This window comes from Pelophylax lessonae, assembly GCF_965119305.1.
Source record: "Pelophylax lessonae genome assembly, chromosome: 2".
NCBI classification, from domain to species: Eukaryota; Metazoa; Chordata; class Amphibia; order Anura; family Ranidae; genus Pelophylax; species Pelophylax lessonae.
Window position 1 is genome coordinate 321,169,938 of NC_138769.1, and position 144,179 is coordinate 321,314,116.

Sequence of the window (144,179 nt, forward strand, 5' to 3'; positions counted from 1 at the left end):
ATCTCACATCCAGCCCGTCGCCCGGCCCCGCATACTTACTTGAATATGTCGCGGCCGACCAAGCGCAATGCCTGGTCTGCACGCGCTCGTAGGCCGGCTGGGGTGACCACAAGTGTCGCCCAGTCCGGCATTTTTGCTTGAAGATCTCACAGGAAAAAAACACTGGAGAAAACTACCTAAAAAATGTCTTTTTCTTAAAGAAAAAAAGTCTTGCCAGGACCAAAAGATCCCAGCAAGGAACTTAGGTCCTTACTCCTGACTAGACAGAAAAAAAACTGATTCCCTGTAGCAGAGAGAGGGAGGATATACCCTCAGGGACTGCCCCCTAGGGTGGAGCCAGAACGTTTTGTCATTCTGCCTAGTCCTACTCCTGCGGAGACAACATAACCCAGCTCTTGAGAATCAAGAAGACTACGTCTGTCAATGAGCGATAGAGAAAAGACTCTTAGATGTACATCTCAAGGATCAGAACATTCAGGGGTATGTGAGATGATTACAGCCACACACACCTACACAGGTTGAACTGGATGGACTATTGTTTTTATTCAACCTCACCTACTATGTAACTATGTAAGTGAGATGTGTATGCTGGATTGCAGATCTCACTGGTGATGGAATACTTTTAAGGGAGAAGTGTATTCTGGCATACAGACTTTTGTTCAAATTCTACTAGAAGAGATAAAAAAATTTATAAGAAGACAATATAACAAACAATAGTATAATTTACAAAACCTATAACTTCTGCTCAGAAATAAAGTTTTTATTTGTAGATGTACATCAAATACAAATTGACTGGCGTCAATCACAGGTCTAGGACAGCTTTTTCCTGTTAAATGAACAGGGTGAGAATTTGGTACTGTGTGCACCAACCTCTTTATTCAGTTAGGGCTCATTAATCAGTCACAGCAGGCACTCTTCAAACTTAATTTCTTAAACCAACTAGATGGGTCCATTACATATTCTGGAACATTAAAAGAGGCCTTCATATTGGCTAACTTTGGAAATGCCATCTAGAGATCTCCCTTCCAGACTGTAAAATTTTGAAAAAGAAAACACTTAAATAGCATCACAAAAGCACATATCCACACAACCGCCCTTATTTGTTTTGAGGCCATCATAAAATCACCTCACTTCTCACATATTCTATAATCATGTGTGAGGTACATTAGTCTGGCCACAGCTATTTTCTCAGTTTATGCAGTTGTCTAAAACAATCCTAGTTTCACTTTTCATGCCGGAAAGTCTATTCACCAATCAAGAAACTAGTCGGCATCCAGAAATTTCCAAGGTTGGACATGTTGATACTATTGCAACTGAGTAGTATCCATTCTATTATGTTCACACCTATTAAATTCCAAACCCCAGAAAATAAGGTGTGCACTATTGGGTGTCCAATTTATTCTGGATTTTGAGCAGATGCCTAGTCATTGGTCAAGTCATTTGATCCAGTGGTGACGTGGAAGCAGTGAGTTCTAAGCTTCCATGGTCTTTATCCTAGACATTATGAGGTACGTTGCTCTGCACAGACTGCTTTGAAAGCAAGATGAGTGGCCATTAAAATATGGTCAAGCCTTTCTAAATAAAGGGTATCCACCCTATATCCTACACACTTTGTCCTGTTAGGGTTAGCTGGGCCGACATTGCACTTGTCCTTCAGCAGAATCCTCATCGTCTGATCCCCCACTACCAGATGCTGGGCCCCCTCCACTGAGTCCTGTAATTCTGTACCCCATGTTCAGAAGCATTACTTCCAGTGGGTCAGCATTCATTCTCCGCTGGTTAGCTTGGCAGGCACTCTCCATATCCTGCACCACTCGCTTGTCAGGGCCTTCACTCTGCAAACAGAAAAACAGTTGAGTTTGTAATGTGGACAGTATTATATGAAAAAAAAAGTATTAACAGCAAAAATTCTTTGTGCACTTAAAGGAGAATTCCACCCAGCAATAAAGATGAAGTGTTGTTGTAGGGCACCAACAGCACCTGTTTCAAGAAATGGTCCAATAGAACTCTTTAAAATGCTAATAGGCATGCACCACCAGTGTAATGAAGATCAATTAATTAAGATGTAAACAATTAGTGGAGGACACTAGAATATTTTTGAAGTAAGTATCCATCAGTAAAAGGGGAAGGTTGGGCAAAATGAATAAGTATGCCTTAAAAATGGGAAAAAAAGTATCATAAGTAGGAGACTGATCCCACAAATGTAACTAAGCTCTTTTCTGATCATTGATTCATTTACAAGGACATTCTCATGGACAATTTAGGCTTCACACCCATACCAATATCGGTGCCAATACTAAGCATTTGTACGAGTATCGGTACTCGTGCAAATGCACCGATACTTAAAACCGCTGACAACAGAAATGTACACAAAAGAATGCAGCAATCATCGGTTAGGAGCGGGGCCACCGCGTCATTAACAACTAATGACTTATTCATCTTTCAGCGGGCTTTACCACTGACAGATAAATGTGATTAAAACCAGGGGCAGCTGCTGCTAGGGCTCCCTTTAGGATCAGAGCTCTCTCCTTCTAGGTCTCCGCTCCATCCCCAGCCTGCAGTGCAGCACGAGAGGAGAAAGCTGGGACAAAGAGAAGCCAGCTGCCAGATGTGTGGCATGAAGAAGGGAACCTGCAAAGCAGGTGCTTGGAAGTCCTGTTTGTCCTTGATATCACCATCCCTCCACCTCCTCCCAGACTGTCAGATCTATTGCAGGAGGAAAGGCAGCAGCGCTGCTCTTATTCAGCGGAGGCCACCTCCTCCCAGCTAGTGGAAGAAGAACAGGCAGTATGGCAGCATGTCGAACATAGATCTTAAGCAGTAGAGCAGTAAGTAGTACAGTGGGGAACCTACGTGCTGGGGGGGACACAGTGAAGAACAGGTATGTAGGAGGTAGAGTGGGGAAAAGGTTTGTGTGTGGGGAGGGGCAGCAGTGACAAAAAAACAGGTGTGTAGGAAGAGGGAAGACAGTCATTCAGGGTGGTACAGTGGAGAACAGGAGTGCAAGGGGGGGGGGTAAGTGGGGACCTGGGAAGTAGGCGTCGGTAATTGTGATCAGGGAGTACTTAGTATTGGTACTTGTACTCATTGCTAAAAAAAGTGGTATCAGTGCATCACTACTTCACACTGCATTTTATAAATACCATTTAAAATACAGGTGAAGTGTGCAGTAGTCAATGCTGTGTCCTGGGGAAGGCAGATATCAATCCGCTCGTTTATATATATATATATATATATATATATATATATATATATATATATATATATATATATATTATAGCCTCTTTAAGTTGGATCATGCTTTTCATGGTAAATTTCCAAGTTGCAAGTCCATACTTGAAGACGGATAATAGGAATATTTGAATATCTGCATATTACATATGGATACTAGGAAATTATCTTTTTATTGCTCCACAATAGAAAATAATTGCATTTTTTACAGTACGGAATGCCTGACCCATGCTTGCAGTAATGTTTCCACTAGCTCTTGGTGAGGCATGAGACTAATATTGCATTCCAATTTTTTTTTTAACACCTCAAATGGGTGGCAAGCTGAGCTCAGTTTGTTTAAGCAAATTATAATCTCAAATAGTGGGGAAAGTAACCAAAAAAAAAAGTTCAACCTTTTTGAAATAAATAAGAATTATAATCTTTTCTAAATTATTTATATGTGCAATCTACCACATTTCACTGCACGTTCAAAAATAAATCTCTCTATAGCATAGGTTTTACCCACCTCAGGTTGTGGGCTCCATAGTCGCACAACAGGGTCAATGCCGCTTGTTGCTAGGAAACAGTAACTTGGGTGTGGCTGTAGACAATTAACTATGGACTCATCTCCTTGCAAAACCCTAATCAGGGCACAAGTCTCCTTTTCCCAGATGAAGAACGACCCATCATCTGATCCACTCACTATGTACTGAGCATTGCTGCAAAACAAGAAAAGTCTCCAATGATGGGATAATAGTAAACCAACAAAACACATAATATCAGAAGCAGTAATAAACATTCACACCAGTGTTAATCATTTGAGTTCCAGGTGATCTATTGTAGCAGAAGTGCACACTGGAGCAAGATCAGGTCCCACTTACCCTGATCCATTAAGAAAAAGAAAGGAAAGATCTAAAGATAAACAATTGAATTAACCAATCTATGAAAAAGCAGAACAGACTTATATTGCATACAAATGCGACACAAGTCATATTGTAATTGAATGTTATTAAAAATAAACATTCCTTCTCAATCTGCAACGCTGTCATTTTCTGTAAAATGCAGTACAACATGGCTACCTGGAGGTGTTCTGTACACAGAATGCCCCCAGATGTCATTTCCTGCTTGTGTGATTGGCTCACTGATTTTCTCAGAAATCTGCACTAAGATACAGATGAGATTTCAGGCATAACCTACAACAAAAATGTCATTTTTGGTGAGATACTCCCAATAGAAAATCATGTATAAAGGGCTGCAGACCCTGCAATTCTCTTCAGGTGCAGCAGCCGATTGATAATTATGAAACCACTCCTATTAGACTCACTCAGTACAGGGCACAGAGAAACACACAGGGATTTCTTCAGAATAACAAAAGGTAGGAATCTGAAATGTTTGCTAAAATCCTTGCAATCCCCATAGATCACCCAGAGGGGACGTTTTTTTCTCAACAAAAGTTGAGTTTCTTTAATTTTATCTCAAAGTTATAATACTGGTTTATGCAAACATTTTTTTTTTTCTGCATAATAAAATTCAGGGCTGAAAAAGGAAAAAAGTTCTCCTAAATAATAGGATTTGAGCTTTACCATTTCTCTATTTCCTATAAACTGCAATTATGTGATACCTTTTTAGTTAGAAGACTTTGTTGAATTAATTTTGTGGTAAATATCTGGGGATTCCCTAATTATGTAAACATTGCCATTCCTGCCAACAAGACAATGAGTTTTCCTATCCAAAAATAAAAGCCCTAAATGTCCAAAAAATGTGTAATACATCAAGTTAAACTTTAAATTTTTTTGGTGCAGAACCAAAAACAACCTGGGGATATGGCAAAACCCTTGGGAGTGACATGAAATGCTAAAAAATCTAAGTTTACGTTTCCCTAAACTACAACCTAAACACATGACTATAAACTGCAGTAACTATGATAAATAATTTGAGCAACTTAAGGTATTATGGCATGTTCTATCAGCAGTTTGTGTACTGTTCCATATAGCACAAGCAAGCATTTTTTCCCAGTCATTACTCTACAAGACTGGTAACTGAGTTACCTTCCCATGAAGCTGGCTTCCTTAATGTCTGTAGTAGTATTACAATGGCCACAGTATCTGTGCTTATAGTCCAGGCTTCGTTCTCTAAGCAGCAGTTCATCCTCAGACAGGGAATCCTTCCTGCCCCCTGAGCGGAGGCGGACAGAGCCTCCTTTTTTATCGTCTTCTGTGGAAGAAACAGGACAAATGATTGAATGATAAAGAGAAAGGGTTAGAGCTAAAAACAAATAAAAGGTCTGGGAAAGAATAATAAAAAAAAAGGAATACAATAAAAAGCAAAAAGGTAAAATAAACATGGATTTCAATATAAAAGAGCCTGCATGAATATTCACCCTGTTGAATTTTTCAATATGAAGCGCTACAGCCTAAAACATATTTTCAGTTATTATTTCCGCGTTTACCCTAAAATAATTCTGGACATGGCATAAAATTTTACACACTTGCCTGTCAGGCTCGGTTCACACTGGGGCATCTTCAAAGTCGCCCGACTCTGAAGCCACCCCGTACAGCACGGCTTAAAAACTACTTGTTTAATAGTCAATGCCAGCCGCTCTGGGGTCGCCCCCAAGTATTGCAGGAACCTTTTTCTAAGTCGGAGCGATTAGAACGGTTCCATTGCACCTAATGGAGCGGGACTTGTCGGGCAACTAAGTGGCCTGACAAGTCACCCCAGTGTGAACCAAGCCTTAATCTATTTGTTATTGTATTACATTTAGACATTTGTAAGCGAGCAACCAGCAGCTCTGTGTTCTTACTCTCTCAACTGCTTAGATATCAGCTACACTGCAGCAGCAGCCCCAGTAAAAAACTGCAAAGCAGGAATTGTGGACTGTAAAAGCAATAAGCCTTGAAATCCTTTTTCATCGATGCTGCCCCATCCCCATCACTGTAATCTTCTGGTGTGACGAGGGTAAATAGGTCATTTTTACTCATCAGGAATGCCCCTCCTTTCCATTGATAGAAGCTGATACTACAGCTTCATGTGATTTCTGAATGGGGGGGGGGGGGTCAGATCCCCTGCTAAGCCAAACTGGATCTGGCCCATGTGTAAGAGGCTCTAATACAATTTACCAAGAATGGGCAAAGTTGCAGGTTCCAGATTTGCAAAGCTGGCAGACCCTTACCTCAAAAGACTCACAGCTGTAATTGGAGCCAAAGGTGGCTCTACCAAGTTATGACTTGGGCTTAAAACACCAATGCAACAACACATCCACTATTTTTACCTTTTGTATCACAATAAAAATATTTTGCACCTACGAAGTCTTACATATGTTGTATGAATTAAATGGGGAAAAAACAAATACATTTAGCCTTATTAAATGTTGAAATGCTACAAAATGTGAATAGGTTCAAAAGGATGGAATAAGTACGGAAGCCACCGTAAGAAAAAAGTGTGATAAGGAAACCTTACTTATCGTAAAGGATTACTGAGCGTTTACAGAAAGTACAGTTATCTTTTTTGCCTACCCCCCCGGAATCCCTGAGAATTACTGCAGGCTGCAGTCACCTGATTAAGCTAAATATACTTCTGGAGTGGAGGAAATAGGCAAAAAGAACTGTAATTTTACTTTCAAGTACAGTTATCCTTTAACTTTAAAATGAGAGGAATGCTTTGTTTTATCACAAGAAGGTGCTCCATTCAATAGTCTTGATTTAAAGGAAGTTACGTGAGGCTTGGGTACAAGATCTTTAATATGTTCACCGGCACCTGTGGCTGCCCAAGTAGAATCTGATATACTTTAACAAACAAGTTTAGCGAAATAAAAATGCGTTCCATCTTCTCTATCTCTCCCACTCTTTCTCGCCTACCACTTTTTTTTTCCCTCCGCTCTTCCCTTCTCCCTTTCCCCCTGCCCATTTCCTTTCTAGTCAACCCACCGGTCCCAACCAAGGCTGCCAGCAGGACATTCAGCCTTTTAGGTGCCTTTATCCATAAATAATGCTTCCCATTTGTAAATGATTACTTCACTAACCTTTAGACTTATTTCCACCCATTCTTTCTGGTCTCAAGACTCCAGCTCAATTCACATCTTTTATAGTTCCCACTTGGTTCTGTCCTCCCTGACGGCCAAAGGTTTCCTGACCACAGAGGTGCAACATTTGTCCTCTTTTTGCAATCCAATGGTATCTACTTACCTTCATATTGTACTTTGTTCTTATATATGGTTAGTATTGTTGACTGTTCCTACACTTTTGTATACTTTTAGGCCTTCGGGTCCATGTAATCATATACCCCCTTTTTTCCCTCAATAAAATTCTTATGAAAACAAAAATAAAAAAACGCGTTCTACAAAAGTAGAACGCTGAAACAATGTAAACGAAGTCATTAATGCTATATAGTTTTAAAAAAAATAAGACATAATAAAGGACATACGAAAATAATGCTTACGGTTGTCATTTTTGGAGAATAAGGCAACCCTGATATCCCTGTCAAGTGCATCACATGCACTGCTTTGTGCCTGCTCGGGGAACTTGACTTTGAACTCCTCCAAACAATCCAGTGCTTCAGACACATAGCGGAGCTCGAATAAGCAGCGGGCTAGTCGAAAGTGAGCTTTGAGATGGGCTGGGTTCAGCGCTAATGCTTGAAGGCAGTCTCTCAGAGCATCATAGTGATCTCCATCCCTAACAGCAGAGCGGAAGAAGTATGAGAAAAAGCACTGTATCCAAACATACTATTCGGAGAAGACAAGAATGTTTTGTACTTACCACTTACGCTTCATATATGCCGCTGCCCGATTTCCAAATAACATAGCACTACGAGGAGCCCTCTGCATGGCTTGGCTATACAACTCAATTGCTTGGCTCCACTGTTGTCGTGCAAATGCGTCATTGGCCTTTTGCTTCACCTTTTCTAGATGTGGCGGCAGCTCATTTGTTGTCCTAAGTACGGACAGTAGAACAAACATCACAAATAAATTGACATTTGTTAATATATAAATTAAATATGTAGGCAGAAAAAAGATATAGGTAAATATAATGGCACAGTATTGGATGCAGATAGGAAATTAAATCAGAGAGTTTATGTCAAGGCATTTTTTTTATCTGTTGCAAGCTTAACTTCTAACCAGCGTGCCTTACCTTATTGCTCAGCATAAATATTTTTTTAAGTAACAGTTTATATTTCATTTTACTACTTACACATGATGAGCCCCATGCCTGAGCCCATGGACACAAAACAACAAGAAGTTGCACATGATATAATTCCAGTATTTTAGCATATGTGAAGAAATTGTGATTAAGTACTTTCAGTCCCAATATACAGTATACTTAGCCACCATTAACAAGAGTCTTGGCCTATATAAAGGGTGGACTGGGGGTACAGAGCGTATGTTGTTCTGTGAAAGCACCTGCTAAGCTTCGCAGCATGTCAAGTGTCTTTTTACCAGCAGCACTGCAACTGAAGAAAAGGTCACCACTCCAGATGTTTGTCGTGTTTTACTTAACTAGTATTCTTTTGTACACTTGTCAGCACTCTTTTTTTCATGTTCAGTTGCATGTTTTTATATTTCACTCTCCTTTCCGAGATGAAAGCAGATTCTGTTTTTCTGCCTTTCAGGATTTCTCTCCTCTGCTACAAATCTTGATTATTTTTGAATTGCACCTGTCCTAGAACTTGGAATTTCTCAATCTGTAATATGATATTTGTAATTATTCATAGTTTCTTTATTGATATTCATAGTATCTTTTTGAATTTTATACTTTAGATTGTGTACCCAACATTAAATTCTGAAGAAGTTGGAAATCACCAGACGCGTGAAATTGATTCTCCAAAAATGTTGCGATTTTGCTATAATGGACTTTTAGAAGACACACCGGTGTCCTTATTATTCAGAATAATAGACAAGCAACATGGGGAATATGAACATGCTAATGTAGTGTTTTACTAAGTGTGAGTCTTGTTGTCTCGGGCTCAATTATGTACTATTTCATGACTATTTTTAAATAAAAACCTACTACTTTTATTATACTGTATGCACTCTATGACTCTTTCTGGTACCTTAAAAGTTTTTTTCTGATAGATAGATAGATAGATAGATAGATAGATAGATAGATAGATAGATAGATAGATAGAGCCTGAAGTAAGTCTCGGAGGCCAGTAGCTATAGCAGTGGAACAGCACCCACGACAAGCGGGCCGAGTATACAAGCAGGTCACCCTGGCTGATACCAATGGGTAACTTGAGGTGCAGGGTCTAAGTATTAACTGGTATTCACCAGAGCTCCTAATGGTGGAGATGGGTTTTGCTTTGCGTTAGTAAAAGATCACACCCTCAGGATTGCCCCACCAGGAGGTGAGCAGGCCGGGGTCCAGTAGCAGATATAGCAGGTAGGGATTAAGCAGAAGCGTAGTCAGGAAACAAGCAAAAGATTGGTAATGAATTGTTGCAAGTTAGGATTAAGCAGAAGCGCAGTTGAGGAACAAGGCAAAGGTCGGTAATGAATGGTAGCGAAGATACTGATGGCAGCAGGAGAGACAAAAGCTAGATATTGTGTGGAGGGCGCACAATAATCTGGCAAACAGGAAGTGCAGAGATGTGGCTTAAATCAGGAAGTTCTTAAGAGGAGCAAAGAGTTCAAGGTTAAAGACAAACAAGATTCAAGACAGGATCATTCACAGAATTGTCCAGGGAACTGTCCAGCATTCCAGATGGCTCAGCAAACAGAGTCATTGCCAGACACAGCAGAGGTCCCAGGTTCAAATCTCAAAGAAGTATTGGGCGAAAGGAAAACCCTAATCGCCCTTACCACATGACTTTCATGTTGTGACCGATTTAACTGCAGGCTTGGACCTTTTGGTTTGCCATGGATGCTTAGAAACCAGAGTTCGAGGCCAAGTATCACTCCATTAACCCTGGTAGAAGGGAAGGGTAAATAAATACTGAAATGGAGAGATACTAATGTGTGCATTCAAGCTTGCTCACTTTTGCTGTGCCATTGAGTCCCGACCTCGGTCCCTAACAGTGGTGGAAAATTCAAATAGGGGTTTGGCCCAGCTGCCAAGGCACAGTAAAAACATATAGCCCTAAACTGAAAATAGTAATTTAGGCATAAACAGTGCCCTGCTTCCAATAGGACATGATAAAATGAAAATACAATCTTGTTTTTTCTTGTAAAATTTATATCTGTGTCCATTGAAGGCCACCGGAATTCAGAAACAGTCAAGCTATACTGCCACCTAGTGCAGTATCACAGGCAAGAGCAAATCACACACAGAGGTAAGACCTATATCCCTCAATAAACTCCAAGAAATAGATTTTATGGTAATCCAAACATTTTATTTTCTTGATCATCCATTGAGGGAAACAGGATCTGAGAAATAGTTGGAACGCCCAAAACCAATACAACTTCCAGTGGATAATAGTCAATGATAGGCCCATAAGAGACAGGGAATTGTCAGCAACTCAGAACTACCAGAGGGACCAAAGTCCAAATCTGAAGCAGGTGAAAAAGAATCCCCTTGCAAGACAGGGAAAGCCACTAATGACCAACTGAAAGACAAAGAGAATCAATCTGTTGCTCGACCGGGACAGAAGGGATCACTGCTAAAGTGGAACGCTCCACCTGAAGGGAACCTGTATCTTAACCAGAAGAAAGAAAAGAACAGGCGCCACTGTAAATAGCCAAACAATTTATTGCACAAAATACATAATGACTTACACATAGGTAAGCTGCAATCCGTATCGCAGCGTCTCCAGCGCACAATCCGGCCGTCCACCGGTCCGGAGGTGACGTCACAGGAAGCTGGTCAAAGACTTGGTTACACCGGAAGCCGCAAATGGAACGCAGGCTCCCGGAAATGACGCCATCTTAACCAGAAGGCTGTGAGCCCCAAAACCGAACAAAAGAGGTGGAACAACATAACTAGCAGATAAGGAAGATATAGACCAACAACATAATTCAGTAAAAAAAAAAAAAAAAAGGAATTGAGACAAAAGGGGCAAGAACAGGTGCTAAAGGGGCCCCTTGACTAAAAAAAAAATAAATAAATAAATAAAAAAGTCCACAACAGATAACCAGTCTACGTGTGAAGTCCCAAGTCTTGTACTTCTAACTTTTAGGATTCATGAAATTAAGGTTCCATGATTAAAGAAAAAAATAAATAAATAAAAAAATAAAAAAGATATTGCCTGGCTAGGCAACAATCTTACAAACAAAATATCAAGGAAGCTAGAAATATCATAGCATAAAATCTCAGCTAACTGGCTCGAGACAGGTGGAAAACTCAGGGTTGGAAAGAGTACCAACCCTCCTGCATAAGCCTGACTAAAGAAGGGGGTGCACAAAAGGGACATGGGTACTGCAATCTCAGATTGGCGCAGAAGAACAAAAGGAGCAAAACCCATTCACATTACCACCTTGAGATAAACTCTACAGATTCTGCCTAACCGGGAGCACAGCACACTGTTCTACGGATCAGCCATAGCAGAGGAAGCCTCTTGCAGGTGATCAGGTCCCACAAAGGCCAAAGGAAATACTCTATCACAAACACAGGGTACCTTCAGCAGGAACCCAAAGTGTTCTGCCCACTGGCAATCATAGAGGGAATCAAGGAGGGCACTGGGGCCCTCCAATAATGTCTGCCTGCCATGCAGTAGAGAAGGTGCATCTAGGTGCACAAACTTTTCCTCCTGATGCCAATACATTGTCTCTAAGGAAGTAGGGACTAAGCCACTTGTCCTGACACAGGGAGGACTCCCAAACTTTCCCAGAGGTAAAGGGCCCGCAACCTAGTTGATGTTCTAGGCTATTTCAACTAAAAAAACTGACTTACAAAAAGGATCCCCTCCCAATGAAGCAAGAACTTCCTGTTCTGGTGAATCAGACTGAGTCCCCAGGTATGGGACACCCCAGAAAGTGAAGTCCCCCAGAGCTATGGAAAAGATACTGACTCTGAAGAGGCTAACTAGGCATACTAGAGACATCTCGGTCCATAGAACTAATTTTCAAACCCAGGCCCCCAGCAATGGGAATGGGAGGGTGTTGGGGCTCTAAAAAAGAATGTCCATGAGAGAAGAGAAAACCAAAATGAGAGTGTGTTCTCTCAATGCCCTACAGACACTTTATGGGGAAAAAGAAGAAAATTCCCCCTAGAGTTACCTGAAAGTCCAAAGACATACATGGTGTCGATTTTTTTAGCGAGCGTTTTAGCTGAACAGCCCCACCCACTGGTAACCCAGGTCCCTGTGGGGGTAGGAAAAAGCAAGAGTTTCTCTACAGAAAAGGGATGCTGAGGGGTACCAAACACCTTAAGGAACTTGAGCATTACTCAAGGATAAACACTTTGCAGCTAATGCAGTTCAGAAAAGTGCGAAAAGCATCCTACTGTAGAGCCAGTGCTTGAAAGTTGCATTGTAGGCAAGCCTTGTATGTTCAGTCCAGCAGGGTCCATGTACAGTCTTTATTTCTGAGGAAATGTGTATCTGTAAGGCTGCTATGTAGACCCAGCTCAAGCAGCGAGGTAACAAGAAATCTTGACTGAAGTGTTGCAGGAAAAAAGTCCAAGCAAGAAAGGCTAGTAACAATTTGAATTTTTTCAGCAGAGTGAAGAAAAGGTATCCAATCTTCTAGAACACTAGCAAAAAACTGGAGCATGCTGGGTAGAAAAGAGATTATACAAGACTGGATTACAATTTTTCTGTTTGCCAGTATGCCAAACTCTTATTGGCAGTATAACTCAACTTTTTCCAAAATCCTGTGTTGCACAGTGGATGAGAAAGGAAAAAACGGTGTCACAGTTCTGTCAAAATGTAAATAAGTAAAGACAACCCACAAAGAAAAAAAACACACAAAGACTAATAAAATTTGACAAAGCAAGACACCTGCTTTAGACACTCATAAGTGAGTCTTCAGACATGGGTGATAGATAAAACTGCCACAGCTCTGGTCACACTAACTCTCCAAGGAATTCCCAGAAATACTGGCTTGACTCGAATAGCGCAGTTCTGTGTGAATTAAAACACAGATGGATTCTTATTGCTGACTACAGAACCATTGCAGTGAGAGACCAGTATACCTAAAGAACTTGTAAAAGCTGCGCTCGATAACTAAGTGAAGAGACTTTTAGGATTTCCAATATCTGGCCTGAATCTAGTAGCTGTTGATAGTAGAAAAAAAATTGCCAATTCAAGCAAAAAATATAGCTAAAAGGAAGGAAACATCTATTCACCTAACGACACTAATGCCTCGTTTCCACTGAGTGGTACGGTACGGTTCGGTTCAGTACGGTACGGTTCGGAACGGTACACATTGCGTTTCCACTGCCAATAGTACCCTTTCATGATAGGCGTGGTGTAGCAGGAAAGCTGTGATAGAGGATTCTCTTTCAACCAATCAAAGTTCTGCAGAGTGTAGCTCCACCCTGTTGGTACCGTACTAATGTGCTTGGTACCCCAACGAAAGGGTCCCAAAAAAGTGGTACGGTACGGTTCGGAATTAGGGTACCATTCATAATGGAAACGGCATAAATAGCGTACCGCAGTGGTTCCCAAAGTGGGGGTCGCGACCCCCCCGGGGGGTCGCGGAGTGGGGAGCGGGGGGTCGCGAGATGATTTACAGAAACTTTTTTTTATTATTTTTAATGCGAGTTAATGCGAGACACGGCAGGCAAAAACATTGTTTTTTTTCTTACTGGTCAATTTTGAGATTTTTGGATATTTGTCTTCAATAACATGTCTTCTTTCAGACTGTGGTGAAAAAAAAAGTCCGAAATACACATTTAGGTCTTTATTTTATTACACTTTGTCTGTTTGCGTCTGTAGATTTCGCGTAAATAGGAAATAGAAACCCTTTATTATAAAAAAAATAGGTGGCTCTTAACGTTTTTCTGGCATAGCGGTGCACGGCAAATATTTAATGCATTCAATGAAAATATTCAATGGTATTCAGTGCAAAACAAAAATGAAAAATACAATTAGCCAATAAAATAAACAAATTATTGTGGCATTAATTAGCCCATAAACAATATTTATTGTAAAGCCTAAACAAATTTGTTTAAAGAAAGAGGCCGCTCACTCTAACGTTAACCAGATAAATGTTAGCTTTTATGAAGCGCATATCCAAGTGTTTGTGCGGAGTGGAGCGCGCACTATATGACATGGATAGAGGCGCCGCTGCCATCACTCGCATTTTCCTATCAACAGTGGAAACAACTTAAAATACTTCATTTCTGGTCGGCAGCTTGTTCGTATTCTGTCTGTAAGCATTTCACAGTTATGGATGTATTTGTTTTTGTCCATAATTTGTTAATAAAATAGCCTGGCTTAGAGATTGTGTTCCTTTTTGTTTTAGCTCTGTCAGTATGTAACCAAATCGCAAATCTTACATACGAGGGGGAGGGGGAGGGGTCGGGGTCGCGGGTCGTCAGCAATCTAATATTGGGGGTCGCGGTCTGAAAAGTTTGGGAACCCCTGGCGTACCGTACCGAACCAAACCAGAAAGCTCAGTTGAAACGAGCCATTACTGAACAGGTGTAAGGTGGTAGGTGTTATAGCTATAAGGGGGCTTGGTCCTCAGTTTTCTATGTGCCCAGTGTCCATTTCTCCTTTAGGAGGCAACATAACGTCTATTATCGTCAAGCTGTGTCCCTCAATGAACAGAGAAAATATATTTATATGCTAAACCAGGCTCTGCTCACAAATAGGAGTTAACCGTGGCCAGTTTTTTTCTTTTTAGCATTCTTGTTTCTTTTTTAGGAGGCATGTTTATAAAGCAATGGATATGACATTTACCAAACTTTTACTGCAGGTGAATCAATCAAGGTCATTAAAAAAAAAAAAACATGCACCAGGAAGATTTCCCTGCAGTAAATAACAGATAAAGTCGCATTCACTGCTTTACAAAACATGTTCCTATGCGTTTTTATCCTTTCCTTATAAAATATATAGTGTATGTGACTGACTTTTTTTTTACTCAGTTAAAATGGTTTTTAGGACACTGGATGGTTGTTTGGCATTTGTGAGTCACCTTTTGCAAGCATTACACACTTCCTATGGACTGTAGTGGTGGCATCAAATTAAAATGGCAGCAGTCCTATCATGGAATTTAAATAATTAAAACCCGCGCTAAATTAAAGTGCAAAAATTGTTTGTTGTGAAATGCTATATGAATAATTTTAGTTATAATATTAATATTTAAATGAATTGCAGCTGCTTTTCACCAAGTAAAAAACTCATATAGTCATAAGCAGGCCTATCATGTCCAATGCCACAACACCTTGTAGTGTGCACTGAAGGAAGTGACTTCCAATGACATTAGCATCTCTACCCCTTTCCCTCAGCCTGCAGCAGCTAATTGATAAGCTAGTTCCTCTCAGTGCCATGCCACTGGAATAACAGAAAAAAATCTCTCCACATTAGGTCACATATTATCAAACCCAACTTCCGCAGTGATTCCCTCCTCTTAGGCTGCATCTCCATAATAGAGTTTTTGGGTTCTATTTTTATGAAGATTTTTAATGCTGTGGTGGAGATTCCACCACTGTACAATTAATTTATTGCAGTGCCTTGACTTTCACTTTAGACAAAAGAGACTGAATACAAAAAAATGTTTCATAAGAGATGCTCCTACCCCACCACGGTCTTAGCATCACTGACACGCAAACCATTACTGTGGAGGCCAAGTCCGTTGCTTGTGGTTTTCCCATTCTGAACTTCTGAAAGCACAAAATTCACTGATAAAACCAATAGTACAAATAATACCTACTAAACCTACTAGCTTACACAATCTTCTATCACATTCAAGTGAAACTATACTATTTTTTTTGTTTTAGATGCAGTGATCTCTGCTGAGTCTTTACTACTCTACATGTTCCTGATAGGTAGATCTTTGCCATGGGCAGACGTTCACAGCCAATGCTCTGCTGTGAATGAAATTTCTGGTTTCCTCTTATTAAAGAGGAAGTAAACCCTCCTCAGGAAGTTGTACCTATAGGTAAGCCTATGATAAGGCTTACCTATAGGTACTGTAAATATCTCCTAAACATGTACGGTTTAGGAGATATTTACCTTTAATGCAGCCAGTGACGTCACTGGCGCATGCGCTCTGAAGGAACGGCTGATCGTGCCGTTCCTTCAGAGCCCCGTGCCGTGACCGTCGGCTCCCGCGTGCATGCGCGGGAGTGACATCACCGCGGCTCCGGCCAATCAGATGGCCGGATGCCGTGATCCCGGAAGACGGGCGACTGAACATGTCGCTCGTCATACAGGTAAGAGAGCGGCACGGCGGGGGCTCGTTCTAAGGTAAGTATTTCATAATGAGCTAGTATGCGATGCATACTAGCTCATTATGTCTTTCTCTTGCAGGTTGTAAAAAAAAAAAAAATTTTTGAACGAGTTTACAACCTCTTTAAATCCCACATTTACTCCTATGCAGCCCACACTAGAAGACAAGGTGCTTGTTAAAGAAATTTTCTACTCAACTGGGAACCAAGAAGCTCATTTTAGAGATCCAACTATTACAGGAGGATGAGAGACACTATCTGCATAAAGTCTGTATGTTCTTCTGCCATTTGTTATGGTTTAATTTAAGTAGTTTAGTTTTCTGCTAGAATTCAAAAATATACGAGTGGGTTTAACAACTACAATCCAATGAACCTTAAAGTGGAATTACACTGTCCTCTCCTTTAACCACTTAAGCCCTGGAGGATTTGGCTGCTGAAAGACCATGGGGTATTTTGCGATTCGGCACTGCGTGATTTTAACAAACAATTGCGCGGTCGTGCGATGCTGTACCTAAACAAACGTCCTTTTTTTCCCACAAACAGAGCTTTCTTTTGGTGGCATTTGATCACCTGTGCGATTTTTTGATCATGCGCTATAAACAAAAAAAGAGCATCAATTTTGCAAAAATAACAATATTTTTCAAATTTTTTTATATGAAATTCCCCCAAATAAAAATGTAAAAATCAAAATTTTTTAACATTTTCGGCCAATTTCTTTTATGCTACATATGTTTGGTAAAAAAAAAAAAGCGCAAAAAGCGTATTTTGATTGGTTTGCGCAAAAGTTATCGCGTTTACTAACAAAGGGAAAGATTTTTGTCATTTTTGTTGTTTTTTTTTTTTAACGCGTAATGGCGGCGATCTGCGTTTTTTTTTTGCGGTACTGCGACATTGCGGCGGACAGATCGGACCCTTGACTGACATTTTTTACACTTTTGGGGTTACCAGTGACATTTCTACAGTAATCAGTGCTATACATATGCACTGTTACTATAAAATTACACTGGCAGTGAAGGGGTTAACCTTATTTGAGAGGAAGGGGCTGTGTGTGTCCCTAGGGGCGTGATTCTAACTGTGATTGGCTGTGGCTTGAGCTGTAGGAACAATGATCAACGGTCCTACATAGTAGAACCGTATGATCATTGTTTCTACACAGGGGAGAATGACAGGCGGCTTGTTTACACTAGCCGCCTGCCTTTCTCCCTCTACCCCGACGATCACTGAGTGACCGGCGGACATCGGGTCCGCCGGTCACACGCGCGGGGGGGGGGTCCGTGACCGCGTGGGAGCCCGCCGGCGGCGGCGCGCGCTAGCTCCACAGAGCCTCACAGGCTAGTGACGTATATATACGTCACTCTGCCTGTGAGGGGCTGACCGCCGCAGTATATGTACTTGCAGCGGTCGGCAAGTGGTTAAAGCCATGAAAGCTGCCATCTTAGCCTCTATGTAATTTGCAGTTGCCATGGTGAAGCACATATCATTTATGGCATCACTCACTTGATGGCTTGACAGTTTGGTTGAGAGCTTAATCACCTTTACAGTCAGTTATCATTCATGGCATGCTTTAGGCTCCGTTCACATGTCAGCGTATGGATCACGGGCAGAACCGCCTCGGTTCCGCCCGCGATCCGGCGATTATTGCAAATCGCGGGACGCCTGTGTGTTGCCCGTTGATTTGCAATAGCCCCCCAAACGCTGAGCGATGTTGCCACGATTTCCGCCTGCCGAATCGCGGTAACATCGCGCAAAAAAAATCGCGGGACGCAATACGCTCCAAAGAAGCTCTTGTACTTTTTTGGGCGTAATGCGTCCGGCGATTTTTTTTTGCGCGATGTTACCGCGATTCGGCAGGCGGAAATCGCGGCAACATCGCTCAGCGTTTGGGGGGCTATTGCAAATCAACGGGCAACGCACAGGCGTCCCGCGATTTGCAATAATCTCCGGATCCATACGCTGACATGTGAACGGAGCCTTACTGTTTTGGAAAACAGTTAAATTAATTGGGTTTCGTTTAAAGTGTATATTTAGCCAAAACCTCTTTTTTTTTTTAAAGGAGCCAAAACTTTTTTAGTTTAGTTTTACATAGGAAGGAAAAGAGTTAGTTAGAACCACTAACGAGTTTACTGCTGTTTGGAACTCCATTAGAGTGATTTACCCTCATTTACTTCCCCAGTGAGAAAGGTTTAACTAGACAGGAAGGGAAAATCTGCAGGAGGACACATATGGAAATAAAAATCTAACCTTTCAATATTTAACCCAAGAAATTATTTTTTATTTTTTTTCTGTTGATATTTTTGGAAGTTTTCAAACCATAAAAGTAAACCATGATAAATGGAGACAGACCATGCAAACCTTGTGCAAAATAGGGTCTCCTTCCCATAAGTATCAAATCTCCCTAAAGGGGCCAATTCAGCTGTAAATAATACATTTTAACCTAATTGACCCAGCTATTATTAGACTGAATGAATGAATCAGCAGCCGTAATTTGTCGCAGATCATTTTTTTTTTTAAACCCTTCCCTCCCCCCATCCCTCTTACACATACTATATGTAATATTGTCCCTAGTAACCAGTAAATTAACCCCTCTACCTCCCTTATCCTGCCCATTTGAAGATTACCCTTTCACCTCTATCCTGTAACTGTATGTGTCCAGTACATTAACCCCTTCCCTTCCTCCTCCCTCTGTGTATGATCTGTACATTAATGTATCTGTTGCAGCATTTCCAAGCTCCATGTTTAAACCCCCCAGTACTGACAGGTTTGTTAATTTCCATAAAATTATGGTAAAAAATGAGACCTTAAGGTGTCTGCTTTCCAAAAAAAAAAGTGTCCTTTCAGGGTTTTTTGGTACTATTCTGACATTTTTGTTTTAACCAAAAACATTTTTTTCCTTTTTTATATTAAAATAAAAAGTGGTTTTAAATACCAAAAAGAAACCTCTATTGGGCTAAAAAATGATATAAAAATAATTTCGGCTTAGCATAACATGACAGAATAATTGTCAGTCAAACAGAAAATGGCCTGGGTATTACAGACTGGTAATTAAGTGGTTGATGAATGTAGTGTTGGTAAAAGCAGAGAAATAATAAAATGAATGAATTAAGCTATTATTTACATCACATGTAAGGGAAAAACTATAAATATCTTTAATTATATATATATTGGAAAAAAAGTAAATCCATACTTGCCTCCAGAATTATGGTGGGATTTAGGCAGTAAAAACGTACAAGGTCTTTGCTTGAATGTTAAATCAAACAGATAGACCTAGGGAACAATGTCGTTTGACACATAAGTTGAAATAAAAAACTGAAAAATGAAACCGATCTATTCACACACAACCTTACCTGCTCCCCTCCCATGTTGACCAATAGCTCAGTTCCATCTGGACTAAAGGTTACATATGTGGCCACTAAAACACGTAACCGGTTGTTGTAATCTGGTAGCTTGACTGGAAGGTGGCCTAAAAAAAGAATAGTGTTCAGTGATCAGGGAGATTCAATAAACCAAAAGGTTGGCTTACAGCAGCATTAGGCCTCTTTCACACAGGCAATCCATCTATCTGTTTTTCATTCTGTTGACTGGTAAAAAAACGAAAAGCAATGCATTTCTATGGGCAAGCAGATGTAAATGGATGTTCATCCGTTTACATCCTTATCTGTTCAGGTCCATTTTTTTTTTAATGGAACAAGTCTTTGTCTTGTTCTGTTTAACAGGACCTGAATGAAGGTAATCTAACGTAAACAGACGACATCTGTTTTTGCATCGGCTGTTAGAAGCCAGCACCCGCCAGCGTCCTATCAACCATGATTCATCCCTGCTGACAGCAAAATCTAAAACAAAAGAGCCAACATTTAAAAAAAATAAAAAAGGCATGCGGATTCCTTCCAATCCACACCAGGCCCTTCAGCTCTGCAATAGATTTTGAGGGGGGTCCTCACAACAAACAGTAAAAAAAACAAAATATGGCTTGAGGTCCCCTCCAAAATCCAAGGACCTCTTCCCAACAACCTTTAACAAAGGGCCCCCAAGATACCATCCTTCCAGGTTGAATAACTATAGGGTACATTGTATCCCTACTCATTCTCTAAAAAAACAGTCTGTAGTCAATAAAACACAAAGACAGTTTTTAATAATAATAGACCCTAAATGTACATCCATTGTCATGATAAACGATGGCCGCCGACCTGGCCACCAACACCTGACTGGTCTGTCGCTTGCCTCTTGCTGACCGAAACTCTGCTTTTACCCATCACAAAATAATCTAAGGGGTGGAGTTACCCAGTGACCACACTGATCAAACATGGACATGTCCATTTTTGGTCAATGACATTACCAGTTGACCCCGTCCCCTATAACATCATTCGCCATTAACTGAATATTAGTGTTAGTCGGCAGGAGGCAAGCAACAAATCAGTGGGGTGTTGGCGGTTTGCTTTCTTGTCCCTGTGGGTTGGCGGCTGTCGTTCAACATGATTGACGATGGATGTATAAACGACTTGTCAAAAACTGTGTGTTTTTATTTACTACTGACTGTTTTTTGGCAAATGTACCCCATTTATAAACCCTATCAATTAATTTCTCTTATTTAATCCCTTTTGGCCTGGTAAAACAACCCTTTTATGCAAATGGTAGGTACACTTTCCCTGTCTCACAAGCAAATTTTGCTGAAAAAATAAAAAAAAATTCCAGGCGATACCAGTAAAATCACAGAGCTTTACTGCAGCCTCCTGGACACTCAAATTCCACAGGTTTGTACTCCTGAAATGGGTTTGGGTGCATTCTTCAAAAGCACCCAGCTATCCTAAGAGGCAGCTCTGAGGCATCTTTGGTGCCTGTGCCTCCTGGAAGCATCTGAAGCAAGGACTGGGGGGTATTGGTCATCAAATCATATATTCTGCAACATCACAAGGAGAAATTAAAAGGAAAAAAAATGAAAAATAAAAGAAAATGATTGCAGCCACCATATACAAGAACTGGTAAGTTGCAATTATTTTGTTCTTGGGTACAATACATTTTAAGAACAGACTAGGGTCCCACCTGCTACATAATACTGTGCTGCTCCATCTGGGATAGGCTTTTGTCTTGAGCAAAATGTATGCAGTCCAGATTGTGTCTGCTGAAGATTCTTCCTACAGTGCAAACAGTAAAGAAAAATATGAACATAGAAATGTTCTCTTGGTTACCTCCTCCAAAGACCAGCAATTACTCACCTGTGGCTGTGAATCATTCGAATATCGTACAGCCTCACAAATGGCCCGCTGGCTCCAACAGCCAAGCAGTTATTATCCTGAGGACTGATGCTTACACATTTTGCTTCTACTAATTGGCCACAATACTCCGTCAAATCAATCAAGACATCTGAATGAGTACTACTCTCTCTTAGGTCATATTGCCTACATTTGGTGAAAGAAGAAATGAATAAAAAGACCATTAAATATGTGTTTAACAAACATAAAAAGGTATAAAAACTTGGTCTGAGTGTTTTATTATCAAGTCATTTAGCAAGCATTTAAAAAAAGCCATCTGGTCCTTTGATTATAACAGTGGATATAAAAAGTCTTCACACCCCTGTAAAAATGCCAGGTTTTTAAGATGTAAAAAAAAAAAAAAATTTTAAAAATTAGACCAAGATAAATTGCTTCTGAATTTTTTCCACCTTTATTGTGACCTATATCCTCTGCAATTCAAATAAAAACAAACTGAAATCTTTATATATATATATATATATATATATATATATATATATATATATATATATATATATATTTATACATATCCACCCTTAAACCAATACTTTGTTGAAGCGCCTTCTGTAGTAGAACATCAACATGGCACATCTTGCCTTGGGAATTTGTGCCCATTCCCCCTTTAAAAAAAGCGCTTTAAAACTTTCAGATTGTGAGAGCATCTCCTGTGCACTGCACTCTTCAGGTCACCCCACAGATTTTCATTTGGATTCTGGTCTGGGCCATTCCAAAACTTTGATCATCTTCCAAGAAAGCCATTCTTTTGCTGATTCGGATGTATGCATTGGGTGATGGTTGTACTGAAAGGTGAAATTCCTCTTCATCTTTTTAGCAGGGGCCTAAAGGTTTTGTACCAAAATTGACTGATATTTGAAACTATTCATAACTCCCTCGACCTTAATGCACGGAGTTGGTTTTGCACTTTTTGGAATTCTGGTCAAAAAGTTAGCCCTTGGTCTCATCAGACCATAACACAGTATCCCACATGCTTTTGGCAGACTTGATGTAATGTAGGTTTTTGGAAAAAGTAGCTGGGCTTGGATACATTTTTTTGTAAGAAAAGGCTTTTATCCCACCACCATATTTAACCGCTTCCCATCCGCGCTACAGCCTATATACGGCTGCAGCGCGGACTTGAATTTTCGGGAGGCCGTTTTTAAACGGCCTCCCAGTGACGCGCTCCCGCGAGCGCGCATCGGGGAGAATCTGTGTCGGCCGTGTCCCTTGGACACGGCCGATCACAGATCGTGGTGAATGGCCAATCACAGCGGCCATTCACCACGTAATCAAGCCGTCCAATGAGAGATGATCTCATATGTAAACATATGAGATCATCTCTCATCTCCGGCGCTCCTTCCTCACACAGACACTGCAGTGTGAGGAAGGAGGGGGAGCCGACAGCCGCTGGGGACACACAGCAATGTAATCAGGGCACTGATCACCAGTGCCCTGATTACTAAAGGTAAAAAAAACACACACATTGCCCCCCCATCAGTGCCCACAGTGCCCGCCATCAGTGCCCCCATCAATGCCCACAGTGCCCATAGTGCTGCCAGTCAGTGCCCATCAGTGCCTGCTCATCTAGGCACTGATGAGCACTGACTGGCAGCACTATGGGCACTGATGGTGCTGCCCATCAGTGCCGCCCATCAGTGCCACCCGTCAGTGTCCATCAGTGCCATCCGCCAGTGCCCATCAGTGCCGCCTATCAGTGCCCATCAGTGCTGCCCGTCAGTGCCGCCTCTCAGTGCCCAGCAGTGCCACCTCTCAGTGCCGCCTATCAGTGCTCATCAGTGCCGCCTATCAGTGCCGCCTATCAGTGCTCATCAGTGCGGCATATTAGTGCCACCTCATCAGTGCCCATAAGTGCCACCTCATCAGTGCCCATAAGTGCCACCTCATCAGTGCCCATAAGTGCCACCTCATCAGTGCCCATCAGTGCAGCCTATCAGTGCCGCCTCATCAGCGCACATCAGTGAGGGAAAAAAATTTATTTTCAAAATTTACTCGCAGAAAATAAGAAAAACTTTTTTTTTTTTTCAAAAATTTCTGTCTTTCTTCTTTTTTTTTGTAAAAAATAAAAACCCAGAGATGATTAAATACCACCAAAAGAAAGCTCTATTTGTGTGAAAAAAAATGATAAAAATTTCATATGGGTACAGTGTAGCATGACCGCGCAATTGTCATTCAAAGTGTGACAGCACTGAAAGCTGAAAATTGGCCTGGATGGGAAGGGTGTTTAAGTGCACAGTAGGCAAGTGGTTAACTGCAGACTTTCAGCTTTAATTTGAGGGTATTTACATCCAAATCAGGTGAAAGGTGTAGGAATTACAACAGTTTGTATACGTGCCTCCCACTTTTTAAGGGACCAGGTGTGCGTTATTCCCTCATTATCCCATTTACAAGGAGCAGATAAAAGGTCCAGAGTTTATTTCAAGTGTGCTATTTGGAATCTGTTGCTCTCAAGTCTCAATATGAGATCCAAAGAGCTGTCACTATCAGTAAAGCAAGCCATTAGGCTGAAAAAAACAAAACAAACCCATCAGAGATATAGCAAAAACATTAGGTGTGGCCAAATCAACTGTTTGGAACATTCTTAAAAAGAAAGAACGCTCCGGTGAGCTCAGCAACACCAAAAGACCCAGAAGACCACTGAAAACAACTGTGGTGGATGACCGAAGAATTCTTTCCCTGGTGAAGAAAACACCCTTCACAACAGTTGGCCAGATCAAGAACACTCTCCAGGAGGTAGGTGTATGTGTGCCAAAGTCAACAATTAAGAGAAGACTTCACCAGAGTGAATACAGAGGGTTAACCACAAGATGTAAACCATTAGTGACCCTCAAAAACAGGAAGGCCAGATTAGAGTTTGCCAAACAACATCTAAAAAAGCCTTCACAGTTCTGGAACAACATCCTATGGACAGATGAGACCAAGATCAACTTGTACCAGAGTGATGGGAAGAGAAGAGTATGAAGAAGGAAAGGAACTGCTCATGATCCAAAGCATACCACCTCATCGGTGAAGCATGGTGGTGGTAGTGTCATGGCGTGGGCATGTATGGCTGCCAATGGAACTGGTTCTCTTGTATTTATTGATGATGTACAGTAACTGTTGACAAAAGCAGCAGGATGAATTCTGAAGTGTTTCGGGCAATATTATCTGCTCCTATTCAGCCAAATGCTTCAGAACTCATTGGACGGCGCTTCACAGTGCAGATGGACAATGACCTGAAGCATACTGCGAAAGCAACCAGAGTTTTTTAAGGGAAAGAAGTGGAATGTTATGCAATGGCCAAGTCACCTGACCTGAATCCGATTGAGCATGCATTTCACTTGCTGAAGACAAAACTGAAGGGAAAATGCCCCAAGAACAAGCAGGAACTGAAGACCGTTGCAGTAGAGGCCTGGCAGAGCATCACCAGGGAAGAAACCCAGCGTCTGGTGATGTCTATGCCTTCCAGACTTCAGGCTGTAATTGACTGCAAAGGATTTGCAACCAAGTATTAAAAAGCGAAAGTTTGATTTATGATTGTTAATCTGTCCCATTTCTTTTGGTTCCCCTAAAAAAGTGGGAGGCATATATACAAACTGTTGTAATATCTACAGCGTCCACCTGATTTGGATCGAAATACCCTCAAATTAAAGCTGAAAGTCTGCAGTTAAAGCACATCTTGTTTGTTTCATTTCAAATCCATTGTGGTGGTGTATAGAGCCAAAAAGATTAGAATTGTGTCCATGTCCCAATATTTATGGACCTAACTGTATGAAGAATGTGGGAGCTTGTGGTCACATGAGGTACACAACCAGTACTTGCCAGAAATTCCTGCAGTTCCTTTATTGTTGCTGTAGCCCTCCTTACAGCCTCACAGACCAGTTTTCCTTTTTTTCATCAATTTTGGAGAACATCCAGCTCTTGGTAATGGCACTTTTGTGCCATATTTTCTCCACATGTTGATGACCGTCTTCATTCTATTACATGGTATATTCTATACTTAGGACATTTTTTTGTACCTTCCCCTGACTGATACCTTCCAACAACGCGTTCCATTTAATGCTTTATGAGCTCTTTGTGGATCATGGCTTTTGCTGTAGGAGGTAACCAAGTAAATGTCAGAAAAATCCTACTAGAACAACCAAACTTTATATGCGCTTAATCAGAGTCACTTTCATTGATAGCAGGTGTGTACTGACTGCTATTTAAAGGGGTTGTAAAGTCAGAAGGTTTTTTATCTTAATGCATTCTATGCATTAAGATAAAAACCTTCTGTGTGCAGCAGGACTTGTCTTTTAAATTGTGCAGATTATAAGTCAAAATAAAGGTGGAAAAAATTCTGAAGGGATTTATCTTGGTGCGGTTTTTACATCTCAAAATCCTGGAATATTTACAGGGTTGTGTAGCTGTTTTATATCCATTTGTATACTACCGTAGATCCCACTCCCGAAATTTTCCCATTTTTCCTCCAAGGTTGTTGAGAATTAGCCAAGTTGTAGCATATTTTGGATCATTACCCTGTGATCAGTATAGGCCCTAAAATCTCTTGTCGCCACTGCTTATTTACCAAGGTACAAAAAAATTGTACATGCATGTGAATTTGCAAAAATATGTCTTGTGGCTTTTCCAGCAGGATTCCAAGCTGCTGTGCAGATATAGCAAGGACCTATGATTCTCTATGACCTCTTGGTTTGAACTCCTACATTTGTAAGTATGCTCCTATATTTGCATAACAGCAAAGCACATCAGTGCAGAAAACAATGCGGCTCCACACAGTTCTACCCTGTGTTTTCCTTCTCATTTGGGACAGTAGCATTCAAAAGTAGAAAGAAGTTGCTTATAAAAGAGCAGGGTCGATCATAGTGGTGACAGAACTGCTTTCTCCTGATAAATAATGGAACTAACTCCTACAGGTAATACCATGTAACCATAATTTCACATCTGTGCGGTTGGTGCGGTTTTCAAGTGTGTTTGGCGGTTTGTAAATATGCGCTTTATGTGTTTTTCATGTGTTTTGCTTTTTATTTTTCTTCCCCTCTTTAACAAACTGTATAGCTGGTTGTTAAGAAGCAGGCCGGGAACCTGACCGCCACATCCTTAACAATCGATGAGTCATCAGCTGTCAGTGGGCTTCCCCACTGACAGCTGAAAGTATAAAAAAAAAGAATTTGCCGGTGTTCTATTAGATGACCGCTACCCGTCAGATTGTGTAACGGAAGTGATGTTCTGACCAAAAATACTTACTGCGCATGCGCATTCCAAACACTTCATGAATGGACAGGCAGCGGTAATCTGATAGAACACCCATGTGGACATCTTACTACATCCAGCTATGTCTTGAATTTCAGAGTAATTTTTAGCAATAAAGTGAGCGTATATAAATGTAGCAGGATTCCCAGCCGTTTTGCTGGATATGGGTCCCCCTGGGCCACCGGTTGCAACAAAAGTACCCCTTGTGCATGTTCCTCCAAGTGTGAGTGCTGAGACAATGACCAGTCCGGTATCTTTGGGTTTTTTGTATTTATAGAGAACTTGGATTGGAGAAGGGAATGAGTGGGATACTCCTTTGGCTCAGCTATGCACAATTTGCTAGGGACAACTGAAAACGCTTCTTGGTGCTGACTTGACGCTGGCTAAATGCCGATCAACGCCGGTTGACGCTGGTTAACACTGGCTTGCTGCCTGTTAACTCCAAACTGACCTTGGACTGCTTTCTCAAATAAAGAAGTCCTTTCTTTAGCGCTCTTAGACACTCCTTGCTGAGGTAGTTACTTGTGCTGCTGCTGCTAAACACTTCAGGGCCCACACTGGCACCATCTTCCTCTCACTTATCTTCAGGGCTTAAACACCGGCACCCCCTTTCTCTAAACCTTCTCCACAGGTTAGCTGGCTCCTGGATCCCCTTGACCTTCTGGAGTGGTCCCCTCTCCTAGGCAGACCCCTGGGCAGTCTCAAGTACTCACGATACTGTTTTTCCATGAAACTTCTGCCCAGCAGCTCCACAGCACTCCGGATCCCTCCTCTGCAGCTCAGCTCAACCTTCATCCTCCAGGCCGATCACCCGGGACACTCTCTCACTTGGGCTGACAGGAGGAGAGACAGCCGTCACCCTTCTCCTGGGACTCTGCTTCCCGCCAAAAGACCCTGCATCATGTGCTCCCCTCAGACTTATACCCTATCCCAGGATGCTTTGCGGCAGATTATGCCCTCTGAGATGGATACAAGCCCTGGTGTGATATTGGTCAGGTTTCCTCCACTGTCCAATAAGAACCCTCATTGGACACAGTGGGGAGACTCCCCAGACTCAACAGACACCCTTGGAAGCACATGACAGCCTAACCAAATGATCAGGCCCTCCTGATATGCAGACAGGGACACCATATGCTTCTTCCTAGCACCTACCTAGGAGGGTGCTACATCAATAAATATAGCATATTGATATCTGTGATGCTGTTTTGATGGTACATTTGGAAAATTTAAAGTGATTGCAAAGTCTTGTTTAAAAAAAAAAAAACAACAAACATTTTATACTTACCTCCTCTGTGCAGTTGGTTTTGCACAGAGCAGCCTGGATGCTCCTCTTCTCGGGTCCCTCATTGATGCTCCTGGCCCCTCCCTCCTGTTGAGTGCCTTCACAGCAAGCAGTTTGCTATGGAGGCACCCGAGCTGAACTGCAGCTCTGTGTGTCCATTCAGACACGGAGCTGCTGTTCGGCACCGCCCCCTTACTCTTCTGATTGGCTAACTGACCTTGACTGTCTCAGCCAATCAGGAGAGAGAGTCCCAGATGGCCGAGGGACTCATGGACATGATTGGAGCGAGATGGCGTTTAGGTAAGTATTAGGGGGTTGGGTAGCGCACTATCCAATTTATTTATTCTTCCACATTTATTTTTTCTATTGCTGCTTTCCGCTTTTCATCACTCGTAATTTGCGCACCTTTCACCAAGTATTAGGGGGTGCTGGGGAGGCTGCTACACACAGAAGGTTTTTTTTATCTTAATTCATAGAATGCATTAAGATAAAAAACCTTCTGACATTACAAGCAGTGGCAGGTGTACTAACATGGCTTCCGCCACCTTCCTACTGCTGGCATCCAGCTTCTTTTAAAATGTAACATCAAAACAGCATCACAGATGTCAATATACTATATTTATTTATATATGCACACATTATTGCTAAAATTACTCTGAAATTCAAGACGTGGCTAGGTGTAGTAAGATGTCTGCATGGGTGTTCTATCACATTGCCGCTTCCTGTCAGATCATTAAGTGTCTGGAATGCATAGCGTCGTGGAATGCATGTTGGAACACATAATGCGCATGCGCCAAGTATTTTTTAGTTGGAACATCACTTCTGTTACATGATCTGACGGGTAGCGGTAATCAGATAGAAGACCGGCAATACATAAAAAAAAATATTAGCAAAAAAAAAAAAACACGTGTGCCCCCCCCCCCCCCATCCATACCAAACCTTTATCCATGCATGCCGCCCGGTGGGTCAGGAAAGGGAGGGGACGAGCGAGCAGCTCCCCTCCTCCTGGGGGGGGGGTGCTTTGGGGCAGGGGGCACAAAGCACCTTGTACCTATGTTGATGGTGACAAGGCCCTCTTCCCCAGAACCCTGGCCAGTGGCTGTGGGGGTCTGCGGGGTGCTTATTTGGAATCTGGAAGCCCCTTTAACAAGGGGGCCCCCAGATCCCGCCCCCCCCATGTGACCCATAGTACCCCTATTAATTCACCTAAAATATGTAAAAAGTGAGTAAAAACACTACACAAGTTTTTGAAAAGTCCTTTATTAAAAAATAAAAAAAAAAACAATGTCCCCTGGCGTAGATCCATCGCCAATCATGACGCCTGCCACACCATTGGACCCAAAAAAAACCTCCGCTCCCACGGTCTGCCTGCCCTGGCAGTTCTTAAATAGGTAAGGGGCGGCCCAGCATGCACCGGTCGATGACATCACGGGGAGATGGTGCCACCAGGAAATGTTGCTGGGTGGGTTCACCCCTTACCTATTTAAGGACTGTCAGACGGCGGAGCAGGCAGATAAAAGGAGCAGAGCCTTTTTTTTTTTTTCTTTTTAGGTCCAGCAGGTGTCATGATTGATGATGATGAATCTACATCCAGGAGACGTGGTCTGTTATTTTTTAACTAAAGGACCTGTCAAAAAACGTGTGTAGTGTTTTTACTCACTTTTTACACTTTTATGGTGAAGGGGGAAGGGTACTATGTAGCCCATACTCATTCACATTGGGGGGAGGCAGGATCTGGGTGCACCCTTGTTAAAGGAGGATTCCAGATTACGATAAGCCCTCTGCACGCAGACCCCCACCACAACCACCAGCCAGGGATGTCAGATAGAGACCCTTGTTCCCATCAACATAGGGACAATGTGCTTTGGGGCAGGGGGGGCTCTGCATGTGGCCTGGTATGGTTCAGGAGGGGGGACACTGGTTCGTCCCCTCCCTTTTCTGACCTGCCGGGCTGCATGCTCGGATAATGGTTTGGTATGGATTTTGGGGGGGGACCCTACGCCATTCTTTGTTTTTTACATTTTGGCGTGGGGTTACCCTCAAAATTCATACAGTACCCGAAGAGCCTGGTATGGATGGGGGGGTAGGCGATTTTTCTTTATTGCCGGCAATACTTGGTTTTTTTTTACATTCAGCAGGGAACCTCGCTGACAGCTGATGACTCATCCGTAAAACAGAATGCAAGACCCATGTAAAAACGCATCAAAAACGCAACACTTACGTTTTTTGTGAGGGTCCATTGAAGCCTATTACATGCAAAACGCAATCTGCTACGGGAAAAAAGTCCCTGACCCTTTCACTCACTGGCTGAAAAACGCATAGATGTGAACGTGTACTATAGGAAACCATGTTAAATGGACTGTAGTGCGTTTCTGGAAACTGTAAAACATACTAAAAAATGCATAGGTGTAAACCAAGCCTAAGGGAATGATTACATCACTTCCCTCAGACACAAACCTTCATCAACTCCCACTATGCTGAGGAAAAAAACTACACAAGATGACATATGGATAATAATAAATATGGATAATGCAAAAGGCAATGAATATTTGCAAGTATACATGCATGAATCATTTTACTTTGCAGAGTGCTTTAACTATAGAAAATATATTTTAGTTCTGCTTAAAATGTATTTTGTTTTTAATGCAACTAGTGAATTTTGCTTGGTTTCAGCCTCTTGCAATCCCCTATACAGCAGAACTCAGATTGAGAGAGGGAAGGGCAGGATTTGGAGCCAATCAGGCGTGTTGAATGCAAATGTAAAGCCAAGGAACATGCTAACAGGAGTGAGCACAGGGATGACCTCTTCAGTCTCCTGGTATTTCACTGTATCGTCATCAGGCTGGGGGGTGGAGAGAGGATTCCACTGTAATACTTCTACAGTCTACAACTGTAGAAAGCTACTTTCTGTATATTTCTTATGTGTAATCAGCTGTTTGCCTGGAGTTCAGCTCCAAATATTAGTTTTCCCCTTACCGGATTAAGCCATCCTCTGCTGCACTCCAAAAAGTATTAGGCCACATAGGGGCAGTGGCAACACGCTTTACTCGGTTGGTATGTTCTGAAAAAACATGGAGGGTTTCTTTTGAGTTCACATCATGAACATGGACCTTGGCATCTGCTGCTCCAGTAATCAAGATGCGATCGCCAGTGTGTGGGAGAAACTGATCATGAAAAGAAAAAAAAAAAGTATAATAGGCAGGGTAAGTAGGTTATTAAAGCTAGTAAAAATGTGCTTGTACCCACAGAACACGCTGGGGGTATAATCTCTGACACAGACATGTGATGTGGCATGCTATTTAAAAGGTCTACTGTGAAGAAAACACTGCTAAGGACTTAAATTGACACTAAACTCTGGTTTAAATTCCTTAAGTAGTGGATGTATATGAATTTTTTTGGGAGAATAAGGCTACATTCACACTGGTGATTATGGCCAGTGTGAATAGCAGTGGCAAGAACCACAGATTCCTACTGCGGCTCTCAGCAGAGAGGTGCAGCCCCTGGACCGTTTACTATATTGACAGATGAATGGTGCTGGCAGCTGTTCAAGGCTTTATGCACAGCCAGCAATTACCTGCGGTGATCACTGCTAGACCCACTTTGTGTGCATCCAGCAGCGATCACCGCAAATAATAATTGGCTGTGCAGAGAGCCCCCCGAAAAGCTGTGGCCACTGGTGACCTGTAATTATAGCACCTAGCCACTGAAAACAGCATCAGGAAGGGCCCCTACAACTTGCACCAGAGCCTGAAGATATTTGCTTAATGTCACTTTAAATTCATTGCAAAGCCTTGCCAACTGCCATTCTGCTGTCTAATGAGGCTGCACTGGTGGCCAGGTAGCCCTGTTAAATGGAAAGAAAAAATGATAGTTGGTGGATCTTATTCATGAAACCAAGGAACTTCGGGCCCCAAAAACAAAGAAAAGCTATGTCGACCATTATATTGTATATGACTTTGCAAAGGTCCACCCATGTGACACTGCTCACCTTGACCGAGAAGATGTTGGCAGTGTGCCCTGTATGCATAGACAGAAGTTTCTTATGATGAAATGGATCCCAAAGCATCATATGCTGGTCATCTGAGCCAGAGGCCAGCAAGCTGCACAAAAGAGAATAGAATACATATATGGGTTTAAACAACCATGTCTGAAGGGGAAAAATTGGATTTTTGACTTACCGTAAAATCTCTGATGTTCACTGAAGGACACAGCTTCTCAGGATTCCTGACCATTGGGTTATACTGACCCCTACAGGAGTAGAACACTAGGCAGCAAAAAGAATTTACCTACGCCTATGGGCAGTCCCAGGAGGTATACTCCCCCTTTCTGCTATAGGTACTCAGTTTTGTTACAAGCAGTGTTGGAAGTATTACAACTTCATAGAGGGGTGGGTGCTGTGCCCATCAATGAACATCAGAGAAATGGATTTTACGGCCAGTCAAAAATCCAATTTTCCCTTTTTTTCATTTTCGGACACAGCTCCTCAGGATTCCGGACCATTGGAATGTCTCAAAGCAGTGTCAAACATGAGGGGTGGGAACAGCAAAACATTCCCAAGGCTTAAAAATTAGCCAACCAGGTAACAGGAGCTCAACAAAAAAACAACTGAAAACTAACATTACTCCCCCAAAGAAGCAACAGACCCTATAAACAGGAGCCTGAAAACCTTGCAGCCAAAGGAAGCATCTGCAGATGCCAACACATCCACTTTTTAGAATGTTGTCAAGGTGTGCACCGACGACCAAGAGGCCACCTTGAAAACCTGCGTCACTGACGCCTGACGACGAAAAACCCAGGAAGTACTATATGTATGTGTATAGTGCGCCATTACTGGAAACGGAAGAACCTGACCCTTGATCAAATAGGCCTGAGTCAATGTCTGTCTGATTTGTCTTGAAATGGTCGCAGAACAGTCCTGTTCTTGGCCCATCTGTGAACACAAATAGTGAGTCTGACTTTTGAAAAGACTCCGTAGCTGCCAGGTACACCCAAATCGCTCGAACCACATCCAGGGCATGCAACGCAATTTCCTTAGGATGTTTAGGCCTGGGACACAGGGAAGGCAACCCAATGAAATCAGACTACTTTAAAAAAGGAACAAAGGACAGGGGCAAGAGCCACCTTATCTTTGTGGACCACAAAATAAGGGATGGGACAAAAGAACACCACCAAATCCGACACCCTGCGAGCAGAGGTGATAGCCACCAAAAAAAGGCCACCTTCTGGGACAGCGTAAGCAGGGGAGTCTCTTGAATATTTTCGAAGGGAGGCTTCTGGAGGACTGAAAGCACCAAGTTCAGATCCCAAGGTGGTAGAGGAGACCACACCAGGGAGTGCGTGGCCAGGGGCCCTAGAAAGAATACGGTCAAGGTCAACACCTGGCCCTTGACACCTGGCCCTTGGACACTCCAGGACAATTTCTGCTCAACCTCCTGTTGAAGGAAGGTCAAGACCCGAGCCACCAGGAAAAAACGAGGATGCCTGTCAAAGCCAGAGACTGCAAAGCAGGATGAAAGATCGGCAGATCCTCTCCAAAATGCAGTGTCCAAAGGATGTTGGCGACCCATCACATCAGGTCGGCGGACTAAGACCAGCGAGGCCAGTCCGGGGCCACGAGAATGACTGGAATCCCTTCGGCCTCGATCCTGTGTAAAAGCCGCGGTAGAAGCTTGAGAGGAGGAAAAGTGTAGATTAGACGATACTGGCCCCCCCCCCCCCCCCTTGCCACAAACCTCAGTACCTTTCTGTTGAGCCAGGATGCCAACAGAACCACCGAAGACATATCTGATTAAATACATCCAGGTAAAGGGACCACTCCCTTTGGTCCAAAGCCTGCCAACTAAGATAGTCCGCCTGCCAGCTTTTTCACCCCTGGCATATGTACGGTGGAGAGGGCCAGAACAAAGCGTTCTGCCCACCAAAGGATGTCGGCTACTGCCAGTGCTGCCAATACCCCCTTTGTTCTGCCCTGGTAATTGACATCGGCCACCAACGTGGCTTTGCCCGACTAGAAATGTATCAGTAGCCCCCGGAGACGATCCGTCCAGTGATCCAGGCACCGCCTGATTACCGGAACTTCTAAGACAGTGATTGGTAATCTTCCAGCGTCCAAACCTGAGCAGAGCTCAGTCCCAGGACACCTCCCCACCCAGACAGACTGGCATCTGTGGTAAAAGTTGTCCAAGACAAGAGGAGAAAGGATTTGCCCTGTGGAAGAGCTGAGGAACGAATCCCCCAACCAGGGACCCCCTGGATGCCCGGCAAAGCCAAATCTGAATGTCCAAGGACCGCAAACTCCCTTGGAAGGGACCACTTATGGAACTGTGCAAACTAAACAACCTTGAAGGTAGATGCCATCAGGCCCAGCACCAGCATGCAAGTCTGGAGGGAGGACAACCTGCTAAACAGCAGTAGATGAATTGCAGCATGCACCTTCTGGAGATTGTTCAGAGGAAGGAACACTCTGACTAGAGCCGAATCCAGAGTCTGATCCAAATAATTCCAATTCTTTGGATGGAATCAGAGCAGACCTCTGGTAATTCAGAGACCAACTGAAACCTTCAGGGTCAGTAAAGTGATCCCTGCGTCGCCCATCAGGGTCGCAAAGGACTCCGCTCTTAAGAGGACGTCTAGGGAGCCCATTACTGCAAACTCCCGCTGACGTAGCAATGCCAGAACCGGGGGCCAACACTTTGTGAAGACCCGAGGAGCAGAGGCGTGACCCAAGGGTAACAACACGCTAGAGTCGGGGACACGTTGGAATGTGCAGGGAAGCCTCCTTGATGCCGACAGAGGCAGAAGTCCCTGATGAAGGGGTGCCACCACCGTACCAATGGACTTCATTCAGAACCTCTGTACCCACACAAGCAGATCAGAGCCGTAAGGTCCTGAATTGGACGAACCTAGCCCTCCATCTTTGGGAACAGGAAAAGGTTTGGGAAAAAAAAAAGCCTGTACCATTTTGATGAAGCAACAGGTAATGCACTGCCCCAAAAAGAGCTTGCAAACGATCCGGGACACAAATTGGAAAGGAGAACATTTCCGGAGGGCAAGAACGAAACTGAAACTTGTAACCGGACAGTATCCCTTTGTGAAAGCCAGCGAAAAACGATCCACCAGCCAAGGCCAGGGTGGGGGCGGCACCTTCAAGCTGAAGAAACCTTGTCTGCGGATCTTGAAAAAAAATCCTGCCAGTTAGGCTAGGACCATTTGGATCCTCCCGAGGAGGACTTAAAAAACTCTTGTCGGCCGAGAAATGCAGGCCACGTCTACGACAAGATTCCCTTTCCTATCCAGACTGTGGAAGAAAGATACTCTTCGCCATACAAGCAATCGCCTTGAAGGGGTAAGGCAGTCAGAGTTTCTTTAGAGGTCTGGTCCGCAGACCAACACTTAAGCCACAATACACGCCTAAGCCTACTGCCCAAACAGCTTTGAATCAGGGGAACCGCGTCCAAAAGAGACAAACTGCAACCCCTGGAACAACTGGTCCGCCTCTCAGCAAGGCAGGGGGAACCTGCTCACCCTCTAGGTCACAGCGCAAAAGCGTAGTCCACTAGGACACTAGGGCTCTGGCCATGATTGGCCTAAACACCGAACATGCAACAGAGAACCTAATGCGGCCACAGCCATCACCTTCCTGTCAGCCAGATCCTCAAAGGCCAGGGATTCCTCTACCAGAATCATAGCTGGCTGTTCAACCTGGAAAGAGGGGGGGGGGATACGGAGGTGGTCCATCACTGGCGGAACAGTCCACTTCTGGAGTAGCGATTCCACAAAGGGTTACCTCACAACAAGGCATGTAGGAACCACAAGAGGGTGTTTTGGACGCTCCCATGCAATATGGGCAAATTTGCAAAATAGGAGGGATAAGAAAACATGCTGGCCATGCGATACGGCACCTACGCAGCCGCCTCAGCTGCACCCTCAATCTGCAAAGTTACCCGCATACGTCAACTAGTGTGTCAACCAGCACCTCACAAGCGCAGCAACAGCTGTGGAGGAATCATCCTCACTAGCAGACAGGTCAAGGAAGGTGGCTATCAACCACACAGGAAGGGCGGGGGCGCTCCCAGAAACACAAACAAAAAAACCCAGAGGGGGCCGCGGACTGAGACCCGCACAGGGGCGCCGACCGTCGATGCCCCTCCAAGGGGAGTCATCCTCACCATCCCCCGCAGAGGAGGCCGCAAAAATGAGCCCCCCCAGTGCCTCTCTGATGTGGGTAGTCCTGCAAACAGAATCCCCCCTAGGACCCCACAACGCCCACAGGGATGGGCGCCCATAACCTATGTCGGCGACCCATACCATCCCCGCAGCGCCGCCCCTCCAGGAGGGGCCCGGCTCTGCCGCAGGGCCTATTAAATTTTTGGGTGCCTGGCCACGAGTGTGGTGACCGAGGGGACCTGTACCAATCAAGGGGATGCTGTTAACAGCCAGGCCATCAAGAGAGGAGGGTGGATGTTTGCACAGGGAGCGGCGGCTTCAGCTGCCCTCAATAGGGCTGCTCCACAGAGCGTCAGGCCAGTAGGCTGCAAAGCCGCGGCCTCAATTACTGGCAGGTCTGCGGAAGCCCTGACACCTGCTCCCCAGGCCTAACGGCAGAAAAGGTGAGCCCAAGGGAGACCCCCCCAGCACAATCAAACTAAAGGGAGGAGGGGGGGCAGTGCGCCTGCTAGATACCCAGGCCAGAGGGACCAGGGCATGTGAATAAACCAGGCCACGACCCCACCATGGTAGGGGGTGAGGGGGTTTGGGGGGGGGGGGGGATGGAAGTGAAACCCAGAGGGAACGACTACCCCAGGGAGTACCCACGCCCCACTTACCCTCCAGGAAGGAGAGAAGGGGCCATCTACTTACCCATCCAGTATGCGTGCGGGTAACACTCCCAAGACAGAACCTCCTCTCCAACAAATTGGGGGGCTGTCCAACAAGGCAACACTTTGACGTGGACTATTGGCGCCCCGTCATATCTGTCCCCGCTAGACGTTTAACTTGCTTGACGCCCTGGTCAAGGATGGGGCCTGTCGCGGCCAACCTAGCGAAAGGCTGTGGTCTGCCTGCACTCGCTGGCCAGACTGGGGTAACCACTGGATCTAGATTACCCAGCCCGTCACCCAGTCCGGCAGTTGATTGTAGATCTCGCAGGAAAAAAAAAGCCATAAAAAAAAAAAAAGGAAAAAAATTGCCAGGACCAGAGATCCCAGCAAGGGACTAGGTCCTTACTCCTGACTAGGCAGAAAAAAACTGAATTTTTGTAAAATCTTACCGTAAAATTCCTTTCTCTGAGTCCTCCGACAGTCGCCGCCACTTCATAATCTTCACTAATGGGGTAATTGACCTTTGCTCCGCAGGAGTAGCTAGGCAACAAGATTTGTTAATATCAAAGCTTTTAGCATATCCCACCCCTAGGGGGTGGTCCCCTCAGTCAATACCTCCCTGCTTCCAGCATTCTCAACTCAGTTTCAGTAGCATAGCAGTAGAGTACATAAGCAAACCCCAAAAGAGGGGCGGGGGCGGCGACTGTCGGAGGACTCAGAGAAAGGAATTTTACGGTAAGAATTTACAAAAATTCAGTTTTCTCTTACGTCCTCCGACAGTCGCCGCCACTTCATAATCTTCACTAATGGGGACGTCCCAGAGCAGTGTAGACATGAGGGGTGGGAAAAAACGCAGCCGCGCCTAAAGCAACGCAGTACCCACATCAGAGAAAGGAACCTTACCAAAGTAAGAGAACCAACCTGGCAACAGGAAAACGTGCTTAACAGGAGCAACAACCCAGGAAGAACAAGTAACCCAGGGGCAAAAACACCCCAACAGCCAAGGGCCCAAACAAGGGACCCTAAGGCATTGCCGCACTAAGAACTTTACGGCCAAAGGAAGCATCTGCCGATGCCTGAACATCCACTTTGTAAAATTTGGAGAAGGTGTGAACGGACGACCAAGTCGCCGCCTTACACACCTGGGCCACAGAAGCCTGATGACAGGCCCAAGACGTACTCAGAGATCTGGTAGAGTGTGCCTTCACAGGGAAAGGAGGAACCTTCCCCCTCAAAGAATAGGCCTGCACAATCGTCTGTCTGATCCATTTGGCGATGGTAGCAGCCAACGCCGCCATGCCCTTCCGAGGTCCCTCTGGAAGGACGAATAGGGAATCCGACTTGCGAAAAGACTTAGTCGATGACAGGTAAACCCTGATCGCCCGAACAACATCCAAGGCATGCAAAGCCACCTCCTTCGGATGCTTAGGCTTCGTGCAAAGCGAAGGCAAGACAATGTCCTCATTCAGGTGAAATTCCGAGATCCTCTTCGGAAGAAAGGAAGGGTTAGGTCGCAAGACCACCTCATCCAAGTGAATCACCAAGTAGGGAGAGCTGCAGGACAAAGCTGCCAGCTCCGACACCCTGCGAGCCGAAGTGATCGCCACCAAAAAGGCAACCTTCTTGGACAACAGAGACAACGAGATCTCCCTGATCTTTTCAAAGGGAGCCTGTTGTAACACGGACAGAACCAAGTTCAAGTCCCATGGAGGCAAAGGTTCCCTCCTAGTAGGGGCCAAATGTCGCACCCCCTGAACAAAGGTGCTAACCAATGAATTAGACGCCACAGGGCGTTGAAAAAGAACAGCCAGCGCAGAAAGCTGACCCTTAATTGTGGCCAGCGCCAAACGCTGGTCCACTCCAGTTTGGAGGAAAGCCAACACTCTCGACACCGAGTATGAGCGAGGGGAATACCCCCTGGACTCACACCAGGCAAAGTACGCTTTCCAAATACGGTAGTAAATTTTTCCCGAAGAGGCTTTTCTAGCCTTGATCAAAGTGGGAATGACCTCAGGGGAGAGACTCCTATCCTTCAGGACCTGGCTTTCAACAGCCAGGCCGTTAAAGCCAGCGACTGTAAAGCAGGATGGAATATCGGCCCTTGAGACAGAAGGTCTTCCCGAAGCGGCAGGCGCCACGGAACGTCGACTGCCAGATTTACGAGGTCTGCGTACCAAGACCGGCGAGGCCAGTCCGGTGCCACCAGAATCACCGCGTGCGGTTCCGAGGCCAATCTGCGAAGCAGCCTGGACAGCAGCTGAATTGGTGGAAAGGCAAACATCAGACGATACTGATGCCAGGGCGCCACTAACGCTTCTGAGGCGTCTGCCCGAGGATCGCGCGTCCTTGCCACGAACCTCTCCACCTTGTTGTTCAGACGAGATGCGAACAAGTCCACATCCGGAAGACCCCTCTTCGCGCACAACATCTGGAAGACATCCGGGTGAAAGGACCATTCTCCCTGGTCCAGGGTCTGGCGACTCAGATAGTCCGCCTGCCAGTTCTCCACCCCCGGAATGTGCACAGCCGTTATCGCTGGGACGTGCGTCTCGGCCCACGACAGAATGTCATTTACTTCCCGAGCAGCACGGGCACTCCGGGTGCCCCCTTGATGGTTGATGTAGGCTACCGCTGTGGCATTGTCCGTCTGAACCCAAACCGGACGGCCCTGAAGCCGTTCCGACCAATGCAGAAGGCAAAGTTTTATCGCTCGCAATTCCAGAATGTTGATCGGAAGGGAGGACTCCTCCTTCGACCAAGTTCCCTGGGCGGATAGAACACCCAGAACACCACCCCAGCCCGACAGGCTGGCATCCGTGGTGAGCACCGTCCACAACAAGGGACGAAAAGACTTGCCCCCCGACACCACCGGGGACTGGAGCCACCACAAAAGACCCCTTCGGGTGTGGCGGCTCAACGAGATCCGCAGATCCAGAGATTGTGGACGCCCGTCCCACTTGGCCAAGATCTCCGCCTGAAGACCCCGCGTGTGAAACTGGGCGAAGGGAATCGCCTCGAAAGCCGAGACCATCAGACCTAGATATCTCATACATGTCCAGAGGGACGAGCACTGAGTGTCCCTGAGGGACCTGACCTCGTCCTGAAGTGACCGGAGCTTGTCTTCCGGCAGGAAGACCTTCGCTTGAGCAGAGTCCAGGATCGTCCCCAGGTAGTGAAGACGAACCGACGGACACAACGTTGATTTTGGAAAATTTATCGTCCAACCAAACTCCTGCAGAGTCTGCATCATGGTGGACAGGTCGTTCACCAGGCCCTGACTGGTCGCAGACCGAAGCAAGATATCGTCCAGATATCCCAAGACAGAGACGCCCTGGGCTCTCAATAAAGCCAGGACCGGCGCAATCACCTTGGTGAAAAACCGCGGAGCCGAAGCGAGACCGAAGGGTAACGCCACGAATTGGTAATGATCCTCCGCAATGGCGAATCGAAGGTACCTCCGGTGACCCTCGAAAATGGGGATGTGAAGGTACGCATCCTTCAAATCGATGGAGGCCATGATTTCCCCCGGACTCAGGGCAGCCACCACTGAGCATAGGGATTCCATGCGGAACTTGCGGACCCGCACAAAGCGGTTCAGAGCTTTCAAGTCCAGAATCGGACGTACCTTGCCCTCCTTTCTGGGCACAGTGAACAGATTGGAGTAGAACCCCCGAAATCTGTCCCGATGAGGCACCGGAACCACCACTCCCTGGCCCCGCAGGTCCCGCACCGCCAGGTGCAGATCCTGCAAACGCTCCGGAGACAGCTGAAGATTTGAGGGAAAAAATCTGCTCGCCGGCCGAGAGAGAAACTCGATCTTGTATCCAGATCGAACGATTTCCTGAACCCACCTGTCCCGAATGCGGGCCAGCCAGGGTTGAAGAAAACCGAGCAAACGTCCCCCCACCCCAGAACCGGGTGAGGGCGCCCCTTCAGGCCGAATTGGTATGGGCAGCGGACCCGGACTGGCCGGACTTCTGCTTCCCTGCCCACTGCTTCTTCTGGGAGCCCTGGCCCTTGAAGGGCTTGCCCTTGTATTGTGACCGAAAGGCACGAAAGGACCCCTGAGAGAGCCTGAACGAGGTATTCTTCTTACCGCGAACAAACCTATTCTTGTGAGTTTGGGGTAAGAGAGTGCTCTTACCCCCGGAAATTCCCTTTATCAGAGTATCCAAAGACTCGCCAAAAAGGCGAGATCCCGCGTAGGGAAGATTAGCTAGAGTCTTGCGAGAGGATTGGTCAACCGACCAACATTTCAGCCATATCAGGCGACGATTCAACACCGCTACACTGGAGAGACGTGCAGCCAAAGGGACTAAATCCAAGTCCGCATCGCACAAATACATGACACCCTGATGAATTTGATCTACCATAGCCAACGTTGTCGGCGGAGCAGTCAGCCACCAGGGTGCGCCTGAGCACCTGCGTCCAATCCGCAGCAACCGTATAAGTATGACGGGCCAGAGACTCCAATCTCCTGTCCGTAGGGTCCCGGAACACCGGGGTATCCTCAGCAGGAATCGCAGTAGATTTATTCAAAACTGCCACCGCGTAATCCACCTGAGGCGGCACACACCAACGCTCATCAGTGGTGGGTGTAAATGGATAACGCAGCTTGAACCTACTTGGCACAGTAAAGGGCTTCTTTAAATTGCGCCATTGCTCATCAACAGCGCGCTGAAATTCCGCAGGGCAGGGAAAAACCTGCGCTGATTTGCGTTTCCTTTTAGTCCCATAAGAGGACATCAAAGCAGGAGGACATGGTTCATCCTGCAGATGCAGTGTTTCCTTGATAGAAGTAATCAACTCATCCATGAGTGCAAGCTCTTCAGGCGAGCCAGGGGGAGAAATATCAACTCCTTCTACCTCAGCCTCCCCCTCAGACCCCACAAGGTCCAGAGATGAGAGAGACCCTGAGAAGGGCACTCCAGCCATAGCAGCCCCATCGCCCTCTGAATCAGAGGAAATAGATAACCTGGGCCGTTTTGCGGATCAATCAGCCATTAGCATCTGCACCTGAGAAGCCAGGTTCGCTACAACAGCAGCCAGATCAGCCCCCTCGGGGGATGCAGCAGCCCCTTGGCCCCCTACCAGGGTGGGAGGAAACTTGCAGTCCTGAGAATCCATGCCCCAGTATCAACTGAAATAAAGGACTGCCCCTTTAAGACCGCGGCGAGCGCAGCCCACCGCACACTACTGTATGTACCGACCCCCGCAGGGATAAGGAGCACTGAGCCAGGAAATACAGGATAAGGAAGGTAAAAACCTGGAGAGAGCACACAGCTGCTGCCACCGATCGTTGTTCAAGTGAAAAAGGAAGTGATGCAATGACTGACCGCCCTATATAGCCTATGAAGGCTTCACAAACATGGCCGCTCGGCTGAGGGAATCAAGGTAACAAGAAAATGGCGCCGACATGTGCTTGCAGGAGCGATCGCCGCCAAAATGGCGGCGTTTGGCGCCAAAACACCACGCTGTATCACACAGGGCCGGTCACCACAATTTGCCGAGAAAAATGGCGGGCCGCAGCAGCGGTCGCCGCACAGCATGTCTGATCCCAGTCTGCCCCGTACATCTCACACAGCAGAGCCGGAGAGCCCCCCCCCCCCCCCGCAGCCCACAGAAAGGCAGCTATTCCACACAGGAATCTGACAGGGAGCTCAGCACTTACACAGACATGCGGGTCACACAGTCACAGACTGACACCCAAACAGACAGGTCCCCACATAGAAATTTACTCACCATTCCGGATGGCGTGGGGAGCCTTCTCTAGCGACCAAACCGCTGTACTGAGGACAGGGAGTGTCGCAGCCAGGACGCAGTGGACTGCGGTGCGAAACCGCAAATGGCGTCCGGTGAGGTAGCCACCTCACAGGCAGCATCCCTGCAGCGAACAGGGATGGGTCGTTCAATATGCCAGGGAAACCTGAGCTGAACGCTCGATGGCAGGCTGGAGAAACCCCTGGCACACAGCCCTGGGATCCAGGGTGGCCAGACCGAGACCCAGCTCCGCATGATCATCTTCATCCGAAGAAAACTAAACTAATGCTGAGAAAAAAACAGCTAAGTAAAAGAAAGAGAAAAATACTTGAAATAAAATCCAAAAGAGGATAGAAGGCTGAGACTGAAAGCCCCAGCACAGGAACAGCCAGCTACTCCTAAGCTAGGCAATTGAAAACTGAGTTGAGAATGCTGGAAGCAGGGAGGTATTGACTGAGGGGACCACCCCCTAGGGGTGGGATATGCTAAAAGCTTTGATATTAACAAATCTTGTTGCCTAGCTACTCCTGCGGAGCAAAGGTCAATTACCCCATTAGTGAAGATTATGAAGTGGCGGCGACTGTCGGAGGACGTAAGAGAAAACTGAGTATCTATAGCAGAGAGGGGGAGTATACCTCCTGGGACTGCCCATAGGCGTAGTCAAGTTCTTTTTTCTGCCTAGTGTCCTACTCCTGTAGGGGGCAGTATAACCTAATGGTCAGGAATCCTGAGGAGCTGTGTCTGTCATTGAACGAAAGAGAAAGGGGTAAGTACTTATACATGAGGGCTCATAAAAGAATCAGTGAAGGAAGGTAAAATGTCCCCAATCAGATCATACAGGTTAGTTCAAACAGTTCAACGAATTTAGGGCCCGTTCACACTTACTGTATATTTAAAATAATCCTTTGCTGAGAGAAACATCAAGGCTGCCATTCCTTAATTTCATACAAACTATTGGGCTAGTGCCAAAACCTAAACCCGTACATGGTACCACATCCCAATAGGAGATTCAATAAAAAATAAATGTGGACAAGTACTGATTTTGTCGGTACCCCATTAACTTCACAAAACTTGCCAAACAATAGAATAAAATTAACAAACTTTATTACATAAACAACTTTTGTTAAAAGACCTCAACATATAAATAATTTCTTAAAAAAGAAGATATGTGCCCCACTGTCAGAGCAGGAGGAACCCCCGATGTACAAACACAGATAACTATGTAAATAAATGAAACCATAATTCCATAAACAGAAAGCAATTATGAAAAATGTAGACGTGTTTCACACAGACACAGTTCACTTGCTAGTGAACAAGCAAGTGTCCGCGGGAAAACGCGTCTAGCTTATCCTTTTTGTACCTTGTACTTGGACATGTGTCAATGAACGAGAATTTGCTTCATTCAAGCTCCTTTGTGGTGTGCGGCCGATTTTCTCTTTTTGTCTGCATTGTTACGGTGGCGCGCCGGGGCCACGTGGGATTACTAGTACAGATTCACCTGAGCGGTGTGTACACAACTTTCAGCAGTCGATGCCGACATTTTAGATGAAAAAAACCGGAGGGACAAACACCAAAATTTTTATCGTCCGTCCCCAGACGACCAATTTTCGTTTAATGTGTATGCAGTACGTCCGTGAAAAATCGGATATGAAAGACCGCGCATGATCTGAAGTTGCTGACAACCCGGAAGTCTAGGAACAAATGTCCCAAAAAAAAATAAAAAAATTGGACGAGAAATTTCGTGAACATTTATGCACTGTCAACTAAAAACGGTTATGAACGATGAGAGAAAAATCGGTGGATATTTCGTCTGATTTCTGTCAAGTGTGTACGGGCCTTTATGGTTTAACCACTTTACAACCGGAGGATTTTGCTGTCTTCCGTGCAGGCCACTTTTTGCGATTCGGCGCTGTGCGACTTCAACTGACAATTGCGCGGTCGTGCGACGCCGTACCCAAACGAAATTTACGTCCTTTTTTTCCCACAAACAGAGCTTTCTTTTGGTGGTATTTGATCACCTGTGCGATTTTTACTTTTTGCGCTATAAACAAAAAAAGAGCGTTTATTTTGAAAAAATAACAATATTTTTCACATTTTTTTATATGAAATTCCCCCCAAAAAAGATGTAAAAACCAATTTTTTTAAAAGTTTTTGGCCAATTTGTTTTATGCTACATATGTTTGGTAAAAAAAATCGCAATAAGCGTATTTTGATTGGTTTGCGCAAAAGTTATTGCGTTTACTAACAAAGGGAAAGATTTCTGTCATTTTTGGTGTTTTTTTTTTAACGCGTAATGGCGGCGATCTGCGATTTTTTTTGCGGGACTGCGACATTGCGGCGGACAGACCGGACCCCTGACTGACATTTTTGACACTTTTGGGGGTACCAGTGACATTACTGCAGTAATCAGTGCTATATATATGCACTGTTACTGTAAAAATGACACTGGCAGGGAAGGGGTTAATTTTATTGGAGAGGGAGGGGTTAATGTATGCCTGGTGCTTACTGACGTGTAGGGGGGGAGGTGACTGTGTGATTCATGGACAGATCGGATGTCCAGCTATGCTGAACAGTCCGATCTGTCACTCCCTGTCACTATGGAGATCCGCCCGCTGTGTTTACACACAGCGGGCGGATCTCCAGACTCGATCCCCGACGATCGGGTAAGAGCAGCGGCGATCGCCGCTGCACCTCCCCTGGCCCGACTCCCGCTGTGAATGAAAACAGCGGGAGCGAGCCTCCGGCGGCGCGCAAGCGCCGCCCAGAAGGGGAGGAGTCCAGTCACGTTAATACTACGTGACTGGACGGGAACGAGCCACTCTGCCGCAGTAGTATTACTGTGAGCGGTAGTAGAGTGGTTAAATTATTTACATATTTATCTGTGTTTATACATTGGAGGTTTCTCCTGCTCTGGCATTGGGGCACATCTCTTCTTTTTTAAAGAAATGATGTGTATGTTAAGGTATTTTAATGATAGTTGCCTATGTAATAAAGTTTGCTAATTTTATTTTGTTGTCTGGGAAGTTTATGGGGTACCGATACTCATCCACAATTTTTTTATTGTGCCATTGCTGACTTCTCAGTAAAAGCAAAGTGAAAATGCCTACATAATTGTCCATTTCACACTCGAAAATACAGAAACCAAGGTCTTTGTGATGAATGAGGAAATTTAGTTTATGAATGGATATACAAGATCTTTCACGTGACAGATAAGCAGATAAAACAAAGAGGAGCACAGAAAGTAACACATTCCTTTGCACAAAATACTTACTCCCCCTTCTCGTTCCATTCCAGGCAGTTGACACAACCAGTATGACCCTACATAAGATTATAGAAACATCAGCAAACAGACATTAATTCAGATGGAGAACAGTGCAGCAACATAAAAAAGTGGGTGGTAGACATGTATATTTCAGCTTTTGTGACCAGTTTTAATTATTTTCACCCTTTTTATTAAATTCATTTGTGTAGATCTAGAGATCTAGTAAGCTACCTTACACAGTCATAACCAGACTACACAGTATCTGCAAAATCTCCATTAGGTTGCCCATACACATTACATTCAGACCGAAAAATTGCTTTTAGCTACCCAAACAATTCATTTAAATTTTTAAACAGTTAAAGAGGAGCTTCAGTCTGGAAAAAAAAAATAGACTTTTAATATAAAGACACTTACCTATCCAGGGACCCCACAATGTCGGCACCCTGAGCCGATTAGTCAAATCGGGTTCGGGTGCAGGCCCCGACATAGTAAGTAAGGGAAACCGGAAATGAAGCCTTCAGCGGGGAAAGGAGGAGGGGCCAGAAATGTTTGGAAATCGCCGCAGCGATCTTACCCGGAAGTGGGAGCAGGGACCTGTGGAAACCAGGTACCCGCTCCCTCCCAAAAAGTGGAAAATGTGGCAGTGGAGGGGGGAGGGTGTGAACAAGCCGAGCTTCCCATTTTGGGTGGAGCTCCGCTTTAAGTAGACTTCTGAACTACACATTTGTTGATGAACACTAAAGGAGATCGTACAATCAGAATTTATTAAATGTAGCCATCTTAAGAAACTCCTACACCTAGTGCAACACCATTTTTATTCTATTATAAAATACTAATACATTTATATTTGTTGATCACCCTTAGGCCTCTTTCAGACGGCCGCTCCACTGTTTTTGTCCGCTGCGGGACTTTTTTTTTTTTTTCTTCACGGAGCGGATGACAGTTGTGTCATCCGCTCAGTAAGTCCGCATATCATCCCATCCGTTTGCGGATGATATGCGGACATAATGTAAGTCTATGGGCATTGCGGATGTCAGCGGATGACACCGCTGACATCCGATTTTCCTTCCTTTCCGTTTTTTGAAAGGAAGAAAAATAGGGTTCTGTTCCGTTCCAAAAAACGGAACAGAACTGAAAGGAAGAAAACCGGATGTCAGCGGATGGTCATCCGCTGACATCCGCAATGCCATTGACATACATTATGTCCGTAAATCATCCGCAAAAAAATAGGATGATTTGCGGACATACGGAGTGCCCGTGTGAAAGAGCCCTTACTCAATGGACAGTACTAATTCTCAAATGCAGTAACCCACTGAAACAATCAGAATGTACTGTGCTGGTTAGACCAAGACAAGGTAAAACTGTACTGGTTCTATGTGCTGTTGCATTTAGGAATTAGCACATTTTATTAAAGTATATATGAACCCTCACCTTGTAAAACAACCCATTAAAGCGGTTGTAAACCCACTGAAAAAAAAAAAAAAAAAAACCTGCAAGATAATGGCATAGTGTGCTAGTATGTATTGCATACTGGCACATTATGAAATACTCACCTTAGAACAAAGCCCTCTCACCGCTGAGAGGGCTGACATCTTCTCCCGTCCTTTCTTCCGGGATCGTGGGCTCCGGTGCTGTGAGTGGCCGGAGCCGCGCTGGATGTCACTCCTGCGTATGCGCATGGAAGCCCTCGGTTTCTGGCAAGAAGCTCTGAAGTTCCAGCACGGTATGCCGGACCTTCAGAGTGCATGCGCCCCTGACGCCAGCGGCTGCATGCAGGGTAAATATCTCCTAAACCGTGCAGGTTTAGGAGATATTCATTTTACCTTCAGGTAAGCCTTATCATAGGTTTACCTGTAGGTAAAAATAGGAAAGCGGAGTACAAACGCTTTCAATTTAAAATAAAATGCAAAAAAAAAAAAAAATTGTGTATACATATACAGTGGGGAAAATTATTATTTGATCCCCTGAAGATTTTGTAAGTTTGTCCACTTTCATAGAAATTAAGGGTCTCATTTTTTCTATCATAGGTGTATCTTAGATGATAGAGAAAGAATATCAAGCAAAAATCCAGAAAAAAACACTTGAAACAGAGTGTTATAAATTGAGTTGCAGTTCAGTGAGTAAAATATGTATTTGATCTTCTACCAACCAACGATAATTCTGGCTTCCACAGACTATGTGCTCATGTGGTACACAGATTAGTCCTGTCAGTTTAAGAAGGTGCTCCTAACGACAACTCATTATGTGTATAAAAGACACCTGTCCACAGAATCTCTTTCCTCCATTCAAACCTCACCATCATGGGCGAGACCAAAGATCTGTCAAAGGAAGTCAGGCACAAGAATGTAGACCACAAAGCTGGAATGGGCTACAAGACCATCAGCAAGAAGCTTGGTGAGAAGGAGACAACTGTTGGAACGCTTATTTGCAAATGGAACAAATATAAAACAACCATCAATGGTCAGTCCAGAATTACACAGGAGGAGCATGTGAATGATCTCAAGGTAGTTGGGACAACAGTCCCAAAACAAACCATTGGTAACAATACGCCGCCATGGACTGAAATCCTGCAGCGCCTGCAAGGTCCCCCTCCTCAAGAAGGCACATGTACAGGCCCATCTGAAGTTTGCTAATGAGCATCTAAATAATTCAAAGAAGAATTGAGAGAAAGTGCTGTGGTCATACGAGACCAAAATTGAGCTCTTTGGCATTAAATAGACTCGTGTTTGGAGGAAAAAATTACCCTAAGAAAAACATCCCTACAGTCAAGCACGGAGGTGGAAACATGATGCTTTGGGTTTGATACCACCAAGGTATCAAAGTAGCTCAAGAAGAAGTACATTAAGGTCATGGAGGGGCCTAGCCAGTCTTCAGATGTTAATCCTGTAGAAAACGTATGGAGGAACCTAAAGCCTTGAGTTGCCAAGCAACAGCCAAGAAGCCTTAAAGCAGAGTTCCAGCCATTTCACTCACCTGTCCAACGGTCCAGCGATACGGCCGCCCGAAGCCTCGATCCTCTCCCTCGGCGCCGGCATCACTGCTGTGGGCACCCGGCTGTGACAGTTTGCGGCTTCAAAGCCGGGTACCCACTGCGCATGCGAGAGTCACGCTGCGCGTCTTGATTGGCCGGCAATCTTCTGGGACCTCTGACATGTCCCAGAAGATTGCAGGGAGGGAGGGGGAGAGGAGAACTTCCATTCAGGGCGCCGTGGCGCTCCGAGCGGAAGTGGGAGTGGGTACCTGTCAAAACTAGGTACCCGCACACCCCCAAAAAAATGACATGCCAAATGTGGCATGTCAGGGGGTTAGAATACCTAAAGCGGAAGTTCCATTTTTGGGTGGAACTCCACTTTAAGGATTTAAAGATCTGTAAAGAAGAGTGGACCAAAATCCCTTCTGAGATGTGTGCAAACTTGGTAACCAATTACAAGAAACATCTTAAATCTGTGCTTGCCAACAAGGGTTTCTTCATCAAGTACTAAGTCATGTTTTGCTTGGGGATCAAATACTTATTTTACTTACTAAACTTCAAATCAATCTATAACATTTGTATCATGTATTTTTCTGGATTTTTAGTTGATATTCTGTATCTATCATTTAAAATACACTTATGATAAAAAAATTATAGAACCCTTAATTTATTTGCAAGTGGGCAAACTTACAAAATCTGCAGGGGATCAAATAATTTTTCCCACTGCAAATGAAAATGATAAATTCCCCCCCCCCCCTTTTTTTTTTATAAGTGATCACATACCCTCTTGTTCTCAGCTGAATAAAGAGCTTAGAGAGCTGGGGGAGGAGAAGCAGCAGTACACTGATCTTATAAAATATAAAAGTGCAGCGCTTTTCCTTATAAATCACACCAAAGTGTATTTAGAGGCCCTTTTTTCTTTTCCACAAACAATACTTGACAGGGTGAATAAGGATAGGGATATATCCCAAGTGAGAGACCACCACCTCCAAGGGAAGCACACACACAGCCTCTTACCAGATGCAATTGACCACACTTTTACAGGTGGTCAAAACACACAATAATGCTCCAGGGATGGCTCAAGGAACGATCCGATCAATCAACTAACACATCCAGTTGTAAGCCCCTCCAGAGTAGGATGGTCACACAGTATGCAGAGGTGTTTTTTTCAATGGCTGATACACAGAGTAGGATCCACAATGTATATTATCAGGTTAATCTGGCCAGCTGTGCAGGTTCAACCTCTCCTGTTTCAAAGTTCCCTCTGTAAAAGCAGCAAAGCAACAATATGAGGGAAGCCTTCCAAATATGCAAGATCCTGGAGTTGCTGGTTTCTACTAATTGCATAAGTGTCTCCATCATGATGCCACAAAACATGGTCAATCGCATCTGGTAAGAGGCTGTGTGTGCTTCCCTTGGAGGTGGTGGTCTCTTCCTTGGGATACAACCCTATCCTTATTCACCCTGTTCAAGGTATGTTTGTGGAAAATGGAAAAAGACTATATGCACTTTGGTGGGATTTTTTAAGAAAAGCGTTGCACTTTTAGGTTTGTGACCAGCAAATTGTATTAGCAGCTTTTTTATGTAAAAGAGTGTTTCTGAGTGTAGTTTTTTTCTACTTTTTTGAAATACACTGATCTTCCTAGTGAATGGCTGTGCAGGGGAGTGTGTCAACACAAGTCTAAATATTGCAGGAGAGCAGGCTTAGTTCTCAGCACAGACAGAAAACAGTGCTTGCATGCCTAGTGTGGTCAGTTTTTAATAGGAAAGCAGAGGGACTGGCAATAACAACAGATATTTCACCACCCAGAGAGTGACCACACATGCGGTCTGATTTCAGTGCAGGGGAAAAAAAAAACAGTTCCTGCACCTTTTTCAAGCGAATCCAATGCAAGTTCAGCCATACAACTGTATGGCTGAATTCGCATTTGCACAGACATTGCATGTGATCTGCACAGCAATGCAGTGCGAATCACATGCAATGTCTGTTCTCCTTTACCATCAAATCAGGAACATCTGTCAAGCTTGAGAACCGATAACACCGGATTCATCAACTCAACTCTGATAACACCCAGGACATTGATTGTAAATGTCTCCATATGGCTATCCATATGTACACCCTGCTCTGCCTGACTATGTCTTCTGCTGCCATATCTTTAAAAACTTTTATATTTAATGCTAGCTCTATAACAAATGCACTGCATTAGCCACATAACTGGTGATTGATTCTCAACTCCATTTGGCTTGAGTGATCAAGAGACTCAATTACCTTCTACAACCATTGTCTGTGTCTGGCCTGGTATGGTCCATCTCCCCTCCCATATTCACGTGTCTCAAATCAGATCCTATATTGATCAAGTGACAAATGCTTGCCAATATATACTGTATTTATCTCTATAAATTTAAAGCGGCCTATGGGAAGGTGCAGACAACATGTCTCATTCTTGAGTGTCTCGGTCACAGTTTCACCACTGCAGTTTAACTACAGCAGGATAACTAAAGCTGTATAAAGATACAAGAACTCTGCTCCACTCTGGAGAGACGGCAAGCAAACCAGCATTCGATATTTAATTTATTTGAAGTCAGATTCTCACTCTTTATCCACAAACATGCTCCTTCTACTCTTCTTCTCACATTGGTGTCTTCTATCCTTAAAATATTCTTACTTTACCCCTCCTCTCTACCCTATAGCATACATTTATCACCCCTACCCTCTCTCTACTACTGTACCCATCACCTCCATCCCACTCCCATCTTACTTTTCTCACACTCTTCCTCCTAGCCTCAGGGGACGTTTCTTCAAATTGTGGTCCTCCATGTTCTAACTGCAAACCACATATCTGGCACCCCTACTCCTCTGGCAACAGCCGCAATCCACTCAGTTTAATTTCTGTCCCCCTGCTTCCTAAAACCAGCCACCAAATCTCATGTGCCCTTTGGAATACCCGCTCCATCTGTAACAAGCTCACATCTGTGCATGACCTTTTTAGCTCTCATAGCTTTAACATACTCGCCATAACTGAAACCTGGCTTCACAATTATGACTCTGCTTCTCCTGCTGCCCTCTTCTATGGTGGGCTCCACGGGACTCACTCCCCCCCCAGACCCAACGGACAGAAAGGAGGTGGAGTTGGATTCCTTCTATCCCCACAAAGCATCTACCAAGTCCTTCCTATCCCTTCCTCTATCCCGCTCTTCATTCGAGATGCACTATATTCTTTTGTTTTCTCCAATTTCTCCGAGGATTGCAGCAATTTATCGGCCTCCTGGTCCAATATCTCGCTTTTGTGAGGACTTTACTGCCTGGCTACCCTACTTTCTCTCCTCTGATATACCCACTATCATTCTATGTGACTTCAACATCCTTTTTAATGTTAACAGCCCAGCTCCCACTCAACTTCTCTATTTAACCTCATCTTTTGATCTAACCCAATGAACATACACTTCCGCTCACTCCAATGGTAATACCCTCGACCTTGTATTCTCCCATCTCTGCACTCCTGCCAACCTTATCAACGACCCCTTTCCTCTCTCTGATCACAACCTCATTAGTTTCACTGTATCCTTCCCTCCAATCACCCATCCCTCCAAGCAGCAAACAATTACTTGTAGGAACCTTTGTCACTTTAACCCTTCTCTTCTCTATTCTGCTACTGACCACCTATATGACAATCTCTTGCCTGTCCTGTCCTGACCTGGCCACCTATGTTTACAACAGTTCACTCTCATCATCACTGGATGCACTTGCTCCTCTAACTACACGCAGAATCAGGCCTCGACCATTGCAACCCTGGCAAACTGACAACAGTAGAAATCTCAAGAGACATTGCAAAGTTCTTGAACCAAAACCAAATGCCTGCAGGACTTCACCCTATATAAATCTGCCCTCCTAAAATACAATTCCTGCCTTCATGCTGCCAAACAAGCCTGCTTTGTCTCTCTCATTAATACCTTGTCATCCAGTCCCCGTCGGCTCTTCTCAACCTTCAACCCTCTGCTTCATTCCCCACCCCCTCTACGCACTAACTCACTCACTGCCCAATAGATTGCCAATCACTTCAAAGACAAGATTGATGCAATAGGTGAGGACACCTCCACTGTACGTACATCTTCCCCATTCAACATACCTTGCCTAGGAGCACAGTCAACGCTCTCCTCTTTTGAACTGGCTACTACTGAAGAGGTTACAAATATTTTCTCAGGTGCCCACCTAACCAACTGTCCCCTGGATCCTGTTCTCTCACAACTACTATGGTCACCCTCTTCTTCTATCCTATGCTCCCTCACTCACATCTTCAATTTCTCCCTCTCTAGTGGTATCTACCCCTCCCCTCTAAAACATAAGCAGATGACTCCCATACTTAAAAAGCCCTCACTGGACCCCACCGACCTGAACAACCTAAGACCCATCTAACTGCTCCCATTCACCTCTACACTTTTGGAACGCTTAGTGCACAAACATCTTAGCCCCTACCAGTGAAAATAACCTTCTTGATCCCTACAGCCTGGTTTTTGCTTGCAGCACGCCACAGAAACTGCCTTACTAAAACTCACTAACGATTTACTAACTGCTAAAACCAATAGCTACTACTCCATACTCCTATTACTTAACCTCTCTGCGGCCTTTGATCCTGACGACCACCCGCTCCTTCTTAATAAACTCCATTCCATCTGGCTTCCAAGATTCTGCTCTATCTTTGTTCTCCTCCTACCCATCACAGTGCTCCTTCAGTGTTACCTTCAACTCTATCTCCTCCTTTCCATTGCCCCTTTCTGTAGTTCCCCAAGGCTCTGTTCTTGGATCCCTTCTCTTCTCGATCTACACCGCGTCACTTGATAACCGCCCACGGCTTGCAATACCATCTTTACGCCGATGACACTTAAATCTATCTGTCTACTCCTCACCTCACTCCTTCAGTCCCCTCTCGCATTACTAACTTACTTACGGACATATCAGCCAGGATGTTGCACCACTTCCTCAAACTAAATCTCTCTAAAACGGAGCTGGTAATTTTCCCCCCGCCTATGCCCCCCTCCATGACTTTTCCATCAAAATTAGTAACGCAACCATCAATCCCTCCCCTCATGCCAGGGCACTAGGTGTAGACCTAGACTCTGACCTGTTCTTTCAGACCCAAATCCAATCATTGTCAAAAGCTTGTAAACTTCACCTCTGTAACATCTCTAAAATTCACCCCTTTTTAACAACTGAAAGCACCAAGCAACTCATTCACACACCTTATCTCTTGCCTTGACTATTGCAACTCCCTTCTCATAGGCCTACCTCTCCATAGGCTATCCCCTCTTCAGTCTATCATCAATGATGCTGCCAGGCCTATCCACCTTACCAACCGCTGAGTGTCTGCCACCCCTCTCCGCCAATCCCTACACTGGCTCCCTATTGCCCAGCGAATTAAATTCAAAATACTAACCACAAAACATATAAAAAGGTGCGTATAGGAGCCACAGCCCACATAAACACTAGCAGCGCTAGCAAACAACCTCTAACCAGGTTGTGGGTGTATGGCAAAATGGTGATTATAATAAAGCCAAAGTTCATAAGTCCTTGGTGTTCTCAGGGTGAAGTCACACGAAGGATAGGGTGCATAGGGTGCACAGATTTTCATGGAGGAAGCAGGCAGCGGTGATGGACAGACAGTAGACAGCAGGATACCCCAAGGGGGAGAGGGTGCAGCAGGGCCAAGTAATGACACAATCGACGAAGGATTGCCAGACGACCAGCTTGATGTAAAGGCTGTGGAGCAACTCAGTGAAGGACTTCTAGCTCATTACTTACCCAATCTTCAGAATTCGAAGCTTGCCTTACAGGAACTCACGCAGAATCAAGTGGTATTACTGGACACTCTAGATCAGGAAATCTCCAAATTCAAAGAGTGCAATTCAGTTCTGGACATCAATGCCCTGAGGAGAGGAGGAGGTGCTGTTCACATCTCTACTGGTTGTTGTGGAGTCCTGAGGGGATCGCCATCTGGGAGTGGAGGATCATCCGTTAAACAAAGCGCTAGACCCTAGCGTTAAGGGTACGTGTTCACTCTCAAGGGGGGGAGCACAGTGGTGAGGTGAAGGATACGGTAGTCGCAGAGTGACCAACAAAGAAGTTCTGTTCAACACTATATAACACGTTTTCTATGCACCCTATCCTTCGTGTGACTTCACCCTGAGAACACCAAGGACTTATGAACTTTGGCTTTATTATAATCACCATTTTGCCATACACCCACAACCTGGTTAGAGGTTGTTTGCTAGCGCTGCTAGTGTTTATGTGGGCTGTGGCTCCTATACGCACCTTTTTACATGTTATGATTTGAGTATAGCGGCTGCTTTATTGGGTATACTGGCACATGAGAACTTACATCTGGCTGTTTGGCTAGTTGTATATGTTGGATCCTTTGAGGATTGCATCACTTAAGCGCTGAGTGGGTGGGATAAGGAACTATTGTTTCTTTCTTGCTCCTTTTGTGATAACCACAAAACATACAAAGCCATTCACAACTCTGCCCAAGCTACATCACCAATCTTGTCTCCAAATATCACCCAAACTGTCCTCTCTGCTCTTCCTAAGACCTCCTACTCCTTCTGCCATGCTCATCTCCAGGATTTTTCCAGAGCCTCTCCCATCCTCTGGAACGCTCTACCTCAATCTGTCCGGCTATCTCCTTCTCTAGCTGCCTTCAGGCGATCCCTGAAAACTCATCCCTTCAGAGAAGCCTATCACTCCTCCAACTAATCTTTTACCTCTTCCATCAGCTCATTCCCCACAGCTATAACCTCTTGTAACCCCTGCCCCACCCTATTAGATTGTAAGCTCTTCTGAGGAGGGCCCTCTTAATCCGCTTGTATTTTATTGTATTGTAACTGTATTGTCTCCCTTTTATATTGTAAAGCGCTGTGTAAACTGTTGGCGCTATATAAATCCTATATAAAATTAATAATAATAATAATAATAATAATAATCATCGCATATGTGGGAACTCAGGGTTGAAAAATCCAGTACACCTCTCATTTGCATAATAATCTGAATCTATTTCCCCCTCTTTAAGGGGTGGTAACCTTCTATATAGCTTGAATAGGAATCGCCATGGTATTACCTCCATGGCATATATTAAAATGACGTGCCATGCTAGTATCATGTTTCTTTATAGTATTGATTGTATGAGAGGAGTTGCTGTGTTTAGATGAAGATGAAGGCAGACATTATTTGATCAAGTGCCTGCACCTGTGCCGCCTACATATATTGGTCAGTCCTGGTACGACACCTGGCTTATTACTTTGTTTACAGTCTCAGCTTTGCTATCCTTTGAATAACAACCTACTTTATAACTATCATGGTCAGTACATTTGCCCACAGGTGTCTTGTGGTGAAAGAATATGACTACAAGAACTTTGCACACAGTGTACATATACTGTATATGGGCACCATATTCATTTACATTTTTCAGTGCAACCTATAGGTGCAATTACCAGCATATGTATCTCATCCCATTAGAATTTCCTCAAATCTGTCTGGAGAGAAATGTGGAGTTTGATATTGCTGACCTGAAAATGCTGGCTTTTATGTTATTGTACTGATCATATTATTTCAATACTTTGACTCAGAATAAGTAGGCTATTTTGAAGCATCCACTGGTTTGTGACAACTCCTATTGTTTCCAGCTGTGCAATCTAATGTTTGAGTTACTGTATATGTTCCCCCACTTCAGTATCTTCATCATTCTTCTCTATTAATCCCTCAAACCAAACTGTTTTAAATAGGTTCACCACTGACATGGTTTGAAATTCATTTATGATACAGATTATTCAATGGGTAAGGGCTTGTAAAATAATAAAAAGGTATTTTTGCCAGTCTCATGCAGCATCCACAAAGTCAAATTTACAGAAAGATTACCTGTAGTTCTGCTTCTAGTCCCAGACGACGAATTAAAGGATCGGTTACATGATGACTTCTCTGAAAGCTTCTAGCTTTCCTTTCCTAAGGTAGAAACAATACATTTAAATATTTGTCTAATTCATATGTTAGCATAATACACAAGCTAAAAATAATATGTCAAGGAAAAATGTGCGACCTGCCGTTGCTGAATAGCTTTCTAAGCTACAGATTCCTCAGTTTCATCCTAATTATGGTTTCATTGCTTTAAAACTTACAAACCCAAAATGAACATGTTCACATGAAGTTTTCCAACAACAGACATGCACATGCTTTTCCAGGTCCTTTAAATTGGTATTAAACCAAAAATGTAATACATTGTAGCTTACCAATCATTAGATGTGGTGGCTGCATTTGAGGGCACCTTTGAACAGCAGCATTGTCAGTTTAGGGAGGGAGGGGAGTACTAGCAGATTTAGATACACTAAACAAGTTGAAGCCAAACCTCATCAAACACTTAAAAAGAAGTTAGGTTGGCTATACATTATACAATGTTTGTGTACATTTTTCCTTTAGATTTACCAAAACCATATAATATAAGGACGAACTTAAACACTTTCAATTTCTATGCAATCAGGCAGGCCCTTACACTACATAGTTAAAAGGTAAATCTAAAGGAAATTGAATAAGAAAATTGTATAATGTATGGCCAGCTTTACAGTAAATGGTTTTCTTTTCTTTTTGGGATAAAGGTTTACATATACAAATAAAAACTGACTGTTGTAAGCACCCCTTTCAGTGGTAAATGGTTTGTCTCATCCCTGTAGCTGCTACATTTTCAGGAGAGCTTGTTCTTTTGAAAATCAAACGGTCCTACTGGCTAGATCCCCAGGTGAAAAAAAAAAAAGAAAGAAAGAAAGCCTAAAAAAGAAAAAAACTAATGCAGCCACCACATCTAAGAACTGGTAAGCTGCAATAGAATAAAATTATTGCTTTTGGGTTTAATACCACTTTAAAATATGATCATTTTGCAAATGTTAGATTTAATTAGTGCAAGAATTCTTACATGGCTTGAAGGAACACATGATGCAACTGATCTGAGTATCATCTGCAATAACTGGGCTGTGTAATTGTTAATAAAAAGGAAGTTGAGAAGCATTTATGAGCATCTGGGGAGTGGTTTGCTGCACAAAGAAATTTTCCAATACGATAAAAAAATTATCTGTATAACGGATCACCAAACCACTGTCTGACAGTGACCTGCATTTGTTTACCACTTTTGGACCGGATGGATTTACCCCCTTAATGACAAGGCCATTTTTGTGCGATTCGGCACTGCGTTATTTTAACTGACAATTGCGCTGTTGTGCGACGCTGTACCCAAAAAAATAAATGTCCTTTCTTTCCCACAAATAGAGCTTTCTTTTGGTGGTATTTGATCACTTGTGAGATTTTTATTTTTTGCGCTTTAAACAAAAAAAGCGTCAATTCTGAAAAAAAAACAATATTTTTTTTACTTTCTGCTATATAACATTCCCAATAAAAAAAATGTAAAAATCTAATTTTCTTCATCATTTTACCGTTCTGTCTCCACGAGGAGCAATCGCGGGTGCCCGACGGCAATCGTGGCCGCCCGACCTGCTGATTGGCTCCCTCTGTGTCCGATAGGCGGGCGTCTGCCCCCGCTACCGGTCCTGCGAAGCGACGCACAGGTACGTCGTTTCGCAGGACAAAGCCAACCTGCCGCAGTAAAACTATGACGGCTGGTAGGCAAGCGGTTAATTAGTTGACTTGGGTAGGAGATTGTGGCTATTTTGGTGACCTAAACAAGGAAGGGCAGATTTTTCACTGAGAATGACCATACATATGACCATTAACTTTACATAGGCAATGCCCCCTTCAGTCCATCATAAATGCTGCTGCCAGGCTCATCCACCTTACCAACCATTCAGGATCTGCTACTCCTTTGTCTGTCCCTCCACTGGCTTCCACTCACCCAACAAATTATTTTCAAAATACTAACAACTTACAAAGTCATCCACACCTCTGCCCCCAGCTGCATCACTAGCCTGGACTCAAAATACCAAACTAATTGTTTTCTTCGTTTCTCTCAAGACCTCCTGCTCTCTAGCTCCCTCGCCACAGCTATTACCTTTTGTATCACTTGACCCTCCCGCCTAGATTGTAAGCTCTAACGAGCAGGGCAGGGCCCTCCGATTCCTCCTGTATTGAATTGTATTGTATTTGTACTGTCTGCCCTCATGTTGTAAAGTGCGCAAACTTTTGGCACTATATAAATCCCGTATCATAATAAAATAATAATAATAATAATAATAATAATAATATGGCTCGCTTTTATCATGTTAGTGCATTTTTAGATAATTTCAAATAATTTCCAATAGCAAAATGTAATTATCAATAGCAATAAAGTAATCAAGAAATGTATCAAGAGTTGAAATTGCTAGAAAACTGACAACCATAAGCATAAAGCAGACAAAAACTGGACAAATATTTCATCAATTTTTGTGAAAGATCTTCAACACTTCAATGGTCACTCTGCCATGAAAGCAACATTGGGATAATAATCCATAGCAGCTAAGAGTTTTGGAAAACTTCTGTAACCGATGCAAGAGACATTCATCACTCAGAATTTTCATCTCTTCTTCATAAACCTCAAACTGCTAGATCATCACAAGGAATCATTGAATCATCTGCACTAGTAACAAATTGCATGACTGGTTTTATCTGCAAAGGAAAGTGACTTCAGGCTGTTCCTGCTGATAATTGATCTAGTCATGGGCTGCTGTCAGCTTCTGAATCCAAGAAGGTAAACAAATGAGAATCAAGATGGGATTGATGAGGTTAGGGTAGCAGGTGCATGTTTTTCTAATGCCATCTATTCTATTAAGGGTGTCATTAAAAAAAAAAAAAAAATAATAATAAAAAAAAAAACAAAGTTCCTTTTGCAGTTTATTTAATTTTCAATACTCATACCAATTAATGGAAGCAAAAAAAAAAAAAAAAAATCGAGGCTCTACCACCTCTCATAGAATTTCTGAGGTTTAGCTACAAAACAGATATTTAAAGCTAAAGTTTAGCTAAAATATTTTCTTCTCTACAGCTTTAGTTACAATTTTTACACAGCCTATGCAAAAAGGAAGTATGATAGGGTATTAGGATCTAAAACCCCACAAATGATCGGGTCAAGGTGAATTTATGGCCCTTTCCTACAAAAAACTATTGGATGTAGCAGTTTTACACCTTAACTTCCTCTTCAATAGCCTTAGACATTGTAAAAACATACCCAAGACTATGTTATGGGCCTCTATGGTGTTGCTTCCCAAGCCAGATAAGGACTCCCAAACCTGGGCCAACCTCCGTCCTATCATACTCCTTAAAAGGAGAAGTACTTCTCCTGTGGATCACAGGAATGCAGTTCGTCCTGCTCTCCTGTGACCCATTTTCAGCTTACAGCAGGCTTCATCACGTCACAGAGCTGGTCCAGGCTTGGGCAAGATTGCGACAATGAAGACCTACATGCCTGGACACTGACAGCCACCAGCTCTGCAGTGTTTGATTGCTTGATTCTCAGGGTTAGAGCCGGCGGGGGACAGAAGCATCCGCCTAGGTATACAGTATATATGAATCTGCAAAGAAAATGTCGATATAAAAATCCTGACCAGAGTGCTCGCTACTCACCTGAATCAGGTTTTACACCGCCTGATGCATAAAGACCAGGTGGGCTTTGTGCCTCTTAGACAGGCCTAGGACAATATCGGTCGAACACTCCTCACTCACACAGCACACTGCTGGCCTCACCAATTATTGTTGCTTTCCTTAGACATTCGGAAAGCATTCAACACCGTATCCTGGACCTACGTAAGAGCGGCTCTGACCCATAGAAGGTGGGCGACTCATTCCCTCAATGGATTGCTGCCTTGTATAGCATAGTGACCCCTCACACACAGTGAAGTATATGGAACATAAATCGCCTTCCTTCTCTATAGCTTGAGGCACTCGTCAGGGATGTACCCTCTTCTCCCCACGTCTCTTTATAATTGCTCTGGAACCTCTGGCTGCTCACATTCGAGTCCTGACATCAGGAGTATTGAATTGGCCAGCGTGCACCATAAGTTAAGCCATGTTTGCTGATGATATCTTGATGTACATCACATCCCCACATATCACACTTTCCAATTTGCTATCCGTGTTGAATGGCATTTCCTTCCTTTCGGGTCTCTATGTAGATCAGGTCAAATCCTGCGCTCTAAAATGTTTCTTTGCCGGACGCCACTCTTCAGATGGTGCACACCCAATTCTCCTTTCAACTGTCTGCCTCATTCCTTATCTTGGACTCACGCTTACCCCAACATTCTCTGCCTTATTTGGTGCCAACTAACCCCCTCTGATTAGAACTTTGACTCGGCTACTAGAGTTGTGGAATAAAACATGTACTTCCTGGCTCGGGCAGATATATGTGGTAAAGATGACTACTGCTAAAACTGTTATATCGCTTTAGAGTTTGCCTGTTCTGGTCCCACGGGAAAATATTCTACACTCATTGCAGCATCTTCTATTCAAATTTATCTGGGGCCCGATCAAACAGAGACTGAACAGACACCTACACCTACCTACACAAGACGCAGGGAGGGCTTGGGATGCAGAATATCACTTATTACAAAGTAGCTCAGAAAGCTCCATTAGTTCAACTATTTGCAGGAAAGGCCGCATCTCTCTGGACCCTTATTGATGTAGTAAACACTGACTCAGTCCCGCTTTCTTCTTTACCTTGGCTCCCGCACCAACTTCACCCACCTTTAAACCCTGTCCTGTATAAAATATTCGGCTCATCTAATATCACCACAGTCCCCCCCACCTTCTTGAAATATTAAAATCCCTTTATTCCCTCCAGGTCTGAAGAGAGTCCCAAGAGCTATCCCTGATGGCACAACAAGAGCTTGACGAAAGTTCGGTCCTTACTGTCCCCTTACAGCATCATCCCCTTCCAACGTCTCAAAGATACATACGATTTTCCAGATTGAGAAATTTCATTACCTCCAAATTCCTCACCTTTTGGAATCCCTGACAAAAAACCATGATCGGTCAATGACAGCGATGGCATTTGAAACCAGATGTCTGATGTCCCCTACAACCCAAGGTCTCATTTCTCTATTATACTGCTCCATTCCATATAATTTCAACTCATGTACCCCATCTTACTGCTCTAATTGGGAAAGGGACTTTAGTACCACGCAAACCCCCCAAGACCTGGAGTAAAATGTGGGAGGCATTATTTGGTTTCTTTCATAACAGAACAGCTTTAACAAACTCTTTCAAAGTCTTGTCCCAGATGGTACTTTACCCTTGCTAGAATTGCTCAATATCTCTCTACCTACCCTTCTACATGCTTTAGGGCACAGGTGTCAAACACAAGGCCCGTGGGCCGAATCCGGCCCTCCAGGCCATTTTATGTGGCCCTCGAACCTCTCCTGTAGCTGCAGGAAAGCTCCAGTCCTCCTCCAGACCTTATACTTTCTGCTTTCCAGGAATGCCTGCAGCTTCTTCCCAGCAGCACCAAGAGGTAAGGGAGGTGCACTGTGATGTAAGGGAGGGTGGGGGACTCAACTTTTGATAGCGGAGAGGCTCTTAACGCCTTATGTAAGGGTAGGGGATGCTCTTGACATCTAGTCTTACAGATACAACCGGCCCTTTTGAGGCAATCATAATGCTGATGCGGCCCGTGACTAAATTGAGTTTGACACCCCTGCTTTAGGGGATGCTCAGACTTAGATGATTTGAAGCATATACACTCACTGGCCCCTTTATTAGGTACACCTTGTTGAATTGCTAATCAGCCATTTAAACGCCATGGCCAACCAGAGTATTGTTGCCGATCATGTCCACCCCTTAATGACTACAGTGTACTCACCTTCTGACTGCTAATTCCAGCAGGATAATGCGCCATGCTCAAATCATCTCACCACTGGTTTCTTGAACATCACAATGAGTTCACTGTACTCTTATGGCCTCCACAGTCACCAGATCTAAATCCAATAGAGCACCTTTGGGATGTGGTGGAAGGGACATTAGCATCATGGATGTGTAGCTGACAAACCTGCAGCCACTGCATGATGCTTTCATGTCATTATGGCCCAAAATCTCTGAGGAATGTTTCCAACACCTTGTTGAATCTATGCCAGGAAGAATTACGGGAGTTCTGAAGGCAAAAGGGGGTCCAACCCAGTACTAGCAAGGTGTACCTAAAAAAATGGCCAGTGAATGTATGGTGGACATGCCTTGAGGTCAAACGACTGTGGATAAGGGTCTGCAATGTGGTCAATTCGATGTTACACATAAACTTACAAAAAGACCCTTGTGAGGTGCTCCTACACAAACAGATAGAAGGCGCTACCAAACAAAACCATGATCTTGTGAACCATATATTCTCGGCCATGAAACAGACATTTGCAAAACGTGAAAGACGCAGATTCTCAACTTCGATGAAGCAAAAAATATCGTATGCATCTGGTAGCCCTGGCTAGATTACTTCCCATTAGTACAATCGCCTACGCAGTTCCTGGAACTGTATTCTATTACGGCATGTTAACATAGAAACATAGAATGTGTCGGCAGATAAGAACCATTTGGCCCATCTAGTCTGCCCAATATATCTGAATCCTATGAATAGTCCCTGGCCCTATCTTATATGAAGGATAGCCTTATGCCTATCCCATGCATGCTTAAACTCCTTCACTGTATTTGCAGCTACCACTTCTGCAGGAAGGTTATTCCATGCATCCACTACTCTCTCAGTAAAGTAATACTTCCTCATATTACTTTTAAACCTTTGCCCCTCTAATTTAAAACTGTGTCCTCTTGTGGTAGTTTTTCTTCTTTTAAATATGCTCTCCTCCTTTACCGAGTTCATTCCCTTTATGTATTTAAAAGTTTCTATCATATCCCCTCTGTCTCTTCTTTCTTCCAAGCTATACATGTTAAGGTCCTTTATCCTTTCCTGGTAAGTTTTTTCCTGCAATCCATGTACTAGTTTAGTAGCTCTTCTCTGAACTCTCTCTAGAGTATCTATATCCTTCTGGAGATATGGCCTCCAGTACTGCGCACAATACTCCAAGTGAGGTCTCACCAGTGTTCTGTACAGCGGCATAAGCACTTCTCTCTTTCTACTGCTTATACCTCTCCCTATACATCCAAGCATTCTGCTGGCATTTCGTGCTGCTCTATTACATTGTCTTCCCACCTTTAAGTCTTCTGAAATAATTACTCCTAAATCCCTTTCCTCAGATACTGAGGTCAGGACTGTGTCAAATATTCTATATTCTGGTGTTCTATTCCGCTATTCAATAAACACCCATTTAGGGAAAAAATATTACATTGCAGCCTAGTCTGCATATTTTACTGTGAGATACACCCTTTGGATACTGTTGTTCTATTCTGCTATTCAAGAAACACCCATTTAGGGAAAAAATATTACATTGCGGCCTAGTCTGCATATGTTACAGCGCAACAAGGCACACAGGTCTCGCATGGAGGCCCAGTTACTGGTGGTGAAGTGGTGCTGTTCCGCAGAGCGACTCATGCCTGCGTGCTGCAGCTGAAAATCCACAACGGCCCCCTTGTTCCCCCTGTGGGCATGTCACATATGAGGCGGTGAATGGGAAGGCCGAAGTTACGCTGCAGCGCTGACAGGCAAGCAGCAGGGTGAGAACGCCGAAAGTGCGCACAGACGGCCCGCACTTTCCGCAGCAGCTCTGACATATCGGGGTAATTTCTAAGGAACCTCTGCACCACCAAATTCAGCACATGCGCCAGGCAGGGGATATGTGTCAAACCGGCTAGGCCCAGAGCTGCTACGAGATTTCGCCCATTATCGCCCACCACCAGGCCGGGCTTGAGGCTCACTGGCACCAACCACTCATCGGTGTTCTGTTGAATACCCCTCCACAACTCCTGCGCGGTGTGTGTTTTTTCCCCCAAACAGGCAAGTTTTAAAACTGCCTGCTGTCGTTTACCCCTGGCTAAGCTGAAGTTGGTGGTGGTGTTACGCTGACTGGATGAGGAGGCGGTAGAAGATGAGAAAACGGAGTAGGAGGAGTTAGGAACAGGAGGCAAACTGAAGCCAACTGCAATCCTCGGTGGTGGAAGGACATGCGCCAAACTGCTATCCGCCTCTGGCCCAGCCGCCACTGCATATACCCAGTGTGCTGTTAGGGAGATATAACGTCCCTGACCGTGCTTACGGGTCTACGTATCCGTAGTTAGGTGGACCTTGCCACAGATGGCGTTGCGCAGTGCACACCTGATTTTGTCACCCACTTGGTTGTGCAGGGAAGGGATGGCTTGTTTGGAAAAGTAGTGTCGGCTGGGCACGACGTACTGTGGGACAGCCAGAGCCATAAGGCTTTTAAAACTCTGCGTCTCCACCAGACGGAATGACAGCATTTCAAAGGCCAGGAATTTTGAAATGCTGGCATTCAGGGCCAGGGATCGCGGATGGGTGGGGGGGGGGGGGGTACTTCCTCTTCCGCTCCAGTGTTTGGGTGATAGAAAGCCGAACGCTTCCACGGGACATTGTGGAGATGGTTGTTGGTGACCCAGGTGGTGGTGTTGCTGGCAGATCCTCTGTTTGCGGGGTGGCAGGTGTCGGTCTCACTACAGAGGTGGATGAAGAGGCCGAGACTGCAGCAGCAGAAGAGGAAGCAGAAGGAGCCAGAGACCTTTCTTGGTTTTTGAGGTGTCTACTCCACTGCAGCTCGTGCTTTGCACTTAGATGCCTGGTCATGCAGGTTGTGCTCAGGTTGAGAAGGTTTATGCCTCGCTTCAGGCTCTGATTGCACAGTGTGCAAACCACTCGTGTTCTGTCATCATCACATTGTCTGAAGAACTGCCATGCTAGGGAACTTCACCAAGCTGGCTTTGGTGTGCTCGGTCCCTTGCTGCATTGGGCAGTAGCAGGCGTAGTGTCTAGGGCACGGACGCTACGCTTTTGCACCCTGCTCCCTCTTCTGCTGTGCTGGTGGCTCTGTGCGACCACCGCCTCTTCCTCCAAACCACTCAGGTCACCTGCATGACGTTCATTCCATGTGGGGTCGAGGACCTCATCATCTTCCACGCAGTCTTCACCCCTGCAACCCTTGTCGGTCTCCACAATTCGGAATTCCGCAGCAGTTGGCACCTGTGTTTCGTCATCATCCGAGACGTGCTGCGATGGTCCTCACATGTACTCATTCTGAGACAAGTGGTTGGGCATCAGTGCACTCAATCTCTTCCACTTCTGGGGCAGGGCTAGATGGATGGCCCTGGGAAACCATGCTAACAGAGTCATCAAAAAGAAGAAGAGACTGCTGCATGACTTGAGAATCAGACTGCTTGGCTGATTTGCAAGGGGGTGAGGTGAAAGATTGATGGACATCATCTGCAGGTGCCAACTCTGACCTTTCAGCAGAAGACTGGGTGGGAAACAATGTGAAGGAACTGGAGGCACTGTCAGCAACCCAATCTACTATCGCCTGTACTTGTTCTGGCCTCAACATTTGTAGAGGTGCATTAGGCCCTGCCAAATACTGCTGTGAGGTTCTGTCGCCTACTCGCAGCTGAGAAAGGTGTTTCACTTGTGCGTGTAGCTGGCATAGATCGACCACGTCCTCTCCTTGCAACAGGAGCTCCATCAGCAGCACCACGACCCAGCACTAACATGGTGGAGCAGTATGTGTGCACACGTACTGAATGACGGGTCTGCCCCCTTCAACTTCTGGGTCTCCAAATTGGGCACATGGCCTGAGCTTGCCCTTTACGCCTTGGAGGTGCTGGCCTGCCCTGCAGCCAGTGTATTATCTGAACGTGTATTTAGCATGGCTGGGGGCTTTATCACAGACAAGCACAGCCGCCTGTCCAGAGCCAATGTGGACAAACTCACGTTCATTAAAATGAACCAGGCATGGATCCCACAGGACTCGTCCATACCTTGTGCAGAATAGACATGTATACCGGCCTTACCCAGCCATTGTTGTATTTTTGATCTCACTCTTTTGGGGTGTAACCCAATTTAAAAAGAAATAAAATTAAAAACCAGTGTTGGCTACCTCGTCCTCCTCCATCTACACCGCCACATCCACCGCCACCTCAACCTCCTAATCCATATGGGCCTCATCCTCCTCCTCCACCGCCGCTTCCACCTACACCACTATATCATCCGCCACCTCAACCTCCTACTCCATATGGGCCTCGTCCTCCTCCTCCTACATCATTCAAGATGATTATTTTTTATTTTTATGTTCTTTTAAGTTATTTCCCTATCCACATTTTGTACTTTCCATGCTCTTAAGATGATTTTGCTGCCATTTGCAGCCCTTTCTATGTTTGTTTTAGAGACATTTTAGTGCTCAAAAGTTCGGGTCTCCATTGACTTCAATGGGGTTCAGGATCGGGGCAAAGTTCGGATTAAGTCCAGTTCACGAACCCGAACTTTTTTTTCAAGTTCGGTCGAACCCGCTGAACCCAAAACATCAAGGTGTTCGCTCAACTCTACCCATAATGACAACGTCAAAGAAGTTTGAAATCTTTGCAAATTTATTAAAAATAAAAAAAATTCACATGCACATTAGTATTCGCAGCCTTTGCTCAATACTTTGTTGAAACACCTTTGGCACCAATTACAGCCTCAAGTCTTTTTGAGCATGATGTTACAAGCTTGGCACACCTATTTTTGGGCAGTTTCTCCCATTCTTCTTTGCTGAACCTCTCAAGCTCCATCAGGGTGGGTGGGAAGCATTGGTGCACAGCCATTTTCAGATTTCTCCAGAGATGCTCAATCGGGTTCAAGTCTGGACTCTGGCTGGGACACTCAAGGACATTCACAGAGTTGTCCCGTAGCCACTTCTTTGTTACCTTGGCTGTGTGCTTAGGGTCATTGTCCTATTGGAAGATGAACTTTTACACCAGTCTAAGGTCCAGAGCACTCTAGAGCAGGTTTTCATAAAAAATGTCTCTGTACATTGCTGCATTCATCTTTCCCTTGATCCTAGGTAGTCTCCCAGTTCCTGCCGCTAACAAACATCCCCTCAGCATGATGCTGCCACCACCATGCTTCACTGTAAGGATGGTATTGGCCAGGTGATAAACGGTGCCTGGTTTCCTCCAAACAATGCGCTTGCCATTCTGGCCAAAGAGTTCAATTCTTTGTTTTATAAGACCAGAGAATTTTGATTCTCATGGTCTGAGAATCCTTCAGGTGCCTTTTTGCAAACTCCAGGTGGGCTGTCATGTGCCTTTTACTGAGGAGAGGCTTCCGTCTGGTCACTCTGCCATACAGGCCTTATTCGAGAAGTGCTGCAGAGATTGTTGTTCTTCTGGAAGGTTCTCCTCTCTCCACAAAGAAACGCTGATCGCTCAGTTTGGCTGGGCCGCCCGCTCTAGGAAGAGTCCTGGTGGTTCCAAACTTCTTTCAGTTATGGATGATGGAGGCCACTGTGCTCATTGGGACCTTCAATGCTGCAGAACATTTTCTGTACCTTTCCCCAGATCTGTGCCTCAATACAATCCTTTCTCGGAGGTCTACAGACAATTCCTTTGACTTTGTAGCTTGGTTTGTGCTCTGACATGCACTGTTAACTATGGGACCCCATATAGACAGGTGTGTGCCTTTCCAAATCATGTCCAATCAACTGAATTTACCACACGTTGACTCCAATCAAGTTGTGGAAACATCTCAAGGATAATCAGTGGAAACAGGATGCACCTGAGCTCAAGTGTGATGGCAAAGGCTGTAAATAATGTACATTTTAAACAAACTTCTTTCACATTGTCAATATGGGGTATTGTTTGTAGAATTTTCAGGAAAATAATGAATTTAATTCATTTTGGAATAAGGCTGTAACATAACAAAATGTGGAAAAAGTGAAGTGCTGTGAATACTTTTTAGATGCATTGTACTTTATTAAAGGCAAGTAATGTAACTAAAGCGGTCTTGTCATAAATTCAGAACTCTGCTGCGACTTGTTCATACTTTATCTCAAGGAGTCTAAACAGGCCTTCTAATTGTTATCATAGGACTATAGAATGATTAGCCTCTTTGTAGTGAAAATCAGAAGATGGTTCTGAGTAGTTTAGCAAAAGAAAACTGAACAGCCTGACACCACTCAGTTCACAAAAATGCTGTGTGCTTTCAACACGCAACAGGACATGGAAGCTGAGTGCATTTCTGGCAGATCAACGGGTATTCGTCTGCACTTTACAAACAAATGGCAACCACCCCAAACTATAGCTAGCTTTTGCAGCAAGGTGAACATGGAAGGGCATGTCAAAAACAAACAAAAATTCCCAGGCTCACTTACCAGCTAGTCTGCAACAAAACCAAATTGACCCCTGCCTAAGGGATCATTTTAAAAGCAAGGGGTTTAATTTGAATTTGAATATATTTGAAAATATATTCGTAAGCTGCAGTGGCTACATCAAGGCACCCCAGTGTACTGCAATCTTCAAACGCTATAATTTTGAGAGTTTCCCAAGTTGGAGCACATATAGTAATGGATAGACTAAGGGCAGGTATGCCTGGAGGGGGCCCATCCCCCAAAGGGACGCACAGGATACCCAGCAAGGGCACAATGGCAACTGAAGGCATCCAGTGCATCCCTAAAAATGTGTGCAACTAAACCACCTGTTTTCAACATGAACTGTCAGTCAGGGTCATTTTGGTTTGTTGCAGGCTGGCTGGTGAGCTGGGAATATTTTTTTTTTTTTTTTTTTACATTCTTCTGTACTTGCAGGGTCTTTAAAGGAATAAAACATGGGGAAATTTCTTGTCTTGCAAATATGTCCTGCAATGTTTTTTCTTACTTTCTTTTCCCTGTCAAAACCTACTGGATCTGTAGTTTTCCCCACTGAGATGGACAGAGCTGGCAGTGTCTGCCAGTGTGACTTATCGACTCCTACAAATTCTAAACAAAAGTTTGACTCCTGCTCATAGCCCTGCTGCCTGAATGTGATTGGATCCCTGCTGCCTGAATGTGATTGGATCATGCATGCATAATCCTACTACCTTTTAATGCCTATGTTCAGCTTTATGGAGTTTGAATATCTTTCAGCTATCCTCTATCATGACACTGTTTATATTGCCCTTTGTGACTATACTGCATGCATAGGTTCTCTAAGGGACACAGGGAACAATCTGATGTTTTTAAAATCATCTTATATACCATGCCCTGCCACCCCAATGTACAAAACAGAACAGGGCACTTTTTTAATTAGATAACAGGGGACTACATAGAGTGGTCAACCTAAAGATCACCAGCAATGATCTGTTACTGAATTCTTAGTGGACAACAGTAAATATCTCAGGCAATCAGGTGTTTTAGTAATCATTCAAGAAGTCTTCCTAAATAAATCAGACCAAAACCGGATCAAAATACTGTACACTTGTCGCTGTCAACCTCAAGTGAATATCACCGAATGAGCTGGCAGACATGTGGCCCATTTGAGAAAATATAGATTTGTTATCCCTATTGTTTCCAGGGAAATCTTCCTGTCTTTAACCACTGTCAATGATCATCAAGATAATTTCTCAGATTAAAAAGGTTTTCCTGATTTCATGCAGGCAAGACCTAACCCACAGACTTACAATGACACACAGGAGCAGGAAAGCAAAGAACTGACAGGCAAAAAAATAGAACCATGCACATGTAAAAAGAGCAAATGTTTCTGCCTCCATACACAACATATGTATTTATTAACAGTACACATAAACTAGGATATCTATAAATATTTAAACTCATTGATAACAATTAAGTATACACCTGTGTGAGGCTGTGTTGTCCCTGCACGGAATGCACAGACGTATCCTGAATCCGTGTAAAGGCAGTCCCATTCATCTCAATGGGATGCACCGACAGATCCGTGTGGGTACATGTCCTTGCTTGTGTCCCAGGTAACATCAATGGTATTGCCTGAACCCAGATGCATGGAACACCAGTGCATTCTGTACAGGCAAAACACAGCTCTTACACAGGTGTATGCGTCAGTATGTCTGTGTGAATGAGTCCTTACTTCCACTGTAAACACAGTAAATATCCAAAACAAGAAAAACATCATCAAAGTTTTTGTAATTGTGCAGCCTTACCACTCAGGGATAGGTGTTTGATCTGGTATTCCCTTTCACTGTCAGCTCAGTGTCAGGCTAGAAGGCCCCCCAAGGAGAATGACCTGCCTCCTGGCTGAGCTATACGCTTATAACAGACATGCTGTCCTGATTTCAGGAGTCGGGCAAAACTAGAAGCTGACTTATAATAGAAATAGGATATCACGATCAGCTGTGTTATTCTCACTAGGTACATGCTGAATTATGCACATCATAGTCAACATTTAGTGGGCGATTCATAAAATGCAGGCCACAGCATGTATTCATCTCTAATTAGCGCAGTACAGTTTTGTGATTGCAGGTAAACGGTCCTGTAACTGACCGGTCATGTGACCAGGCTCTCCTAGATTTTTTTATTTACCATTTGTGATATTCTATGATTTTGTAACTAAACCCTTCCACCTTGTACAGCCAAAAAGGGTGCCATTTTATCCTTTGTTTAGATCTGGAGTTTCCATTGTGTTGCACATGTGATCACCTATGGACACCAGCCACGAAAGTTCAGCTGGGAGACAACATAAGCACACTAGTGGCTGTGACAGTCATCACCAGAGGCATCTCTTCAATGGAACAATTTTGGGAGACAGTCAAATTGGTGGGCATAATGCCACTTTAAATTATAGCAAATAAAATAGGTGAGGAATTTAGTCAATTACAGGATCTGCCATTTTTATTATAAGCGGAACTTTCCCTAGAACAGCTTGTTAAAAAATAGAAAGGGAGAGGATTGGTGCAACAATAGTTGCCCAACAAGAGATTGCTGACTTTAAAGGCACATACTGGATAGGCAAAATAGTTTAGTTTAAAACATTTACATTTTATTGAGAATATTCTTTTTTAAAAAAAGAAAAAAACAAAAAATCATATGTGCATAATACAACGCATTAAAAACAGAACTATTTGTGGAGGAAAAGCTCCATACAAGTTCAAAATGGATATACACACATTGTACACAGATTGTTACAAGAGGTACGTGTGTTGTACTGGTCTGGAAAGACCAGTACAACAGAAATCCTCTCCCTTTCTGTTTACACATTTAGGATTATGGCACACGAGGGTTAGCTCACCTTCCTTTCTAGCTTGTTAAAAAATAATGTTCTTTAGTAAGGAACATACATTCAACATTATTTAATGATGCTACCAAAATTAGTCAGTGCTGTAAATTGTCTCCAGTATTCCTCTCATCTCCTGTTGCTGGAGGCTGCCATTTGGCTAAAGCCCAGAGCCCCTGAACAGCAGTAAATCATAAAGCAGGACTAAATCCATTGATTTAATAGTTTAAAAAAAAACAGTTACATTCCTGGAATGCCGAGATTGCTAATGGTCACATTTACTTGTGTCCTCAACCAAACTCAAACCATCAATTGGCTGGTGTCATAACTGATCACATGTGCAGAACCATGGCAGGTGCAGATCAAACAGAAGCAGCTTCCTTGGCTGAAAAGTCTGGGAGGGTTTAATTCTTGTTTAAAACTGCCAGATGATCGGCCTCTACAAATCAAGGCAGTGGCTAAAAATTGAGAGCGACTGAGCACGTCCAGAGCAGAGTGAGACAGGGTTTTACTGGATTTTAAACAGTAAAGACCCTTCTTTTAAATGTTTTACATAGCTATATCTGCAAAAGGGGGGCCAACATGACGTGATCTAGCAGGACTTAATTTTCTGACTAAAGTTCCACTTTAACTACTTGTTTCTATGTTTACCTATAATTCACACTCCATATTTAATTTTACCAGATTATGCCCATTAACAATAAGATGTTCTGTGCACATTACAACAATGATGCATTTGATTTTTAATTGGAGTTATTAAATCATATTTATGATAGAACAGATCTGACTGAAAGAGGATTTATTTTCATACAAGCAAAATGCATTTCCAAGTACCTGAGAAATGAGATGAAAAGAAACCGTCTCATCAGACTCTGGTGTTAAATTTGGGTTCTTTTTTTTTTTTTTGGGTTCTTGAATGAATATCAGAATTATTTACTAAAGGGGTTGAGAATATTCACACAATAAATTGTGCACATATTCACTTCAATTATCCAATTATATAAGTAAGCAGTAACTTTCTTTTCACATGATTGGATAGCTAAAGATCATATTCTTACAATTTAGTATATCAGCCTCCATGACTTGGATAAAGGAGAAAGTCCAGGCTTTATCACAGATTGTTTGGGATTTCGGTTTAGGTGCCCCCAGATCTTTCAGGACCCTAAAAACAGCCATGTATATAAAAACTGCAAAGTAATAAAATGCACATTTGTGATCTTCTCCAGAAAATTATCTGTCCATTTACAGGAATTCAGCTTTCTATGAACTGGTGCCCATATACACTGTTCAAAAAAATTAAGCAAACATTTCTAATCAGAGTGCAGCATCAAGTCAATTAAACTCCTGGGATACTGATCTGATCAGTTAAGTAGCAGAGGGGATTGTTAATTTAATTAACACCAAAGCAGCTAAAACTGATTAACAGGTGCACTAGATTGGCAACAATGAGAATTGGAATGGTTTTACAGGTGAAGGCCACTGACATTTTTTTTACCTACTCATTTTTTCTGAATGTTTTTCACTAGTTTTGCTTTTGGCTAGGGTCAGTGTCACTACTGGTAGCATTAAGGCAATACCTGGACCCTATAGAGGTTGCACAGGCAGTCCAACTCCTCCAGAATGGCACATCAATACATGCCATTGCCAGAAGATTTGCTGAGTCTCCCAGTTCAGTCTCAAGAGCATTGAGGAGATTCCAGGAGACAGGCAGTTACTCTAGGAGAGCTGGACAGGGCCGTAGAAGGTTCTTAACCCATCAGCAGAACCAGGTATCTGCACCGTTGTGCAAGGAGGAACAGGATGAACACTGCCAGAGCCCAACAAAATTACCTCCGGCAGGCCACTGGTGTGAATGTCTCTGACCAAACAATGAGAAACAGACTTCATGAGGGTGGCCTGAGGGCCCGACATCCTTTAGGGGGCCCTGTGCTCACTGCCCAGCACTGTGGAGCTTGACTGGCACTTGCCATTGAACACTAGAATTGGCAGGTCTGCCATTGGCGACCTGTGCTTTTCACAGATGAGAGCAGGTTCACTCTGAGCACATGTGACCGACGTGAAATGATATGGAGAAGCCATCCAGAACGTTATACTGCCTGTAACATTGTTCAGCATGATCAGTTTGGTGGTGGGTCAGGATGGTCTGGGGAGGCATATCCATGGAGGGACGCACAGACCTCTATAGGCTAGACAACGGAACCCTGACTGCCATTCGGTATTGGGATGAATTCCTTGGACCCATTGTCAGACCCTACGCTGGTGCAGTGGGTCCTGCGTTCCTCCTGGTGCATGACAATGCCCGGTTTCATGTGAGAGTATGCAGCCTTCCTGGAGGATAAAGGAATTGATAGCAATGAATGGCCCCCATGCTCGCCTGGCCTAAATCCAATAAAACACCTCTGGGACATTATGTTTCGGTCTATGTGATGCGGCCAGGTTGCACCTCAGTCTGTTCATCTCAGTGATGCCCTGGTTCGGATCTGGGAGGAAATACCCCGTACACCATCCGTCATCTCATCAAGAGCAAGTCCCAATGTTGTGAGGCAAGCAAACAAGCACGTGGGGGGGGGGGGGGCATAAAAACTACTGAGTACCATTTTGAGTTGCTGCAATGAAATTTCAGCAAAATGGACTAGCCTGTGTCATCATTTTTTCACTTTGATTTTCGGGGTGTCTTTGAATTCAGCCCTCTGTAGGTTGATCATTTTTTTTTCCATCAATTGATGTGGCATCTTATCATTCCTAAGAGATTATCCAGTCTATATCAGTATAGATATCCAGCATGATATTTTTCCCCATTGAGATCTGATTTGTTTTCAAAGTGTTACTTTAATTCATTTGAGTAGCGTATAACAGTTCAGCAGAAGTAAATACATGGTTACATGAGGTAAATGGGCTTCGGGTCCAGGGGACCATACCTTAACTAAAGGAAATCAATACTGAAGCCTTCCCACTGTGCATGCGAGAGCCACTCTATGCTTTCTGAATGATCCCATAGTCTACTGGGACCTGTGATGTGTCCCAGAAGACTGCGGGGAAAGGAGTGGGGCTGATCACTTTGGCAGTGGAGTTTAATTTATTAATTTAACTAAAAGCAGAAATAAACCCTCCAATCTTTTACAGCCAAGGAAGCTGCCATTTTAGCCCCTGTTTGATCTTCAATTCAAATATGTAATAGTTATGACACCAGCTGTTTGCTGGCTTAACAGTTCGGTTGAGAGCACAAGCAACTATGACAGTTATTTAAAGCGGAGTTCCACCCAAAAGTGGAACTTCCGCTTTAGGGAGTCCTGACCCCCCGACATGCCACATTTGGCATGTCATTTTTTGGGGGGGGGAGCGGGTACCTAGTTTTGACAGGTACCCGCTCCCACTTCCGCTCGGAGCGCCGCGGCGCCCTGAGCGGAAGTTCTCCTCTTCCCCTCCCTCCCTGCAATCTTCTGGGACACGTCAGAGGTCCCAGAAGATTGCCGGCCAATCACGGCGCGCAGCGCGACTCGCGCATGCGCAGTGGGTACCCGGCTGTGAAGCCGCAAACTGTAACAGCCGGGTGCCCACAGCAGTGATGCCGGCGCCGAGGGAGAGGATCGAGGCTTCCGGCGGCCGCATCGCTGGACCGTTGGACAGGTGAGTAAATGGCTGTAACTCCGCTTTAAGACATGCCTTTATTAGGACTATTTTGGGGAATAGTTTATTGGTGGGTTTAGATCAACTTTAATGATATACAAAACACATGCACACTCTGGGATTACACTGTTGCCAGAGATTAAAGCTTGTACATGTGATCACATAAAAAGTGATGTTAATTGGTGAAAAAAAAAAAAGATAAAACATATACCAATGCAGATTATAAAAATAAATTTCCTGACACCTTTATTCCCAGGGAATGACAAGTTTATTCCCAGGGAATGACAGGTGTTCTATGCAAAGGTGTTCCTGTAAAAAGCAATGACAGTTGGTGACAGGTGTTATGTGTACTGGTGTTGTATTCACAGTTATTACTGTAAAAAAAAATGCCTGAAACACAAAGAGGCTATATGGATCATTTCATACATCCAAACATGTGCATCTGTACAAGGACAAATGCACAGCTCTGGAAACACATAGACAGTGTTCAAAACTGTGCATCTGTCCTTGTATGGGTCAATTAACTGGAATGTGCGGGAAGATCTGTACAGCCATCGCATTTCACAGCCTGTCAGTGATTTTTGCTAGAAATGGTCAAACAATGGTTCGAACCTACCTCGGTGAGCCCCCCAGGAAGCTATCACTGTACTGGACCAATCATAAGCGACCAAACCATTCCTCGCTCCGTGTATACATGTGGCTGTGGGACTGGGAATCTCCTAGTCGCAGATTGGCATAGTACAGGCGACATCTTCTTGTCTGGCTTGCCAATGTGGTTTCGCTCAGGATCTGAGCTCATCCCTAGATTTTGCAGGCTGCATGCACTGATCACCTGGAACACAAAGGTGACCTGTCCATTTTTCAGGCGGACCCGATCAGGCCCTCTATTCACCTCTACAGGGTGGCAGATGTAAAATGACTTGTGTCCATTTATACCTGCCTACCTCCAATCTAATTCAATCCGCCAAAAACCGAATTGGATACGTTCCCCTCCGTCTGGCTGGATTAGATCGGAGGGCAGTTGGATATAAAATGGACAGCCAGTCCGTTTAAATAAGCAGAGCAGACACAGACCTGTTTCCCGTCCGCTCCTCCCAGATCAGCAGGGGATCAGCGGACAGATCCCCTGCTGAGAAAAAAAAAATCTGGCCTGTGAAATGGGCCTTAAAGTAGAAGTTCACTCTAAAACTAAAATCCATAAATTTACTTGCATCCACAATCCAAGACTAACCTATCTAGCCCTGTAAAGGAGAAATATCTCTAAAGCTGGATTCACACCTTTCTGTGTCGTTTTCAATAATCATGTGCTTTTCACTCTGCTAGCACAACTAATAGCGATGGGCTCAGGCGTGTTTGGGATTGTAATACCAACCCACCTGAGCAATCCTGCCCAGAAGAAGATACTGAACACCGCCAATCATAGGCAGCGAGGCATTTCTTGCTCCACAGCTGCACAGACTGGGAAATGCCTCACTGCCTATAATAGGCAGTGTGCAGTGCTGGCTTCCTGGCAGGATTGCTCAGGTGGGATGGGACTACGATCCTGAACACGCCCAAGCCCGTCACTAGCCACTAGAGATGGACTTAGGCGTATTTAGGATCCTAGTCCCAACCCACCAGGAAGCGGACACTGCACTCTACTTATCACAGGCAGTGAAAGACTTCCCAGTCCGCAGCTGCACAGACTGGAAATTGTCTCACTGCCTGCGATTAGCAGGGTGCAGTGTCGGCTTCCTGGTGGGATCGGGCAGGTGGGATAGGACTAGGATCCTGAACACATCAGAGCCCATCTCTACTAGCGATGGGCTCGGGTGTGTTTGGATCCAGTCTGCCAGCACTGCACCCTGCCAATCAGCAATGATTAAGCACTTTGTGTGAAACCCGTCTGCTGACCAGTGTGTTGCCCTGTATGTCGGATCTATGAATTTTTGATAAATCTTTTGTTTTCCTATTTCTAGAAGTGCCGCTTTTCTCTTCTATTGTATGGACCCTGCCAGTCATAGGCAGCATGTGAATGTGCAGCTGTCAGTCGGTAAATGCCTCCCTGCCTATAATTGACGGTGTGCAGCAACGGCTTCCTGGCGGGTTTGATCTGAAAATGCCCGAGCCCATCACTCCTAGCCACTAATAAGCTCTATGATTCACAGCAACGTATTGGACAGACATGAACTAGCACCTTTTGCAACAGTGGCTAACCTGTGTACCTGTAGGTGTGATTCGGCCCTACAGGAGCGTACATAACACACATACATAAAATACATCATTTGGATATTTTAATATCGGTCTTCATACCCTGATCTGCCTGTGGATGATATCCTGAGCGATGTTGATTCCTTCCATGCTGGACCTAAGACATGGGCATTCACAGTGCCACTGACCGAAGCTGTACTATTGCCATGCCTCTTGTTTTCCAGACACCTGTAAGATGAAAACACCATTAGGTAAAGCAAACCAAATGACTCTAGCGCATACCTATAAATGATTCCTAAAATATTTAAAACATTATGATTTAAAGGGACTAAAAAATACATCGGGGGTGTGATTTGGGAAAAACAGAACATCCCGTTGCCCGTAGATTCCGTCATGCATTTAAAAGCTTCTACCTGACCGGGTTACTACAGGCAACGACTCCATTTCTGCTCCAGGTTACAGATCAGCCCCTATGAAAGGCATACTTGTTACAGTAGACGTGCTAGAACAGAAGAACACAACTAACGTATCAATAAGCTTTATTTGGAATGCACAATATAGCAATGCAGAGGTATGAGGAAGCCTGGCTGTTGTAAATGAACTTCTAACTAGCTGCTCTCCATTACCCAACTCCTACTGGTCTAAGCATTACAGATATATCTAAATACACACATTCACCACTACATACCAACACAGTACATGTATGTTTATAGTATCTTCCTAACACCCCACTCATCTGCCACAGGGACTAACAAGCACTCTTGTGTGCTACAAAGACCCCAGCCTCTGCACCATACCAGCACTCTCTACGATTACGTATATAAATCATAGCTCTATTCAAGGCCAACGCATTGTTTTCATGTCGCTTCCCCCCACCTTCTCCAACGGCCAGGCCCCCTGACAGTCCAGTTACCCGTGTTTACCTCCCTGGCTGTCTCTCAGAACGGGCACTCTCCCACTACGTAATTACCGTAAACGTATCATCTAATGGCCGGTCTACGCCACGCATAGTGCGCATCTGCACGTTGTAGAATACAGCTGGACGTACTAACTTCATTCTACTGCTCCCTGGCAACGCGCGAATGGAGAGGAAAGAAGTTATGGACCAATGAGCGGCGCTGCTCCGGCAGAGCGATCGGTGGCGGAGCCAATAGGAGAGAGTGGCCGGATCAGCTGTCAAGTTAGGTTGCAGAGAAGAGCAAGCAGTGGCGCAGTTAATGATACGCCTAGCGCAAAGCAGCGCGGGAGTTGTAGTACGTGAGTTTACGTGATTGAAGTTTCCTCAGAGTGATTGAAAGGAGAAGGCAGCTTACATTGTAAGAAATGGATATTTATGTATTGATTTATGGCGTGGTTTAGAAAGGGTTTTGGTATACGTTGGTAAAATGTAATAGTCATAGCAGAAGGAAGTCATTCATGAGACACCAGTCAGCAGGCTGCAATGATGACCATGGTCACCAAAGAGAGAAAAATGACCCATTTAGAGTTGTCACTGGAACAGGAATATAGGGGGCACTTATCACCCTTATACCCTTGTCCGCAGGCTAAGGCTGGCATCACACATGTGTGGCTGCAGGGGCAGACTGGCAACTTTCAGCCCAGGGGGCAAATACAAACCAGAGGCCCATGGTGCAGCGACTCGGCCCCGCTCTCCCTTTTCCTGTGCTCCTCCTGACCCCCATTCCAGGCTGAAGCTCCACTACAGGTACTATCTACTCATTGGCTGAATCATGGTTCCCAACCTGGCCAGCAGGGGACATTTTGGGGGAGCTGGGACAGCTCGGTTGGGGCTGGCCAGGGGGAGGAGAGTCTCCAGTGGGGCATGCAACCGACCTCTGCTCCGATACAGTTTACACCAACAATTCTGGGGAGGGAGGCCTGCACTCTGTCCTTGTCTTCATCCCGCACTCAGTAGGTCAGTGGCAGGGACTTTTTACTTCTCTTCACCAGGAATCCTTTAGGCATGTCTGTGCAGCCTTTTTACAGGACATTAGAGTGGCCCAGGGGGCAGTTGCCCCCTGGCCCAGTCCTCCCCTGTCCGGCTGGGGTTTGCAGTCCATAGTTGCCATTGTTTAAAAAAAAAATTCCAGGGACACTTTGCAGCACAGCTATCAATTACCACACCCACTTCCCTCAGGCCCCGCCCACTCTGCATAATTAATCTTGCCTACTTATCAGATTATAGATTCTACTCAATATAGAGAGAATTACAGGAAATTAAAAAAGGAATTTCAAACTTAAGGCCAAAGTTGGAATATGTCTCCCATTCAGCTGCACTACTTCTGCATAACATTTATGGGCAGCCCGATTAACAGGTGCTTCCAGGGATAATATTAATTACCTGGGACAGGCTCCTATTTGCAGGGACTGTCCCAGGAAAAAAGGGACAGTTGGCAAGTATGGCAGTCCAGTGTCCTGTGCGTTTCTGTTCACCTGTTCAGGTACGAATTCAGGGAAAAATTTGCACCGGATCTGGACCCAAAAACGCACCGCAGCTGCCCCGGACATGTGTGAACCAGTTCCATTGAAAGCCAGCACACTCAAAAATGATGCAAATTGAATGCAGTTTAAAACGCATCCAACTCGCACATATGCTATATTGTCAAAAGTGAGGGGATAGAAAGTGCTGCACTAGTTGAATTACCAATAAAATGAACTCTCTCATAAATAAAATACTAATGCCTCGTACACACGTTCAGATAATCGGACGAAAAATATCGCTTTAGACTTGATTGCACGATCATTAGTACACAGCTTTCGTCAGCCGATCACGACATTTTGTCCAACAAAATCCGAAGGGACAAACACAAAACACTTTTGTCATACGATAGCCTAGCGAACGACAGTCGTTTAATCAATACAGTAAAAATCTATAAAAGATCACGCATGATCAGAAACACAAAAATAATCCAGAAAAAGCCTGGCTGCCATTGTTTTTGTTTTGCACTATCCGTTACGTAGCTACGCAACCAGGAAGCTTTTCCAGAATCGTACGACAAAAATCATACATTTAGTACACATTGTTGAATTCGATGTTAGTATCATACAACAAAATGCGATAAGTCGTCCGATTATCTGATTGTGTGTATGAGGCATAAGTATAACCAGTTATAAAAACCATCAACATTGCATGTAATAGGGAGCAACAACTTGTGCAATAAACACAAAAGTACAGCGTGGCAGATATGTATCAACCACATTACAAAGTAACAAGTGTGTAAATAATACCATCAAACGTAGTATATAACGTGTGCAAATAGCAACGATCAACAAAGTGCAAAAAAAAAAAAAAAAAGTGTGCAATATCAAAGTAGGCAATGACGATCCAACTTAAAACATCCTAAATTGGAGAAAGTGGTGGAAACAGTCCTCAATAAAGTGAAAGTAGTGCTCTAAGAATAAGTCCATATCCCACAAAGGAGAGGGCTTCACATATCCGAAAGTCAAATCTTGTCACCATTAGTGCGACTGTCACCAAACGGTAGAGTCAGGAGCACTTACCGGAATTCATGGACTCAAATACCAGCAGTAAAGTGTCAGACAGGCAGGAAGGTTATAACCTTAAGGCTTCTTTCACACGGTCCGCCTCCGCAGGCGGATCCGTGTTGCTCAGCGGGGATCGATCCGCGATCCCCGCTGAGCCGGCGGATGACAGCTCCGTCTCCGCTTACAGAGCGGAGAGGGAGGTGTCTCAGCACCCGCTGCCCTCTATGGGGGATCGGAGGAGAGCGGACCGCTTGTCCGCTCTCCTCAGATCCGCTCCGCTCCGATTACTGAACGGATAGAAAAATAGGGTTTCCATCCGTCCAGATTTCAGCACAGGATCGGATGCGGATGGCAGCGGGTGTCAGCGGAGGTGACCTCCGCTGACACCCGCTGCCCCATAGAGCTGCATGGAGGATCCGATCAGATCCGCCTAAAAAACTGACAGGCGGATCTGATCGGACCGCCCGTGTGAAAGAGCCCTAAAGGTGCAATGGTCTTTGTTTAGCCACAGGAATCCAGGTGCCCATAAAAACAAAAAGCCTCCTCATTGCCGGTTCACACTTCCGCATGTGCGGTGATCGCATGTAATATCGGAGCGCACTGCTCCTTTATTACATGCGATCGGATGTGCAGTGCGAATTCAGCCATACACTTTGTATGGCTAAATTCGCACTGCACCCGCACAAAAGTCGCACAGGAGGCATTTTTTCAGCCGCATCAGGATCGGATCGCACAGTGGTTCACACTTGTGCGATCCGATCCTGTACGAACTGTCAGATCGCACTGCGATATGCGATCAAACTGGGGGTGTCGTTAACATTTCATTGACACCCCCAGCGTATCGCATATGGCAGTGTGAACTGCCAGATGTGCGTTTGCGATGCGGGAACAGGCTGCGAATTCGCAGCCTTCCCGCATCGCACAAGTGTGACCCGGCACTTATAGTGTAAAACCAATTACTAGTAAGGTTTTATTAAAAGGTAGAAAACGTACATTGTTTCAGTAGTTCACAAGCAGTAAATACAATTAGTATGATCACAGAGGTATCAAAATGGCGCAAAACTCGCTGTATTGTCAAAAGTAGTAGGACACCTGCCTTTACACCCACATGAACTTTAATGGCATCTCAGTCTTAAGCTGGATACACACTATCCAACTTTTGTGGTTAGATTTCCTTCAGATTTACCTTTTCTATGTAGTGCAAGGGCCTGCCAGATTGCATACAAATTGAAAGTGTTTAGGTTGGACCTCATATTATATGGTTTTGGGAAGTCTAAAGTAAAAAGTCTTCAGAAAATCTTATAGTGTGTATGGCCCTTTAGTCCATAGGGTTCTATATTGAGTTGTCCCATCCTTTGCAGCTATAACAGCTTCAACTTTCCTGGGAAAGCTGTCCACAAGGTTTAGGAGTGTGTCTATGGGAATGTTTAACCATTCTTCCAAAAGCGCATTTTTTAGGTCAGGGACTGATGTTGGACGAGAAGGACTGGCTTGCAGTCTCTGTTCTAATTCATCCCAAAGGTGTTCTATCGCAGTGTTTCTCAACTCCGGTCCTCAAGCCACACTAACGGGTCAGATTTTAAGTATTACCTTGGGGAGATGGCAGTCCAGAATACTGCAGTCACTGAGCAGCAAATCAAATCACCTGTGATGTATTTCAGTCTTTTTGCAAACCTGGCCTGTTATTGTGCCCTGAGGAACAGAGTTGAGAAACCCTGTTCTGTCAGGTAGAGATCAGGACTCTTTGCAGGCCAGTCTTTTTCCTCCACCCCAAACCTGCTCATCCATGTCTTTATAGACCTTGCTTTATGCACTGGTCCAAATCATTTGATGGAGGGGGATTGGTGTGGGGTTGTTTTTCAGGGGATGGGCTTGGCCCCTTAGTTCCAGTGAAGGGAACTCTTAAGCCTTGTACACACAATCAGATTATTGGATGATCTTTTGTCCGTTTTTTGTGGCATGCTAGTCTCCTGTGGAAAGTGAAGAGGTTACTTCCATACGAAAATTCCCATACAACGGAATTCAACTTCAGAAGTGATGTCATGTGTTGAATTGTTTTGTATGTATTCTTTAGTTTCTGAGCATGCCTAGTCTTTTCGGACAAAAACTGAACTAATTAAACGAAAATCGGACGTTGTGTTGACGTATGATAAAAATTTTGCATCCAGTTTTTGTCATCCGAAAATTCGTAATCGGTTGTCGAAAGTACTATACTAACACTCTGAAAATCGCAGGTGGCTCGTTGGACGAAATTTTACTTCCGATTTTCGTATCGTGTGTACGGGCCTTAAAGGCCTCATTCACACTGGACGTTTTTACAGCGGCTGTTTTTGGCGTCAGACGTTTTTTTCTGCAGCCAGTAAACTCCCCAGCATGTTATCCTATGTGTCCATGTACACATAGGCTGTTATCAGCAGTTTTTGGCAGGGGGCATTTTCTGGCTGGAAAGAAACCCCAGAACTAGTGGGTTTTGAGAGGAGTTTTTCAGCTGTAAAAATGCTCTAAATCTGATAAAAGCTGAAAAACGTGGCAATTCTGCGTTTATCAACATTTTTGAGTCATAAGCTTTTGTGTGAGTATAGTTTTGCTAAAAAAACACTACATCTGAAATAAGCTAAAAAAAAGCTGAAAAACTCCTACAGCTTTCTACTGGCATTTTGATAACGTCCAGTGTGCACAAGGCCTTAGGCATCAGCATACCAAGACAATTTGGACACGCATTTCATGTTGGAACAGGAAGGGGCCATCCCCAAACTGTTCCCAACAAAGTTAGGAGCATTTTCATGCTCCTAACTTTGTGGGAACAGTTTGGGGATGGCCCCTTCCTGTTCCAACTTGACTTCACACCAGTGCACAAAGCAAGGTCCATAAAGACATAGATGAGCGAGTTTTGGGTGGAGGAACGTGACTGGCCTGCCAGAGTCCTGACTTCAACCTGATAGAACACCTTTTGGGGTGAATTAGAGTGGAGACTGCGAGCCAGGCCTTCTTGTCCAACATCAGTGCCTGACCTCACAAATGCACTTCTGGAAGAATGGTCAAACTTTCCCATAGACACACTCCTAAACCTTGTGGACAGCCTTCCCAGAAGAGTTGAAGCTGTTCTAGCTGCACTTAATGCATTCAGGCATCTAGACATAGTGAAGATGATTTGCTGAAGCTCAAATTGAGCATCAAAATGGGGAAGAAAGGGGATTTAAGTGAGTTTGAATGTGGCATGGTTGTTGTTGCAAGACAGGCTGGTCTGAGTATTTCAAAAACTGCTGATACACTGGGATTTGCATGCACAACCATCTCTAGGGTTTACAGAGAATGGTCCAAAAAAGAGAAAATATCCAGTGAGCGGCAGTTGTGTGGAGGAAAATGCCTTGTTGAGGTCAGAGGAGAATGGACCGACTCGTTACAACCAAGGTATGCAGAATACCATCTCTGAACACACAACACATCAAACCCTGAAGTAGATGGGCTACAACAGCACAAGACCACATCGGGTGCCACTCCTGTCAGCTAAGAATAGGAAAATGAGGCTACAATTCGTACAGGTTCACCAAAATTGGACAATAGAATATTGGAAAATATTGGAAAAAACATTGCCTGGTCTGAGTCTCGATTTCAGCTTCGACATTCAGATGGTAGGGTCAGAATTTGATGTAAACCCTATTCAAGAAATTTGACCCGGGCACTTATATATCTGTAGTGTTTACTTATCTCTCTCCAAAGCCCTAAGTCATGTGTCTTTGTGCTGCTCCATTCCTCTTGTTGCCAGCATGATAACTTCTGACAAGTTCTCAGACACAGGAGATGAAAGCAGGTGGAAATTTGTGTTCCGGACCCACACGGATTAAAATCTGGACCACCGAAGCGGTCTGCTTCCTTCTGTCTCAGCGGGGGACAGAATGGAGAGGATCGGGAGGATCGGAGTGGCTGTGTTTAGCGCTGCATGATTACAAAAAGCCGAGTACAAGTTCTTCGGCGGAGTGGATGTCCTACAAAGTCCCGCCTCCTGGGCCGGCTCTTACCTATGATAGACAGAACACTGGTGACGTCTATCATAGGAGCCGGTGTCCAGGAGGCAGGACTTTGTAGGACATCATCTCCGTCGGGTAAGAAGAACTTGTACTCGGCTTTTTGTAATCATGCAGCGCTAAACACAGCCACTCCGATCCTCTCAATTCTAACCCCCCCCCCCCCCCGCTGATGACAGAAGGAAGCAGACCACTTCGGCGGTCCAGATTAATGGGGGCACGCACACTGGTCACTGCATGATTGGGGGCACGCACACTGGTCACTGCATTATTGGGGGCACAAACACTGGTCACTCTGCATTATTGGGGGCACGCACACTGGTCACTGCATTATTGGGGGCACAAACACTGGTCACTCTGCATTATTGGGGGCACGCACACTGGTCACTGCATTATTGGGGGCACAAACACTGGTCACTCTGCATTATTGGGGGCACGCACACTGGTCACTCTGCATTATTGGGGGCACGCACACTGGTCACTCTGCATTATTGGGGGCACGCACACTTTTCACTCTGCATTATTGGGGGCACACACACTGGTCACTGCATTATTGGGGGCACACACGATGGTCACTGCATTATTGAGGGCACACACACTGGTTACTCTGCATTATTGGGGGCACACACACTGGTCAATCTGCATTATTGGGGGCACACACACTGGTCAATCTGCATTATTGAGGGCACACACACTGGTTACTCTGCATTATTGAGGGCACACACACTGGTTACTCTGCATTATTGGGGGCACACACACTGGTCAATCTGCATTATTGGGGGCACACACACTGGTCAATCTGCATTATTGGGGGCACATACACTGGTCACTCTGCATTAATGGGGGCACGCACACTGGTCAATCTGCATTAATGGGGGCACGCACACGGTCGCGCTGCATTAATGGGGGCACACACACTGGTCAATCAGCATTAATGGGGGCACGCACATGGTCGCTCTGCATTAATGGGGACACGCTCTGCATTAATAGGGGCACACACATGGTCGCTCTGCATTAATGGGGGCACGCACATGGTCGCTCTGCATTAATGGGTACACGCTCTGCATTGAGAGCACACACATGGTTGCTCTGCATTAATGGGGGCACGCACATGGTCACTCTGCATTAATGGGGGCACGCACAATGGTCGCTCTGCATTGGATGGGGGCAAGTTTTGGGGAATGCCTTTTTTTGTTGTTGGCATTCTGTATTTGGAATTTGACGGTCACTTTTCCGGACCTCGGACTGAATGGAAAATTTGTAAGTGGACCTTTCAAGTTTACATTTGAGTACCCCTGGTGTAGGGGATATTTTCTTTGCACAATTGAGCATCGTTTAACCACTTCCCGACTGCCAAGAGTTATATTACTGCGGCAGTGCGGCTCCCCTGGGTCCAGCGGCGTAGACCTAAGTCACTGGACTCCTAGTGATTCCGGCGGCGCGCTCCTGCTGTGTTTAGACATAGCAGGAGTCGGGCTGGAGGAGGAGAGGCGGTGATTGCCGCCTCCCTTCCCCGATCGTCGGGGGAAACTGTGAGAACACCCTCCTGCTTATGTAAACAAAGCAGGCGGGTCTTCTCAGTGACAGACAGGAAGAGATCACAGGATACAGCATAGCTGAACCTGCGATCTGTGTCTGTCACAGAACCCCCCCCCCCCACACGCGCACACACACACACACACACGTCAGTAAGCATGAGGCATACATTTAACCCCTTGATCACCCATAGGGTTAATCCCCTCCCTGCCAGTGTCATTATTACAGTAACGGTGCATATTTTTAGCACTGATTACTGTTCTAATGTCACCCCCCCCCCCCCCCCAAAATTGTAAAAAAATGTCAGTTAGGGGTCCGATCTGTCCGCCGCAATGTCACAGTCCCACAAAAAATCGCAGATCGCCGTCATTACTAGTAAAAAAAAAAAAAAACAATAAAAATGACATAAATCTTTCCCATAGTTAGTAAACACGATCACTTTTTTTTTTTTTTTTAACCAAAAATATGTAGCAGAAACAAATTGGCCTAAAATTTAAAAAAAAAATTGATTTTTTTTTTTACATTTTTGGTTTTTTTTGGGAATGTTAAATAGCAGAAAGTGAAAAATATTGTTTTTTTTTTTTCAAAATTGTCGAGACAGCTGGCACACAAAGCCCTCTCTGTGGGCACGCGAGAACCGCCGCCACTGCCCACACTGTGACAAGGGGAGAAGCGAGCGCGGGCTGTCGGTGTATTTTTCCCGCTCGCCCCCCTTCTTCGGTCAAGCAGCATGGGACAGAGAAAAAGAGCAAGGGCGCCAAGTCATAAAGGTAGATTAACAGCTGTATAATTTAATGTAGTAACTTACATGTTAAAAACAGGTATTCCAATAAGACAGCATGCGTGGTGCAAAAGGACAATCCCCACAGTGGATCCGATGGAAGATGCAAGATGAAGGATAATCGCATCTGGGTCCTGTATGGCGGGTCCTGTATAATGGTGACTCCTGGGTACCGACCGCAACCAGGAGGGATGATGGCAGCTCCCCTGTTCAATATAACCATTACGGTCAGTGGGTTTGAAGTAAGTGCTTGTCACAACTGCACCATCCTTAACTTCAATCATTAGATCCAAAAAGTTAATTCTTTCGTCACTGGCTTCATGCTGAAGGACAATCCCCAACGAGTTAGAATTGAGATCGTTAATAAAATTATCAAGAGACAACCTGTCACCATCCCACAGGAGGAGGACGTCATCAATATACCGCCGCCAAAAAACCAATTCAGTTCTTGGTCGGCTGTAGATGACGTCCTCCTCCCATTTGGCCATGAACAAGTGTTCATGGCCAAATGGGAGGAGGACGTCATCTAGTTAAGGATGGTGCAGTTGTGAAAAGCACTTACTTCAAACCCACTGACCGTAATGGTTATATTGAACAGGGGAGCTGCCATCATCCCTCCTGGTTGCGGTCGGTACCCAGGAGTCAGTTCTTGCGTCTCCGCCGCAACTGTACCAACAAGGATAATTACTTCGGTCAGGCTTTATTATTGAAGGACAAGTTCCTTGACAAGGGATATGATGAGGCTAATTTGAATGTAGTGCTTCATGAAGTGGGGAACATAGATGGGTCTACCCTACTACAGAAGCAACCAAAGCCACAAGCAGATTCTAACCGTTTTGGCTTTTCTTTCATCACTACGTATTCAAAGCAGTTTGGGGACGTCAAGCGTGTCTTCAGGAAGCATTGGAAGGTCCTCCAGAATGACAAAGTGCTGGGCCCCCAACTTCCTGACGTCCCCCCGGTGGTTTTTAGAGGGGTAGAACCTTTGCGTCTCCAGATTGCTCCAAACGTTCTGGATAAACCAGAACAGTTACCTTTCTTTCATACTTTAACAGGCTTCTACCCGTGTAGAAGGTGTTCAGTATGTAAGGTTAATTCCCTTGTCGGCAGAAAATTTTGTGATATTACATCTACAGCCACTTCTAAAATACATCCCATTAAACCTTTCATTAGCTGTTCTTCCACCAATGTCGTTTATCTTCTGCAATGTCCCTGCGGCCTGCAGTACATTGGCCGCACGAAACGGACACTAACGGTAAGGGTGAGGGAACATATTAAAAATATTAGGAAGGCCTTCCCCAACCATAGTGTTTGGAGGCACTATGCCAACTGTCACGATAAAAATCCTGTTGGTACTAAAATTTGGGGGGATTGATAAATTCACTCCCCATTGGAGAGGTAGCCATATTCACCGTGAGATTTCTCGTTTAGAAACCCGGTGGATTTTTAATATGAAGACGTACTCCCCATGGGGAATGAATATTGAATGGGACGTGAACTGTTACATAATAATAGTTGATTTTAGTCATATATCTTTTTATGTATTTTTATTATCTGTTCTTATTCATGTATTTTTTAATATTGTATATATGGTATTGACATTCTATATGGAGTCAGCTATGGGTGTCCCCTATATCAGTTTTTAATTATGTATCCGTCCATGCTGATAGTGCTGATTTTTAAATGTTAACCAATTTTTATGTCATGTTAAGTTGCATATTTATTATGGATTGGTATGGTTGATTTCATGCCTTTTACGATAGTTTTCTAACGGTGATGCGTGTGTGTTCTTCTCGATCCTATGTCCGGGTTCCCGGGATGTTTATGGTTAGTGGTGGCCCGCAGGATATCCGGTGTTTGGATGCTGTCCGCGATGTGCCTGGATTGCGTCCACTTCCGGGAGCCACTTGTGTTTATCTACCGTTCCGATACATCCGGTTTCCGGCTAGGGTCGTGTGGAACGCACGAGCGGGTGGTTCCGCATTCGTCACTTCCGGTTAGGTTCTTTATATGCGTGCTGTTGTTCCAGCCAGGTCCGCCTCTGATGATGTCAATTATTCTGACGACACGCGTCAGGCGACCTGGGAACAAGCAGCACGCTTCATACACCGCGGTATTCTACCTTTGACATGCTCATATTATTTCGCTATTTTGTGAGTACCATTCTTTCGTTTTAAATAAATGTTGATCCATGCAGTCTGCACTATTGTCCTCCTTTTTTTCTTGAGGTGTATTGGAGTTGTGATCCTATGAAACAGATCTGGTGGCATATCATTTCCTGGTTTAACAGTTTGATTTATTCATCGCCATCTATTTATCAGTATCTGGTAAGCAGATAGTGTGCACATCACGATTGGGTGTTGGCTTTATTTCATCTGCACAACCGGGAATCGGGACCTTGTTTCTACTTTCCCTTCTCCAATTTATTGGACTTTATATGGACATTTTTATCTAATTTTTCATCTGACATTTATCTTGTGTTTGGCGCTACTATACCTCTTTTATGTGTTAAATTTGGTGTTACCACTCTCACTCTTACTGGTCACTGGAAGTTCAACATGGCACCTCATGGCAAAGAACTCTCTGAGGATCTGAAAAAAAAAAGAATTGTTGCAATACATAAAGATGGCCTAGGCTATAAGAAGATTGCCAAGACCCTGAAACTGAGCTGCAGCACGGAGGCCAAGACCATACAGCGGTTTAATAGGGCAGGTTTCACTCAGAGCAGGCCTTCCCATAGTCGACCAAAGAAGTTGAGTGCACGTGCTCAGCGTCAAATCCAGAGGTTGTCTTTGGGAAATTGACATGAGTGCTGCCAGCCTTGCTGATGGGGTTGAAGGGGTGGGGGGTCAGCCTGTCAGTGCTCAGACCATATGCCGCACACTGCATCAAATTGGTCTGCATGGCTGTCGTCCCAGAAGGAAGCCTCTTCTAAAGATGATGCACAAGAAAGCCCGCAAACAGTTTGCTGAAGACAAGCAGACTAAGGTCATGGATTACTGGAACCATGTCCTGTAGTCTGATGATACCAAGATAAACTTATTTGGTTCAGATGGTGTCAAACGTGTGTGGTGGCAACCAGGTGAGGAGTACAAAGGCAAGTGTGTCTTGCCTACAGTCAAGCATGGTGGTGGGAGTGTCATGGTCTGGGGCTGCATGAGTGCTGCCGGCACTGGAGAGCTACAGATCATTGAGGGAACCATGAATGCTAACATGTACTGTGACATACTGAAGCGGAGCATGATCCCCTCTCTTCAGAGACTGGGCCGCAGGGCAGTATTCCAACATAACAACCCCAAACACACCTCCAAGATGACCACTGCCTTGCTGAAGAAGCTGAGGGTAAAGGCGATGGACCGGCCAAGCCTTTCTCAGACCAAAGACCTATTGAGCATCTGTGGGGCATTCGCAAACGGAAGGCGGAGGAGCGCAAGGTCTCTAACATCCACCAGCTTCATAATGTCGTCATGGAGGAGTAGAAGAGGACTCCAGTGACAGCCTGTGAAGCTCTGGTGAACTCCATGCCAAGGTGGGTTAAGGCAATGCTGGAAAATAATGGTGGCCACACAAAATATTGACACTTTGGGCCCAATTTGGACATTTCTACTTGGGTTGTACTCACTTTTGTTGCCAGTGGTTTAGACATTAATGGCAGTGTGCTGTTATTTTGAGGGGACATCAAATTTACACTGTTATACAAGCTGTACATTCACTACTTTACATTGTAGCAAAGTGTCATTTCTTCAGTGTTGTCACTTGATAAGCTATATTAAAATGTTTACAAAAATGGGAGAGGTGTACAATTTTTTGGGAGATACTGTATATAGTGAAAACACAAAAAATAGGACTGCTAACAATGCTCTCTGCTGCTGCTCTGTCTTCTCTCACAGAATGGCTGAAATTGTTAATAATGTACTTGTTTTTCATGTATTGTGGGCATTTGGGAGGGTCTCTTGAGGTTATCTTTAAAAAAAAACACTTCTAACGTCAAATGTTTTTCACTGTCTGTTTACAGCTGTCAAGTTTCCAGCATTTAGAAAAGGTTTTAAACTGCCTGTGTACATGAGTCCTTAAAGTGGTTCTAAAGGCTTAAGGTGTTTTTACCTTTTATGCATACATTCTATGTATGAAGGTAAAAAAACCTTCTGTGTGAAGCGGCCCCCCTAAACATTACTTGAGCTCGCTCCGATCCAGCGATGTTCACGATAGCCTCGGCTGTACTGGAACTCTCCCTCTGCATTGGTTGAGACAGCAGCGGGAGCCCATTGGCTCCCACTGCTGTCAATCACAGCCAGTGAGCCAATGAAGAGAGCAGGGGGGAGCAAGGGCCGAGCCGTGGCTCTGCGTGTCTTATGGCTTCTGTCGAAGGGGCATGATCAAAAAAGGTCTGCCGTTTGGCATCCAATCAGTGCTCTCAGCCAATAGCTGAGAGTGCTTACCAGTGTGTTCTGGCAGGGAGGGGGAATCTCCCTGTCAGAACACAATAGCATAGTTAGTACAGCGGCTCCTCCTAAGCTCTTCTATTTTTTTTGTTAAGCCTGCTAGGTTGAAGAAAAAAAAATAGTGTGTACTAGGATTTAATGCTCTTACTTGGGACAAGTACACATTTTAGGAGGGATATGCTTTTTTCATATTTCATGTCTGAGGTTTACAACCACTTTAGGCCCCTTTCACATTTGTGCGACTTGTTCTTCGACTTGGGACTGCAAAGTCGCATGACAAGTCCTACTCCATGATTTCCAATGAGTACCGTTCATATCTCTGCGACTTCAAGTCGCAACAATGTCAGAGTAGTCCCTGCACTACTTTGGTTCAACTTTGATGCATTTTGAGGTCTATAGACCTCAAGATTACACAGGCATTGCTTCAAGTCCAGTCAAAATCGCACGTTGGTCAAGTGTGAAAGGAATCTTAAGTGCTTCTGCAACTTGTGGAATCTGGGATATGGCTTCTGTGATTAGCAACTGCAACCACTATATGTTATTTTAAAAAGGAACTCAACTCTGGAAGCTGTGCCGAAAGAAAAGCAGGCAGAGGGCAATACATTAGTCTCCAGTATTGCCTGGAATCTCCCAGCAGTTGATCTTTCCTCATTACTGACTTACCACACATTGTTCTGCATTATGTTTGTGCATAGAGGTGGCCATCTTTTCATTGGCAGAGCTTTGGTTTTTCACGTCAGAGCCTCCAGCTATAACAGTGAGAAACATTAGTGTCTTATGCTGGCCATATACTATATGAAAAATCATTCAAACTCATTTTCGAAAAACAAACACTTGGTCGTGAATGCAAACGATAGTGCCATCATGTAATGACCAATAAATTGTTCAGTTGACATAAATGATACAGTTTTTATGTTCGACTATGCCAGTTATGTCATGCCAATTGGATGCAGGGAAACCCACATCCAATTTGCATGTGTGTGACCCCCAGCCTTAATGGGGGTATGGAGGGGGGGGGGGTGTCCTATTCCTTACATACTTTTGCTACTAGGTGTCCCTCATTCCCATCTCAGAAAGTTGGGAGGTATGCTATGAGGCTTGTATGCACAGGAGTGCCTGGACGGCCTTACATACCAAGGAGTGCACTGTTTACAGCTGTTCACCTTAATGGCTGATTAAACCTTAAAGTAAAGCAAAATATACATGTAAATAATGGCATGTAGGTAGCTCTTTATTGCAGAAGAGATATGCGATGCCTCTTCTGCAATAAAACCCACACACCTGCCCGCTCGCAGTCTCCTATTGAATGTACACTGCAGCTGTGCTGGAATGACTGATTTCCGTGCGCATGCACAGGATCACGACATGCCCTACCAGCCAATCAAGAGGCCTGTGTTGCCTCCAGCAGTTTTTTTCAGCAATGCAATTGCATTTGTGTATATATGTTTTTCTAGTTAAAGTGATTTATTTTAAATAACAAACATGTCATACTTAACTTCTCTGTGCAGTAGATTTGCACAGAGCAACCCAGATCCTCCTTTTTCTCAGGTCTCTCGTTGGCTCTTTTGGCCCCTCCCTCCTGTCGAGTGCCCCCACAGCAAGCAGCTTGCTATGGTGGCTCCAGATGCAAGCCGCAGCTCCCTGTGTCCATTCAGAGAGCTGCGGTTTTGCCCCCCCCCCCTCTCCTGATTGGCTGACTGACTTTGACAGCAGTGAGAGCCAATGGCGCCACAGCTGTGTCTCAGCCAATCAGGAAGGAGAGTCCCGGACGGCCGAGACACTCGTGCACTTCGCTGGAGGAAGATCGGTCTTATGTAAATATTAGGGGGTTGAAGGGGGCTGCTGCACACAGGTTTTTTATCTTAATGCATAGAATGCATTAAGACAACAAACCTTCTGCCTTTACAACCACTTTATTGCTTGGGGTTATGCTGCCACCCTGTGGTCTTTGTTTTCAATGCTCTAGTTTTTTGTAATTCCTCCTTCCCCACTTGTGAGTTCCTGTATTGTTTCTACAAGATGCTTAACGAGGCTAGGAAATATATATTTATTTTGACCACCTTAACCACTTAAGCCCCGGAAGATTTTACCCCCTTCCTGACCAGGGCCTATTTTGCGATTCGGCACTGCGTGAATTTAACGGACAATTGCGCGGTCGTGCGACGCTGTACCCAAACGAATTTGACGACTTTTTTTCCCCCACAAACAGAGCTTTCTTTTGGTGGTATTTGATCACCTGTGCGATTTTTTTTTTTTTGATCATGCGCTATAAACAAAAAAAGAGCGTCAATTTTGCAAAAATAACAATATTTTTCACATTTTTTTTTTTATATGAAATTCCCCCCAAAAAAAATGTAAAAATCAAAATTTTTTAACATTTTCGGCCAATTTGTTTTATGCTACATATGTTTGGTAAAAAAAATCGCAAAAAGCGTATTTCGATTGGTTTGTGCAAAAGTTATCGCGTTTACTAACAAAGGGAAAGATTTTTGTCTTTTTTTTTTTTTCCGGTACTGCGACATTGCGGCGGACAGATCGGTCTCTTAACTGACATTTTTGACACTTTTGGGGTTACCAGTGACATTTCTACAGTAATCAGTGCTATACATATGCACTGTTACTGTAAAATTACACTGGCAGTGAAGGGGTTAACTTTTTGAGAGGGAGGGGCTATGTGTGTCCCTAGGGGCGTGATTCTAACTGTGATTGGCTGTGGCTTGAGATGTAGGAACAATGATCAACGGTCCTACATAGTAGAACCGTATGATCACCATTCATACACAGGGGAGAATGACAGGCGGCTTGTTTACATTAGCCGCCTGCCTTTCTCCCTCTCCACCCACGATCGCGAGTGACTGGCGGACGATCGGGTCCGCCGGTCACACGTGCGGGGGGGTCCGTGACCACTCGGGAGCGCGCTCGCTCCCTAGACCCTCACAGGCTAGCGACGTAGTACTACGTCGCTCTGCCTGTGAGGGGCTGACCGCTGCAGTAAATAGTCGCGCGGCGGTCGGCAAGGGGTTAAACGCTTCAATATCAAGATCTACCACATCATATTGTTCACTTCAAATCTTCTTCTCTGTGCAATTTTAGTTGATTCCAAGGGTTTGGTGAGATCAGCTATCCAAAGAAGATTGCAGTGGTTTGTGTCTGCTACATTTAGGTCAGAGGCCCATAGATGTCTCAAGAAGGCATAGGTCACTATTACAACAGTTGGAGTCAGAATAAAGCCTAATACACACGGGCCGAATGTGGGGCGGCACAGCATCACCATTCGGCCGGCTTCTATTGAGGGGACATATCTGAAAAAGGTCTGCTGATTGGCTCCTGATCAGCACTCTCAGCCAATGGCTAATTGAATAAGAGCGCTGACCAGAGTGTTTTGGGGGGGGTGGGGGGACGTTGGCAGTCCGCCCTGTCAGAACACAATAGCACAGCTGGGGAAATCGCTGTACTAACATCAGTTTGTCAGGTTTTTCTTTTCGTTCAACCCAGCGGTTGAACAAACCCAGCCCCTAAAAGGCTTTGACATTTGCCTTTGCCACTGTTTGCTTGGGGAAATGCCCCAGTTTTTTAGGCCGCTTACCAAGTAGCCCAATCCCTACTTGTGTTGAGTAGTGATTACTACAGCTTAATGAGCACAGCCCAACAGATCTGCCACTTATATGGTTTACTGAACACTAGAAGTGGTACTGTTGTGTACAGAAGTGCTTGACTTTTTGTCAAGCACAGTGCAAAGCTATGCAATGTTGTCCGCTATAAACAGCTTCCTAAACCACAATAACCATGAGGCTTTAGTATTTTTATTTCTGATTATTATTATTATTTTGCTATTTGTAGCTAAATATTTTAAGCATGTACGCTATTGCTTGTGATGCAACTGATTTGGAGCATGTGCAGCTGTCCTGCAATTGATCATGCAACTGAAATCACTCATAAGCATGCTTCCGTTGCTTGTCATGTGTTCCATTGCAAGCAATTGATTGCCAGCTATTTTAGACTAGACATATTGTGACTAACAATTGTCTTTGTGTACCTAAAATATATATTTTTTTTTTTTTAGGTAAAACCACCTGTATCCTATATCTCAGAGATAAGGTAGGTTTGTGGTTGGATTAGGAGACTTGACACTAACTACGGCGAATAGTAGGGGGGTCCCACTTTCTCTGCTGGATTTAATGTTCTACATCAGGGATATGTAAACTGTGGCCCTCCAGATGTTGCAGAACTACAAGTCCCACGAGGCATAGCAAGATTCTGACAGCCACAAACATGACATCCAGAGGCATGATGGGACTTGTAGTTTTGCAACAGCTAGAGCGCTACAGTTTGCATATCCCTGGTCTACATTATGAAGAACAACAGAACTGGCACCATTGAATGTGAAGTCAAAGATGGAACATTTCTAAATGCCTTCAAGGTGACAATGGACCGCACTACTGAATATAGCCAATTATAAAAATCATAAAGGTCAGAATGGAAAAGAAACCATCCACAGCAAACCTATATAACTCCTCACACACAAACACACATAAATACATAAAACAAATGCTTAGGGTTAATGCACATGGCTGTAAGGGGCCCGTACAGCATTCAGAGTAGGTATGTAAACACTTTCCCAGGACATACAGCCACCCATAGACATCAATTAGAAGATGCAGCTGTATGCAGGTATGTACTTCTAAAGCACGGTATACATGCATACCTCCCAACCGTCCCGGAATTCGCGGGACTGTCCCGCAATTTGGAGTGAGTCCCGCGGAGCGGGCTGAAGTCCCGCAAAATCATCTGGCCGGCCATCTCTTCTCCCCCCTCCTCCTCCCAGCTCCGCCCCCGTCTTCGGCTCCTGCCTCTAAGCGCCGGGAAACAATCAGAGACACAGACTGTAGTCAGGGCGTCTTTAATGCAGGTAAACGGGCTGTCATTTTTGGGGTGCCCAAAGCAATTGCCCCTTGCCCACGCTTGCCAAATGTCATGGCTTTGTCTAAGCTGCTGTCCCGCTGTGCTCCATTCCCCAGCTGCATTCCGGAAAGCAGAGCCACGGTTGGGACAGCTTGCAGCCATTTCACTCCATGTTTGCTGCCCGCCCACTGCTCACACATTTTCGCCCCCTGTACCTCCCCCAGTGGCGTACCAAGGGGGGTATCAGCCGGTGTCCTGCCCGGAACGAAGCTCCTTCAGTCCGCGCTGCGGAGGGAATAAGGGGCGGAGCCGCGGCGGAAGAAGGGGACGGGGCCTCGGCGGGAAGAAGGGGCGGAGCTTCGACGGGAAGAAGGTGAGTGCCGAAGTGTGTGTGCTGGATAGGAGGGGGATGGGGCAGCTGCATATGAGGAATTCATCTTTCCCTAGCTCCCTGTCCCCTTCAGTGCTCTCCACCCCCCTGGTTTTCCCTGCCCACCCCCCCAAGTGCTACCTGTCCCCCCCCCCCGTGCTCTCCATCCCCCTTTTTTTTCCTGCCCACCCCCCAAGGACCCCCTGATATGTGCCCTCCCAACCCCCATAGCGTGTGCCCCCAGGACCCCCTGATATGTGCCCTCCCAACTCCCATAGCGTGTGCCCCCTGATATGTGCACTCCCAACCCCTATAGCGTGTGCCCCCAGGACCCCCTGATATGTGCCCTCCCAACCCCCATAGCGTGTGCCCCCAGGACCCCCTGATATGTGCCTTCCCAACCCCCATAGCGTGTGCCCTCAGGACCCCCTGATATGTGCCCTCCCAACCCCCATAGCGTGTGCCCTCAGGACCCCCTGATATGTGCACTCCCAACCCCCATAGCGTGTGCCCTCAGGACCCCCTGATATGTGCCCTCCCAACCCCCATAGCGTGTGCCCTCAGGACCCCCTGATATGTGCCCTCCCAACCCCCATAGCGTGTGCCCTCAGGACCCCCTGATATGTGCCCTCCCAACCCCCATAGCGTGTGCCCTCAGGACCCCCTGATATGTGCCCTCCCAACCCCCATAGCGTGCGCCCTCAGGACCCCCTGATATGTGCCCTCCCAACCCCCAGAGCGTGCGCCCTCAGGACCCCCTGATATGTGCCCTCCCAACCCCCATAGCGTGTGCCCTCAGGACCCCCTGATATGTGCCCTCCCAACCCCCATAGCGTGTGCCCTCAGGACCCCCTGATATGTGCCCTCCCAACCCCCATAGCGTGTGCCCTCAGGACCCCCTGATATGTGCACTCCCAACCCCCATAGCGTGTGCCCTCAGGACCCCCTGATATGTGCACTCCCAACCCCCATAGCGTGTGCCCTCAGGACCCCCTGATATGTGCCCTCCCAACCCCCATAGCGTGTGCCCTCAGGACCCCCTGATATGTGCACTCCCAACCCCCATAGCGTGTGCCCTCAGGACCCCCTGATATGTGCCCTCCCAACCCCCATAGCGTGTGCCCTCAGGACCCCCTGATATGTGCACTCCCAACCCCCATAGCGTGTGCCCTCAGGACCCCCTGATATGTGCCCTCCCAACCCCCATAGCGTGTGCCCTCAGGACCCCCTGATATGTGCCCTCCCAACCCCCATAGCGTGTGCCCTCAGGACACCCTGATATGTGCCCTCCCAACCCCCATAGCGTGTGCCCTCAGGACCCCCTGATATGTGCCCTCCCAACCCCCATAGCGTGTGCCCTCAGGACACCCTGATATGTGCCCTCCCAACCCCCATAGCGTGTGCCCTCAGGACCCCCTGATATGTGCCCTCCCAACCCCTATAGCTGTGGCTGTGTGTGAGAGAGGCAGAGGCTGGGCGGGATTGCCGTGTGTCTCATTGTAGAGGGGAGTTTGTGAGACTACAATATCCAGCATGTCTATGGAGGAGGAGCTCCCCCCCCCTTTCTCTTCTCCCCCCTTTTTCTTCTCTCCTCCCTCCCTTCCCATCCTTTACCCCCCTCTGTCCTCACTTCCTCTCTGTCCTCCCCCCCTCTCCCCCCCTTTCTCTGTCATCTCTCCCTCCCTCTGTCATCCCTCCCTCCCTCCCTCCCTCCCTCCATCATCCCTCCCTCCCTCCCTCCCTCCGTCATCCCTCTCTCCCTCATCTCTCTCCCTCCCTCCCTCCCTCTGTCATCCCTCCCTCCGTCATCTCTCTCTCCCTCCCTCTGTCATCCCTCCCTCTGTCATCCCTCCCTCCCTCCGTCATCTCTCTCTCCCTCCCTCTGTCATCCCTCCCTCCGTCATCTCTCTCTCCCTCCCTCTGTCATCCCTCCCTCCCTCCGTCATCTCTCTCTCCCTCCCTCTGTCATCCCTCCCTCCCTCCCTCCGTCATCCCTCTCTCCCTCCCTCCGTCATCTCTCTCTCCCTCCCTCCGTCATCTCTCTCTCCCTCCCTCCGTCATCTCTCTCTCCCTCCCTCTGTCATCCCTCCCTCCCTCTGTCATCCCTCCCTCCCTCTGTCATCCCTCCCTCCCTCTGTCATCCCTCCCTCCCTCTGTCATCCCTCCCTCCCTCTGTCATCTCTCTCTCCCTCCCTCTGTCATCCCTCCCTCCCTCTGTCATCTCTCTCTCCCTCCCTCTGTCATCCCTCCCTCCCTCTGTCATCTCTCTCTCCCTCCCTCTGTCATCCCTCCCTCCCTCCGTCATCTCTCCCTCCCTCCCTCTGTCATCCCTCCCTCCCTCTGCATTGAAAGGGGTCACGCTGGTTATTCTGCATTAAAGGGGTCACGCTGGCCATTCTGCATTAAAGGGGCCACGCTGGCCATTCTGCATTAAAGGGGTCACGCTGGTTATTCTGCATTAAAGGGATCACGCTGGTCATTCTGCATTGAAAGGGGTCACGCTGGTTATTCTGCATTAAAGGGGTCAGGCTGGTTGTTCTGCATTGAAAGGGGTCAGGCTGGTCATTCTACATTGAAAGGGGTCACGCTGGTTATTCTGCATTAAAAGGGGTCACGCTGGTTATTCTGCATTGAAAGGGGTCAGGCTGGTTATTCTGCATTGAAAGGGGTCAGGCTGGTTATTCTACATTGAAAGGGGTCACGCTGGTCATTCTGCATAGAAAGGGGGCACGCTGGTCTCTCTGCATTGAAAGGGGGCACGATGATCTCTCTTCATTGAAGGGGGGCACGGCATGCTGGTCATTCTGCATTGAAAGGGGTCACGCTGAGTATTCTGCATTGAAAGGGGTCACGCTGGTCATTCTGCATTGAAAGGGGGCACGCTGGTCTCTCTGCATTGAAAGGGGGCACGCTGGTCTCTCTGCATTGAAAGGGGGCACGCTGGTCTCTCTGCATTGAAAGGGGGCACGCTGGTCATTCTGCATTGAAAGGGGGCACACTGGTCATTCTGCATTGAAAGGGGGCACACTGGTCATTCTGCATTGAAAGGGGGCACGCTCGCCATTCTGCATTGAAAGGGGGCACGCTCGCCATTCTGCATTGAAAGGGGGCACGCTGGTCATTCTGCATTGAAAGGGGGCACGCTGGCCATTCTGCATTGAAAGGGGGCACGCTGGTCTCTCTGCATTGAAGGGGGGCACAGCATGCTGGTCTCTCTGCATTGATGGGGGCACACTCTACCTTGATTACTGAAGGCCCCTTTCACACTTTTGTGACCTCAAAGTCACGCAATTTTTAACAGCGTTTTTTGCCGCAAAGCAATGCCTATTACATTTTTCTGTTTGCACCCCCCAAAAGGGGGCATTTGGGTTGGATGGAGCTGGGGTGGGCATATGGGGTGGATGGAGGTTGGATGGGTGTTTGGGATAGATAGTGCTAGGGTGGGCATTTGGGGTGGATGGAGCTAGGGTGGGCATTTGAGGTGGATAGAGCTGCTGGGGGCATTTGGGGTGGATGGGGGGGGGGGGTGTATGGAGCTGGGTGGGCATTTGGGGTGTATAGAGCTGGGGGGGGTAGATGGTGCCGAGTCTGACCCCTGCATTCTGTACATTACATACTCCTGTCTCCTGCATTCTGTACATTACATACTCCTGTCTCTTGCATTCTGTACATTACATACTCCTGTCTCCTGCATTCTGTACATTACAGACTCCTGCACTATATACACAATACTGTACATTATATACTTCTCACCAAAGTCTTCATTGTCCCAACAGTTGCTGGTTGCTATGCAGTCTCTGACTATTTTAATGAAGTTCTTCTTTAAGGTAGGCTGAGCAATCAAAGCATATTTTATGAGTACTAGGAAGTCTGGGTTTTGTTTACCCTATCCCTTAAGCCCCTCCCACTGCTAAGCAATTGGCCACACCCACAATTTGCCACGGCGCGCTACGCGCGCCGCAGGTTTTATTTCCCTTTCAGTGTCCCTCATTGCGAAGTTCAAAAGTTGGGAGGTATGTACATGGACCAAAAATCAACTTTCTAACGACCAGTTTCTGTCATATAGTCATACTAGAAAATCAGCATTCGATCAACACACTTTCAGCCAATGGCTATAACACTGATCTGTGTATTCCGGGAAGCAGAATACAGTAGTGTGGCAGGAGAGATTCCTACATCACATATCGTTTGTGTTGATGTGGGATCTGTCTTTTTTTTGTTTTGTTTTGTTTTTTTTAACCCGCTGGTTGAAAGAAAAAAAAAAGAGCAGCATGTGTGTACCAATCTTTAAAAAATAATTTGGGGAGGAGTAGGAATGGATTAATATAAGGAAGCCAGTTCTATCCCTCTTAGTTTACATAAATTGATCTGATTCTACTTTGTGGAGGAAATCATGCCCTGTGATATCACTTCCTTCTCTAGATAATTCTAGATTATTGAGAAAGTTAAGAGCTGTGTTGCTTCCAAGACACAGGATAAACATATGTTTGCAATATTAAAACCTTCACCTTGACATGTTCTCCTTTCTGGACCACAATATATTGAGGCCTGTGATTGCCCACACACCACACTTGTGTGATTTAATGGAAACTTTTTCCTCATTTCCGTTGACACTATCTTGTATATTTTGAACAGTATAATTTTTCTTTTTTGAGTTTTTCTGACTTCATGTGTACAAAGTAGTGACTTTTTTTTTTTTTTTTTTTTTACATTGGAGGATCACAGAAGCGCATGCATTTAAGGTTGTTTTTGTTTTTTGGTTTTTTTTTTTTTAAATACCAAACATGTTATACTTACCTGCCCTGTGCAGTGGTTTTGCACAGAGCAGCCCCGATCCATCTGTTCTGGGGTTCCCCCCCTGGCGCTCCTGGTCCCTCCCTCCTGCCAAGTGCCTCTATAACAGACAGCTTTGCTATTGGGGCACCCAAGCAGGCTTGCTCCCGAGCCGGTGCTCTGTGCTTCCATTCACACCTGGAATGCGGCTCAGCTCCACCTCTGCTCTCTACTCATTGGCTCACTGGCTGTGATTGACAGTAGTAAGAGCCAATGGCTCCTACTGCTGTCTCGGCCAATGAGGAGAAAGAAACCCAGGAGGGCCGCAATTCTCGTGAACATTGCTGGAGAGATAGATTGGGCTCAGGTAAGTATTATGGGGGGAGCTTCTGCACAGAGAAGGTTTTTTTTACCTTTATGCATAGAATGTATGAGAGGCACACAACCTAGAGCCTTTACAACAACTTTAAAGAGGAAGTAAACCCTCCTCTGCAACTTGTACCTATAGGTAAGCCTATACAGTGATGGTGAACCTTGGCACTCCAGATGTTTTGAAATGACATTTCCCATGATGCTCATGCACTCTGCCGTGTAGTTGAGCATCATGGGAAATGTAGTTCCAAAACATCTGGGGTGCCAAGGTTCGCAATCACTGCCCTATGATAAGGCTTACCTATAGGTACTGTAAATATCTCCTAAACTTACACTTTTTCTTGCAGCTGTATCTCCTAAACAGTATGTGAACCCTATGGAATTATATGGATTTCTGCACAAATTGGTCATAAAATGTGATCTGATCATCATCTAAGTCACAACAATAGACAATCACAGTCTGCTTAAACTAATAACACACAAAGAATGAAATGTTGCCATGTTTTTATTGAACACACCATGTAAACATTCACAGTGCAGGTGGAAAAAGTATGTGAACCCCTAGACTAATGACATCTCCAAGAGCTAATTGGAGTGAGATGTCAGCCAACTGGAGTCCAATCAATGAGAGGAGATTGGAGGTGTTGGTTACAGCTGCCCTGCCCTATAAAAAACACACATCAGTTCTGGGTTTGCTTTTCACAAGAAGCGTTGCATTTCACAAGAAGCAATAAGACCTCTTCATAAGGAGAACCATACCACAGTCTTCAAATAGAGAAGACTTAAAAGATTCTTCACAGACCGTTGACATATAGAGGTATAAAGCTTTGTACAGAAGAATACAGCACAGTACCATACTAAGATCCAAATACAGAGATCTAGTTGGAGTTTATAGAAAGTCGTGTGATAAGCAAAGAGTTGGGTGACTATAGGTAGCTTTGAACCTTCCATCAAGCCCAAGAAGAAAATGGCTAAGGCAGCCTGTAACACTTGCTCGCAATGACCGCTATTGCCATGATAATCTGCCACCAATAGTCGCTTATCTTTGGGCAAGCATTGATTATAGGCAGAAATGACCTAGGTTCTGTCAAGCACTTAGGGCAAATGGAATCAGATGTGTGATAAATTGTGGATACGATATGTGGGGGATAATAAACCCTGTGTAGCATTTTTAATAAGGAAAAAGTGGTCTTTGGCAGAGATTATTTGGGATACATATATAGTTAAAATCTAGGCCTTACTCTCCAACATGGGGATGTCATTCCTCCTTTTCTGCAAAATACAGTGGAGTCTGGGGGTATCTGAGGTTATACGTGTCAGGTATATAGTAAGTTATGGCCTATTCATCGTGTCCTAGATTCAGGTGGCCTCTATGAGGTCTGATTTTAAGGTAATGGGGCTTGACAATTAGGCTTGCTAGGTTTGGTTTACTAAAATATGTTGCAGGGTTTATACGTTGGAGCGAGCCCATGTTTGCAGATCAGGGACGGTCTGAAGCTGGAGTAAGGTAGGGTTGCCCCAAAGGGGTGTGGAGCAGAAAGGTGGTCAGGGCATACATAGTTCTACCTGCTATTATGCAAAATTTAACAACAGTAACTATAGGGGTGGTAATATTAGGGCTGGAGTGAGGCCCTTGAAACACAACATCTTTCAGGAATCTCTGAGAAGGATGGCAGGGCTAATTCATACTTCTCAAGTACACACTGTACCTCTCTATTACCTTTTAATGCCTCATACCTCTATATTACATACAGTATAGCACCTTATACCTCTATGCTACATACAGTGCCTCATATCATTTTTTTTCCATATAGTGCCTCATGCTTTTATATTACACACAGTGCCTCATACCATTTTTATCTATATAGTGCCTCATGCTTTTATATTACACACAGTGCCTCATACCTTTTATATATTATATAGTGCCTCATGCCTTTCTCTTACATTCGATGCTCTATACCTCCCTATTGCACACTCCCTATTCCTCTCCAGTACCTACATTCCTATTTCATTCAGAGCCTTAGACTGCTATTAAACACCTAATCCCATACTTTGTTGTTATACGTGGTACCTTTTATATTACTTTGTTAAATGTAGCGCCTCATAGCTTTCTGTTGCACATGATACCTTATACCTGTGTGTGTGTGTGTGTGTGTGTGTGTGTGTAGTACAGGACACTCTGAATAAAGATAAGCCTACCCACAAGATCTCAGTGCTTAAGGCCAGGATTTTGATGTTTGTAAAAAATGCTAAAAGCATCTTCTAAAGCCTCGTACACACACACACCAATTGTTGGCCGTAAATTTTCGGCCAACGTCCGATCGGCCGATTGTCGGCTTGTTAGTATGATGCTTCCGACAACCGACTGCGACTTTTCGGCCAAACAAAATCTGGTGTGCATGCTATAAAATTTTTGTTGGCCGTCAACAGAACGGCCGATTGTTCCTCAGTCAGTACAGATTTCGGCCGACAAAAATCTGATGAGCAAGACTGGGCATGCTCAGAGAAGAAAAAACACACGGAAAGTAAACCATCACGTGACCTCACTTTTAAAGTTGGTTGTTGTTGGCCGAAAAAATTTGTGTGCAGTCTAGAGCACATTTCAAACAACACTGGACAAAAGTCGGCCGATCGGTCGGCCAACAATCGGTGCGTGTGTACGAGGCTTTTTTCCTTTATGCATTCGGTTTTTGGCAGACAAAAAGCTGTGAGAGAGTGTGCTGCCTTGATGGGTGTATGTGTGATTAAGATGAACAAGTAAGCTAGATTTACACATGTGGCGATGCTTGCTGCCCCTCTAAAAAGCAGTCTGCGGTGATACACTTTTCAGAGGCGGTTGACAGGTGGTGAGGTGGTGATATGTCACATCCTCACTGCATGTTTTAACCCTATAAATGGTGCACCAAGAGCACCGCAATTACACACAGTTGTGACACAGCCCTGTTCACTGGATAGGCTTATGTTTAGCGGTGGTACTGCCTTCCAAACATAACAGTGGGGCTGATTTTTGCCGCAGGATATGTACACACCCCCCCAGCTGTTTTTGCAGCTTAAGGGGGCAGTAAAAATGCAGCTCAACTGTCTTTTTATCGCATTTATCTCCTCCCCTCAGCCACTAGTGGAAACAGGGAATGACTCAAGGAGTCTAACATCCAAAAGATACCAGCATTACCTTCAAATTGTTTTTTGCAGTTTTAAAGACTACAATTCCCTTTGTGACTACCATTGAATACGATCATAAATCCCAAGGAAAAATTTCAGCAGTGACTGCAATACCGTTTCTAAGTCAATGTTTTTTTCACGGACATTCATATATATTGATGTTTAGAGTGGGTAACCTGCAAAACACGTCTCTTGTTAACTAGCTCAGATAATTTTATAAGCAAGGTTGTTTAATATTGAAACTGTATACCTAACAAAATTTTTGTTGGAATAAATACCACCATTTTGAATTTTTGTGTATGCAGTGGGAGTGATTCATGAAAACAATAATCGCAAACAGTCTGTTTCATCTCTCAGATAGAATATTACATTTTTTTTTTTTTTTTTTTAAGCTTTCTTTCAGAAACTGCTTTAGTTTTGATCTTATGTGTTTTAAGTGATGCTAAACCCACAACAGTAGAATCAGTCTGTATATGCAGTAAAGCACGCTTGTTATACTCGCTGTGGAAATGAAGGGGTTAATCCTGGTGGTTCCAAACTTGTTCCATTTACAGATGATGGAGACCACTGTGCTCATTGGGACTTTCAATGCTACAGACATTTTTTGTACCCTTCCCCAGATCTATGCCTCGATACAATCCTGTCTCGTAGGTCTACAGACAATTCCTTGGACTTCATGGCTTGGTTTGCGCTCTGACATACACTGTTAACTGTGGACCTTATTATAGAGAGGTGTGTGCCTTTCCAAATCTTGTCCAATCAACTAAATTTACCACAGGTGGACTCCAATCAAGTTGTAAAAACATCTCAAGGATGATCAGTGGAAACAGGATGCAACTGAGCTCAATTTTAAGTGTCATGGCAAAGGCTATATGAATACTTATGTACATGTGGTGTTTTTTTTTTTTTTTTCCTTTCGCTTTTTTATTTGTAATACATTTACAAAGATTTCAAACAAACTCTTTTCATGTTGTCATTATGGGGTATTGTTTGTAGAATTTTGAGGAAAAGAATACATTTAATCCATTTTGGAATAAGGCTGTAACATAACAAAATGTGGAAAAAGTGAAGGGCTGTAAATCCTTCCCAGATGCACTGTAAATAAGAAAAGACCGAAAATTTTGAAAAAAAAAAATAAATGCATTTTTCTTCGTTTGTTATAAAATTGTGCACATTAATAATTTTTCTTCATACATTTTGACAAACATTTATACTGCTACATTTCTTTGGTGGGAAAGTACAAATACCCCCCAAATTACTCCTTTTTGGAAAGTAAACATTCCAAGGCAGTTAGTAAGAGGCATGGTGATTTTTTTGAAGTTGTAATTTTTTCCCACAATTCTTTGTAAAATGAAGATTTGTTTTTTTTTTTCCACAAAATTGTAATATAACAGGTTATTTCTCTTACATGACATATGCATGGTTGCAACTACACCCCAAAACGCATTCTGATTCTCCTCTGGAGTATTGCCATACTACACACTTTCTCACAGCCTGGCCACATAGAGAGGCCCAACATGCAGGGAGCATCGTCGGGTGTTCTAGGGACATAAATTACACATCTAATTTCTTGACTACCTATTACACTTTTGAAGGCCCTGGAGCGCCAGAACAATGGAAACGCCCACAAAACAACCCCATTTTGGAAAGCAAACACCCCAACATATATTGTATGAGGCATAATGAGTCTTTTGAACATGCTATTTTTTTCCACATTATTTGGAAAATGAAAATGCTTTTTTTTGAGCATTTCATACACCTTTTTTTTACAGCACTGATGGGCGCTGATGAGGATCCACTGATAGGGTGGCAAAGATGAGCACTCACTGATGAGCACTAATAGTGGCACTGATGAGCACTTACTGATGGGCACTGTAGGTCACTGATGAGCACTGATAAGCACTCACTGATGGGAACTGATGTGCACCCTAGTTGCACTAATAAGCACTATAGTGGCACTGTAGGCATTGATGAGCACTGTAGTGGTACCGCAGGGCACTGTAGTAGCACTGGTGAGCACCATGGGGCACTGATGAGCACTGTAGTGGCACTGATGGCACTTAGGATCATGCCAAGTCACCGATGCAGCGTGTGAGGAGATAGAAACACCGCAGGAGCGTGAGCTAAACCAGGCATGATCCTAGTTTGTTGACGAAGTGTTTGCTCCGTCATTGGATGGAGCAGTCACGTGGTAAAGGGCCGCTGTAATTGGCCCTTTACCCCGATATGTGATGCAGGACCCAGCGATCAAGGACACATCCAGGTGCGTAAGAAGCGTGAGCACAAAAGGCTGTCACATGATGGCCTCCCAGAACCAGCCGGCCGCTCTGTAGCCGTCATTTGGCTATATTGCAGTCGGCAAGTGGTTAAAGCATGAATAACAGCATAGTGTTGTTGCAGTGTAATTTGTCCCTTTTTTTATGTGTTAAAATACCTGGTTGATCCTGCCTGTTCCTATGTTCCCCTTTGTGAACTGACCAGGGTAATCATGGCAGCTGATCCATGATACCGTAGTCAGTTTACGTCCCTCCGCCATCCCGCTGTGTTCTCAGTGTCTCCCCCTCCCTCCCTGCCTGTCATTTCAAATTTGTGTAGTGAGAGCCAATCTCCTCCCCGCCCCTTCCGTCTGCTTCTGCCTCTATTGTGCTGTAATATATAACCCCATTACTTATATGCTCTTTATTTTACTAAGCCATAAAGTATTGCGTGTCAGTTTTTTTTACATTCTAATCAAAGTACCTTTTTCACAACGCCGCTCTGCAGACACGTGACCTTCCTCTGCTGGCCATGTGATGTCAGAGGGGAATCTCAGACCCTCCCACTGCTCTTAGATCGGGAAAGTAGGTCACGTGACCACAGCATGGCGCTGTACAAGAAGGCATTTGGGATTAAAATGTAAAAAAACCTGATACACAGTACTTTTATAGCTTGGTAAAACAGAGAGGATACAATTAATGGGGTTATGTGACTTCACAGCTACGTTTAAGGCCTAATTCACATGGGCATACTTGGATGTACATCCATTTTGAAGGGCTGTCTTTGCCTGCACAGGTGTTCTGTGTACCTGCATGCAGGCAATCCCATTCATGTCTGTCTGGGACGCAGCGGCTGCATAGACACAGTCACTGGTCCCAGTTTTAAGGTGTAGTGAGGTGGGTGGTGCTGCCTAAAAGTATAATGGTCTAATTATATAAGCATATTAATAGGGTATCTAACCCCACAATAAATATGATAAAATAAAGCATAGCATCAATCAAACAATGTAAAAAATGTAAAAAATTCATAAAGTGCAATAGAGTGATGGTGTTAGTGATAATATAGCACAATAAATTATATTATAGATATATAAATAGTATAAATATGAAGAGCTTTGGTGAACAATATGCGACTGGTTTGGGTAATAAATATCCAGACCAGTATAAAAAGTGACTTGAGTGGGCGGCAATAAATACAGGGTGATACAGTGTTAAAAATATCCAAATAATCCGTTAGTGATAACAAATTAATAAAAAAAATAAATACTACAGGTGGTAGGGTGAAAGCTATCAAAAAATGTGGCAATGTACACCAATAATGTGGAGACTATCATTTTCAATAAATAGGAATAGACAATAAAAAGTCCATAAAGTGATTAGTTTGTGGATCAAAATGCTTCAAACTATTTTGATGGGTGATATTTAAGGTGATACAGGTGCCGGGTGAGGAAACAGTGCTCCCCTTCAATATATCCCACACTCACCAGATCTCAGCACCCCTGCAGGGGTAACCAGCGTGTTGTTAACAAAGTATTCCCTCTGTCAGGCAATTCCTGCGTGCCGGTCTCATCAAAGGTTTTCCCTGGATCCTCTCACTCATATATACCTATGATGGATGGGAACCATATATGAGGCTGTATCAAGTTGCTGAATACATTGTATATATGAGTGAGAGGATCCAGGGAAAACCTTTGATGAGACCGGCATGAGAATCACAACCCCCCCATGTGAATGGGTATCAGGTACATAGTATCCCTACCCATTCACCAAAAAAGTGTAAAAAAAAAAAGAAAAGAAAAAAAGAACACAGTTTTTGACAATTCCATTATTAAAAAGAAAAAAAAAAATAGTGTGATCATCAATCACGCCGCCCGCCAGACCCGAAAATAGAAAGAAAATTAAAAAATGCTTCCGCCTCTTCAGAGGCTAACCGCCATATGCTGCTCTTCAATTTTGACAGCTCTTTTATAGGCAAGGGGCGGGGCCACCCGGTTACGTCTCTCAGTGGCACCGCCCCCATCAGAAGGGGTGGCACTACCGAGTGGCCCCGCTCCTTGCCTATAAAAGAGATGTCAAAGCTGAAGAGTGGCATACGGCAGGTAGCCTCTGAAGAGGCAGGGCCGTTTTTGAATTTGTTTCTATTTTGCGGGTCCGGTGGGCTTCGTGATTGACGATGGATTTACATTGAGGGACACTATTTTTATTTTATTTTTTTTTTAATATAGGATTTGTCAAAAACTGTTCTGTGGTTTTTACTTTTTTACACTTTTTTTGGTGTATGGGTAGGTGCACCATGTAACCCGATACCCATTCACATGGGGGGGGCGGATCTGGGGGCCCCCTTGTAAAAGGGGGCTTCCAGATTCCGTTAAGCCCCCCCACCCACAGACCCCCACAGCCCAGGGTTGTCGGGAAGAGGCCCTTGTCCCTATCAACATGGGGACAAGCTGCTTTGGAGGCACCCCAAAGCATCCTTTCCATGTTGAGGGCAAGCCGCCTGATATGGTTGGGGGGGGGGCGCTCGCTCTTCTCCCCCCCCTTTTTCTGGCCTGCCATGCTCGGATATGGGTCTGGTATTGATTTTGAGGGGGACCCCATGCCGTTTTTTTTTTTTTTTTTATTTTGGCAGGGCCTGCTATAGACTGGGGGGGGACCTTAAGCCGTTTTTTTTTTTTTTTTCTGTATTGCTGGGAGTGGAGAATACATTACAGCTGCGAGCAAGTTTAAATTACATTGTTTCCTTTAGAAATGTCAGTATTGCTGCAGCAGGCTCCATACCTCGTACAGTTGTGCCACTTTACAGGAACATTTAGGGGACCCCCCAGGCACGATATTCAAAGTAATTTTTCCAATGCAAGAGTTTGCATGCTCGCTAGAACTTTTTCCCTGTTTGAGATGTTCTGGTGCAAACCGAACAGGGGGGTGTTCAGCCCATCACTATTCAGAAGTGCATAGCACACAGGGTATGGGGCTCAGGAGTGCATATTGTGCAGTGCTGAGGTGTCCGTATCACATAGGGCACAAAAATAAATTAGCACAGGGGACAGTAACTTAATTTAATGCAAAGAATCCCTTGTGCAGCTGGCGTCTGTTTTAGTTGAAATCTGAAGTCTTCTGCCCTCTGTGACAGGTCCCTTGGCTCTATTAGCCCCCACAGCTTTGGAAGATCACAGCTGTGAGGTGGTGTGTGTTGGGGGAAGATGGCAGAGGACTTGGTATAATACCTAAAACAGCAGCACAAGGGACACGTCATATTTAATGTAAATATAAGTAAGTAAGGTGAGTTCCACAAATTAGAGTCTCACAGACACGTATAAACCTCAGCACAATAATAATAAAAAAAAATTAAATAAACTCCATTACAAATACTTTACTACTCACAGAATATAGACAGAGCACTAACACTTTGTCTAAACCAACCATAAAGAAGATCTTTATTAAAATAGTCAGACTACTCAGCAACTGGATAAATTAGAGGCAGTAAATGGTTTGGTCAGCAGTGTGTATTTACAATTTAACAGGGGTAGGCAACCTTTGAGAAATGGAGATCTACTTGAACAACACTGGTGAAGTCTAAGACCACCAAGCACAGTGTCCTGTTGTTAGGACCAGAAAGGTATGCTCCAATGGTTGTTTCCTGCACTGTGTTCAAAATGCACTAGCTTTGTGATCTACTGCGGGTGATAATACATTGTTAACCCCAAACGTAGATCACAAAAGCAGTGTGTTAGTAGATACAAGATCACATGGCACTGCAGTGCTGGATTTACATCTCAACCAGGTGCTCCTCACAAGATTTCTTACAGAGGAGTGAAAAGTATTATCAGAAGAGTTGTCCAAGAGCCAAGGACCACTTGTGGGAAGCTTCAGAAAGACCTGGAATTAGCAGGTACAATTGTTTCAAAGAGAACAATAAGTAATGCACTCAACTGCCACGGCCTGTATGCATGCTCACCATGCAAGACTCCATTGCTGAAGAAAAAGCATGTTGAAGGTCGTTTAAAATTTGCTGCACAACATTTAGACAAGCCTGTGAAATACTGGGAGAAAATAGTCTGGTCAGATGAGATCAAAATTGACCTCTTTGGATGCCATAATACACACCATGTTTGAAGGTCAAATGGCACTGCACATCACCCCACAAACACCATACTAACAGTGAAGTTTGGAGGTGGGAACATCATGGTTTGGGCCTGTTTTTTCATCATACGGTATCGGCAAACTCCATATCATTGAAGGAAGGATGAATAGAAAAATGTACCAAGACATTCTTGATAAAAATCTGCTGCCATCTACCAGGATGATGAAGATGAAATGAAGGTGCTCATTTCAGCAAGACCTTAATCCCAAACACAAAGCCAATGAAACTCTAAATTGATTTCAAAGAGAAAATAAAGCTGCTAGGATGGCCCAGACAATCACCTGACCTAAATCCAATAGAAAATCTATGGAAAGAACTAAAGATCATAGTTCATAGAAGAGGCTCAGGGAACCGTCAAGATTTGAAGACGGTGTGGAAGAATGGGCCAAAATCACACCTAAGCAATGCATGTGACTAGTTTCTCCATACAGGAGGCATATTAAAGCGGTCATTACCAACAAAGGTTTTTGTAGGAAGTATTAAATACACTTTAGTTAACGTGTTCAATACTTTTTCCCTGTGTAGTTCAATTTTATTACATATAACCTAAATTCTGAACTTATTTCTTTTGTTTTTATGTATGTATGGATTGCGTGGGTTGTTACTGACATGTGGTGAACATTTCATGTCAATAGCACCTTTAGAAATATATTTACCAAGAAAAATGGTAACATGTTCAATACTTATTTTACGCACTGTATGTGCATATTTATAAAACAATCTTTCATGAGAGAGACTGGTGGCCAGATCTTGCATGTTTAATCAACCACCATCCACTGTCTATGCAAGTACATAATTTAAGGGAACAGACTTAGGTAAGGCTGATGACAGCGGGAGTGACTCTGCCACTAGTGCTCCTGCTGCTGACCATTTGTGGAAATCACCAGCGGCAGGATCACTAAGAGGTGCCTGTTTGTTCCTATTGAATTGCTTCTTCAGTTTGTTCCCAGCATTTCTGCACTGTTCCCAGCTATCTGTGTGGACTAAAGAACTCCTTAACCCTAATGTTGTAGAGAAGAGCAGGAGGTGTTCTGTATATACAGTACTGTGCAAATGTTTTAGGCAGGTGTGAAGAAATGCTGTAAAAGTAAGAATGCTTTTAAAAATATAAATTTTCATTGTTTTTTTTTATCAATTTACAAAATGCGAAGTTAGCGACCAGAAAATCTAAAACCAATCAATATTTGGTGTGACTACCTTTTTGGCTTCAAACCAGCATCAATTCTTACACTTTCACACTTTGTACACTTGCACAAAATTAGGGATTTTTCAGTATTCAAGTCGATGTATGATTAACCAGTTATACCAAGCAGTTGCTAATGATCAACAATGTCATATGTAGTTTGATACACAGTCATTAACTCAAACAGAAACGGCTTTCTAGGAGGCTTAAACCTGGGCGAGGAACAGCCAGAATCTGCTACTATGGTGAGGTTGTGAAAGACAGTTTCATGTCACAGGTTATACACCACGGCAAGCCTGAGCACAGCAACAAGACTCAAGGTAGTTTAACTGCATCAGTAAAGCAAAGATTTCAAAGCATACTAGGGTTTCAAGATATGCTGTTTAGGCTCTTTTGATGAAACACAAAGAAACGGGAAATGTTGAGGACTGTAGATGCAATGGTCGGCCAAGGAAACTTAATGCAGCAAATGAAGGACAGATCATGCTTGCTTCCCTTGGACATCAGAATATGTCCAGCAGTGACATTAGCACAGAACTGGTAGAAACTAACAGGACCCAGGTACACCCATCTGTTTGGAGAAGTCTGGCCAGAAGTGGTCTTCATGGAAGAATTGCAGCCAAAAAGCCATACCTCCATTGTCAAAACATTAACAAGAATAAGCGACTCAACTATGCATGAAAACATAGTAACTGGGGTGCAGAAAAATGGCAACAGGTGCTCTGGACTGATAAGTCAAAATTTGAAATATTTGGCTGTAGCAGGAGGCAGTTTGTTCACCGAGCTGGCCCAAACAAACTATTTATTTCAGTAATGTGCAGCTGCTGGGTGTGCTGTTTAAACTGTATGTAACCTCTATAGGCTGTGCTGAATTTAAACAGTACAGGCACTTATTTGTAATGTTTTACATAGCTACACCTGCAAAAAGGGCCAGCATGAAGTAATTTTATCAGGACCTACTTTTCTTACTAAAGTTCCATTTTAACAAACTGTTCTCTGCATTTCCTCTTTCTCATCACTAGTTGCTGCTGTGGTACAAGAGTCAGTTTGCTCTTCATCCGTCACATCTGCTAACAGGCAGACAGCAGATATGACTGATTTGATCCCTGCAGGGAGGTAATTGGGATTGTGTGTACTTATGAACAACTAAGGGTTTTGTTTACTTAGAAGTGCAGAATGTGTGCATTGACAATATAGTACAAGAGTAACAAGAGAGGGCCTTGGCTATGGCCTTGGCTATGACAAAAAGAGAAAAAAAAAACATTGTCAGGAAGTCAGCTGTGTGCAGAAAGATATTTAAATGTTAACACATTCAGATATAATAAGCCATCATCTTCGAAACTCGCCATTTATGTGCAGATTGGTACTCGTTTCTCCAGTGGATTGGCTAATCTTCACCATATTATTAATTTTATTATTATTAATAAAGTAGTTTTAAAGGCTAAAGGGTTTTTTACCTTCATGCATTCTATGTGTGCAGCAGCCCCCCCAATACTCACCTGAGCCTTCTCCTGATCCAGCGATGTGCACAAGAGTTGAGCTTCTATCTCATTCCTCATTACAACTACATAAAACAATTCATTTGATTAGAATATGAAGTTGTAAACCAATACCAAGATACAATAGGAGATAGAGCTTTGTCAATGTAACCTGGCAGCTTAGAAGAGAGGTAAGGCAATGAGCAAGATGAATATAAGGCGATAGAGCGTGTTTTATCAGATACTGGAGAAGATAACATTACTGGGACAGAAACTGAAGAGAACATCCTGGGCCAGAATGTATAATTGGAGAATACCGAACACCATGTGGAAAAACTCCAAAAATGGGGAAGTTGAATGATTAATTCTCAGGGCAAAAATGGCAAATAATGAAAGGTGACTAAAGAAGAAGGGATCGAGAAGGGCATGTGCAAAGTGGAGGCTAAATGAAAGCTTCAGTGTATAATTTGTCTGATGGCAAGTGTCACTGCCCTGTAACCAGCAGCCATGATGCCTGTCTGCTCATAAACCTTCAAAATAGAATTATGATAAAGGGTGTTATGAGAGAACAAAAGGAAGTAAGAAACTTTTGGTCTAAGGCTTCATTCACACTTGTGCGACTTGTCATGCAACTTTGGACATCAAAGTTGCATGACAAGTCGTTCCCCATGTTTTCCAATGATGCCCATTCATATATGCGTGACTTAAAGTTGCAGCAACTTCAAAGTAGTTCATGCACTATTGTGGTCTGACTTTAATGCAACTTGAAGGCCATAGACTTCAATGTTAACAATCAGAAGTTGCATGAAAGTCATACCTGAATATTATACAATGCAACTTGTGTGCAACAGTTGTCCATTATCACTGCTCAAAGCCAAAGTCATATCCAAGTTGCACCCATCCAAGGTTTCTCCAACTTTGGAGTCATACAAGTGTGAATGGAGCCTTAGGAGGACTAATGGCTAGATAAACAAATGGCTTTTATCATGGTCCTGTTCGGAGACTAAAATTATGAGGTTGGCCTCTTTTGTATTTCTGGCTCAAGCACCACTGGCAGTGAGACAGATAGTGCCAAGGGACAGGAGGAACACAAGTGCCAATAGATGTTGATGACGAAACCTTAAGCTGGAGATGCTGACTCAGAAGATCCAGCAGAACATCTGGTCGGGAACAGAAGCACTGAGAGAAGAACAAGTGGAGGTTGAAGGGGAACTCGGATAATACTGTAGATTCAGGAGGCCAGGAACACATACTATTGACTCAAGTTGATGCGGGATGCGGGATGCGGGATGCAGCCAGTGCAGCGTGGAGCCAAATCAGAGGCAGAAATATAGTCACATAGGAAGCTAAGATCAACAGCAAACAGGCAGCAAGGTACAGAATTCATAAGCCAAATCAGAATCAAAGATGGATGGAGGGTAGGAACTTGTAATCAAGATACAGGCAGAATCCAGATCAGGGCAAGCCAGGTTGGTTTTAGGAATCATATACAGGACACAATCAGGGCACAGGATACAGCTAAAGACCAGTCAGCACTGACACTGCATTAGATCATCACTTAAATTGGCCAGCTTGCGCTAATACCAGTTCTGGGTAAGCACACATGTCCACACACATGCCTTCATACATGTGCACTTCCGCACACGCATGCATGCCTGGCTAATAATCACGCAGAAGTATGCACATGCAAATTTCTCCGAGCCAGCTGTGTAACAGGAATTCCTTAATACTATATCAGGGATATATAATTGCTACTGTACATATAACAGTATTTTAGGTAGTAAGGGTACTTGCACATGGTACTGATGCCAGAACATCAGATTCCTGGCAGAAATATCCTACGTAAAAATGCAAGGATGGATGTATAATTTTTGTACACGTGCATTTTTCTTGGGTCTTGTCATACATGCAAAGACACGTATTCCGATGTCTGCACGTATAATGCTGACCAGCAGTGCAGGTTTTTGTATTTTCTTTTTACTGATCTATACGCAGATCAAATTAAGGTGCCTGTGTGTACAAAACCACTGAAAACAGTGGGCTGTATGGCCGTGAAAGATGATGCAAGCGATACATGTAAATAGATATACAGTATACCCAAGCAGAGAACAGGGCATGACAGTTGGAAAGTCAGTATGTTGCTGTGAGGGATCTGCATGTCTATTCTGATCCACAAGTGGTTCTCAGGTCATGTTACTCTGTACCACAACTACACAACTACCCAAAAAAAAAGCTGCTACATCAATCACAACGTATCTTTGAGCAAGGGGAAAAAATGGCAAACTCCTAGCATGGCCTGTGAAAGAACAGACTTCTGCAACAGCTACATCCTATATTGTCAACCCAATGAGTGACTGAGTATCTGCTTCTGACTTTGTCAATCGTAGCTTTGCCTTCTATTACCAGACCCTTTATAACTCCAGAGTAGATTATAGTTCTGATGACCTAGGCCTAGACCATTACCTGAATAGATTTAATTTCCCTATCCTGTCTTCCTTACAGCTCTACTGAAGAAATGCAAACTGCCATTTTTGCTCTACAATCTGGAAAAACACCAGGACCTGATGGATTCCCAGCAGAATTCTTCAAAACATATTCTGAAGACCTTTCCCCTATTCACAGCACCGTAGCTGCAGCCTTAAAAGGGGGTAGTCCTTGTTGGAAGCCCCCAGAGTAGTACTTCCTAAGCCAGGAAAACCCTACTTCATGTACCTAGTACAGCCTCCTTTCTCTATTGAACGTCAATGCAAAAATCTTTGCAAAATTTCTCGCAAATTACCTTATGAGAGTTTTCTCTCCACAGTTAAACACGCAGACCAAGCTGGATTTATTCCTGGCATGAATATTATTATTTATTTTCTTTTCACTAATACCTTGAAAGCTAAAGCTTTTGACTCAGTTAAGTGGGGCTACCTTAGAGAAGTGTTATGTAGATTCAGTTTTAACCGTCAATGCATCTCTTGGCTACAAATGCTGTAACGCTGCTATATCTCCACAATTTGAACTAAGCAGGAGCCCAAGACAGGGTTGCCTTCTCTCTCTGGGACTTTTCACATTGGCGATGAAATCCTTGGTATTTCTCATCAGAGAGATTAAGTCAATTCGCAGGTCTGTTGGAGGGTCCTTGGGAGAAGAGATGTCCCCCTGCAAGGACGATGCTCTTGTATTTGAGAGATGCTGCTACTTTGCTGTTGTCCACTTTGGAGTTAATCAACTCCTTCAGCTACTACTGAGGCATTAAAATCACCTGGGACAAATCCCTGCTACTTCCACTCGATTGAGACCACTAGCTGTAGCCCCCAGCCCTCTTCGCTAGGTAATCTTGGAATGGTGGTACAGTCAGACTTCTCTTATTATAGCCCAATAATTTGTGTGTCACCCACCCCTCCCTGCCTGCCTCCCTCCCCTTGATCCCAGTGGGCAGAATCAACTTGATCAAAATGATCTTCCTGCCTAAATCTCTCTGATTAGACACATGGCAGTTGTAATATCTAAATCCTTTTTTAGGGAACACTGATGAAGTTGTTACTTCCTTTATTTGGGCAGGGAGAACGCTCAGACTGGCCAAGGTAGCTCTACACCAACTTCTTATACTCAGTGGACTTGCTGTCCACAAATTTGTGAAAGATTGTGCAAGAGATTGAGACTTGTTTATAATAAATAGACATGACCTGCATAAGAAATATTTTCTGTGTGTAGCACCCTCCTAGGAAGGTGTTAGAGAGAGAGTATAGTTTTTGGATCCTGTCTGCTTACTAGAGGGATTGCAGGTAAATCTATATTGTTCTCTGCCTACTAGAGAGCAGGATCTGCTAGTGAGGTCTGCTCAATGTGCTCAGATGGCATTCCGTCTGTCTGCAGAGTGTTTCATACTGGTCCAATAGGCATATTGGACAGTGGGAGGAAACCTGACAAATGAGTGCACAGGCCTTTAGTACAGCCCTGGTGATTTGGCAGAGGAAAAGCGCCCTGGTACACAGAGCTGCTGTTAGAAATCACAGGGTCCCGTACAGCCTACCTGGCAGACCCCCCCCTCCCCCCAAATTTAGACAATATTTTCACTAAAAATACACTAAAATCATTATTAGTGGACACAAACATAACTTGCGTGAATTCACTCTTTTTAATTGTTTTTTTACATTTAAAAAAAATATTTATTTTAAAAATGTTTGCAATTATTTTAGTTTACAATTTTTTTAAATTATTTTAATACAATGTTTTTTTTTGTTTTTTTTTACAATTTATTTTTTTATGGACAGGGATGCCTGCAGCGCTGCAGGAGGGGGTGGCACAGTGAAAGGGGTGCGCATGGGGAGAGGGGGGATCAGAAGCAGGCAGGGGGATCAGCGTCAGAGAAGCAATTACAGGAGTGATGCCCCGTGTCTGTGTCTCTCCCTGCAGTAGCTGAAAGCTGGCAGGAGTGGGAGAAACTGGCTTTCAGCTGCTGCAGAAAGCCGCACAGGGCTTTCTTATGTAATTGCCCCTCTGTGCAACCGTACCGATTCCCCATGCTGTTGGGGCCCCCCTGTGTGTCCGGGCCCCCTACAGGAGGACTGATGCCCCCCCCCTATCAGCGGCCCTGTTGGTGCATGCTGGGATACTCTATATATGCCAGGAGCACATGTGCTTGGGGTCTTTCGTCTGGATAGCGGAGTCCGGGAGCGGCTGCCTCCTCCTCTGTAGAGGTGCCATGCGGCCTCAGGTAGTTGACCTGAGGGCCTAAGGAGTGCTAAAGAGGAACTGAACCCAGAGGTCATGTGAAGCTGACTGGAAGGGGAGACACTGAGAGATCTGATTCTGCAGTACAGTGAGTACAGATCTGTGTCAAGGGGCCTGACCTGAGGGGGGCCACCCCTGCAGCTAGAAGAGTCAGTGGATGGGTGTCAGTAAAGGGGATGCTAGTGAGTGTCCTGAAGAGAATATAGATCACCAAGTCTATTGCTGGAGAGAAAAAGCAAGGAGACTTAACCATTTCTATACATGTGGCAGTATGGTTCAAGCAGTGCTACTTCCACAAGCAACCTGGTGAGGTCAAGTGAGAATTGTCCTTATCCAATGTACATAGTTCCAGTTGGAGTATCCCACTATTCCCTTCTCCCATTCAAGTTCCAAAATAAGCACCAAAAACCAACATCCCTGGAATGTTTATTGAGCAATGAGTCATTGGGAGTAAGGATGAATGTGTGAATTGTACCCTAAGTGACTGTGTGCTGGTAATCAGAGGAAGCCCAACGAGTCATCATACAGCAAGGCCTACGGGGATTGTGCTACATGTGTATGAGACACTATGTGCAATATAGAGGTGTATATTGCATGTAATTGAGAGGAATAAAACAATATGAGCATCAGAGAGTTTTGAGGGACTGTACATAAAACAGAGATATGAGGTATTGTGTATTGTAAGGAATTGCATATCATACAATTTAAATGATGCATTATATTTATTAGATATGTGAGGCACAGTGGTATAAGAAACTGCATGCAGTAGAGAAGTATGAGGCAGTGGGGTTGATTTACTAAATCTAAAAGAGTGACAAATGTCGTGCAGCTCTGAACAGAAATCAACCAGCTTCCAGCTTTTATTCTCAAAGCTTAATTAAACAAGCTGAAGTTAGAAACTGATTGGCTACCATGCACCGCTGTACCAGATTTTGCACTCTCCAGTTTTAGTAAATTAATCCCACTCTCTGAATAATAGAGCTATGAGACAATGCATGTAATATAAAAGTATGTGTGGCACTGCATGTAATACAGAGGAATGATGCATTGTATATAGCTGTGAGATATGAGGTACTGTGTACGACAGAAAAGTATAAGGCAATTGGGTTGATTTACTAAAGTCAAATAGTTCACCTTGCAAGGGAAGTTGCACTTTGCAGGGAAATTATCTCTAGAGCTTAGTGAATGAGGTGAAGCTTTGCTGACTTCCATCATCCAGTCATGTGCAATCAAAGATGCTGTTTTATTATTTACCTTGCTCGTGATTGAGTATTCTTTGAAAAGTGAGATTTCCCCACATTAACTAAGGAGTTCTAAGGCATTGAGCGAAATAGATAGGTTTTAGTCACTGTGTGTGTACACATGAGGCACTGTGTATAACAGAAAGATATAAACGTAAGGTTACATGATGTATAAATGGGATAAACATGTGGGGAACAGTGTGTAATAAAGAGGGAAGTGCACTGTGTGTAATAGGAGGGGTATGATACACTGTATGTTCTGGAGCAGGGATTCCCAAACTACTGCCCTCCAGTTGTTCAGGAACTACAATTCCCATCATGCCTAGTCATGTATGTGAATGTCAGAGTTTTACAATGCCTCATTAGATGTGTAGTTCTGCAACAGCTGCAGGGCCGTAGTTTGGGAATCCCTATTCTAGAGAGCTATACGATATACTGTGTCAAATAGAGAGGTACCTTTGGAGAGATAAAATGTATTATATGAGGTATATTATTTGTGATTATATGTCATAGAGAGGTATGCACTGCATACTAGCTCATTACAAGAGACTTACCTTGAAACTAAGCCTTCCAGCAGTGCATTGTCATGGCTGCAGAGGCCTCCATCTTCACCTGGTTTTTCTTCCGGGTTTTGCGGGGCTGCCATGGCTTGAATGGCCAAGCCGCAATGACATTACTCCCAAGCATGTGCACAGGGGTCTCGGCCCACGGTACACAGCTCTGGGCAAGCCTTTCCTTCATAGTTACATAGTTAGTGAGGTTGAAAAAAGACATCAGTCCATCCAGTTCAACCTATGATGCGCGCGTGTGTTTGCTGTTAACCGTACATTGTATACCCCTGTATGTTGTGGTCTCTAAGGTGCCCATCTAATAGTTTTTTGAAACTATCAATGCTTCCTGCTGATACGACTGCTTGTGGAAGAGAATTCCACATCCTTACCGCTCTTACAGTGAAGAACCCCTTACACATTTTAAGGTTAAACCGCCTTTCCTCTAGTTTTAGTGAGTGGCCACGTGTCTTATTGTATTCCCTTACTCTGAATAGTTTGTTCCTTATGCTAGGGTCGCCAGTACAGTATTTGTACATTGATATCATATCCCCCCTCAATCGTCTCTTCTCCAGAGAGAATAAGTTCAGTGCTTGTAGTCTTTCCTCATAGCTGATGTCCTCCATTCCCCTAATTATTTTTGTTGCCCTTCTCTGGACTCTTTCCAATTCCAGCACATCCTTCCTGAGGACCGGTGCCCAGAACTGGACAGCATACTCCAGATGTGGCCGGACCAGAGTCTTGTAGAGTGGGAGAATAATCTCTTTATTTCTGGAGTGAATCCCCTTTTTTATACATCCCAGTATTCTGTTGGCTTTGCTTGCAGCGGCTTGGCATTGCATGCCACTGCCAAGCCTGTTGTCTACTAGTACCCCCAAGTCTTTTTCCATCCTAGACTCACCCAGAGGTTCCTCCCCTAGTGAGTAGCTTGCTTTCTGGTTTCTGGCCCCCAAGTGCATTACTTTACATTTTTCAACATTAAACCTCATCTGCCATGTAGTTGCCCACCCCGTTATTTTGTTCAGGTCCGCTTGTAAGGTTTCCACATCCTGCCCAGAAGATATTGGCATGCTTAGTTTAGTATCATCCGCAAATACTGAGATTGTACTAGATATCCCCTCCTCTAGATCATTTATGAATAAATTAAACAGGATTGGTCCCAGGACAGAACCCTGGAGCACCCCACTTTCCACACCCGCTCAATCCGAGTACTCCCCATTAATCATCACCCTCTGGACTCTCCTCTGGAGCCAGTTCTCTATCCAGGTTCTCACCTTATGGTCCATACCTACCTTCCTTAGTTTGAACAGTAAGCGTTTGTGGGGAACGGTGTCAAAAGCCTTTGCAAAGTCCAGATACACCACATCCACAGGCTTACCTTTATCTAGATGGCAGCTCACTTCATCATAGAAGGTTAATAGATTGGTTTGGGAAGAACGATTTTTCATGAATCCATGCTGATTACTACTAATAATACCATTTTCATTACTAAAGTCTTGTATGTGGTCCCTTAACATCTCCTCCAAAATCTTGCAGACTACAGATGTTAGGCTGACCGGCCTATAGTTACCCGGGATACCTTCAGAGCGCATGTGCCTGTGATGTCGCCGGCTATTGCTCGCTAGAATATCTCCTAAATGCTGCACGTTTAGGAGATATTAATATTACCTACAGGTAAGCTTTATTATAAGCTTACCTGTAGGTAAAAATAGGGATGCACCAATACCCTTTTTTTATACTGGCAAGTACAAGTACTGATACTTTCGGTCAAGTACTCGCCAATACTGAGTACTGATACTTTTGCAGTGTGATTTGAGCCCATACAAAATGAATGGGTTCAAATTGCACTGCAAAGAATTGCTTGTAATTTAATCACTTCAGCTCCGGAAGGTTTTACCCCCTTAATGACCAGGCTATTTTTTGCAATTCGGTACTGCGTTACTTTAACAATTGACGCTGTACCCAAAGTCAATTGATGTTCTTTTTTTCCCACAAATAAAGCTTTCTTTTGGTGGTATTTGATCACCTCTGCGGTTTTTAGATTTTGCCCTATAAACAAAAAAATAGCGACAAATATGATAAGAACACAATATTTTTTACTTTCTGCCATAAAACATTCCCATTTAAAAAGAATTTTAAAAAAATCTAATTTTTTTTATCAGTTTAGGCCAATTTGTATTCTGCTACATATTTTTGGTAAAAAAAAAAATCCCAAAAAGCATATTTTAATTGGTTTGCGCAAAAGTTCTAGCGTTTACAAACTATGGGATAGATTTTTGGACTTTTTATTTATTTATTTTTTGTTTTTATTAGTAATGGCGGCGATCAGCAATTTTTATCAGGATTGTGGCGGACAAATCTGACACTTTTTGGGGACCAGTGACATTAATACAGTAATCGGTGCTAAATAATATGCACTGTTACTGTATACTGTGGGGATCGAAAGTTTGGGCACACCAAGTAAAAATTTGTATTAATGTGCATAAAGAAGCCAAGGAAAGATGGAAAAATCTCCAAAAGGCATCAAATTACAGATTAGATATTCTTATAATATGTCAACAAAAATTTGATTTTATTTCCATCATTGATACTTTCAAAATTACAGAAAACAAAAAAATGGCGTCTGCAAAAGTCTGGGCAGCCTGCAGAATTTATAGCATGCACTGCCCCCTTTGCAAGGCTGAGACCTGCCAGTGTCATGGATTGTTCCCAATCATCGTCTGGGAAGACTAGGTGATGTCAATCTTAAAGGTTTTAAATGCCCAGACTCATCTTACCTTGTCCCAACAATCAGCATCATGGGATCTTCTAAGCAGTTGTCTATAAAACTGAAACTGAAAATAGTTGATGCTCACAAAGCTGGAGAAGGCTATAAGAAGATAGCAAAGCGTTTTCAGATGTCAATATCCTCTGTTCGGAATGTAATTAAGAAATGGCAGTCATCAGGAACAGTGGAAGTTAAAGCAAGATCTGGAAGCCCAAGAAAAATATCAGACAGAACAGCTCGCAGGATTGTGAGAAAAACAATTCAAAATCCACGTTTGACTGCACGATCCCTCCAGAAAGATCTGGCAGACACTGGAGATGTGGTACACTATTCCACTATAAAGAGATCCTTGTACAAATATGGTCTTCATGGAAGAGTCATCAGAAGAAAACATCTTCTACGTCCTCACCACAAAAATCAGCGTTTGAACTTTGCAAATGAATATATAGACAAGCCTGATGCATTTTGGAAACAAGTTCTGTTGACCGATGAGGTTAAAATTGAACTTTTTGGCTGGAATGAGTAAAGGTGCGTTTAGGGAAGAAGGGGCACAGAATTTAATGAAAAGAACCTCTGTCCAACTGTTAAGCATGGGGGTGGATCAATCATGCTTTGGGGTTGTATTGCAGCCAGTGGCACAAGGAACATCTCACGAGTAGAAGGAAAAATGGATTCAATAAAATATCAGCAAATTTTGGATGGTAACTTGATGCCATCTGTGAAAAAGCTGAAGTTAAAGAGAGGGTGGCTTCTACAAATGGATAATGATCCTAAACACACCTCGAAATTCACGAGGGATTACATCAAGAGGCGTAAACTGAAGGTTTTGCCATGGCCTTCACAATCTCCTGACCACAACATAATTGAAAATCTATGGATAGACCTTAAAAGAGCAGTAAAACCAAATTGAAAAGGATTAAAAGAGGTGCATGGAAGCCAGCCAGCCCCCAGTCTGATGTACTCACCCTCCAGTCTGCCACCAACCAAGTAGACCTGTCTCAATATACATAAAGAACAGGGGTTTAGTTGACACGCATTTGCAAACGCATATGTAAGCTGCAGAGCCACGACAAGGCACCCTGTTTTATCTGCAGTCCCTAACACTTTTAAATGTAAGTGTCTCCACTCTGGGAGCACATGGATGCTAATGGGTGGACAGGAAGCAGGTGGGAGGGAGCAGCCCAAACTTCCCCCACCCCACTTTCATCCACGACTGGTATGGTATCTCAATGCTCTAATAGCAATGTTCTTAAGATGGTACAAACTGAAAACGGCAGTGCGTGACAGACAGCCCAGAAATCTCAAAGAACTGGAAGACTTTTGTAAGGAAGAATGGGCAAAGATACCTCAAACAAGAATTGAAAGACTCTTGGCTGGCTACAAAAAGTGTTTACGAGCTGTGATACTTGCCAAAGGGGGCAGTACAAGATATTAACTCTGCAGGGTGCCCAAACTTTTGCAGACGCCATTTTTTTGTTTTCTGTTATTTTGAAAGTGTAAATGATGGAAATAAAATCTTTGTTGACATATTATAAGAATGTCCAATCTGTAATTTGATGCCTTTTGGAGATTTTTTCATCTTTCCTTGGCTTCTTTATGCACATTAATACAAATTTTTACCTGGGGTGCCCAAACTTTCGATCCCCACTGTAAATGACACTGGCAGGGAAGGGGTTAATACTGGGGTTGATAAAGGGGTTAAATGTAGGCCTAAATGTGCTTGATAACTGTGGGGGAGGGGGAAGAGCTCTGTGAAAGGCTCACAGAGATCAGTGTTTTAGCTTAGCTGAGACACATGATCTCACTGTGCCTCTCAGATAGGAGAACCACCTGCTTTGTATACATAGGCAGGCGGCTCTCCTGTCAGTTTCCCCGAAGATTGCGGGAGGCTGGCGGCGATCGAACCCGCTCCTCCTGCAGTCTGGCTCCAGCGGCGCGCGCACACAATCAAGTAGATCTACATGATTATGCACAGCCGAGCCGCCCTGCCGCAGTAAATCTGCGTGGGGCGGTCGGCAAGTGGTTAAGAAGGAATGCGGTACAATTCCTGCCTGAATCACATGTGGTTTCCAGCACAGCTCCTGTGTAAACGAAGGCTTGAGATAGTGATTTCAAGCCTGAGTTCACACAGGAGCGGTGTGGGAAACCTCCCTGCATGACGAGTTCTACCATCACCGGCTCCTGATCCTACTGTGAATATCAGCAACCATGTGACGGTGCTGATCAATCAGAGCCATCTAGCCTGTACTGTCAGAACTGCATGGAGAGGAGAGAAAGTCAGGGTGATTTCAAAGCCCTGGACCTGTGAAGCGTCTTTTCGTTGTCTGACAGCGGGGGGGGGGGGGTTTGGCAATCTGGTACAGCGGGACCAGGGGGAGGGGGTCCAGTGGATGACTAGATCCGCTAGAGGCTGGGGGAAGAGAGGCAGGAGGAGTCCAAGCCACAGCCTCTAATGTCCACAGTGGGATCAGGAACTCAACACTTGGTCAAAATGTTATTTTGTTCACAATTCAACTGTGAGTAAACCTACTGTATATACCCTATATGTGTAACACCTACCAATAGAACTACTGTAGGTATGGCCTACTAAGGGCTATGTTACTCTGTGGTACACTTTCTATTTATTTTAACTAATTGAGTGTGTGATCTGATCATGTGTGGATTTAAAAAATATAAAAGCTGAATACAGATGATAACTATCAGGATAATCAAAATATGTGTGGAATTTCTACTTTTAAATTATCTATTTGTTATCAGGATTTAGTATAAAGATATAAGGATAGTATAAGGATCGAAGTTTGTCTGGTTCAGCAGAGACCGGCTGAATTTTGATGAATTTATGGGCACTGTGGTTATACAGAAGTCGATATTACGCAGTTTCACACAGTTAGTCTGGTTAAAATACACAAGTCCATCCAGTTCAACCCATGGAAAAAAAAAAACACACCCATAAATCAAAAACTTCCATATACAAAATCCTATACCCACAATTGATCCAGAGGAGGGCAAAAACACCCAATAAAACATGATCCAAGTTGCTCCATTCGACTTCTGTTCAACCTTCCTGTTGGATTTATCTGCTTGATAAGTGCTGCAGGCTCCAGCCTGCAAGGCTGATTAGTGTATTCTGATGGCGGGGCTGTTTCCCCACTGTCAGAACACAGTGACTTAGTGGGGAGGATTCCCCCATCCACACATATGAGGTTAGACATAAAAAACTGACCAATGTATGGGCTGCCTAACAGTCATTATTATGTAATCATTCATTCATTTAACCTTAATTCTGTGTGAAATAAATATCCTGTTTTTTTTTTTTTTACTAAATCTTTTTTGTTTGTGCAATTTTGCTGTACTTATTTGTTTATAGCAGATATGGGCGTAATTAGCCAGATTGAAGTGTGATTTTTGCTGATGGTGTGAGGGGCTTAAGGGTGTCTTTTATTGTTGATTACAACTAGCTAGAATGAATCACGGTTGTGTTTTTACTGCATTACTAATTTTTCTCAGATATACTGTTTATAATAAAATATAAGATATAATAAATATTTTAAAAGGTATTACAGATAAAAGGCACGCAGCCATGAAGTAATTTCCAATACATCAATTTAAATCTAAATGTTTTATTAAAATGATGATGACGTCATTCTGACGTAACGCGTAGAGCGTCATCGCATCACTTCCGCCTTCACACTTCCGGTCCAGAACCAGCGCTTTTAGCAGATTACATGTTGTATCAGCTATTTTATCCATTATGTTTGTACGTACCATTTTACTGCTTTCTAATAAATCTATTTATATGGATTTACGCTATGGTATGCTTCTTTATACCCCCTCAAACCTATGATGAATTCCTTGGGATCGAGTATACTGAGATCGCTGTGTAGGTGGTGTCAGTAAATCCTGTGAAAAGAGGTGCTTATCCTCTGTCACCCCCATGATCCAGTATATAGAAGAAGAATATGCACACTTCCTTTGATGCCAGTGACCCCTGTAGGGGTTCTACATTCTGGTGAGTGTGGACCATAGAGAGAGGGAGAGCACAATTGAACTCACCTGCACGGTTGATCATCAGCAATTCACTTGCACAGATCTTTGCACATTGTCACTTTTTAGGGACTCATGAACTGTTTTTGAGTGATAGACCAATACATTAAGGAATTATTATTTCAGTATTATACAGTAGTTCATATTTCTATTATTGCACTTAGTCACTTTATTTGGATTGTTTGGGTTTATTACAATTGTTTGCATATTTTGTACACTTATTGCACTTTTTGGTATTATATTTTTTTATGAATTTGGGTGTGCATTGATTTTTTTTGTTCACCATTATCGGTATGCCTAGTTAGCACATTTTTTGCACCTGGAGCACTTTATAGTATATTAATGTTTTGGATTTTGACTCCTGATTTGTTGTGCATTTTTCCTTTTATTACTGATTCTATACCATAGACACATATAGGTATCATTTGTTTAGCATATAGGGCCTCACTATTTTGCTTAGATACATCTGTAGTTTTTTCTTAGGCAGCGCCACCCATACCTCCCTCTTTTTCTAGTTTCCACATCAGTTCTTGGGATATGTGAGGTAAGCTGCAGCCTGTCATTTTAGATCCTAGCGTGGACATTACCCCCGCCTTCACTGTGGATGGGGGAATCGGGCCTATTTTTCTGTTCAACCTACTGGTTCAACATAAACTGACTAATGTATGGCCTGCCTAACATTCATTAACCACTTTACCACCAGAGGATTTTGCTGTCTTACGTCCAGGTCACTTTTTGCAATTCGGCACTGTGCGACTTTAACTGACAACTGCGCGGTCGTGCGACGCCGTACCCAAACGAAATTTACGTCCTTTTTTTTCCCACAAACAGAGCTTTCTTTTGGTGGTGTGAAACAAAATTAAAACAGCGCTTAACACATGAATAAAAGTGATCCTTTGAAAAGTGCAATCGTGCAAATGTATGTGCGAAATGTTGTGCAGCTGCTGTGCATCCAAAAAAGTTTTTGGTAAAATGTGTAAAGAAAAATTTAAAACAGCGCTAGCAACAAACCTATGGTGAATAAATATATATATATCATAAAGTGCAAGATGATCTGTGCAAAATAGCAGTAAGGCTCGGTTCACACTATTGCGATGCGGGAAGGCTGCGAATTCGCAGCCTGTTCCCGCATCGCACACGCACCCCCGGCAGTTCACACACTGCCATATGCGATCCGCTGGGGGTGTCAATGTAATCTTAACGACACCCCCAGTTTGATCGCATATCGCAGTGCGATCGTGCAGTTCGCACAGGATCGGATCGCACAAGTGTGAACCGCTGTGCGATCCGATCCTGATGCGGCAGCAAAAATGCCTCCTGTGCGTCTTTGCTGCGGGTGCGGTGCGAATTTAGCCATACAAACAGTATGGCTAAACTCGCACCGCACAGCTGATCGCATGTCATGTCGGAGCAGTGCGCTCCGACATGACATGCGAACCCGGCACACGCAGAAGTGTGAACCGGGTCTAAACAATGAGTCTATATAATCAATCAATTCATCGGCATAAATATTGAATAAATAAATAAATAATTCTTGTAAGAAAGTCCTTATTCCTTGGTGCAAATAAATATAAAGTGCTCAGGTGCAAAACCGATCCAATCAAATGGTGCTCCAGTGAGTGACCCGACCCTCCAGGTCCCCTACTCACCACAAATATGATTTATCAGCGCATGAAGGGATCAGGTGCAGCTACCGAGCTCCAGTGTTGTTTTTCCAAGGTATAAGGAAAGCCTTGATGGGATCGCTCCAAGCAAGTATTCGTATTATCCAAATATAAGGAAAAAAAGAGGGGCCAATAGTGTAATATGTTTTGGATGTTTTATTCCCCCAAAGTATCTATTATACTTACAAAGAAGATGGGTAAATTCGCATGTAAAATAACAATGAGAAACGCCGCAATGGCGTGCGTTCCACCGATTCCAGGAAGCAAAACCAGATGTGACGATGCGTGGTTGTACGCCGGAAGTTACGTCAACGTGTTTCACCCGACAAGTGGGCGTTTTCAAAAGACATCATTTCCGGGCACGGTTTATGATTTTGCTTATCTATTCAAATATTAATATAAAAGCTGCCTAACTAAGCAACTTTGGAATATAGAATGAGTTATTTAAAGGCATCAAATTGAAAATGAATCAATATGAATATTAAATTCGCATGGTGCTACGGTATTACTTCCTGTTTACACTTATAATCGTCTCATAACCATAAATCTATTAAATTACATACAGTTTAATCATAAATAATCATGTTATTAGATCAAATAAATAAACATAAATATATAGAAATGATAAGGTTTAAGAAATAGGTGGTGAATTTGAATGGAAATAAATAATCATATAATAAAATTAGATGTGAAATTTATTTGGTTGTGCAAATTAGCTTTATTTAGTGTGAAAGGTGGGTAGATGAATTAATATAAATAGAATCCAATAAATCTACTGAATTAATATATATCTACAAAATTTGTAAAAAATATATGAATATAATATGTAAATAAATATCTAATAAATTATGTAAGTAATAGATTATGTGCATTATTTATTCTTTGGAGAACGGTTAAAATAGGGGAATGATGCTTAATCATATATTTTTATTATATTATGTTAAAATGTTTATTAAATTATTATTATTAAAATTATTTATTAAAATATTTATTAAATATTTATGGGATATAAAATCACTTGAGCGTCAATAATAATATACTAAAATAAAGGAAGGTATCTATAAGGATATTGGGGATTAATTACCAATTGGATAAAAAACAATTTACATGTAAGTCAACGTTTAACCCTTTGGGCTTCAAGGTTTCCATCCGGTGAATCCATTGGGTCTCATTCTGGGATATTGCTTTTTTTAAATTGCCCCCTCTCCAATGGGGTTCAACTCGATCTATTGCACAAAAAGTGAGGAGGCTTGGATCTTTATTATGTGCTATTTTAAAATGATGGGAGAGGCTATGATTCTTAAAACCCTTTTTTATGTTCTTTTTATGTTGTAATTTAATAGATTTATGGTGATAAAACAATTATAAGTGTAAACAGGAAGTAATACCCTAGCACCATGCGAATTTAATATTCATATTGATTAATTTTCAATTTGGTGCCTTTAAATAACTCATTCTATATTCCAAAGTTGCTTAGTTAGGCAGCTTCTATATTAATATTTGAATAGATAAGCAAAATCATAAACCGGATATACTAATAATCCCGGATATTACTACGATCCGAGCAGGATATAAATAGGTTGACCGTGCCCGGAAATTATGTCTTTTGAAAACGCCCACTTGTCGGGTGAAACGCGTTGACGTAACTTCCGGCGTACAACCACGCATCGTCACATCCGGTTTTGCTTCCTGGAATCGGTGGAACGCACGCCATTACCGCGTTCCTCATTGTTATTTTACATGCAAATTTACCCATCTTCTTTGTAAGTATAATAGATACTTTGGGGGAATAAAACATCCAAAACATATTACACTATTGGCCCCTCTTTTTTTCCTTATATTTGGATAATACGAATACTTGCTTGGAGCGATCCCATCAAGGCTTTCCTTATACCTTGGAAAAACAACACTGGAGCTCGGTTGCCATAGCTGCACCTGATCCCTTCATGCGCTGATAAATCATATTTGTGGTGAGTAGGGGACCTGGAGGGTCGGGTCACTCACTGGAGCACCATTTGATTGGATTGGTTTTGCACCTGAGCACTTTATATTTATTTGCACCAAGGAATAAGGACTTTCTTACAAGAATTATTTATTTATTTATTTATTCAATATTTATGCCGATGAATTGCTTGATTATATAGACTCATTGTTTACTGCTATTTTGCACAGATCATCTTGCACTTTATGATATATATATATTTATTCACCATAAGTTTGTTGCTAGCGCTGTTTTAAATTTTTCTTTACACATTTCTTTTGGTGGTATTTGATCACCTGTGCGATTTTTAATTTTTGCGCTATAAACAAGAAAAGAGCATAAATTTTGAAAAAATAACAATATTTTTCACATTTTTTTATATGAAATTCCCCCCCAACAAAATGTAAAAATCAAAAATGTTTTTAATTTTTGGCCAATTTGTTTTCTGCTACCTATGTTTGGTAAAAAAAAAAAATCACAATAAGCGTATTTTGATTGGTTTGCGCAAAAGTTATTGCGTTTACTAACTAAGGGAAAGATTTCTGTAATTTTTGGTGTTTTATTTTTTTTAACGAGTAATGGCGGCGATCTGCGTTTTTTTTTTTGCGGGACTGTAACATTGCGGCGGACAGATCGGACCCTTGACTGACATTTTTGACACTTTTGGGGGTACCAGTGACATTACTACAGTAATCAGTGCTATACATATGCACTGTTACTGTAAAAAATGACACTGGCAGGGAAGGGGTTCATTTTATTGGAGAGGGAGGGGTTAACGTATGCCTGGTGCTTACTAACGTGTGTGGGGGGAGGTGACTGAGTGACACAGGGACAGATCGCAGGTTCAGCTACGCTGAACCCTGCAATCTGACCCCGCCTGTCACTTAGGAGATCTGTAAACAAAGCGGGCGGATTTCCAGACTCGATTCCCCGACGATCGGGGAAGAGCAGCGGCGATCGCCGCCGCTCCTCCCCTGGCCCGACTCCCGCTGTGACTGAATACAGCGGGAGCGAGCCATTACAACTAAAAGGCATGCAGCTATAAAGCAATTTCTATTACATCAATTTAAATCGGCAACACTTGCCTTGTACTTGACTTCTTCAAAAGCTTCAGCATTTCTGTCCTGTCATTTCACCTGGTCCCTTGATTGCTAGTTTTGATTGCTCTGTTAAGTGTGGCTCCATGGTTTTCAGGGTCCCTGCTGGGGCCACTTTTACATGCTGAAAAGGTATTTATACCCTCGTAAAATTTTTACCCTCATAATTAATATTGAACTTTGGCACATGGCTCTCTAGTTTTATTTATTTTTTTGTTTACAAACTTTTTATTTGGTATAAAATGGTGGTACAAGTAAATATAGCACATTAAGAAAAATACATTGTAGATGGGGGTAGAGGGTACAAAATTAGGGTACAATTGAACAAAGGAAATGTTGGGCTGGGTTTCTTAAACAACATGGTACAGAAAAATCCTAGTATATGTGTAATAGTGAAAAATAATTACCATAAACATATTGGTGTATTAAATGACCCATGTAAGATCACACATTCAATGAACATTAGGATGGCTATAACTAGTTATTTAAAATTCGAAATAAGTTTTATTCTTAAGACAACTCTGGGACCGCTTTGACCCATAATAGGAAATCTGAGCAGAGGTAATAACATGGGAATTACCATTGTGTAGAGTCACCATAAATCAAAGCCCTAGTCAGGGGCGTAACTACAGGGGTTGCAGGGGTTGCGATTGCTACCGGGCCCCATGCTCCAGGGGGCCCAGTAGCAAACCAGTGGGTGAACTTCCAGGATTGCAAAAGTCACACTTGCGACCGGGCCCTGGCATTGCACCACTGTGGGGAGGCCCCAAGATTGCAGGAAGGGAGCCCACTGCAGAACTTGTGAAAGGATCCTGCTGCGGGACCGTAATAAAAGGCCATGCAACGCGAATAAAGAGCCCCAGGATTAGTGGGAAGAGCCCTGGGCTTGAAGGGAAGGGCCCCGGCCAGGGATCTGGGGGGGCCCTTCATGGCTCTAGTTACGCCTCTGGCCCTAGTATATTATCTGAGATAGTATTTTAGCCATAAAATTTGGTACCCAGTGTGAGGACGTCTGACTGTTTGAGTGATTGTTACTTCCCATGCGAAAGACAGAGCTGAACTGGACATTCCTGGAACCATAAATGGTAAGCATTACTCCTCTGTCCGATCACCTAGACAAGTAAGCGTCCTTTTTGTAAGCTTTTGTCTAAAACGGAGTATGAACAGCCCTGGTCTGATTTCTTTAAGCCTTTCGCTGCCAGGCCCTGCGGTCTACTTTTAAACTTATGTGCCCAGACCATTTTTGCAATTTTTCCACTGCTTTTTCAATTTTCTCCTACAACTTTCAGAGTTTGTAAAATGCCTTTAACCACTTTACCACTAGAGGATTTTGCTGTCTTACGTCTGGGCCACTTTTTGCGATTCGGCACTGTGCGACTTTAACTGACAATTGTGCCGTCATACGTCGCCATACCCAAACGAAATTTACATCCTTTTTTTTCCCCACAAATAGAGCTTTCTTTTGGTGGTATTTGATCACCTGTGCGATTTTTACTTTTTGCGCTATAAACAAAAAAAGAGCATAAATTTTGAAAAAATAACTATATTTTTCACATTTTTTTATATGAAATTCCCCCCAAAAAAATGTAAAAATCAAACTTTTTTTAAATTTTTGGCCAATTTGTTTTCTGCTACCTATGTTTGGTAAAAAAATCACAATAAGCGTATTTTGATTGGTTTGCGCAAAAGTTATTGCGTTACTAACTAAGGGAAAGATTTTTGTAATTTTTGGTGTTTTTTTTTTTAACGAGTAATGGCGGCGATCTGCGATTTTTTTTTTTTTTTGCGGGACTGCGACATTGCGGCGGACAGATCGGACCCTTGACTGACATTTTTGACACTTTTGGGGGTACCAGTGACATTACTGCAGTAATCAGTGCTATATATATGCACTGTTATTGTAAAAATGACACTGGCAGGGAAGGGGTTAATTTTTTTGGAGAGGGAGGGGTTAATGTATGCCTGGTGCTTACTAACGTGTGTGGGGGGAGGTGACTGAGTGACACAAGGACAGATCGCATGTTCAGCTATGCTGAACCCTGCAATCTGACCCTGCCTGTCACTTAGGAGATCCGCCCGCTTGTGTTTACACAAGCAGGCGGTTCTCCACACTCTATTCCCCGACGATCGGGGAAGAGCAGCGGCGATCGCCGCTGCTCCTCCCCTGGCCCGACTCCCGCTGTGACTGAAAACAGCGGGAGCGAGCCTCCGGCGGCGCACGCGCGCCGCCGAGAAAGGGGAGTGTCTGGCGACGTAGGTCTAGGTCGCCAGACGATAACGAACCACTTTGCCGCAGTAGTGCTCGAGTGAGCAGAAGGCAAGTGGTTAAACCATACATTTTCTGAAAGCATAGGACCAGTAGAATAAAAGGAAGGTGCTACTGATATTTTTAGGCCCTGCGAAATTTTCAAAATAAACAATATTTTTGCTAACAATACACTAAAATCATTATTAGTGGATACACACATGGTAAAATGTACAAACTTCCTGCTAAATTCCTACTACATATGAAAGTTAAAACTGTATTGAGTTAATAAATAAGAAATATTTGTACATTTTAATTTTCGCCTTTTTGTGAAAAGGTGAAAACTGAAGGTGCAAAAAACATTAAATAAAAACAATTTACTCTAAAAAGCTGAAGTTATCATTTTTCATATACAGTTTTCAGAATTTATAAAAGACCCAGCCCCTACCCCCAACTATACATTTTCTGAAAGCATATGACCTATAGAATGGAAAAAAAGTGCTACTGATTTTTTAGGCCCGCGATATTTGCGCTGTTTATCAGATCCCTATTTTCACTACATACATGGCAACATTTACACAATTCCTGCTAAATTCCTACTAAATCTAAAAGCTAAAACTGTACTGAGTTAGCACATAACAAATATTTTTACATTTTCAATTGTGAAACGGTGAAAACTGGAGGTGCGCAAAACTGTAAATAGAAACCATTTACTCTACAAACCTGAAGGTTACCATTTTTCACTTACAGCTTTCAGAAATTGTAAAAGACCCCCCAAACGATACATTTTCTGAAAGCACATGACCTGTAGAATAAAAAAAAAGTGCTACTAATTTTTTAGGCCCTGCAAAAGTTGTGCAAATGTTCATCAAATCACTATTTCCACTAAAAATACACTGAAATCATTAATAGTGCACACAAACACAAAATAGCTTACAAAATTCCTGCTAAATTGCTACAAGGGCCTCGTTCACATGAGGTGTACTAAAGTGTATGCCTGTGTGTTTTTGCACAGGTGTTCAATGCATCTCCACACAGGCAGTCCTATTTATGTCATTTGGGATGCAACGACTGTACAGGCCCAGCTGCTGCTCCCAATCTGACATTTGTGTGGGTTTGGGTGCACGACCCTGAATGCAGACAATGTCAACTTATGGACATGCACCCAGACCCACATGTATGTCAAATCAGGAGCAACGGCTGTGTTAGTGCAGTTGCTACATCCTAGATAACATCAGTGGGACTGCCTGTACAGGGATGCATGGAACACAAGTAAACCTGGCCTTGCAGGGGCATACGGTGTAGTATGCCCTGTGTGAACAAGGTCTTACTATGGTTTTTTTTTTAATTTATTTATTTTTATTATTTATTTTTTTTACAAGTGTTTTTTTTTTTTTTTTTTTTACTGAATAAAGTCCCTTTCTCTGCAGCCTAAGCTACACTGTACATTAATGAATAGGAGTCTGTATAGAGGCTCCTATTCATTCACAAAACTGAAGCATAGTAAACACTGTTTACTATTCTCCAGTGATCAGTAGACATAGAAGTGATCAGTAGTGATTGCTCACTGTATCCACTCAAGGAAAGGAAGGGGGATGGTAAACATATGTTTACCAATCCCCTCCCCCACCGCTCTCCATCCTAAAAGCTTGTGCACCCAATCTGCAGTTGCAGCTTGTGGGAGGGGGAGGAAGGAATGCTGGCCAGCAGAACGGAGGGGACATTCTCTGCATTAAGGTAAGAAACCTACTTTAATCAGCTCACCTCTAACCACCCCCTCCCCCCCCCCGAATACTTACCTTAGCCCAATCTCGATCCAGCACTGTGCCCAGGCACAGCAGTATTGCATTCTTTCAGTCTATCTCTCCTCACAGGACTCAGATGTCAATCAAGTTGTGTGAGGGGGCAGGGCCTAGCTGCACCATGTGTGTCAAAAGACACACACAGTCCAGCTTTGCATTGAGCCACACAAGTGCCCCCATAGCAAGCAGCTTGCTATGGGTGTTTTTGCAAGGGAGGAGAAACCAATGGCGGGGTTCCCGAGATGAGGAGGTTCAGGCTGCTCTGTGCAAAACCATTGAACAGAGCAGGTAATTATAACATCTTTATTATTTAATAAAAGAAAATTATGCTTTACAATCACTTTGTTTTTCACCCTCATTAGATAATGCTGATGTATCTGTATAAGTTTATTAGTTAGTTTCTCTATTTACTTGTTTGTGGCTAAACCTTGTATATTGTATATTCTGATCTGAGCCTTATTGGCTCTGGGAATTCCACGAGTTCCCAAAACCAACTACAGTGCCTTGCGAAAGTATTTGGCCCCCTTGAACTTTGCAAACTTTTGCCACATTTCAGGCTTCAAATATAAAGATATAAAACTGTAATTTTTTGTAAAAAATCAACAACAAGTGGGGCACAATCATGAAGTGGAACGAAATTGATTGGATATTTCAAACTTTGTTAACAAAATAATGAAAAATTGGGCATGCAAAATTATTCAGCCCCTTTACTTTCAGTGCAGCAAACTCTCTCCAGAAGTTCAGTGAGGATCTCTGAATGATCCAATGTTGACCTAAATGACTAATGATGATAAATAGAATCCACCTGTGTGTAATCAAGTCTCCGTTTAAATGCACCTGCACTGTGATAGTCTCAGAGGTCCGTTTAAAGCGCAGAGAGCATCATGAAGAACAAGGAACACACCAGGCAGGTCCGAGATACTGTTGTGGAGAAGTTTAAAGCCGGATTTGGATACAAAAAGATTTCCCAAGCTTTAAACATCCCAAGGAGCACTGTGCAAGCGATAATATTGAAATGGAAGGAGTATCAGACCACTGCAAATCTACGAAGACCTGGCCGTCCCTCTAAACCTTCAGCTAATACAAGGAGAAGACTGATCAGAGATGCAGCCAAGAGGCCCATGATCACTCTGGATGAACTGCAGAGATCTACAGCTGAGATGGGAGACTCTGTCCATAGGACAACAATCAGTCGTATACTGCACAAATCTGGCCTTTATGGATGAGTGGCAAGAAGAAAGCCATTTCTTAAAGATATCCATAAAATGTGTCGTTTAAAGTTTGCCACAAGCCACCTGGAAGACACACCAAACATGTGGAAGAAGGTGCTCTGGTCAGATGAAACCAAAATCGAACTTTTTGGCAACAATGCAAAACGTTATGCTTGGCGTAAAAGCAACACAGCTCATCACCCTGAACACACCATCCCCACTGTCAAACATGGTGGTGGCAGCATCATGGTTTGGGCCTGCGTTTCTTCAGCATGGACAGGGAAGATGGTTAAAATTGATGGGAAGATGAATGGAGCCAAATACAGGACCATTCTGGAAGAAAACCTGATGGAGTCTACAAAAGACCCGAGACTGGGATGGAGATTGGTCTTCCAACAAGACAATGATCCAAAACATAAAGCAAAATCTACAATGGAATGGTTCACAAATAAACATATCCAGGTGTTAGAATGGCCAAGTCAAAGTCCATACCTGAATCCAATCGAGAATCTGTGGAAAGAACTGAAAACTGATGTTTAAAAACGCTCTCCATCCAACCTCACTGAGCTCGAGCTGTTTTGCAAGGAGGAATGGACAAAAATTTCAGTCTCTCGATGTACAAAACTGATAGAGACATACCCCAAGCGACTTACAGCTGTAATTGCAGCAAAAGGTGGCGCTACAAAGTATTAATTTAAGGGGGCTGAATAATTTTGCACGCCCAATTTTTCAGTTTTTTATTTGTTAAAAAAGTTTGAAATATCCAATAAATTTCATTCCACTTCATGATTGTGTCCCACTTGTTGTTGATTCTTCACAAAATTTTTTTTTTATATCTTTATGTTTGAAGCCTGAAATGTGGCAAAAGCTCGCAGAGTTCAAGGGGGCCGAATACTTTCGCAAGGCACTGTAGATAAAGCCAGCAATTCCCTGCTACTAGTGACAATATGATTAACCACTTCAACTCCGGAAGGTTTTACCCCCTTAATGACCAGGCCATTTTTTGTGATTCGGCACTGCGTTATTTTAACAAAAAATTGTGCGGTCGTGCGACACTGTACCCAAATACAATTGATGTCCTGTTTTTCCCACAAATAGAGCTTTCTTTTGGTGGTATTTGATCACCTGTGCGGTTTTTAGATTTTGCGCTATTAACAAAAAAAGAGCGACAATTTTGAAAAAAAGCGCCATATTTTTTACTTTCTGCTATAAAACATTCCCAATAAAAAAAATTAAAAAATTTGATTTTTTTTTATCAGTTTAGGCCAATTTGTATTCTGCTATATATTTTTGGTTAAAAAAATCCCAAAAAGCTTATTTTAATTGGTTTGTGCAAAAGTTGTAGCGTTTACAAACTACGGGATAGATTTTTGGAATTTTTATTTATAATTTTGTTTTTATTAGTAATGGCGGCGATCAGCGTTTTTTAGCGGGACTGTGACACTGAGGTGGACAGATCGGGCCCCTAACTGACATTTTTTGACACTTTTTGGGGACCAGTGACATTAATACAGTAATCAGTGCTAAATATTATGCACTGTTACTGTATAAATGACCCTGGCATTGAAGGGGTTAACACTGGGGGTGATCAAAGGGGTTAATGTATGCCTAACTATGCTTACAAACTTTGTATGGGAATGGTTCTGTGACAGGCACAGAGAGTTCGAAGTTTCAGCTTAGCCGAAACTCCTGATCTCTCCCTGCCTATCTCACAGAAGACTCGCCTGCTTTGTTTACATCTGACGATCGCGGGAGGAAGGCGGCGATAGCCGCCACTCCTCCCGTGGCCCGCCTCCCGCTGTGTCTAAACACCTAAACCTTGTGCAAGAAATCATGTAGTACTACGTGATTTTGCGCAGCCAAGCCGCCCTGCCGCAGTAATACTACAGTGGGCAGTCGGCAAGTGGTAAGCATCCCCGGCCATATATATATAGTTTTTATATCATTGTAAGATGAAAGTTTGATTAAGATTGCATTAAATAATTGTTACTCTATTTTAATACCTATCATATGTTAACAAATGTAATGAATCTATGCTGATGTTACTACATTGATTATTAGCATTCTTTATGTAGCACCCTCCTAGACAGGTGCTAGGTAAAAGCATCTATTTTGCTCTTGTTGCTTATCAGGGGAGCTGATCTGTTCGTTTTGTCTGTCACGTGTTTCCAGGTGTGATTCACTGGGTCTGAGCGAGTGTCCCCACTGTGTTCCAATGAGGGAGTTTGTTGGACAGTGGAGGAAACCCAGCCAGTGACACATCATGTTTCATGGCAGTCCCAGTGGGAGAGCATGTGGCAATGCATCCTGGGATTGGCGATAAATAGGGCGAGAGCATGTGACAGGACGTCTTTTGGTAGGAGCAAAGTCCCAGGAGGAGGTGGACGGCAGTCTCTCCTCCTGCAGAGTGAGAAAGGTGGTCCAAGCAGTCGGCCTAGGGACCAGGAGTGGATCGGGGCTGCAGAGGATCCAGTGCGCTGACCAGTGGAGCTGCTGGGGAGAGGACTTTGGGAAAAACAGTATCGAGAACCAAGGGATCTGCCTAAGAGAGGGGACCACTCCAAAAAAGTCAGGGGATCAAGGAGCCAGCTCACTCAGAGTGTTACAGTAAAGGGGGTGCCGTGTAATGAACCCTGAAGATTAGGAGCAAAGGGGGTGCCAGGAATGGCCCTGAAGTTGTTCAGCAGTACAGTTTAGTTGCTTCAGAGTACAGATTGCTTCAGAGTACAGATTACAAATGTGGAAACAAAATTGGTCCTCTTTTCGCCAAACTAACCAGATCTCATGGTCCTAAATGTCATGTTACTTAAAAATGGATCCTAACCTTTAAACCAGCACCACCTGCACAAACTCAATAGTCTCAGCTTTTTAATTATACGCACTTTTATATAGCCCAAACCTCACAACCACTCCTTCTTTAGCAATTTATGGATTGAACTAAACTGCCTAAGCTCACCCCATGACCAGCGTGAACAACTTAACTCTCCTAATCCTGCTTTAGAAATCCAAAGTGCCATCAAATATTTAGCTAATACCTGGAGCAAAATCTTCAGCAAATCCCCTAGCCCAGATACCTATCTGGCCAATTTTTACAAACTCTGGACTTTGGAAATATCCCCAGTACTCACATATCTTCACAATTTTATTCTCACCCATAATACCCCATACCCTGAAATTAATGAAGCCTATACTGCTCTAATTCTAAAGCTGGGGAAAATCATTAATATGTTCAGTCTTATCAATCAATATTACTACTTAATACAGATTGCAAGGTATTACCCACAATTAAAGCGGTACTAAACTCTGCTTTTGTTCTTGTACCTAAAATAAGGATTACCTGAAGGTACAGTGAATATCTCCTAAACTTGCAATGTTTTTGGAGATATTCACACTGGATGCAACCGGTGACATCACCGGTGTGTGCACTCTGAAGGGACAGCATACCCATGCCATCCCTTCAGAGTTCTGTGCCGTTAACTGTGACTCCGGCATGTGCGGGAGTTATGTCATCGCGGCTTGGCCATTCACAGGACTGGAGCCAGCAAACTCGAAAGGAAAACTGGGGGAAGATGGAAGTCTTGTCAGAGGTGACAGCGCACCACTGGAGAACATCGTTCTAAGGTAAGTATTTCATAATGTGCTAGTATGCTATGCATGCTAGCACATTATACCATTGCCTTGCAGATGATTTTTTTTTTCAACTCTATGGTTTACTACCACATTAAGGCAGATTGTATTCAAACCCACATAGTAACTTCCTTCGTAATAAACACTCTACTATAGACATCCTAACTACAGTTGCAGCTACGGTCCAAGCAACATCTTTCTTCTCTCACTCCATTGATACTTCTGCTTCTAGGCCTCAATGCTAAGAAGGCTGTCAAAAAAAAATAGAGTGGTCCCTTCTGAAGCACATTCTCTCTGTGAGTGGGCTTGTGATTGGCTTTTTTTTTTGGATAGGACAACTACCCACCTGTTGTGATGGAACCCTCCTCTATATTGTGTCAAACACCTGGCCTTAGGCCTGCTCACAACATCCCTGCCTGTAGGACTTAATATTAAAGAATAAAAGAATGTCCACACATGGAACACATTTTTTGCGCTTTACTGTTACATTGGAAGATTTCTGTAACTTCTGGCCTCACATTTGAAATATTAACAGAATTCTACGGCATGGAATGCCATACACAAAAGTAGACATTCTGTAGTTCTCATTTAGATGCAGAACACCAGCACAACATTTGTAAGACGTCTTCCCTTAACACCTTATCTCCTTGGGAGCACCACAGAGTTTGGACCACTTCTCTCATTTATACCAAGCCCACAGAACCCAGCTTTCTTCACCAAATATAATCAGGGTTTCCTCCTTAGCATACCAGTCTTTCTACCCATGCCCCTTTCAATAGCTCTGCCCAGCAAGGCATGCTCCCAGATGCAAATTCATGCCCCTTGGTGTCACCTGTACTCCAGCTTGACATAAAAGGCCTTTTTCACCCCGCTCATGGCCCACTGAAGACCATCAATAGAGTAAGGGCATCTACCGCTTTTCTTGAGGACGGAGTTCTGTACAACCTCGCCTGGGGTTTCAGCCCTGTTAATGGCCTTAAACAGTTGCCACTTGCCACCTACATCCTGATAGCTCTGGGGTGATTGTCTCCCATGCCCCATCTCATACTAGGTCCCTTCCACACTGGCATTTATATGGGCTCAAACTCCACCCACTACATCACTATAGGAAGGTTTTCTCTAAAAGGGGCCTGACACCCAATTACTACTTTCTCTTAACTGTACTATATTAGGAGCTTAGCCTACTTCTATAGCTTGCATGCCATACTGGCATGCAAGCTAACTGCACCTGTCTACTTCTCTACTAGGGCTTTTGCCACATTTTTTTCTTCTTATAAACTATACATTTTGACAACCCCCCACACAAAACTGAATATTAACAGCCAACTATCGTCTTCAATTCCAATGTCCAAAGGCATCGGTCAAGGATGTCTCCCCTATCCTCTTTAATCTTGCACTGGATCCCCTCCTCTGCCACTTGGAGTAACAAACTGCTTTCCAGGGTATAAATAAGGGCATAAAACTATCAAAATCACAGCATTTGCAGATGAACTGCTCTTTTATATTTGTCACCTTGAACATTCCCTTCCTAACATAATGTCTCTCACCAAATCATTTGGCCTACTCTCTGGCTATATCATCAGTTTTGATAAATTGATGGCATTCTACCCAACCAACTGTCATAAGCCCCCTTAGAGCAATATTCACCGCTTTATTTGGAAAAATAATGCATTTTCTACCAAAACATTTACAACCTATATTACTACCTATATATTATTGTGCTCAATTAAAGCTACTCTTGCTATTTGAACACACGTAATATCTCCTAAATGGGTCACAAAAATGTAATTAAAATGTTGGCTTTTCCCAAACTTTTACATACTATAAAGATTCTCTCTCTACTTTTTTAAACATTATGACCTGAAATGTATTTAGAGGATGTTCTGAGAGTTCATTTGGGACAGCAGCAGGAGATCAACAATGTACACAGGCACTGTACACAAAGAACTCCTACCCACTGAGCGAATCTCCTCCTACACACTAGGTGGCTAGCTTGGCACATAATACACACTTGTTGCATATTAAATAGTCACCCATAACTTTTTTATTCCTTTGTGGAACAATTCAAACCTCCGAAAGTCCTCAGGACTTCCTACTCTTAGGCAATTGCCCCATGAAGCACTCCCCTGCAATGTAGCCATGTAAAAATATTCATACTTATCCAGTAAATATAACGTATACCTTTTCCTAAAAGCAAAACCCTTTATTCCCTTTATCAGTAGAAAATTATTTCGGAGGGAATGGGAAATGGCTGCACTTCTAAGCTATTGGAAAAAAGAGGTTTCAGGCTCTTGCTGCCTGAAATGTGGACACTGACTTGTTTCATACCTTTTGAAAAGGCCAAAAAATTAAACCACTTTAG

General features: G+C 43.9%; 1 protein-coding gene across 4 annotated transcripts; it reads right to left on the minus strand.

Moving 5' to 3' along the window:
• Positions 1-745: 745 nt before the first annotated feature.
• Positions 746-78,973, minus strand: WDTC1 (WD and tetratricopeptide repeats 1). 4 transcript variants are annotated; one of them, XM_082247059.1, is made up of 16 exons: positions 78,889-78,973; positions 78,068-78,193; positions 56,969-57,052; positions 46,101-46,147; positions 32,239-32,350; positions 31,227-31,414; positions 21,689-21,871; positions 21,516-21,607; positions 19,823-19,938; positions 19,667-19,742; positions 15,827-15,911; positions 7,968-8,141; positions 7,648-7,883; positions 5,259-5,424; positions 3,737-3,929; positions 746-1,835 (listed from the first exon to the last, which is right to left on the minus strand). In XM_082247059.1, the coding sequence occupies exons 2-16, from the start codon at positions 78,113-78,115 to the stop codon at positions 1,626-1,628; spliced, it is 2,010 nt and encodes a 669-aa protein (XP_082103185.1). In that variant the 5' UTR covers positions 78,116-78,193; positions 78,889-78,973; the 3' UTR covers positions 746-1,625. The 4 variants fall into 4 exon arrangements, with proteins under 4 accessions (XP_082103185.1, XP_082103188.1, XP_082103186.1 ...); XM_082247062.1 differs by having other exon boundaries at positions 78,936-78,956; XM_082247060.1 differs by having other exon boundaries at positions 78,879-78,901.
• Positions 78,974-144,179: the final 65,206 nt, after the last annotated feature.

Coding starts and splice junctions, on each gene's coding strand:
- WDTC1 (XM_082247059.1), bottom strand. CDS start 78,115: ATGGAAGGAATCAACATCGCTCAGGATATCATCCACAGGCAGATCAGG. Junction 32,351..46,100: donor GAATGGAACGAGAAGGGGGA/GTAAGTATTTTG, acceptor TCTTTTGTGCAG/CTTGCTGGCCTCTGGCTCAG. Junction 31,415..32,238: donor CCAACATCTTCTCGGTCAAG/GTGAGCAGTGTC, acceptor TTTCATGATCAG/TTTCTCCCACACACTGGCGA.